We start from the raw sequence: 132,415 nt of genomic DNA on the forward strand, positions 1-132,415 counted from the left end.
AAGGTAAACCTTGATGCCCTAAGGGAAAACAACAAAAGTCGTCAACAATATACATAACTTAACCAAAAAATAGTACGATTAAAGAACACATAGACACTGCTGATATAGATTATATACGGACAAATATCAGAGACACAACAAAATAAATTAGATTAGAAATCCTGGAAAAGGCAAGTAAACAAAAAGGAAAAGACTTACAATAAGTAAAAACTTCCTTTGTAAAATGATATAAATTTTTTAATAAAAGTTTAAAATTATCCAAAATGTATTTATCCATTTTCAGAATGTTTTCGATCCTACGTCATCAGTGAAAAAGTCTATAAAGTAGTTGGAACTAGCCACACAATGAGGTCAAATGACCCTTAAATTACATAATTAGAGTAACGAACATTATAATTCCTAAGATACTAGGTCGATGATAAGGGATTACATTTTTTAAGAAAAAGGTACAATTTCCAAGGTCGAAAAAAGGACCTTATGCTCTGAGAGGTAACAACCGACCCTTTTAAATTTTAAAAAGGAAACGATTGGATGATTAATGAAATCCTAGAGTTGATGAAAGAGAGAAGACAAAAAGATAGGGATACAAAGAACAAAATCATTAAAAGACAAATCCAAGATGCCAAATAAAGTCGATAAATGAAGAGTGCAAGGATATAGAAACACTTGAAAGAAAACACGATAGTTTTAATCTGTATAAGAAGATCAAATAGATACCATATACTGATAAACACAAAACAACCAACAACACACTTATCGACGAAAACAACATACTGATAAGTAATAAATAAACAGGAAGAAACAAAAAAATAGAAAACCTACATATTTGAATGTTTTGCTGATGATCGAGACCCAACAGGACAATCAGATGGCGAGTTAGACGGGTCTTACATACTTAAAGAAGAATTAATTAAAGCTTTGGAAGAAACTAAAAAATGGAAAAGCGACTGGTCTAGATGATTCACGTGTTGAAGCTCTAAAGCTATTGGGCGAGGAAAGTGTTAGTCTTGTACTTACGTTCTTTAACAGAATATATATATATATATATATATATATATATATATATATATATATATATATATATATATATATAATATTGTATCAGGGGGGTACATCAGTATTTGACCAATCCTGCATTTCGAAAGAACTCAGAGCTCAACCTCAAGGATTCTGGGGAAGGTAAAAATTCACTGTATAAAAGTAGAAAGAACATCAGAAGAATCAAAAAGCCTACCTCTTTGCAAATAGGAGCATATAAAACCAGAAGACTCTTAATCAGAAGAACGATTTACAGAAATAGAAAACGAAATATCAAACATTAACCCCTTAAATCAGGTCACCTTTTTACCACTTTGGAAACGAATATACCTGAGTGGACCGTATTGGATTCCGTGTCGACAAAATACATAACCATAACATCACATGCGTCAAAGGAATTTCAAGTAAAGTTGCTTATTTAATCTTAAAACTTAAGAAAATATATATTATAAAGATTATTCGGGTTTACGCACCAACCTGATTTCATTCAGATGAGATGAGGTCAAGGAGTTTTGCGAGCGCTAAACGAAACACCCAGCAATATTTTATAAAATGTGATGATATTAATGCTGAAGCTGGTCGCAGAAGATGTGTTGAAGAGACATCTATAAGAAAATTTGGATCAGACCAACAGAATGAAAGAAGAGAAACCCTGGTTGGTTTTCTTCTTCAGAATAACTTATTCCAAATGAACAGCTTTTTCCACAAAACAACAAAGAAGATGGACTTGGCAAAGTCCGGATATCAAAACCAAAAACGAAATAGACTATATAATTAGCAACAAAAGAGAAATCTTCAAAGATGTGTGTTCTAAATAAATTTTATACAAGTAGTGATCATCGAATGGTACCCGCTAAAGTTAAAAACTATCTAGGCAAGGAAAGACATCGATTATTGAAATAAAAATGAAATACATACATGGACACAACCCAGTGACTTCAAAATATACCAAAAAGATATTGAGCTCAAATTAAAATCAAATACAAGGACACCTCCTACTGAAGATATAAATGTTCTCAATGAATGCATTACACAAGCTATCCGATAAAGCCAAACGAAACATTGTCCAAAAATAAAGAACGAAAGGAAACTCAGCAGTGAAAAAAAGCACAATAAAACAAAGAAAAAATATAAACGAGAGTATAGACACAAGTATAGAAGAAATAAGGAAGATGAATTAAGAAGTACATAAAGCAATCAGAAAAGATTTGAGAAAATATAATCACGAAAAATACAACAAACGATACAGCCAAATAAAAGCTTGAAGATACTTGAAAAAAATTAAAACATGTAAAGAGTCAAATAATCAAATCAAAAAACAAACAGGTTGAAACTATTAAGAACAATACACTAGTAGACGGGAAAAAAGGCAACTGAAAAAACCATAGTCGATCAAGGTTCTGAACTAATGCCAGACATAACACTTAGTAAAATCAGAAAACCAATGGATAAGATGAAAGACAATAAATCACCACCAGGAGATGATGCACTAGTAATCGAATCTCTCAAGAACTCGGGCGAGACTCTGATCCTGAAAATACCGAGAAAAGTCGATCCGTCTAAATGGAATAAGACAGTAACGATTCTGCTACACAAAAAAGGAGATAAAACTGACGTAGAAAATTATCGATCCTTTAACCTGTTCATATGTACAAAGTCTTCACAAGAATCATAACACCGAGATTTGGTTAAAAAACTAGACATGTACCAAACAGAGAGCAAGCGGGATTTCGATCAAAATTTGACACGAACGACCACCTACAAACGATAAAACAACTCATTGAAAATCCATAGAATACAATAGACCTCTGGTATTAGTGTTTACAGATTTCCACAAAGCGTTTGACTCGGTAGAATTAGATAGTGTAATTGAAGCATTATATGAAAGTTGCATTGATAGCCGTTATTCCAGATTAATATGCAATATTTGTAGAAATGCGACAAACGTAATAAAGTTACACGAAAACAATAACGAAATAAAAATTCAAAGAGGTGTCAGACATACTACCATCAAAGCTTTTTATAACTGCTCTAGAACGTGCTTTTAAAATCCTGAATTGAGATCATAAAGGGATAAACGTCGAAGAGGAAAGACTACAAAACCTGAGTTATGCTGATGGCAGTTTTGATAGTAGATGACCTAGGCCAAATCAACCTCACGCTAGAAGAACAGGAAAGAGCCTGCAGAGAAATCAGTTTAAAAATAAATATTCCCAAAACAAAATACATGACCAACCTCGTGTTCAGTAACAATTTAAGATTAAAATGAATAGCACATGGATGGGCAGCATATGGAGCTGTTAAAAACGTATTTAAAGACGGCAACATACCGATTAATATAAAGCGGAAAGTCTTCGATCCGGTTCTGACAGTAATGACCTACGGTGTGGAAACACTATCTTTGCACAAACAAAAAATAATGCTTTAAAACTAAGAGTAGCACAAAGAACGATGGAGCATTCAATGATAGGAGTAACAATAAAAGACAAGATCACAAACGAAGACCTACGAAAAAGAACCAGAGTTACAGATGTTGTAGAGAAAGCTTGCAGATTGAAATGGAGATGGGCTAGCCACGTGGCAAGGATGAATTATGGAAGTTGGACACCCAAGTTAACCGAATGGAGACTAAGGACACATAAAAGAAACAGAGGAAGGCCACCTATACGATGGCAAGATGATCTGCGAAAGATGACGAAAAATTGGATACAAACAGGAGAAGAAAACGGGCTAATGATGGATGATAATACTGAAAAGATACCAAGGCAATGGCTCCAATCTAAATTTGTTACACTACCTAAAAAATCCAACTCAAAAAGATATAACGAGTGCCGTTGGATAAGTTTTTTTCCAGCATTTAAACATTTCCACAAATTCTACGCTCTAAGCTATCGAGAAAGAGAGATGAAAACGTAAGTGAAAGACAACTTGGTTTTGAAAAAAGTGAGCACTAGTGATGCTTTATTCGAAACGCAAATATTGATATAAAAAGTCTCGATCAGCAAAGGAATGTCTTCGCATGTTTTATAGATTATGAAAAAGCATTCGATATTAGAAATAGAAAGATATATAAATAGAAATTAAAGTGCATGCAAAATCAATTAATAACATCCGATATGCTGACGACACGGTCCTCCTTGCACATGATGCAGTTCCAAATAGATAAAGTCAATAACAAAAGTGAAAATTATGGTCTTAAAATGCTGTGAGCCCAGCACAATTATATGATTAGCATAAGATCAGATAAGGCACATGAGGAAGAATATTATAGAAACTTCCTGTAGTAAAATCTTGACCGTTGAGTGATACCTAACAAAAAAAAAGGAAAATTTTGAACCATAAGCTCAAAAATTCTACTAATTGAACTGTAACTTAAACGAATAATAATTATTATCTAAATCTAAAAAAAGATAGTAAGAGTAGAAGGAGTAAAATATAGATGAGATAAAGATAAGTAAGGGATGTAAGTTAGACCGGGATGTAATTTTCTGCTGTTGTTGTTTAATCTATACTTCAAAACATATAAGGAAGCCCTAGAGGATCGATATATAAACGGGGAGTAATTAAATAGTTATAAAAATCTCCAAAGTCGAATGCACAAAGTAACAGAAATCAGTAGGAAATGGAAACGAAGAGTAGTAGAAATAACTAGTATCTCGGATAGAGTATCTAGCTTAACAGTAAAACTATCAAAGAGATACAATATACAAATTATACAAATATACGCCCCAACGATTACTCATACTGACGAAGAAATAAAGGAACTCTACAGTAACATAATTGAAGCATTAAATAACAATAAAAAACACTTCAGTGACGACAAGAGTCGGTGAGAGATATGAAAGGGGGGAAAAGACTGGTTCAGTTTGTACACGAGCAAAACATGCATATTGCAAATATATTCTTTAAGAAAAAATCGAACAGAAAATGGACTTAAGTAGCACCAAATGGAACCACTAAGAACGAAATTGACTTAATTCTAATCAACAAGTTTGCTATAATAAAAGATGTAAAAGAAAATTGATGAAACATTGATGAAATGGAAATCACCCTGAGAGTGCCAAAGACAACGGAGGCCCGCCATAAAGAAAACTATCTAATAAAACCAAAATAATGCTAAAACAAAAAGGGGAAATGAAATTAAGTAGCAAGATTTAGAGAATACAATATACAGAACTTTGTAAGACAATAAGAAAAAGTATAAGGGAAGACATAAAAAATACAATGGAAGACTGGTAGAAAATACAATTGAAAACAGGAAAAAATATCGTGGCTCTAACAAACGAAAACACCAGAATTACCGAAAGAAATTAATTAATACAACTCGTGACTAAATTCGACAACGAACTATACAAAGTCCATCAAAGACTTAAAGCAGCAATCAGTAATCACGAACATGTACCGAGAGTCATATATGTACCATGTACATGTACCAAGGCAGTAATAGAAGACAAACCGCACCTAGAGACTTTAGAAAATAGATACAGACTAAAAAGCTAAGGTAAAAATTTTTGAAAATATTCCAGAATTTCCTACTACCAGAGGCTTCCAACAAGGAGACACAATATCACCAAAGCTCTTCACTGCAACTCTAGAAAATATATTCAGCAAAATAAACTAGCAGAACAAAGGTGTATTCATTGATGAAGAATACTTGAGCCATCTAAGATATAGTTCTGATTGCTAATAATCCTGCAGAACTACAAGAACTGATAAGCGACCTAATGCAGCTAGCAAAGAAGTTGGCCTTAAAATAAATTTGACAAAAACAAAAACCATGTACAACGCTAGTGGATGTCCAATATGTAATAATAAACAACACTACTCTTAAGACAGTAGATGAGTATGTACACCTTGGACAATTAATATATAAACCTGGTTTCTTACTGAATGGATCAGACAGAAAATCAAGGTCACTAATGTAATCCACAGAATTAAATCTTTAAAATGGCAGTGGGCGGGACACTTAGCGAGAAGAACTGACAATAGATGGTCCACTAGAATTACACTGTGGTATCCAAGAGACGTCAAGAGGTACCTAAATTTAAGTTGGGACTATGACATAAGGAACAAATCCGATACAGCATGGCACATAAAATGATGGCTCCTGCAAAGGAGCGTAAAAAAGGCTATACAGAGAGGAATATCAAAGGTACAACATACATTTAACACATTACATAAAATTTGGAAAATAAGTAAAACTGAATTTTAAACAGGATGGTAAAAAGCATATTACTTTAAGGAGGAGAAACTTTAAGACAACAAAAAAACTACAAAAAACTTTCGCGAATACTAACACAGATTTTGAAGATGTACTTGCCCAATAGAATAGCCAATACACAACTATGGAAAAAACTATACAAATCAAAGTATTTGCTTCAATCAAGATGAAACAATGACAATAAATTAGCCACACGTTGAGAAAAAAACAAAATGACAAAGCAAAACAAGAACTAGAATATAAGTCCAAAGGAAAAAGAAAGAAGAAGACCAAATAATAGCTAAAAATGAACCATAACCAAAAAAGGCAAAAAAATTTCTTACAGTTGGAAAGCGAAAAAAAACAACCAAAGCAGATGAAGAAATTGAATTGAGATGGAAGAAGTCAAAAATAGAGGAGAATGGAACTTTACAGAGAATGAAGAAAATGCACTGATATGGATGGTCAGACATCTGATATTTCTGGCAGAAACGCAAAAGCTCTTAATACTAAAGAAGAAGTTTTTGTTTAAAATATATGGAGGAAAAATCTATCAATGATTCGAAATAATCTGCAAATTAACAAAAATAGAAAGGGACAAAAACGGTCGACATAGATCTTTAAAATGTACGAAAAATTTAAAACAAAGTATGAGAACACCCAAGAAAAACTAAGTAAAGTATCCATACAAAGTAAGTCATATTTAGTTTTACGTAATTTCTTATTCTATTAATTAATTCTATTAATTATAATTCTGTTTAACTGCATTATACATACAGCGTGAGTTTTTAGTGAGACATTGGTCGATAATAATTCCATTTTGATACAGAATATCCAAAAAAGATATTTAGAAAAAATGTAGGAAATGATATTTTTCAGGCTTGGAAAATTTGTCAATTCTACAGGAGAATAATAACTATGTGGTTAAGTAAAGATACAATTTTTGTTAAGTTAGTTGCAAGTTAGTAACCGTTATTGAAATGTCCGAGCCACACTTCTCAACATTTGTAAGTCAATAATATTAAAATGTTCTCGTATTTTTTATATCATATGGCGGTGTTGGAGGCTTCTGGTACACTATGTTTTTTTATATGTATAGCCCCATTATAAAAAATCAATTTTTGGAAATTCCGGTGATCCCAAACAGTTGGTCTTCGTCTGCCTATCCACTTCACAGGAAAGTTATTATTTAGATAATTGTGAATAATAAGAGCAGTGTGATGAAAAAATCAATTTTTGACAATTCCGGTGATCGTGGTGGCCAAAACAGTTGGTCCTCCTTTGCCCATCCACCTCAAAGGAAAGTTATTATTTAGATGGTTGTGAATAAAAGCAGCGTGAAGATCTGAAGCATAGTCGTGTAAATACCACATCCTTTGTCATGTAATGGCAAAGATTATTTAGAAAATCTAGATATATGTAGCTTCATGCACACGGCCGTCAAAAAAATGTGGGCCAATCACATACTGCCCAATAATACCACCCCAAACATTTATAGGCCACCTAGTCTGACAATGACTGTAAATAACGTAGGGATTGCTTGATGAATGAAAATTATTCCGATTCGCTTGTCCATTTTTGTAAAATGTAGCTTCATCTCTAAAAAGCACATAATCGAAAAAAAAATTGGCCGCTTTGTACTTGCTGCTGAGACCATTGACAAAAAGCTAATCTTCGATGATAATCATCGACTGTCAATCCTTGATGGAACTGTATGCGGTAGTGATGCACTTTATGTTTATGGAGGATTTTTACCGCTGAAGTTTGACTAATGTTATGTTGACGTAGAATTTTATGAGTGCTGCAGTAGGGATCCTCAGTAACAGTAGATCCTCGAAATGTGAATATTCCCATATTTCTCACGTCTTCATCGATGTTCCCGAGGAACCTTGTTCTGGGTCTTCCTTTTCTTCTCTCACCAATGGGTCTATCAAGGAAAGTTTTTCTAGTAGGAAAGTTTCTACGATATCTGGTTCCTGGTATATTCTATAAAGTTCGAAGTTATATTGTCTCTGACCTATATGTTAGGAATGGGCGTATTATTGTTTTGTAGAGTTTTATTTTTGTATTTCTCGATATAATTGAGGATTTAAGAAGGGGATTGAGCCCAAAATATTTTCTGTTTGTCGTACAAATTCTGCGGTTTATCTCTGCGGTAGTATTATTTTTAGTGTTAAGGAGCGCTCCCAGGTATATCCCAAAATTGGTTCACTGCTTCAAAGCTATCCTATAACAATATACTCCGACCGTTGCTAATGGGTCGCGTTTGTTCTTCACCGATCTTAAACAGTCCTTGATTTTCTTTGTAAGCTTGAAAATGGTCTTTACATTGGCTTTTTTAAGTATTCGCCCAATTCTGTCCGTTACCCCCGATATATAGGGCAAGAACGCTTTGCCTATACATTCTGTTGCTTCGTCCTTTCTTCTAGAGACGTTGTTCATCGCTTTATGTATTTCTCTTCTGGTATAACCATTAGAGGTGAGCGCTTTTTCAATATGAAGAAGTTCACTTTGCAGATGCTGTGGTTCACAAATTCTCTTCGCCCTCTCCGCCAGAGTTTTGATGATACCTTGTTTTTGGCCTGGATGATGATTTGAGTTCTTATTTCAACAGCTAGATGTCCGGTTTGTCGTTTCTAGTGCAGTGAGAAACCGAACGGTCACGGCAGTTTCCCGAAATCATCCGCAAGAAGTGAGAAATGTAAACGTAACTAAATGGACAGTTAGGAGGCTACTTTAGACTGCTGGTTTATCTTCTATAACTAGAGTACCAGAACCGCCGCTTTCCCGTGAACACCGAATTGCCAGATTGAATTTTGCACGAGAACACTTAGCTTGGACAATATAGGTTTGGAGTCGTGTATTGTTTTCCGATATATCGAGATCCTATCTTACGGACTCATATAAACGTGTAAGAGTGTGGCGACGTCCAGGCGAGAGATATGCAAAAGTATGTGTTGCCGAGCTACTTCCATTTAGTGGATGGTCAGTTATGGCACGGAGAGGCATATCGTTTGACTCTCGCATGGAATTAGTTTTTATCTAGAATGGGACATTGACTACGCATAGGTACTTGATACAAGTTTTAGAAGACCATGTTTATGGCTATTATTGGAGACGACACAACATTTATACATGATAATGCACGGCCCCGCACTACTCAGATAATTACTGAGTATCTTGACGAGGTTCAAATCACATGATTTTTTTTGGCCTGCTCTTAGTCTAGATATCAATTCCATAGAACATGTTTAGAATGAGATGAAGAGACCTTTACGGAGTCATTTGCTGGCGCCAAAAATTCAAGAGGGCTTAGTGACATATCGGTGCAGGAATGGAACAATATTTTGCAGAATGTGATCCAAAATCTGATCCAAAGCATGCCTTGTCATATGCAAGCTGTTATCACAGCCACAAGGGGAAATACTCACTACGTATTTCTTAAAATAAAAGTTCTAACAATTTTGTTTCACCAAACAGCACATCAAATTAAAATTGTCTCTTTTCGACATTTAGGATACCAAAGGAAAATTGTTCATTTTCATTACTTTCAATAAATTTTGAAGGACAAAAACGTTGTTTTCTTTAAGCGATGCTTTAATAAACTATGTTACAATTAAAAATGGTTAAAAAGAATAATCATTTTTAAAATAAATTCGAATTATGGGGTCACCCTACTTTTATGGTCGGCAGTGTACATGGTGTCCTATTTAAGAAAGTGTATATTTACTTTACCACGTAGTTATTAACCACGCTGTAGAATTCGGGGCATATGATCCAAGCTTCGAAAATATCATTGCCTACATTTTTCTTAATAACTTTTTTGGACATTCTGTACCTTAATGGAATTATCGACGAATGTGGCACTAAAACTCACTCTGTATAAATTATATCTCTCTATTATAATCATAAATTCAACATCCTCAATTACAAAAATAAATGTACATACTTTAACACACCTGTTTTACTACTATAGAAAATGTCACAACGAGAGTGCAGTACGGCTAATATAGGAATGCACAATTGCCGGATTTCACGCCTTGTACTTGGCGATACAAACAGGTCCAAGTGGTAGTCACAGAACCGTACCCAGATCTCTACGCCGGGCTCTGTTATTTATTATAAAATAATATATTGATAAAATAATTGCCTTCAAGTAGCCAAGTAAGAGGCATGAATTTGAATAAAAAGATCTTAAGTTTGTAGCGAGAATTTTATTATAAAACTGTATACTTTATTAAACTAACAAATGTATTTTAAATTACATTTCTTGATAGCTATAAATATACCGGGTGGAACCTCTGGTAACTCGATTTCCGTGCACCCAGCTCAATATCCAAGAAAAACTTTTTCTTTTGTAAATATGTGAAAAATTATTAGGAACGGGAATATCGAAAAAGCTTTGTACATTTTTTAATCCCGGCGATGTTATTAAAAAAAACAAGTTGCGCACTTAAATCACTGCGAAATTTTAACACCTACTATGAAATTTTTTTTTGTGGAAATCTGAAGTGCAGTTTTTGTCCTTGTTAAAATATAATGCAGTCTCGCATTTTTTTACACACAACATAAGTTTACCTAGTTCCTTGGCATAGCAACCTGGTAGTTTTCAGCGAAACCTTGTGTTATTCCATATGGGATAATGGTTTTCCTTGCCCACACTTGACCAGATGAACAGGTATAAGGTTTATAGTGTAAGTTATTTAACATTATATTATATTTATACTTTATTAAACTAACAAATATATTTTAAATTACATTTCTTGATAGCTATAAATATACAGGGTGGAACCTCCGGGAACTCGATTTCCGTGCACCTTGCCCAATATCCGAAAAGCCCATACTCTGATTGGACTGGTAAATGCATTTTATTGGTTATACAGTGTAAAATAATCGAGGTTACTCATAGATATTCAATTAATTATACTAAAGTCGTTCTCTACATCCGAGATGTCGGATTCGCTTTCGCTACTCTTCCCTGTGTTTGCGTGTATTATCAATTGGTCTACGTCATCTTGCAGGTTGTCCGCAGTCCACATCTCAGTTTCCGTTTTCTCAACAACATGAGTGACATAATTGAGCCAATTTTGCTCTGTGACGCGTGCGAAACCGTCGTCGATCAACTGGCGTACCTCCTCGTTTTTAAAAGTGGTATTATGGGTACCTACATATCGCTTAACTTGGATCCACACCATTTCTATAGGATTCAATTTGCAGTGGTATGGAGGAAGCCTTAAAATATAAACATTATGTTGTGAAGCATACTCATCAAGATGATACTTATCGTATTGATCTTTAAAAGCACGCGCTGCTTCTAATAGCTCGGATCAAATAACACTCCTCGAAAAAAATGTCTTTTTACACTAGCCATTCCTTGATTGCAGCCTTATTCCAGGAATTGTTAGGGAATCTCTTTTTACGGAAGTGGTACGATGCATTGTCCATTACAATGACATTCCTGCGACCATTATTTGGTAAATTTGATATTAATGTCTCCTTAAACCACGACTCAAAATATGCGGCATCCATTTCATCGTGATAGTCGCCATCATTTTTCTTTGCCAGAAAAACACGCTGTGTGCCAGGAAGGAAACCTCCTAAAAAACCTGCATGCAATAAAACATATTGTGGACCTCGTTTATTAGGTGCTTTTAAGCCAGTACTTAAACCTTTGAGAAAAGCATCACGACTGTTTTGTATCGTATTATCGCACCATTCGTAATTTATAGATTGGCCAACATTAACCCACGATTCGTCCAAATATATGATATTGCAATGGTCTTTTCGCAAACGACGTATAGTTCTCAAATAATTATGGCGCCAATGAATAATATCCTCTCCGTGCTCTCTGTTGAAACTCAGACTAAATTTTGAAGTGTAGTTTCGTTTTCCAAAAGCACTTTCACCCTAAGGATGGGTAGGGGGTGAAATAGGGAAAGCTTGGAGTTTACCAAATACTAATTATGACAAACAAGTTTATGGCCATATTTAGGTGATTATATTAATGATGGTAATTTGTAGCAGAAGTTTTACAAAAGAAATGAAGACCTATTTATAGAAACAACATAACTGTATTTTTAATATTTTACGTACAATAGAAAAAATTTAATTTCTATGAAAGAATTGGAAATTTGAATATTATAATATCTATAAATAATATCATTTCCAAGTTTCCAAATTCTTTCCTAGAAATTATGTAGGTTTTTTCTATTTTATGTAAAACATTAAAACTACAGTTATTGTATGTTGTTCTTGTAAAGAGGTGTTCAAATGTTACTCTTATGAATATGATTCAATTGTATATCTCATGTTAACGTTTTATATGCAAAATTCATAGTTTTCGTTGTCAATAACTTATCAATACCTGTTTATTCTACTGTATACGTATACATGATATAAAATAATTTACTCGTACTGCCGGCAGATGCATTTTATCTAAGCCGGTCCTGTGAGACAATGAGCAATCAACAGCTAGAGAAAACCGACAACCCTGCGCGTTTATTCTCCATAAGAAAAGCATTGCCGTATCTTACCCGTACTGCACTCTCAGTGTGACATTTTCTATAGGTTCTTTGTTGACTATTGACAAATTCTAAGATCTGTTCGATTACATTCTGATTTACTCTCGGAAAAGATGAAAATCTTCAATAAAAGATACAAAAGCCAGCTGATGTATCATTGATTTATTTTATTAACAACTTAAAGAATTTCTGATTAAAATTAAAATCTAACAAAACATAAAAATATGAAAGATTAAGGAAACGAGCAGAAACTTTCCAATTCATTAGTTACGCTCACTCGCCGGAAAACAAAGAATTTCTATATAAGACGATAAAGTAAAACAAAATTAAGGATCTTAAACAGAAACGCAATAAATAGGGTGGCCGGACGGAAAAGAAACAAACATTTTTGAAAAACCTAGCGTCACGTCGATTTTTGATTAAAGGGGACACATTTAACTTTTCAAATACACGGACAGCCCTAAAAATTTTCGACTCAAAACCGAAACTCAAAATTCTAGCATACGTTAGGTATGCTAGAATTAGCATACCTAATTCTAGCAGTAGCAAGTAGCAAAATCTAAACCCCACAGTGGTTCACACCTTTTCTGACACTCCAACTTTTATTGCAACTCCAGCTTTGTCAAAAAGTTGCAGTCACTCCAGATGGTAAGTAAGGGCAGGGTAATTTAGCATATTTAAAGGTTGCTAGTTTGTTTAAAATAATGCGTTATATGTTTTCTATTTTATTAAGCATTTACTTCCTAAAAACTGTTTTCGAATAGGTAACGGGAGTTCTTGTGCTTCAGCTAAAATGTCATGATTTGGTGATAAGTTCAATACACCTAAACATATTTTTATATACTTATTTGAATTGTATTCTATCTAACTTATACAGGTTAGAGTTTGCAAATGAGAAATGTCATATCTAAAATGATTAAAGAATGTTATCGAGAAATTTTGAATTTCTATCTTGTTTCTAACCTTGCGATAAAACCCTTGATCAAGTAATAGCTCGGGGAAATTTTTCCCTGGACTGTGACAAATCCAGGTATATGAAATTCATTTTAATTATAGGCATATATAAAGAACAGCTATACGTTTTCTACAGTGATTTCGGCTTCTTTTTTAATTAGTAACAATTTAGTGTAAAAAATGCCAAAATGCCTTTTTTGAATACCATTAAAAAGCTTAATATTTGAGCTAAAATTACAAAACTTTATCTATTGAAAATTAAAAAAGCCCTAGAATGGCGATTGCTAAAAGTTTTAGCATTAATTTGTTACTTAAATAGCGGTCCTTAACAAAGCCACAAAATTTCAGATCGATCCATTAATTAATTTAAAAGTTATTCTGTTTGTTTATCCCAGAGAACATGTTTTGCAAACATTAGTCAGAAAATAATAAAGATGCGGTAATTCTACGCATACTAAATGAAAGTTTAAGAGTTAAAGTATCAATATAAGCAGTTATGTATTGGAAGCGAAACGGTTCGGACGTATAGTAAAAACTTTATCTACTTATCGTAGTACAAGTTTTTGCGGACACCGAAATTCGAGGATTATAAAAACTCCTAAATACCTTTAAAATAAGTGAATCTTAGTATAAGTTAGTGTAAATTATATTTATTAAAAAATAATATCAGTGGGTTTTGTTTCCGTGTACTTATGAAGTAATGGAGTGACATGGAAAAAGCAAACATCTCGCCAGATCGGGAATCAAAAAGTAATGAACATTATGAGACAATTACAGAAAACAATAGAAAAATAAATAAGGAAACTGAAGAGGAAAACGAAAGAAATAAAAGAATAAAACTAATAGAAAATTCAAATCTGCAAGCATCGGTAAGTATTGAAAAAAATGAAGGAATAAGTGAAGAAGAAAAATAAATACGCTGAGACAGACCAAGGACCTTATTTTGTATTTATACAAAAACCTGGTAGGTAATATAGGTACTTTACTACATAAAACAGGTACTGCTTGTTTAATTCTAAATGCCGCTCCAGAAATCAAAAATAATATTAACATGAAAGTCTTCTTCTTGTTCTTCTTCTTCTTTTTATATAGACATGAATCTATATGTTTTTCAATGTGCCTCCAGTAAGTTGTCGTTCCATCGTTTTCGTGGTCTTCCTACTGATCGTCTTCCTATTGGGGAACCGTCTCTTGCCGTCTTTACTACTCTATTTGTTGTCATTCGGCTTATATGATCGTTCCATTCTACTCTTCTATTTCTTACCCAGTTCTTGATGTTCTACACCTTGCATCTACGTCGTATATCTGTATTTCTAGCTCTGTCCCATAGTGTTTTACCATCAATTTTTCTAAGTGTTTTCATCTCTGCTGTTTCTAACATCCTTTTTGTCCCCTTTGTATCAGATCTTGTTTCTGCCGCGTATGTCATTATTGCTCTGCTGACTGTTTTATAAATTCTGCCTTTCGTTTCTTTGCCGATATTTTTATTTCTCCATATTGTTTCATTTAGGCAGCCTGCAGCTCTTTTTGCTCTTTTCCTTTGATCTTCCACTTCGGTTTCGAGCTTTCCGTAGCTAGATAATGTGATGCCTAGATATTTAAACTCCATCACTTGTTCTATTATCTGACATTCCAGCTCCAATTTACATCTTAGTAAATTTGCTGTTGTAGCCATGCATTTTGTCTTTTTTTTTGGGAAGTTAACATGTTAAAATAGCAATCGCCATTTTAAAGCTTTTTTTGTTTTAAAAGACAAAGTTGTGTAACTTTACCTCAAATATTAAACTTGTTAGTGGTAAACAAAAAAACTGAAAAACGACATTTTTTACACCAAATTTTTAATAATTAAAAAAAAGAGGCCAGAACAACTACAGAAAACGTATAGCTTTTCTTTATGTAGGCCTATAATAACTAAAAAAGATTTCAGATAGCTGGATTTGTCACAGTCCCGAACAGGGTCTGTTTTTTTGCTTATTCCCTCTACTATAAGTGCGTAGTCTTAACGTCGTTTACTTTACTTGGTGAAATTCAATGTAAGACTCTGCACGTGATCTTTAAAGTGTTAAAATTTCCGCAGAAGTCATGGAAAATATGTAAGGATTGAAGAAATAAAACAAAATCCTATAAAATGATAAACCCTCTGATTTATTTCCTTAATTATACAAATTAAATAATATATTCTAAATAACTATAGGAGAATATTAGACATATTTCACCTAACAACAGAATCAACAATACCAATGGCACTGGTTAAATATCACCCGATTCTATAATTATGCGTAATAAATAATTATTGTTACAGTTTATATATTTACAACAACTCAATTATATCTTCTTAAGTCAATATGATTGACTTACTGAAAAGCTTATTCGCATTTAGATGTTAATAGATCAATTCATTTTTCTTAAACAAATTAACCTACTCCGGAATTAAAAAAACATGTTAGAAAAATTCATTATCACACAATTTGAACCATATTTGCAATAACTAATATTTACAACTGTTTATGTCAATTTTACATAACGTTTTCAAATAAAGAAATGCAAATTGTTAACCTTCAAAACCAATGTTATACCGAAGAGGATGAGGATCGTTATGCAAATGTTGTACTCATAAATAAAAGTACTTCAAAACCATAATTCAAGTCTAATAAACCACCAAAACAACAATTCAAACAATAAAACAGCTTATTCAACGCTTAAAGCTATTAGTAGAGAATGGAGTGTACAGAAAATATAAAAACAACAAGGAAAAGGGGGCCGAAAAGTTTTCACAATTGGGTTATGATTTGTTGAATAAATTTTTTATGTAGTAGTTTCAATTCTTCACGATCCTTTTATATTCTCTGATAACTACCACTTTTAAATGGGTGATGAATAATTGTTAAGGAACTGAAAAACTTAAGAAACATTTTATAGAACGATTAATAGCGTATGAAACAGATCTACACCGAGACAATCTATGTCGGAAAGAGCAAGTAAGAAAACAAGATAGCTAAGAAGGAGAATATAAGTAAAATATAGGTGGAAAGCTTTACATGCCATAACTAAAGCTATACATAAAACAAAATAAAGTCGATCAACTAAGTTACATCTAATGAGTTAATCCAGAAGCGATAAAATAACAAAGTGCAAATATTTTGAAACTCTATACAAATATATACAAACAAATCCACCAGATTATGGTATGAAAAAATCATACCTAAAAGCCGATCAAGTCAGACCATAATAACACGCTGCTTAGCAAAATTAGGCTCAAGCTAAAGAAGATTCGATGTAGTATCAACCTAAAATAAGCAATCAGGCTACTGAAAGACCAACACATAGAACAGAGTGTAAAACAGTATATACAGAACAAATTAAATGTCTATGCAAACGGATGTAACCAAAAATGAAGAAAAAAATCGTGGATAGCAAATGAGATTTTCAATATAATGGAGGAGAGACGAAAGTTCCAAGATCAGGACACGGCATTATTCAAAACGATAGGAAAAGAGATAACAAAAGCAGTCAGAATAGGAGCAGGAGCTGTTTGATGATGACGAAAGACCAGTCCAACAACAAAACCATCGAAAGAAAACTGTACCATTTATTACAAAGTCCGAACTAAGAAATCTAATGAACGATTGCAAAGCACCAGGACCTCATATATTCCACTCAGGATTTTGTTAAACTATTGATACTGGCGTTGATGGTAAAAACCTAAAAATGATATCAGAACTGTACTGGGGTTAGGAAGCAAGTGTAAGAAGAGAATGAGAGGAAACAGATGAGCTCAAAATAACTCGTCGTATAACTTCAAGTCAAAAGATATAATTATTGCAAAACAATCTAGCGACAGTAGTGGGCCAGAGCAAGTGAAAGCTTTCCTGCAAGATGTATTGTATTGTCAAAAAGTGAGGAACTAGAGAAAGAGGTAAACATAGTTTTAAACAAAGAGCTTATGTAGGTCAAGGTAGCAACAAGATTGGTGCTTTCAATCGGCATCAAGCTGCAGGCATAGCATTGGAATATCGAGACTTGACTTGAGTATATTTCTCCAGATTTAGATTAACTTTCGAATAAAGACCACAATTATCTTTAAAGAAAATTGTATGCTGTGTGTAAAATTGTAATACAGTAAAGTTCAAATTTAAGGAAATAATGTCATTTTTAGAATAACACAATACCTAAGGATAGTTTTTTCTTTTAAAATAAATCACTTTAGGATGAATTCTTAAAAACTTTCTAAAATTTTCTCTTATTAGTTTCTGTAACTAGAACATACCATCTCGCCTTAATAGGAAACCAAAGTTCTACAGGTAGTACTAATGTTAGAAGCATATGATCATTGAAATAGATTACCGTAGAAGTCAACCTTTTAGTTGAAGACAAGTCAAATTTACGAACAAAATATTTAAGAGACTTTAAGAGATTAATGAAAGCCTAATTCGACCTTATTAACGAAAAATTCCTCAATTTGGCCCAAATATTCATTTTCTCTGACATTTAAGCGACACTAAAGATTCTGAAATTTATAGTTTGAGTCCGTAACAGAGTGCGTTGGAATGAAGGGGTTTTGAAGAGTGAACAGATTAATGAAAATATTTTCATCTATTTGCTACTTCCAGTTATACGGGAAACAATTCTTTAAAATACATCAGCTTTCCTTATTTTCTTTCCTATTTTTAATAAATAGATTTCCTAGTTTCAAATAAATTATGATGAAATCTTGAACTGGAGATCACTAAAACTGAGACTTGTATACTACTACAATAAATGTACAAAAAAAGGAATATAAAAATTTCCAGACCTTTTTTAGAATCAAACTCTTTTTCTCAAAGCTGGATTAAAAAGTAAGCATTAATAAATATAAGTATAAGGAAGATTTTACAGGATATAATATGCGACCCAAATCGCACATGATGATTTTAGGTGGTTCACATTGATTATGAAGATTATTAACAAAACGCAAAGTTAATACTTACATGCTACCAAACTATTCTTGTGATAAAATTCATATAAAATAAATATCATACTTATATTCAAAACTATTCAAATTTCGTTGAATCGATTATTGTCATGTCTTACAAACTCATAACACTTTTTTTGTTAATAATTTTGGAAAAGACATTTTTCATAATTGGAAGACAACTGACTTAATTATGAACAAAAACATCTCTCGCATTAACAAACTTAACACTTCTTAAATATTAAAGCCAGCATTAACTAACAAACAAAAACGTGTGCATTTCTATGTACGTATACAATAATTACAAAAAAATAAATATTTCTCATAGTTATACATGTTGAAATGAAAAGATCTATTAATTTTAAAAGTACCGCAATAAAGATATAAATAATGTGCAGAGTGTTCTATAAAGCAAGAACTGTTATTAACAACGGAGGGAGTAGATAGATCAGTCAAGATCACTCTGCTGACATGACTAGAAACAATGAGGTCAGAAAGAGCGTGACCTGAAGACGCACCGGGACCTGATCGCTGCATCTATCGCTCAAACTGACCACTTTAAAAAGGTATTCAATCACAGTAATATTATATAATTATATTGAGCACGAGTTGTTAATTAGATACGATCCATAACCCATCTTACAGAGGATTGAAGCACCAATAATCTTCATTAACGATGTGAGAAGTATTACTTAATCATTTTTACTCTAAAAAACTATGATAAACTAGTAGTAGGTAAAATAGTAATATAATTTCTACATTTTTTAGCTACAAGTAATTCTAATTTTTTCGATTAAAATATCAGGAAAGTCCATATGCATTCAAAAAGTAGAGCAGGATAGAACAAAACTGTAAACTACCAGCAGTACATAATATATATATATATATATATATATATATATATATATATATATATATATATATATATATATATATGTATATATATTAATAGATCGATTTATATAGTATACAGATGGATCCAAAAGAGATTAGACGATCGGAGGGGCAATAACGTGGCAAAATGTTAGGCTCTAGTGCGCCAACAATCTTTCAGGCGCAACACCCATATATAGTCCAGGATCGCGGGACAATTTTCACCCTTTATTACCAACAAGGTAATTTTTCGTGAGTAGGTTCATGTAGTCTACTATATGTAGTAGTGAGTTTACTCATGTGAGTAGACCTCGTTAATGATACATGCGGGAACGAAGGGACTCATTGATAAAACCTTGCATTTTGTAGGACAAATATTTTTTTGGCTAATTTAGATAATTATCTTGAGAATAAATAAAAAAAACCCCATTAGCAATACGTTTTTAAGAATAGTTAAATCAAAATATTTCATCCTTGCTATCCTTGTTAGCTACCACAAACGCAAATTGTGGTAAGGACAAAAGTTCGGAGTCTAATCAAAATAAAGCTACTCAAGAAAAATTAGCTTCTTAATAGTAAATGGTAAAAAGCAGTCAAATTGTTTTTAAAATCCTTTACTAAGTAAAGATAGTTTGAAACTTAAAAAACACTCTCTTAAGAAACTGACAACAAAAAGAAATGAAGTCGACCGTCTCTGTAATAAGATCTTCTATAATTTGTATAGACACGCCGTCTCTACGTATACGTACAACACAATACATCAAACATTCACCAAAATCCGATGTTAATCCCCGTTAAATTCTGTCTAAGGACACAGCCCCTGAGGGTACTCACTCATCAGCCACCACCCAAACATTCACTACCATAACACGCAAAACCTAACCTACATGCTGAAACGTAAGTTCCCTCGACACACTCCTTAAGAGTGACAATAAATACACAAAGTACATGGAGAGATTGGTTTACTATGGCTTCCCTCATTGCAGGAGGATACCTGTCCTAGGTGAGGACCTAGCGACAGCTAAACTCCACTCATTTACTTAAAGACTTTCCAACAACCTAAAAGGAACCGTTTGTAATGATACAAGCCGTTCCAAAGAACTTGTGATTTTGTGGCAGATTTGGAGTCTTCCACGAGAAGCACAACAGAACATTTACTCTGAAACTTTGTCCCATTTCTCACAAGGAGAAGCCATTCTTGAGGAGCCATAGAACCTAAATCGAAGTTTCATCAAAAAACAACAATTTAGTCTCGACGTGTTCATAATGGTGTCAGTAATCTTTATCTTATCTGCAGCAGCTGCACAGATTGTGCGTTGAACCAGGTTCTGAAGTTCTTTAACCAGGATGATCTTTTTCTTCCTGGACTGTATGAGGGCATATCTAGATCCATTTCGCATAATGTGTAGTCAGTACCACTTGGTTCTTCTTCATTCTTCTGAGGACCTTCTCAATTCAATTGTGACTCGATCCAAGGGATCTTAAGTATTCCCCGATATAGCCACATCTCAAATGCTTTCAATCTTCTGCACATATCTTCATTCAAGGTCCAAGATGCAACACCATAAAAAAAGGACAAAGCAGACATAGCATCGCAGCATTCTTACTTTTATACCAAGATAAAGGTTGTGGCTCTTAAAGAAGGCCCCAATCAGGTTGAAGGTGGATCTAGCTTTTCCAATGCAATTCTGTTATATTTTTCTTGCTAATTATCATAACCTTGGTCTTCTTTACGTTTATATTGAGTCCATATTGTTGACTGTAATACATGTTTTAGTTCATAAGGACTTGTAGGTCTTCTAGGTTGTTCGCAAATACTATGAGGAAGCTAATAAGATTTAATTCACCAGGACTGGAATTTTCCTGCCTGTAGTCGCAAACAGCATTACTTTTATCAACTCTATTTCTGACCTATATACTAACTCGCCCACAATTCATTCAAGAAATAGCCGTATTTCCCATTATCTAGAATTGGGAGATTTATATGAATAATTTATAAGAAATATGGTTTTACTATTTTCCAACCTTGATACTTTTAAGTAATTTTTACTATGAGAATATCTAAAGACGATGAAACAATAGTTATGTGTTTCTGTTATCACTAACCTTCTGGATGATATAGATTGTATCTAATATTTTATTCGTAGCTGTCTTGCGAACAATATTTTTAGCGTTAAATATTTGTTCTCTTAATTACACACAGATATGTTCTAAAAACTTATGATAGTACAAAACTATATAAAAAGTATATTTATGATTTTCAAATATATTCAGCTACTCATATCGTATAAGCAGCAAATCGTGATGTTATCAAAATAAAACATTTACGGCTTCTCTTAAGGTGCATATCATTATTAATTGAAGGTCCGATACAACAGACACAATCATCGCATACAGAGGATTGTGAATGTTCTGGAAACGTGGACTGTGGATTTTCTCTCTTGTGTAGTCTGGTCATGGAAGAATTGATGGTTAAAGGCATACATTATGCCCTGGGTTATGCTGATAACTTGGGTATCTTAACATATAGCAAACATAACAGTATTCTGACTGTAATTACAAAATGGACTTCAAATGTAGGACTTAATATAAACCCCCAGAAGTCCAAACTCATGAAATTTACTAGAAGAAGGAATTTAGCAGGATTAGCTCCTCTAAACTTGAATGCTAAATATCTAAATCTGGTGAGTGAAGTGCTTGTAACAAGCAAACAAAACGGATAACCAAGAGAGTGGTCACTACTTTAATAGAACTCAATACAAAATGAAGGGTTTAAAAAAGGCATGTTAGATGTAATCAATAATATACCCCTACAAAATAAATTTGTAGATTATAAAACAATTTTTCACAATTTTCATTTCAGATTTTTTTAAACGATTTTCATATTAGATATGCAAGCGCCAAATGAAAAAAATTGAATTTTTATTACAATTAATTGTGCTGTATTCCCATCTAAAAATATGCAATTAACAACATACCACTAGAAAATAGATACAGAATCATTGCATCTATTATTCTAAATTTTAACAATTTACAACGTTATTTCATTCAGTGTGCATAAATATGTTTTTTTATGTGTAAAAAAGAGATATAATTTAGAGCTACTTACAATATTATTCGCAAGTTTTGATTTTTAATTTGAAATAATTTACTAAATAACTTTTATCCTCTCGTTTGTTACTATTACGTTTGAAATGTCATTAGAGAAACTGGTAAAGTATAATATATATATATATATATATATATATATATATATATATATATATATATATATATATATATGTATATATTTACTGGGTGTGTCATAAGTCATTTGTACCTACGTTAACAATATCTACTCGTTTTCTAAACACGACCACAACTGAATTATTTTTGTGATTTGCTCTTGAAATGATTTTCAAAACGAATAAAGAAGAACCTGCGCCTCTCCAAGTTACTCAAAAATTTCTCAAATTAAATAAAAGAATTGAAAAAACTGTTTAAGATGAAAATTCTTTCAGCATTCTACTTTAGTTCAATGAATATGATTGATAGGATAAAGATGATACGGATAGTTAAATCAGATTTTGTGAGGTTTGCACAATCCAACAAGAAGCTGATTTTGAGTTTAACAAAACATTCCTTTTGAACGTCAAATAGAAATACTTAGTACTTTTAAAATATATGACGCAGTCTGGCAGATTTAGAAGCGTTAGTGTATGGACAATGATTTTCGGAGATAAACCAATCGGAATTTATTTATTGAACGGTGATAGATTTCAAGAAACGTTGGTGGAATTTTAAAATTTTCACTTTTTTGAAAAATCTGCAACTCTATTAGGTAGTTTTTTAATATTTTCTAAATAAAAACTTTGAATGACTTCCACGATCCCTAGATATCAAACTCATTAATGTTTCAGTTTGATATTATCAAAAAGTGAGGATTTTTCTGTGAAGACTGGTAATATTAACCATTTGGAGCAATCATAATAAACATTTGAAAGTCTACGTTGGGAGATTTCGAACAAAATATGTAAGTCATTGTTTAGAAGATAAAACATGCCCTTAGACTATTATATTAATAGCCAAGAAGAAGCGTGCGAAATTCTTAAGTCTTTCTGACAGCATATTAAATTGATTTATAGAGACAGATTTGTGGTTGTTTGCGTGTATAATTTCTTCGATTGTAATCGTTTTCCTTGGCTCTTAGACTAAGATATTATACTATGGAACAATTTTGAACATTATTTTGAAGATTCATTGTATACTAGACAGGTATACAATGAATATAAAAGTTCTGTATTGCTAAAAAAATTTAATTTTCGTTTTGTTGCAGAAAACTGACTTTTAGAGCACCCAGTGTGAATACATATATATATATATATATATATATATATATATATATATATATATATATATATATATATATATATATATATATATATAATCAGGGAAAAATATATGGAAGATGTAGTGAATATTAGTAGAAGTTATAGAAAGCTTAAAGGCATATTTTTAAATAAATTCTGTGTTTTCTCTATTTCTCTAAATTTCTCTAAACCAAAATGTAAATACCCTGTAAAGTTACTGAAAATAAAGGTGTATGATTGGAGAGTATAATTCTAAAATATCATTCCCTAACGTACAATAAAGGACCTATTTACTACAAATATGTGTTACTACAAAAATAATGTTTTTGTAGTAAATATTTTTGATTTAGCAACAATTTTTTTTTATCCTATTTAAAATAACACATATATTTGAAATACATTTGATAAAAATCAACGAAGGATATAGCATTAGAATTAAAAAAATATGTATTAATTAAATTACAGAGTAAAACGCTCTTTCCTCTTCCAAATCAATCTTTACAACTTGTTTATAAAACACAAGGTGTTTCTTTAATTAAATGTAAGTACATATATACCGCCATATATTTGTAAGGAAATATGCCCTTAAAGTATATATAACTCCCACAAAAATATAAAAGTATACCTTTTGCCAGATCTGCACAACACTACCCTATAAATAGTATAAGTATTGCAATAGTTACATAGTAGTTGAATAACGATCTGGCAAATGTCAACATATGTAGGCTAGAAACACAAGTACCTATCATGTAGGAGTCCTGTAGGGACTTGTGTATTAGAATACTATTTATTCTGTGTGATCGCCAGCAATAAACTGTTAAATACATGTTTCAGCAACTACTTATATGTGCATATATGTAATTATATTCAGATACATTATCAGTGAAACTATATAAAATTATTAGATCATCGAAAATAATGAACTTTTGTTTTAAAGAATACTTAAGTATTCATTACTATTAAATAGAATTTGTAAGGGAATTTATCTAATTGTGAGTTAATCTTGTAGTAGGTTCCTGACGAAGTAGAAAAAATAAATATCAATGAAATATTGAACTGGTGAAATCAATGTAGTTTCAATTTAAGCCGCAGACCACAGACCCGACATTTCAACACGGTTCCGTAGTGTTATACTAAAAAAACGAAGTTATAAGCAACTTCCAGTATAACCGGAAGTAGCATATAGATGAAAATATTTTCATTTACCAGATCACTCATCAAAACCCCTTCATTCCAATTTTCCTGATTTGCTTAACTTTAGTTCTTGAGATATTTCTAATTGGCCGTTTATCTGCCGCACCCTGTATATGTTACATTTAAAATTTCCGCGGGAGCCATATGTGCTTTCTGTGGTTTTCCGGGATTGACTCCGCGTTGTATAATTTTGGATTTGAGAAAAACCATTATTTTGACGACGTTTCGGCAAGGTCGAACTTGCCATTATCAAGTTAGGTAATAACGCGTCTTACTGGTGCTTGAAATAAACTGCAAAGACTTTTCAGAAGAGTGAAAGGCATTACATTTTGGATAGAAATCAGTAAACAAGAATCGTTTAGAAGGGAATTGTAAGATTGTAAAGTATATATCTGAACATAATTATCGATTTGGCTTACAATTTTCGTTATTAAAACTTCTTTCGAACATTACTATTACCGTCAAATCAATCATTTAGTAGTTGCTATAAACATTTATAATTGTATGTTGTATGTAGTTTTAAAATAATATAGAACTTTCTGAAATTCATTACATAGTAATTACAAAGATATATCTCCAGTTCACATTTCTGCGAGACTCGAGATTTACGTACATTACAAGTGATATCACTAAGCGGTTTACATACTTTTTACCAACATCTCGTTGTCTTAAGTTCTCCACATTCTCAGTTAATTCGTTGGGATTTCCATAAGACTGTTTTGTTGACCTGGACACAAAAAATACAGCAGAAATCTGAAGGATGAAGTGGTATAAACATATGTATTAAATATGGTTATTTTTGTACCAAAAACATAAGAATAGGAAAACGTAAGAATGAGATACTTGAGCTAAAAGTTGGTAAATCCACTATTCTTATGTGAATGCACTGTGAGCGAAAAAGCTCGATTATTAATTCCCTAATCCACCTACGATTATTCTATTATCAGTATTATTGTAATACTAAGGCACAAATCCAGCTCACTGCTTGCTCACGCAATAAGCTCTTATGTGGAAGACAAGCACTGCTGGACATTCGATCCATGGCAAAATATTTCTCAATTAATTTAAATGTTCATGCTATATCATGAAAGTTTTTTATTTCTAGAAAATTACAACTCTTGCGAAGCTGAAGTGATTTATGTTTTCCCTTTGTATTCATTCTTAGTAATTTCGTAAGAAATTGTGCCACCCTGTATAAAATGCCCTAACCTTAATAAATCTCATAACATATAATATAATTATATTAAGTAACGTATACTTTGCAAAATATGAATACTAGTTTATTAATACAATGGACACTGTAATACTGGACGTGTAAATTTGACCTGATATCTACTATACAGTATTAAATTGTGCAATTGTAATTTTTTAGGTCAATACATACCTATGTTTTAATACAAAATACCATCTTGAGCATTCTATTTTGATGTATTGGTTTTAATGTGAGGTTTACAGGAATTTAATTAATGTAAACAGAACAAAAAACAGAGCTCCAAAGAATCAGTACCACATTTTTTTGGATGAGCTGTATCATTCATAGTCTATATATTTTTGGAGAAAGATGCTACGAAAATACATTTTAACTATATTAATGAAACTATGTTTTAGCTAAAAAATTATAACTAACATATATATATCTAAAATAAAAATCTTTGAAGTTGTTATGGCCCAGTGTCTTCCTAAGCCAATGTGAAAAAATATCTCCAAGACACTGTGCCCTTGTACTTATCAAACCAGACAAACAAAACGTCAAATTCAAACAAACCCGATTTTAAACATACTCCAAAGTTTAGTATCCGGATAACAGAAATAATAGGAGATCGTCTGATCCTCCAACCGTTACCGAGTACATTACAAATTTCAATTTTACTGGCTCTGTTACAGTTTCCTTTTTCATAGGTTCTACTCGTTTAGTACTTACAATATAGATAGCGCCGGCAATTAAAATAAATACTGTAATAATATATAATTTAATAAAATTCAGCAACTTGTTTTTCTGTTCGATGCGATAGTTTGGATATTCAACATTTATCTTTCTATAGAAAGATAAATTTCCATGTTTGCTATTTTTTCTATGTTGTCGTTGTTGGGTGTAGAAAGAAGTACTAGCACACACTGATCGATGGCCCTTGTTTGTTTCCATACTGATGATATTCTGTAGGTACTCTCTAGACCTAGGCTAGGATATAAGCGAGTTTACCAAATATTGTACAAGCTAGTCTTCTCTTCTTTTTCATTTTTTCCTGCTAATGTGCTTAGAAGATGAGGGGCTAATGCAAAATCAGACAACTGTCTGGTGTAAAGTAAAATAAGAGCCAGAATATCAATCATTAAAAAGAAGTGATCCGATGATGAAAAGTAGGATATAAAGAACTTAAAAAACAACAAGCAGAAAGTACCTAAAAAATAAGACTAAAAACACGAACATATAAACAAAGAAAGAAAAAAAGTAAAAAGAATTAAAGATTATGGTTTGATGAAGAATGCCTATACATAACAGAAAGCAATAATCATACAAACCAACGACTTAACAAAAAGAGAAAAGCGATAATATACCTACTTAGAAAAAAACTCTGAGAAATAGGAGAAAATCACAGAACCCAGAAAATACTATTAGGGATTAAACAAAAGCAGAGAAGAGCTTAAACCAAGAACAATCGTGTACAGAGACAAAGGAGAAATACAAAAAAGTGAAATAAGTATTGAAAAGATGGACAGAACTTTTCAAACAAAAGTTGATTGACAAACAAAAGAAGAAAGCAGGTAGGATGCGCTATACGGGGTTTTTTATTATTATTAATTGGAAATATTTTAACTGTAGATTCCTGACCTAAAAATATTACGGTCTAACCCAATTAACTTATATAAAATAGGGATCATTAATTAGTTAAAGGGTGTTTTATTTAAAGATTTAAAAAAAAATCTACCCAGTACTTAAAAACTGTTGAAAAGCAGTGAAGTGCTGTACATCCTACTAAATTATAATAAATAAACGTTTCTGGCTACTACCAGAGCCGTACGACAGGGGAAAGAAAATGATTGGACGTAAGGACCCAACAAATTATCTCCAAATATACTGCATTAATCTTAAATTCATGTTTAAAATGTGACTCTCGAAATAGATGGAGATTTTCAATATTCCAACTGCGGCTGTTTCTACAGTTAAATACTCATCTACGCGTAGATGTAGACTCGTCAGTAAATTTTTTTTTTTAATAAAATTACGCTCTTGATTTTTTGTGATCATCCACAATGTTTTTTTAATAGCGATAAATCTTATTTGCGTAATAATCGCAATCCTATGACTCAAAAACACCGACATAATTATTAATACATTAATCAAAATAAAAATAACCGTGTCGCTTCATTTTTAACTTCATATATCTCGAAAAATAGTAACTATATCGTTCCGAATAAGGAGTAAATTATTTACATAGAAAGTATTGGAGAATCGAATAATTGTGCTAAAATAGCAATTCAGCCAATGGCGTAGAATTCGGGAAGCTCCAACCTTTCACTTTCCCCTGTCATAGCCTCTGGTAGCAGCCAGAAACGTTTATTTAACATAATTTAGTAGGGTATACAGTACCTACACTTCTTGCCAAGTATGACATGGATATGCCAAATAGTTTTAAAGTAATGGATACAAATAATTTTTTAAATTTTTAAATAAACCACCCTGTAACTCAGTAAGGAGCCACATTTTATTTGGGTTAAACCTCAATATTTTGAGCCCAGGAGTATAATGGAATATCACTGGACCAAAACGGTAACAGAATAATAAATCCACCCTCATTTAGTTGAAAAAGCCACTCAGATTAGACACCATTAGTAAATAATTAATAAAAGAAATGGCGGGTACGCCAGTATACCCATTGAGCACTTGTTCGATATGCATTCGCAATCGTTTAGTTACATCACAGACTATTCAGCAAATCTTTCTCAAAAAATATCTATCCAAAAAAATTCAGCTATTTTTTTAGAACACTGTATAATTGAAATCAATAATTTAGCCTTTGTATATTTAAAGTAAGAAGCTCAATATTATAACATAAAAATAGATGAATTAGTATAATAAATAGAATGAGTTTATCGTTGAACTTGAAACAATAAGCAAGTCTTGTCAATATAATTTATAATATGTATTAAAATAGAATACTTGATGAAGGATGTCTTGCTCAAAATATTTACATAAATACCTTCTCTTTGATTTGGATGTAATTTAACAGAACATTTTTTAATTTTATAATTTTTTAATTGAGAAACACTATGGTAAGAGGAACGAAAAGTATAAAGCTGTGCTATATTTTTAGTTTTGACAAAAGTGTTGCTCTACACTACCACTAAAAATATAATTTGGTTCTTTATTATTTATATAACTTTTTCAATTATTATATCAAAATTTTATATGTTCAATTGTTTTAGTCCATGAACGAGATCATATCTAGGTCTTAAATAAATGATTACAAAGATTGGTTAGAACATTATTAAGGTCTAGCGTTAGAAAATTAAAATTGCCTTTCACTAATTTCAGTTACAGGTAAATAAAAAATTTATTTAATATGTGATCCAAGCAGTTTTAGGACTTTTACAATTTTTTACATTATGATAACAAATTCGTTAGAAAACTACAATAAAACAACTTCAATGTTGATATTTTAGTCAGTTTGCATTATTGATATATTATTTTAAAACAAATGTAATTTTTATTAATTATGTAGATTTATGGCTCTATGTCTTTCGCTGTCGTACCTATATTACCCCAGTGAATGAAAAAGAAATGCTGAAAAAATCTTAGGCAGATATTTAAAGGTTCTAAAAGGTATATGAAGGGTAGCTGAAGAAAAATCAGTGTGAAGACGTACAGCAGATTTTTTTTAAACAATCTTAAAAAGTGAAAAACATATTTTAATGCCTATAAATAGTTTATTATACACTCTAAAGAAAAACGTTTTAAATAAAAGTGGTAGATCATAAAAAGTTCTTTGTTTTGAGAGTTTCCAAAATAAAAACATAAACAATTGACCGAGATAATTATAAAAATCACTTATTTTTGCAGTAATTTATACATGCTAATAACTTTGTTTTTTGCATGAACACATGTAATATAACTAGGTAAAATTTTGGAAGTTAATGAATTATTAAAGTATCTTAAATTTTAAACCTATCTACCAAATAGTTTATAAGGTAACTATTCAATTTGTTTAACTAGGAGAGCGATTATTTAAACAACTGTGCTTGCCCAAACAGTCACTCTAGATGTGGTTTATAAATCGCAATCTTCGCAATCTATAAAACTTCTACATTTTGTTAAATTTGTTATTAAAAAACAGTTTGACAGAGAGCTGACTTATTAGCTTCAAAACATTTGAGGGGGGTGATCCGCAGAGCTATTCAGAGAATGGCTGCGCTGGGGAGGATAATGCCTAATATCGGTGGTCCCAAATCCGAAAGGAGAAGAGCGCTCCACGGTGTTGTGCAGTCTGTCGTCCTCTAAGCGGCCCCAGTTTGGAGTGAGGCGGTAGAAATACCAACTTACAAGAGGCTCATGGTACGCGTGGACAGAACTAGTCTGCTGCGGGTAGCATATGCCTACAGAACTGTGTCAGCTGCCGCTTTGTGGGTTATCACCGGCTGTGTTCCTTTACATGTGCTGGCAGGTGAAAGGGCAAGGATTCACAGTCGTAGGGGGCAGAACATTGGAGAGCGAGAAATGAATGGGATAAGACTGGCCGAGAGATTAGTTTCAATTGGTCAGTGGCAACAGGAGTGGGAGGCAACACGTGATGTGGCGGAGTGGACGAGGTCACTAATCCCGAACCTTCGAAGCTGGGTGGACTGTGGGCATAGGCAGCTGGATTATTATCTAACACAAATGCTCACAGGCCATGACTGCTTCCGCAGCTATCTTTTTAGGTTTAGGAGGGCTCAGTCCGATCAGTGCCTTTACTGTGGTTTTTCGGATACTGTGACACACACGATGTTGAAGTGTGAGCGTTGGGCGGATGAAAGAGAGAAGTTTGTAAGAGAGTGTAACTGCAGAATGTTTGATCCCGTGAGAGAAATGGTGGAGAAAATGATGAGGGATGAGTGGGGGTGGACACGGATCCACAAATTTATCAGGGAGCTGCTCTCTTTAAAAGAACGAGAGGAGAGGGAACTCGCAACAGAATTCTAAAACAAGCGAGTAGCACCTTGGTGGGGTTCGGACTGTCGCAGGCCGAAATAAGAGTAAATGAGAGACAGACGACGCGAGAGAGATGGCAGCCTCGCTAAGGCAGGGGGTTGAAAGTCCTTGGTGGTTCGTGTGGGTGTAGTCTTCTCGATGAATGTGTCGGAGAAAGAATGGGAATCGGGCGATAGCAGGGCATCAGGAGAGATGTTTGCCTTAACCGGCTCTTCCATCCTGATGTCTGGTGTGACAGAGAAGAGGTTTTTAGTTGAACGCCGACCGTCTCGGAGTGGTGACGGGATGAGGTGTCAAAGGTCTAAATTCCTTGGGCATCTCGCCCTGGCACAGCTTCGCTAGAGTATTAGGAACCCAACACTATCTGTGTGAGTCACAGGTGTCTGTATGCAGATTTTCCTTCTTCTCTTTAAATATGTAAAAAAAAACTTCAAAACATTTATAATACCTTTGATATTTTTTTCATGTCACACCGTTGTAAGTAGGCTCAATGAAAAGCTAGTGAAAAAGCACACTTTCCAAAAAAAAACAGAACCTTCTATGATCAATAACAAGCTGAGGTATTGCAGCGGACAGTTCTTCCCTCCACTTTTCAGTTACGGTATTTTCGAGTACCATCATTTTAATGGGTTATAACTTTTTACTTCTTCACTGTGTATGCCATCTATCAGTTGGATCATAAAATTTAGATTGTTTTACAATTTTTTCCAGTTTAAGCTCTTAATGTTAATAAACAATGGAGGTATGTTTTAATAAAATGCTATCTGGTTTCCTATTGTTCATAGAAAGTTCTAGTTTTTTTTGACAAGTGTTAAATTATTATAAATGTTTATTTGCTAAAAAGTCATCCCTTTTTAAACGGTTTTTTAATAAAAAAATTAATAAAATCTTAGCCTTTTTTAATATACCTTAAAAACGAAGCCTTAAAGTGTCGATTGCGATTTACAAAATACCTCTAGAGTTACTGTTTGGGCAAGTACAGTTGTTTAAATAATCGCTGAACAGGATAAACAAATTGCATTATTTATAAGCTAGTTGGTCGATCCATTTGAAATTAAGCACACTTTAAGTAGTTCTATAATATGTCATTATGCAAAAAACCAAGTTGTTAAAATTTATAAATTACTGCAAAATTAAGGGTTTTTTGCAACTATCTTGGTGAATTACTTATTTACGTATTTTAATTTAAAAACTCACAAATTGAAGAACAATATAAGATCTACAATTTTTATTTAAACCATTTTTTTCTAAAGTGATAAGAAAAGATTTATAGGCAAAAAAATTACTTTTTCACTTTTTAAGGTTATTTAATACAAAAACAAATCAAAATCATCAGAACATCTTCACGCATTTTTCATCAGCCACCCCTCATATACTGTTTAGAACCTTCAAATATCTGTATAAGATTTTTACGTACAATCAATGGATTGTTTCCCAGATAGACTGGTGTATTGTATATATTTTCAAAGATATTCGAAAAATTGAAAAGCTTAAAGGCAAATATTTTAGCATTTTCTCTTTTTCTTGTGGACCTGTTAGTGCCTTGTTTCCAAGAACTGATTTTCAATAACAGTTCTATAAACAAATATTCGGTAATGGTAGTCAACATTGTTTTGAATAATATATAGCTTATACTTCTTTATTTTAAACAAATATAAACTCTTGACCTGAATAAAAATATTATAAAAAACATTGATAAGTGTCATATATTTTGTCTTTTTGCAATCACAAAAAAATCAGTTCTTGGGAACATAAATCGATGAATCACAATTAAAAAAGTTTATTGACCAATGTTTTAAAAGGGAAAGACATTTTAATACTTCGAATTATGTATATTGATTGTTCTAACCAACCCTTCGACTTTCTGAGTGTGTCTATAGAGTGTTATATCCAAACCAAAGGTGTGTCGACAATGATTTGAATGTATTACACAAGAACATTTGCACAGCCTGTCTTGGCACCCAAACCTACGTTATCTTAGGAATTAAATTAGTTGAGCGTTTACTACTTGGCCAATATGTAAAAAGTCATACTATAATTTTAAATAAATACGTTTTTACCTGAGTTCGGCGGTGACGGAAAATATTCTCGTAGTTTAATAGTGGTTAAGTTCCCTTAATGGGAATAAAAATGCCAAAGGAATAAAATGTATCCAGAGAAAATTAACATAGATAAGCTTGAAATTAATTATATGGAGCAATCTAATACTAGAAAATTATTTTATATTTCTATAGTTTAGCATTTATCATTGCTTACCTGGTTTGCAGAACTATAACTAGAAAAAATCTAACTTAAATAGAAACAGAGGAAAAAAGAGTATATTTTTGAAAATATTTTACATCCCTTGGTAAAACGTATTATTTTATTAACATTCTAAAGGAAAACGTCCCAGAGTTGGTCATATAAACCATAACAAAAAAGTATAGTTTCTTAGTTTATTCTCTTTTAAAAATTGGCCTCTATACACACGAAATCACGCAAAAAGCAAGTTAACAATCATAAGGCAATATTGTTATTGTCTTTTCTAGTTATGGAGACTTTGGTACTATTAAATTTCTATCATTCTCTCGGGAATCGGAAGTCTCCAGAGTATCTCCACCTTGAAAAAACCGATCAGCATCACATATCATATTTGCACTATTACAACACTGTCCTGTATGATCCGTTGCAGATGGCGCAGTCGAAGCAGAAGCTTCATCCATTAGAATAATAGCTCCTGGTTCGGCACTAGATGTATGGCTGATTATACTAAAATCTTCTTGGTCCAAAGTAAATAGTGGATTATTCCATCGTGTTATATTGCTAGACCGGGGCGTACCTACACAATTATCAAGAATTAGTTATAAAAGTAACAGGAGCACTATAAGAGGTCCGATCATTAAATTCTAGGACTTTTTAAATGTTATAGCAAACTTGCAACTGAGCACTATGTGGTTGACAGCATTATTTATACTTTTCTAGGGAATTGAGTTTTCTCGGGTCTGAAATAATTCAGGTATCTACAGCATCAGGTATATAGAGCAAGTTTTTAGTTAATATAGGATAAACGCTGATTAGTCTTTCTTGGTTTTGATGTGCATTTTAGAAACAAATTTCGTTTGTTTCTTTGGTGATTTGCAATTTTTTTAGACTACACTTCTTTGTTATATGGCTAAGTTAGTTTAAAATATTTCGATGTGAGGTCAATGCTATAACTTTATTGTACACTTAAATATAATAGAAACCTAGAATGGCTTGCCGATAACGTTGTTTGTTTGAACGGGAAGCTGCTTTATCTATCCCTGACAATTGGGATAGACGGACTAGTGAAATTTGGGATAGAGGACCACTTAAAAAAACCTATTTCAAACTCAAAGTCGTATCCTGATAACTGTTTTTTTTTTGTTATAGAAAAATGCCTCTTTTTTATAAAAAAAAAGGAACGTCTGGGAGAGGAGAATTGCCTGAAAACAGTTTGAAAAATGCAGTCAAAGCAGTTGAGAATAAGGAAATGGGAGTTAATGCCGCAGCAAAGGCGTTTGGCATACCACAAGCCATTTTAAAACTGCGTCTTAATTCACAGAGTTTTATTAAAGTTCCAATGCAAAAAAGCTCATTGCACAGTTAAGATTTAAAAACAAAAAAATAGTTGGGCATATTAAAAAACTACAATCGACGAGATTTATTGTTACACTGTAAAGTGACCAGCAAGAAAACATATTTTCTTGCGCACCACCATTGGACGAATTTACAATTTCTAAAAAGTCCTGATTGATACGTGATTCCGGCTACTTTTGACCTGGTACGACACGTGACTTGGAATGACTAATTTCATTTTTTGTTTGCTAAACTATAGTTCCAACATCACAAGACTAGAAATTTGATATGATTAAAAACATTAAAAGAATGACTGCAGGAGCTTAACAACATTTCAAAATAACAATTCTCATGGTCCTTTAAATAGTAGAAACAACGTTGGGAGAAGTTTTTAATCACTAGTCCTGGAACTTTTTGATCACCAATCGTAACATACTGTTAGTTTTACCTATTAAACTTATTTACTTACCTCTCGCCGTACTCACTGTAGGAGAATACATACTGAGGTTCGTAGGGCTGATTACTCCAGACATTCCCGTTATATTGGGATAACTGAATAGCTAAAAAAATATAAACTTAGTAACAAATCTTATCTATGTTAAATATCCCTGTTGTCCAAAGGAAGAATACAATCGATTACTATGTATACAACTATGTAAATTTTATATTTTTAAAATAACAATTTGGTCGAAATTAAAAAACTTAAATTGATTTTGTGTTACTAGATAAAGTTATCATGTTTTTTATAAACTCGTCTTATCCCTCCATAATTACATTTCTCCATAAGTTTCTATCTTGGGTCATACCAATATCAATTACTTCATATCATGTCCTGCCTAAACATCTGCCCCTAGGTCTTCTTTGGTCGTCTTCTCGTACTACTCCTAGAAACTAGAAAATCAGCAATTCTTCATATTGGGAGATTAAAGTCTTGACCAATATTGAACATGCCCGAACCATCTAACATATGCTCTCTCATTTTTACATCAATCGACTTTCCTAGACTTTGTATAATACATTAAAACCTCCGTTAACGGAAAGTCATTTTAACCGAAACGTCGTTTAACCAAACGACTGATAGTTTCCATAATTTCGTCAATATTAAGAAAATTTTTATCGCAAAACGGACACAATTCGATGTTAATTTGTTAACATCGTCAACATTGCTTTCATATAAATAAAGAACGTAGTTGTTTAATTCATTTTTTAATATACATGTTTGTACTATGTTAAAATAAAATATTAAAAACGCTTTGTCACCGATCAGTGCTAACCACCCCAGTAGTGTTGTTTGTTTACTTGTCGGTATCGATGACTCACTGTTGACACATTTAGCGTGTAGGTGGCTGCATCTCATTCCTCAGTCTGTTCTTTGGCGCAGCACTTGTTTTTGAGTGTGTTGCTTTTATTTCATTAGCTCATGTATTGTGTGCGTTGTGTAAAGACAAATAAACAGAAACGTATTGTAATTGCGATTGAACAGAAATTAGAGGCTATCCGAAGGATTCAAAATGGAGAGAAGGTGTCTATTTATGGTTGACACAACAAATACCCAAAGGAATAGAATTTTCTGGACCAATAATTCAAGTGAAGGCAAAAATGATGGGCGATGTAGGTGAAAGATCTAAGCCAAGTTCAGGTTGTCTAGACAAATGAAAAAATAGATACGCTATTCTTCAAGTTAATTTATGTGGAGAAAATCTGTCTACTGACTAAGATGCTGTAAATATTTTTAAAATTGAAATGGATAAGTTATTGGCAAACTACACTAAAGATCAAATTTACAACGCATATGAGGCTGGATTAAATTGCAAAATGCTGCCCAAAAAATCACTTACATCAAAACATGAACACAGTGCGCTGGCCCTAAAAATGAATAAACAACGAATAACAGTTTGTTTTGTAGCAATGTAGCAGGAACTTACCGATTGAGGCTTATGTTTAAAAGATGTTTCAGAAAAGCACTTCTAGTTTTTATAGAAGTCAAAAAATCCTTATGGATGTCGACCACTTTATTTTCAGAATGGTTCTAAAATGAATTCAAGTGTAAAATCCTTTTTAAAATAAAAAAAATTTCCCTTTAAAGCATTGTTGCTTGTTGACAATGCGCCAACCCACCCTCAAAATCTACAAAATGGTGACATAATTGTCAGATTTTTGCCACCGAATATCACGAGCTTAATTCAGCCGTCAGACCAGGTAGTAATAGAGACATTATAGAGGAGCATTCTTAAGGCATCTGTTATAACAGGAGACGAATGAATCCAAAAGCGTTCCCGAAACTCTCAAATCTTAAACAATGAAACATGTTGTTTATTGGTGTGCTCAGTTGTGGGCAAAGATCAAATCTTCAACATTGAAAAAATGCTGGAACAAACTTATTGATGGGATTTTGATTGAGGATCCTGAAGAAGAAAATGTTAAATAAACGACTGAAGAAATTGAACCTGTAGAAAAAAAAATGCCAGGATGTGACGAAATTAACCAAGAAGAGATACGTGAGTGTTTACCAGCCGATGAACCAGAAAGTGAATTCATCGACCAGGACATCATTGATATGGTTCTTCATCCAGACAACCAGAGCGTATCAAAGTACGAAGGTGACGACGCAGTAGACGACAGCCATCACAACACTGAGATTTTCAATGCCTTAGAGGTAAGAATTTTAAACAGTAGGCCTAATTGGTTAAGGACACAACTATGTTCTTAATTTTTGTTTTTATTGCATAACGTTTCGTTTTTCTCAGATTTCTTTACGTTTCGTCGAACAATCGAATGAGCTACAAAAGAATAGCTCTAAAACATCGTTATCAAAGGAAAACACAAAAGAAAATAGAAGATTTTTTTAAAAAACACTTTAAACATGTTCATTTTCCTTAATTTTATTGCTTTATTCTGTATTTACATATTAAAGAAAACATTATGAAATCACCTCATAGTATTTTTTAATACCAACTTTAACCAAGAATACTATGTAATTTGATACAAGAAGAATACAAAAACGGCCTCTCCCCCCAATCATTTCGGTTAACAGAGTTTTACTGTACTGTATACTTACTCTTACTTTGATCATGATTTTGTCACTCCACTCATCTATTTAAGTATTCTGATTTCCAATACCTGTATTCCTTGTTCCCCCTTCTTATTAACTGCTTAACATTGAGTTCCTTACATCATAGCTGGTCATATGACAGTTTTACAAAATTTTGCTTTCAGATTCATTGAAATCTTTCTTACACAACACACCACTCACGTCTTTCCACTTTATCCATCCCCCTTAATTCTATTGCGTGCATCACCATCTATCTAACTCATACATCTTACCACTAAAGCACATAATATCATAGTCAGATAGATACAACAATTCAGCTTTATTATGAAGGATATCATTAAACAAATTTTCCTTGGTTTGTATTAATGGCTTTTCCAATATACTCACAAAGAGTATTTAATTATAATATTAAAATTGAGCCGCGATCTTTTTAAAGATAGAAAAGGAAGAAGTTCCTACTTCTCAGTATCGTACATAACAAACATTCTTATTTATATAAATATAACTCTCATCCAATCGGTCATAGACTCTAGAGCTACAATATAATTCAATCAATCTCATCGTCTGGCTTTACAGTTTGTCAGCTTTTTGCATACACAATTGTAGTTTATAACTTATAACTCTCTCTCAATCCTCCACTCTCAATGCCAAATTAAGAGTAGAGGGAAGAAATAGGTTTGTTTTTTTGTAAGAAGTTAGTAGATCTGGTAACTTATATAACATGTCTTCCATACGAAGACGAACAATTTTTTAATGTGCACTTTGTGTCTTAGTAGATTAGATGAAGGAAATTAAGAACCTACTCACAAAATGTTAACAAAGTTCGAGTGATTTTCGGCAATTTACATTTTTTGTAAAACCGTATAGAATGAATAAAGAAATGAATAAGTGGCACTCTTCCTGAAGACAACAGTATTTAATACCAACATGTCCCGGCTGCCCATGGAAATGATTGAAAGAGTATTCCCGACTAGGAGAATAAGGACTACTTGTCGGGACTGAATTTCTTTGTGATGGTGATTTCCGCATGTCATGGCTCCCAGGGCTAAGTGGTGGTGAAGAGTTTATTTCGGGTACCTCATCCGCTGGCGAAGCCTCACTGCAGGGCGGCGTTATACTAGCTGGTGGAGAGTTGGTTCCGCTCATGTTAACATCACAAGTCGACCGGATTATAGCCACTGGTCTAGCCATTGGAGGTAGAGGAGGGGGCGGTAGCATTGTAGATGGAAAATATTGGGGTTTAGGACTTCGAGATAGACTTGACTGGATCTGAAAATAAATATAAACTACAAGTAAGCACAAGTTATGTATTGACAGCTCTTAATAAGGTACGTGACGAAAGTTTTCAGAACAATTTTACATTAAGTTATAAATAACAAGAATTAAATATGTAAATTATAACATTATTAATTTTCCCATAAATTCTATTGCTTGCCTTTTCCTGAAATATTACAGACTACAGAGTCTTCTTCTTCTTAGGGTGCCTGTCCGTTCCGAACGTTGACAATCATTCTGGCTATGATGACTTTGTTGGTTGCTATACGAAATAGCTGTCTTGAGGTCTTTCTATACCATGCTCTCAGGTTAGCAAGCCATAATATTTTTCTTCGTCCTGGGGTCCTTTTCCCTTCAACTTTACCTTGGTAAATGCATTAGAGTCGCTCATATATGCCTTGATTTCTCATTATATGTCCCAAGTACTGCAGCTTACGGCCCTTCACGATGTTGACCAAATCCGCGGTTGTGTTCATCCTATGTAGTACCTCTTCATTGGTGACTTTGTCCATGGTATCTTCAGGATCCTTCTGTATAACCATTGCTCAAAATTTTTGATAGAGTGTCCGCCTTCAATGTCCACGTTTCTACTCCGTACAGAAGCACTGAGTACACGTAACATTTAAGGAGCCTTATTTTTGTTTCTAGGGTGAGGTCATGGCTCTTGAACAGAGAGCTCATAGTCAAGAATGCACTTTTTGCCTTTCAGATGCGATATTTAATCTCTTGGGTATTGTCCCACGACTCACTGATTATAGTTCTCAAGTAGTTGTACTGTGAGACACGTTCAATTCTTATTTGGTTCACATACAGATTTGCACCAGTTATGTTTTCCTTGCTGATGAGTTTGCTGTTGTTTATATCCAGTCCTTATGTTCTACTTGTTTCCGTTATTTTGTTCATTAAGTTTTATAGCCCTTCTATGCTATTGGAAAATACTTGACTCCATTTATTGAGATGCCTTTATCAATATCTTTTAGAGCCGGTTCAAAAATGTGCCGCGAGTACAGATGGAATATTAGTGGTGAAATTATGCACCACTGTCTCATTGCCTAAGAGATTAGCCATTCAAATTTTGACCTGATCTGTATATTCTCCATCTATTCGGAGCACCGCTGATTGATTTCAATACAGGTTAGCTATGATTTTTAGTTCTCTTCCGTCAATGCCTATCCTCTTAAGCACTTCCATCATTTGTTCATGCCTGGCAGTTTTAAGAGCAGTTTATTAGTTCTACTTTTCTATAGATTTTCGACTCATCAGCATAAGTGAGGGTATCTCTCGGTATTTGAACTCTTTCGTTTTGCTGTACGCGTTTTGTATCACATTTACATTCATAAATATATATGGAGTGTATTAATAAGTATAATAAATGAAAAAATTACAAAGCCAAGTGGAAGATACCCGAGTATACCGCAGAAGACAAATATATTCTGCCCACAATCCGTACAACAAAGTAAGTGTTAACACTAATGAACCAAAACCGCAAGAAATAGAAATAATCATAGAAAAATTGAAAACGTACAAAGCAGGTAGCCCTGACAATATTCTATCAGAGTTGTTAAAAGCGAGCCCAAGGACAACAACAGAACTAATCAAACCACTCTTGTGAAGGGTCTGGAAAGAGTAAAAGCTTCCAAAGATGGAAAACTGCAATTATAATAAAGATATTAGAAAAGGGCGGCAACCATATTGTGATAATTGGAGAGAAATTACACTTCTGAATACCATACATTTTTTAACAGCAATAACTATAAACAACCGATTGACAAATAGTGTGAAACCAATGTAAAGAAAGTAGCAAACCAGCTTCAGATGAAACCGATCTTGCATAGACCAAATTAACACAGAGTAATCGTAGAACAGTCGCATGAATATAACTCTCCACTTTATTCGCTTTGTTGACTTCAAGAGAGCCTTCGACACTCTCCTGCATAGGCCATATGGAAAGTACTACAGAAAATGGGAATACCAGAAAAAAATAATACCCTCATGTAGGAACTTTATAGTGGTACAGAAAGCTAAGTCTTACAAAACGGCACAACGTCTGGACCAATAGCTGTGCTAAATGGAATAAAATAGGGCTGTGTTTTATCCTCCTACTATTCAGCATTGTAATGATTGCCGTACTAAGAAAGGTAAACTCTAATAAAAGAATTAACTGGGAATAACGAACATACTGAAAGATCTAGATTACGCTGATGATATATACCTTTTAGCACATACAAAACAGGATACGCAACTCCTAGTAATATGAGGAGAATCAACGAATGTTGGTTTACAAATAAACATCAACAAAACCAAATAAATGCGATTGGGTACCGAAAACAACCAGTCTATTGTGATTAACAACCAGGAAATTGGGAGAATGGTGGAATTTGTATATCGAGGCAGCATAATTGCCTGTAGCAGTGGTACAGGGCGTGACGTATAGGAAAGAATTAATAAAGGTCGTATGAACCAACCAGCCTGTATCTTTTTGAAAACTTCAATCTAGTGTCCCATTTTGCTTTATGTAGGAGCCAAGGTATTTAAATTCTCTTACTCCTCACAGTTTTTTCCAAGCAATTCGATGTCCTCAACCATTCCTGTTTCTGCTAACCACATATACTCAATTTTCGATCTGCTAGCCTTAAATACTCCCTTTTAATAGCCCTTCATCAACCCTCCAACTCCCCCCCCCCCCCAACATATCTTTGCTCTACCATGATATCATCGATCGGCGTAATTTTATCTGTTTTAATTATCTACCAATTTTAACAGATTGTGTTTGTACATATTATATTAGCTAAATTTTCATACTGGTATTTTGTGTATATTGTGGATTAATCTTCTATATCTTGAGTGTACTACACACTTTACTGACATGTACTCTTTACTAACTATTATTAGGTTGCTGTCTCCATTGGCTGCAGTCCTGTGCCAGATGGACAACTTCGTGTAGGGGTTTTCTTACCAGAGTCTTCATTTGGTCTGCCCATCATGTTGAAGTTCTTTCTCTTGGTATTTGGCCAAAAATCTTTCCTTTTACTACCAATAGTTCCATAGATTTTGTTCTTCTGGCTATCTGGCCAAAGTAACTCAATTATGCTCGATTTATTTTTTTACTAGCCTATCTTTTATATGAAGCTCTTCCAGAAATAACAGGTTGGTTTTGTGTTCTGTCCAGAATAAGCGTAGAATTCTTCTGTAGACCTAAATGTCGAAGGTTTCGATCTTAATTCTATAGATTTTTTTGGAAGTCCGTGTTTCAGCTGCGTATGTAGCAGTAAGAACAATAAAGACATTGACCAACCTGAGCTCAGTATTCCTTGTTATTGTTCGGTCTCTCCATATTTTAATTAATTTAACTATTGCAGTTCGGCCATTGCTAGTCTACGTTTGATTTCTGAGGAGCTATCGCCATTGTTGTTTATCAGGGAGCCCAAGTATACACATGTGTCAATTACGTCGAAATTTGCCACTTACAATAATGGATATACGGTAGATTAATATTTTTATTTTGTTTTGAATATATTCAGTGTACTTTAACTTTGGCTGAGTTTTTATCATACATATTTCTTGTTAGGTTAACTAGGTGGTTAGCCTTCGTATTTCCAATTATACTCCAGAAAGGATCCCATTTTATTGGATCAAAGGCATTTGTGTAATCTACCCAACAGAGCAGTATTGACATATCGTTTTCTATTATCAGTCTATTTCTAGTATGAATCTGCATTCTTTTTAGGCTATGTCTGGAAGTAGAAAGTTCTTTAGCCGTTCATTGATTATATGTAGCAGGATTTTGTTGGTATGAGAAATAAGGACAATCGTTCTGTAATTCATAGCACTCATCAGACCATTCACCTGTGATCCATATCATGTTGCACATTATGCACATATCCAGTATTAGATCTATGTCAATCTCAAACATTGCTTTTAGAGTCTCCGCTGATATGCCATCTATCGCTGGGATATTATTGTTTCTTAGTTGGTTGAGAGCTTTTTCTACTTCTGCTCGTACAATGATTGGTTCTGCCTCTTTGATTGTATGTTTTTTGTGTATTGAGACTGATGCATCTTTTAAAATGTCTTTGTATAATTCTGAGCAGTAATTTTTCCAAGTTTTTGCAATGCTGTCTATGGCGGTTTTTATTTCTCTATTGTTCAGTGAATAGCATATGTCGTGGGAGCTAATATCCTGTGACTTCTTCTGTTAATATTTTAAGAGTATGGATATGGTCCGTTGTATATCGATTTCTAAAAACTATCCTGCTCTACTCCTGGTATGCACCAAATAAACTAACTGAGGAAACTATGGTAGACTTATACACTTTTGATATAGGCATATATGTAGTTGTACAGCAAATAAATATGTATTGCAGTTTCTAAAGCTAATTGTATAAAGATTAAAATTAACACAAATAAAAAAAATAAAACTATTTGAGTGTAATACTGTTTCGATAATTTGTTGTTGTGGAGTAAAATGTAAACATTTAGAAAATATTCATAACTTTTTCTATACCGCTGTTTGTGAATTGAGCTATAAAGATAAACTCTAAAAACTTACCTGTGAGTTTTGATTATTATCTGTTTCTTGACATACAAATGTAACAAAATCGGACAGAGTGTCGTGCCCATTTTCTGGGTATTTAACTTGGTTTTGATGAGGGTGCGATTCGGGACTGTGTTGATAAAACAAGGTACTTGGGCTTGCTTGAGAACTGGACGAAACTAACGTAGTATTTTGAGGCATTGCTAAAAATAAAAATTTACATTTCATCTAGCGATCATAATTAAGACATGCTTGTTATAGAACCTCTGAGATCTCATGTTTTAATTTATATATATATATATATATATATATATATATATATAATAACAATACCTACGATACCTATACTAACATTTAATCCCCTATATATATATATATATATATATATATATATATATATGGTCTTTATCGATTACATGTTCTGCCAAATATAATATCCATAAAGACCATATTATGGATTTTGATAACATTAAAATTTTATGTAGTGAAAGTAATAAATTTAAAAGGACTTTTTTGGAAATGGTTTGTATTAGCAAAAATGATAAGAGTTTAAACAAAAGATCTGAAATTCAAAATTTAAGCAAAATTTATAATTATATTCTTTCTTTATGATTTATATAAAACTTGTAAAATGTCATATTTAATTCTCCATATATCTGTCACATTCTTTCAGACATCTGTCAACGGTGAATAAATCTTCTTCTTTTTGTTACTAAACAAAAAAGAATGTTTAAACGAAGTTTTACTTTTGGCAATATAATTGTCAAAAATAAAAATTTATGTTGGCATTTATGACATTGAGGCTATTTGTAATTGGTTGCTATTTGAACTTATTTATAAATTCAATTATTCTTATATTAAAAAAATGTTTTCAAAATTAAAAAAATTTTTCAGAGAAACATTTATTAGATAAAAACATTTTTGTATTAAATATTTTGAAGATGTAAGCAGTGATTTTTACTTACCAAACTAATTTTTATTTGGTAAGTTAACAAAAATTGTTTTTTCTTTTTAGTTCAACCTTGTAAGTATTTTGTCTTTTTTAGCTCTTGATAATAATTGTAAACACAATTGAAAGCTCGAGAATAAAAAAATAGTTAACCAATAGCCCTATTATTGACTCCAACCCATCCAAAACAGTTATATATTTGTTCCAAACGAGTCACAAGTACTTCTTTTTTCTTATATATATATATATATATATATATATATATATATATATATATAGGGGATTAAATGTTAGTATAGGTATCGTAGGTATTGTTATTTTGCTAGTAAGAGCAAACCATTAAAATCTCCGGTAAGTTACTAACTGATAGTGACAAATGGGTCACAGCTGGTCTAAAAAGTCAGCCAGCTCTGCAAACGAATCCTACCTCCTTCGTCTATGAAGAAATAAGTGGTGTAATCACCGGCAATTTATGGCGTATTATGGGAAAGGCGGGTTTCGGCGCCTTATAATCGAAACACACCAGCGAACTCCTACCAACCCGCACTGAGGCATGTTTTCAAACATTTTCAATTTCTAAAAGAAAACTCAGATCGCTACCAACGGACAATGGATGAAAGATTACATGACCAAATCGACAGCTCTCAATGAATGGAAATCATTCATGATAGTGCCAACGAAATCGGAAGCTCGCAACAACAAAATGAACATAGTAAACTGTCTAGTAAAACCAAAATAATGTTAAAACAAAAAAAAGAAATGAAAGTAATTACAGCATACAGAGAATACAATACACAAAACTTTGTAAGACAATGAGGAAAAGTATTAAGGAATTCATAATAAAATACAATGGTAGACTGGTAGAAAATGCAATCGAAAACAGAAAAATCTATAAGAAAACAAGAAAAGCATTAATAATTGGGAAGAAGAAAACCGTTGCTCTAATGAACGAAAACATCAGAATTACAGACAGAAATGAAATAATACAACTCGTGACCAAATTCTACAGCGAAGTATACAAAGCCTCTGAAAGAGTTAAAGAAGCAATCAGTAACTAAAAATATGTACCAGAAGTCCTTCCGGAAGAAGTAGAATCGAAAATTACAAAAATGAAAAGCGGTAATGTAGCTGGAATAAATGGTATAACAGTGGAGCTTCTTAAATAAGCTGGCAAAAAAACCTGCAAAATCTTAGCAAGCATATTTAACGAACTGCCGAAGATCAATATGCATACCAGACCACTGATATACAGAAACATAATTCTTATTAATAAGAAAGGTAGCAAAAAGGATATCAAAAACTACAGACCTATAAGTCTACTACCAACCATATACAAGATATTGAAAAGATCATCAATAACAGATTAACAAATACATTAGATGCTGCACAGCCAAGAGAGCAAGCTGGCTTCAGAAATGGATTAAGTACCCTAAATTATATCCATACGCTTCGAGAACTAATGAGTAGAGCTAAAGAATATGAAATATTGCTAGCATTAACCTTTATAAATTTCGAGAAGACTTTCGATTCTATATATACAAAGCAGTAATAGAAGCTTTGACCAATCATGACATTGGCAAACCGTACATAGAGACTTTATTAAATATACACACACACACACAAGCAAAAGCTAAGGTGAAAAATTATGAAAACACTCCAGAATTTTCTACTACCAGAGGCGTCCGACAAGGAGACCCAATATCACCAAACCTCTTGCAACTCTAGAAAATATATTCAGCAAAATTAATTGGCAAAACAAAGTCCTATAATGGAGAATACCTCACCCATCTTAGATTTGCAGAAGACATCGTTTTGATTGCTAATAATCCTGCAGAACTACAAAAAGTTATAAGCGACCTAAATCCAGCTAGCAATGAAGTTGGCCTAAAAATGAACTTGACAAAAACAAAAACCATATATAACGAGCTAGTGGATATCCAAGATGTAATAATAAACAACACTGCACTTGAGACAGTACACGAGTATTTATACCTGGAACAATTAATACATAAATCTGACTCCTTACTCCCAGAAATCAACAGAAAAATGACGTTTGGGCATCTTTTGATAGAAATGCCGTAATATTCAAATCGAAAATGTCACTACATCTGAAGAAAAAAGCATTTGATCAGTGTTTACTACCAATCATGACATACGGCTGCGAAACTTGGGCACTAAAGAAAGAGATAATAGAGAAACTCAAAATCGCTCAAAGGTCAATGGAGCGATCCATGCTAAGTATAACAGAGATCGAAAAAGAATAGAAGGATCAAATAGAAAATTAAGTACACTGATGTAATCTACAGAATTAAATCTTTAAAATGGCAGTGAGCGGGACATTTAACGAGAAAAACTGACAGTAGATGGTGCACTAGAATTACACTGTGATATCCAAGAGGCTTAACTCAAATAATTTGGAATAACAATATTTTAAAGTGAAGAAGTCTTACAACCTATATTTCACCAATTTAATATAACCGCTGAAAAATTTAACATGATTTCACAAAAAAACACAAAACTCCTGGATATAAAAGTAAATCTACTAGATATAAATTAGAGCTGGAGGATCTGACAATAGAACAAGTGGTAAAATTCACCAAAATACTCATCAGACCAATAATGACATACGCGGCAGAAACACGACCAGACACAGAGAGGAAAAAAGTATGTTACAAATAGCAGAGATGAAAACCATTAGAAAAATTTATAGCAAGAGACTCTGGGGCAGAGCTCAAAGTACATATATATGACGGAAATGCAAAGTGAACTACATACATCAAGGATTAGACAAGAAAGGGAATAATAGAATGGAACGATCATATGTAGTAAAGACAGCGAGAGACGGTTCCCCAATAGCAAGACGGTCAATGCGAAGACCACGAAAATGATGGAAAGTCAACTTACTGGAGGCACATTGAAAAACAGACAGTGTCATCTCTAAATAAAAATAAGAAGAAATAAACCTTTAGAATACGTCATTTTGAAGTTTTTATTGCTTCAAAAAAGAGAACACTTTGGAATGTTATTTCAAATACCTGACTATCAACTTCATTTTTTACACTTACTTGTTAATAACTAAAAAACAACACCGAATTTTTGCAGGAAATATGTACGTTTTCTTTTTGTGGGCATATATTAAAAAAAAACGTGATATCTGAATTATTCAAAATCCCGAGAAAAACTAAGTTTCCTGGGGTATATATGATATGCAAGCTTTCATTATATACTTACAGTATGTTGCTGAGACCACCATGGAATCAACGGAAGATGATCGGTCTACAACAACTGACCCAGGTTCAGGATAGCTGTTGCAGTAAAAAGTTGGGTGTTCTAGCTTGACGCTGTTCATATTTGGATGACCTTCGGAGAGTTCGTGCAAGATTGAAGCTGCAAAAAAATAGTTTTAATAAAAAAACTACAAATGTTAAACAATATTACATTTTGACAGTTTCCATAACTCTTTGGATGAAAATACGCCTGTGGCTAAGATAATGTCGTTACACACCACGCCATTGTATGGATTATGCGTATATCCTGAAAGTATAAAAATAATTATAGATCAGTTTTTTGTAACACTTTAGGGATGCTAAAAACTGTTTAATAGCGTTAAATGAAATACTATATATCATTACTTTTGAGACTGTTTGCTTTCGTGGCCAGAGTGAAATTAAGTACATATAATTAGTGATCGGAATATATTATACAATAGAAAATAGACCACATACAAAATTCGCACAAATATGTAAAAAAATTTAAAGAATATGCGTAATATATACAAATATGCAGACGTTAATTATCGTCTTGTTCATGAATTTTGCATTTAAAAACCAGTTCATATAATAATAATAATCTAAAATGCCTTTCTGCTAATATTTAAAAAGTATCCTGTTAGTATTTAATATATACAAAATAACAATATTTTAAGAAATACATTTCTCATAATTTCGTCCACCACTGTAACTTCTACCGACAGTACTGCAACCTTGCGAGAGAGTAAGGAAATTCTTCAAAACGATCTAGTGTAGGTACCTACTAGTGACAGTGACGTAGGATTCTTTGTTCTGTTCACTTAACCTTAAATTTTTCATAAATAGTTTATCTGATAGCTTGCTACAGTTTTTAATCTACTTTAAATATTTATATTGACGCCTAAAGGTAAGTTTAAACTGATTTATCGATTGATAATAATAGAATGCTCTTTGAGTATTATATTTCATTTGTCGCAGCCGTCTAGTTGTAGTCGTTTCATCACGAACAGCGGCCATGTTTTATATAACGGAATTCCTAAATCCGCCCCCTTTGAGGTTCTCAAATCCGTCCCGGGACTGATTTAGGAATCTTTTCATATATTTTTCTTTCAATAAATTTTAATTTTCCCTGACTACTTAAATTATTTTTTATGGATATATAATCACTTTTCGATATGTTTTAATAGTTTTAACATGTAGACACCTTAGTCTTGAACAGTAACGTTGTTATTAATCTTAGAGTTCTGTGAAAAAGATGAAAATTTTAAGAATTGCATAAATTGATAAATCAATACAAGGTCTAAATTTTTTCAGGTGCCACAACGCAAAGCATGGAATCCTGAATCTATGCTAAGAGCTATCACTGCTGTCAGAGATAAAGAAATGGGATATAAAATAGCTGCTTTGGTGTTCCGAGGGCTACTTTAAAAGATTATGTCAAATCTGACCTCACACCAGAGGAATGTGTGAAATCAAAATTTGGAAGAAGCCAGTTTTTACAGCTGACATCGAGAAAAGTCTTGTCGAACACTATCTGGATATGGAGCAGCATTATTATGGACTGACTATTTCTGACCTGAGGCGATTGGCTTACCAGCTAGCCATTTTAAACCAACTACCTCATCCTTTCTCGAATGAATCAAAGGCTGCTGGCAAAAAGTGGGTTAGACTGTTTTTCAAACGCCATCCAGAGCTTTCCGTCAGACGACCACAAAACTTGTCAATAGCTAGAGATAAAGGATTCACAAAAGAAAATGTTGACAAGTATTTCTCTATCCTGAAGCCTGAACTCGAGAAAATAAACTTTGACCCCTCAAAAATATTTAATTTAGACGAAACAGGGATATCTGTAGTCCAGTACAAAGTTACTAGAGTAGTAACCTGTAAGGGGAAAAAGCAAGTGCATAAACGTTCATCCGCTGAACGTGGATCCACACAACCACAGTCATAACCTGTATGTCAGCAGCAGGCCAGTATATTCGACTCTTGTTAATATTTCCACTTAAAAGGTGGTAGGAAGAATTGCTTGACGGAGCTCCTCCGGGGTCGATAGGCGGATGTTCAGATTCAAGTTGGGTAACTGGTCCATTATTCCTTAAGTGGTTTAAACACTTTAGTTCCATTGTGAACCCATCAAAAGAGAATCCTGTTGTGCTTATCCTTGATGGTCACTATTCCCACATTAGAAAACTTATTGACATTGCAAGAGAGTCAGGAGTATTTATAGTTTGCCTTCCTCCACACTCAATAGACAAGCTACAGCCTTTGGATGTATCGTTTATGTTTCCTTTGAAAACTAGATACGCAAAAGCTATAGAACCAAATTGACTAGTAACCAAAATAGAGTTATCAGGAAACTGCAAATATCCAGTCCCTTTTGTGAGGCGTATCTTCGTGCAGCTACTCTTGAAACGTCCGTCAATGGGTTAAGGAAGAATGGGATTTTCAGGAGCATGATTTAATTGCTAGACAACTTGAACAGCAAGAGGTGCCTGCCAATGGACGGGATAATGACAACCAGAATGTTCTAGTCTCACCTCAAGCAGTCAGTCCACGAGACATCCAGAATGTTCCAGTCTCACCTCAAGTGGTCAGTCCACGAGATATCCAGAATGTTCCAGTTATCGAACCTTCCACATCTTCTAGAGCCGGTACTTCATTCTTGGTAACTGGATCTCCTCACAAAACTTCTCTCAAAATCTCTTTACAAAAGAAACAAATGGCAGAAGCGAAGAGGTAGTCAAAGGCTAAGAAACGTCTCATCATGGAAGATAAAGAAAATCCTGGCGCATCATTGAACAAACGTCCCGAGAAGAAAACAACGAAGTGAGATTTAAATTCAAGTGACTCTGAGGACGAAACAGAAGTTGCACTGGTATCAACCAATGATGAGGATAGTTCTGGTGATGAAGATGCACCATGTGCCATTTGTGGAAAACGTTTTTCACACGACAAGCGAGGCGAAAAATGGATAAGGTGTTCGGAATGCTTTAAGTGGTGCCATGAGATGTGTTCAACTTCAACCATGGTCAAAAATTTTCTTTGTGATTTGTATCTGGAGGTGTAAATAGATAGAACTTATGTATCAAAATGTATAAACATGTTCCTATCTCAATAAATTTATTATAACAGATATTAGTACTGTTTAAATCATGTTTTACAAAAAAAATCATACATTTTAACTAGGAATGGGTGGGGGACGGAATTGGGATACCATTTTTAAAGAACCGAAATTTGCTTTATTTTGTTATTTATTTATTTTTACTTCAGGAAATTTTATTTAATAGAATCGTACTAGCAAAACTCTTAGACATAGAGTTAAGTTACTTAAATCAGTTTTTTTCCATTATTTTAACTCTAAATCAAATTTCAGAATTTAAGATTTTGCTTAGGGGGACGGTATTTGGGCACTTTACCTTAGTAGATATCAAAACAATTGACAATAATTTGATTTTCAAAATTTGCAATTAAAATATTATGCTTTTTATCTGTGTACCAATGTTTATATATCGAAAAACTTCTTTCAACATCAACAGAAGTTATTGGTGAATTTTTAAACTTGTTTACGCTGAAAGGCAGTAGTTCAAGATCTGGTACAGAATCACCCTGATAAACTTTGGCAACTTTTTCCAAAATAGAAAATCATGAGTTTTTGTTTAAAACATATTTATTTTCTACATATATGCCTACGTTTCCAGTAGCCATACGAAAAGATTCCTTAACATGACTAATCAAATCGACTGATTCACAAAGAGTCAAATTTTGTATTTCAAGTTTTTTTTGTATCCTCAACAAGAAATTTAAAGTTTAAGCTTATGTGTGCTAGATTTTGAGGTTAATTAGGTAATTGAACAAGGCGTTTACATTCCTGTAGAGCTGCTCAAGTGGAATCTGTTCGTTGTGTAATAAAACTCTTTATTCCTTGAAAATACTTCGCATAAAAAAATGCGAATGAAATAAACATTAAGAAAACAAAAAGTGTGATAGTTAAACAAAAGAGAGCTGATGAGCGAAACTATTTTCCACTTTACTGCAAGGAAAACCAAATTGAGACAATATCAACTTTTGAATATTAAAGAGTACTGATATCAAAAGACGGAACAATCGATCAGGAGATATCAAACAGAGTGAAGAAAGCAAACAAAATTTACTATACACTGAACAACAAGAATTTGGAAAACAATAAATAGAGAACTTAAACATAGGAATAATGCAGTAACAATACCAACACTGTTGTTTGCAAGCTAGACATGGGTCAATAACACCAAAATGAACAGCCTGAACGCAGCAAAAATGAAACAACTAAGAAAAATAACTGGTTTCACAAAAATGATCATATCAGAGATGATTTCATAAGAAGTGAATTGAAGCAGGAACCGATAGGATCTAAAATCAAAAGAAAAACATTAGTTTGGGCACATTATAAGAATGGAACACAGCAGACTCATAAGAAGAGTAATGGAATCCAAGAGATACGGGAAGAGAAAAAAGGGAAGACCAAGGATGGGAGGATTGGAACAATCACTACAAATAGGCAGAGAAAAAGGAAAACCATTTCAAGAAATGAAAGACCAAGCTAGAGACCAAAAAGGATGGAAGAGTTGGATACAAGAACTTGCAAATATCACTCGGATGCCCAGACTGGGCATTAAGGAGTTCCCGAGAAAGAAAAAGATAAAAAAATGCTGCTTGTAACTAGGTGCGCCATCTCATAATAACAGGTAAAGGGGTAATGGAATATTTCCCAGACGTTCTTTGTAAAATTCAACTCGATTGATTTCATAAAAACTTTTTTGACATTATTTATAAAAACACGTGGAAAATCTCGTTTTATTTCTTCCGTAACAAGGTTAAGCCCATGAGTTAGACTTGTTACATGAATTAAATTGCTATAGAATATCTTTAAGTTCCTTTACCATATAGCTTGCATTTTCGCTTAACATTAATAAAACTTTATTGCTTGGTATACTTTCCGGTAAAAAAAACAGGGACAACTCATCTTGATCAAAACGTGTTATGGCTAAATTATTGGTTTTCTCCAATTGCTTTGACGTGGTAAGGTAAAATTAATTTTTTACATCTTCGTGTAAAACCCTTATCATTAAATGCGCCATATAACGCCCCTGTGAATCCGTATTTTGTACTGTACTACAGTAATTTTTCGAATTTTTCTTATAATCTCATCGTAGCAAATCTTGATATATTTTTTTCTTATGGTACTTTCATCAAAATGGGGTACTTTCATTTCTGCAAAAATGAGGTAAAAGTGACATTGTTCACTTTTGAAACTGAAATTATCGAAGATAACAAGGCATCGCTGTGTTATCTTGGAGAGAATGACTCTATATGATACCTATTTCAAAAAATAGCCGAAAAAAGCAGAAACACATATATCAAAGAAAGTAATGGAGTCGAAAAAAGCTGTTAATAAATCGTTCTCAAGGCGAAGAGCTCCACGGTTTTGTACAGAAGGGAAGGAAAAATGTAAAGAAAAAAAAACTTACCTGAAATACATGTCAACCAAAATACAAGAGGCATACCATAATTACAAGACAATTAGAAATGAAACACATACAAGGAAATATGGCGCTTCATAAGAGGTCAAAGAACGGAGGTAAAGGAACGAATAGAAACGAAACACATAGAAAAGGATACGTGGATTGGCTACCTAAAAAGATCTATGCAGAGGAAGAACAAACGACGTTAGAACCGGAAACACCAATTACCACAAATGAACTTAATATAAATGTACAGGAAGTTCAGAAAATACTTGAAAAGCTGAAGAACAGAAAATCAGCAGGCAAAGACTTGATACCAAACGAATTACTGAAATATTGTGGAGCAGCAGTGATAGACCAATTAACAACATTAATTAATAAAATTATAAAACACAATAAAATACCGGAAGAATGGAGAATGAGCGAACTAATTCTATTATTAAAAAAAAGGAGATACAAAACAGCTAAAAACTACAGAGGTATAAACTTGTTAAATACTACCCCAAAAATTAAAACTAAAACTTAACAAGTGCTAATAAATCGGAGGATAAGTTTAGCAGATGAACAACAGGGTTTTGGTAGTGGAAGATCGTATACAGATGCAATATTTGTTATAAGGCAAATTACTAAGAAATCACTAGAGTATAATAGACCAGCATTTCTGTATCTGGTTGACCTAAAGAAAGCGTTTTACAGAGTAAGACGCAAAGATGTAATCCATCTTCTGTATAATAGAGAAGTTCCAGTAAGTATTATAAAAACTATCGATAACATCTACCAAAACAACAAAATGGAAGTCAGAATAGATGGACAACTTACAGAACCTATACAAATAGGCAACGGGATAAGACAAGGGGATTCATTGGGCTCTTCAATTTAATCATGGATGAAATCATCAAAAGCCTTAACAAAGGAAGAGGATACAGAACGGGAAACAAAGATATAAAACTACTCTGTTACGCAGACGACGCAATATTGATGGCCCAAGATAAAGATAGTCTGCAAAGACTGGTCCACAGATTTAACATAAGAGCAAAAGAATTTAATATGACAATCTCATCTTAGAAAACTAAAACAATAGTAGTCAGCAAAGAACCAACCAGATGTAAAATAGAAATTGATGGCATCAGCATTGAACAAGTAATGAAAAAAAAATACCTGGGAATTACACTGTCCAGCTATGGAGTCCTGAACAAAGAAGTGAAAGATCAAGTACAAAAAGCAAATAAACTGGCAGGATGCCTTAATAACACTATATGGCGAAACAGACACATTAACACTTAGATGAAGTCAAGAATTTATAAAGCCAGTGTAAGACCAATAATGACATAGGCTTCAGAAACAAGAGCCGACACAGCCACAACGCAAAGGCTACTGGAAACGGCAGAGATGAGAGTACTGAGAAGAATTACAGGAAATACGCTGGGAGATCGAAAGAGAAATGAAGACATTAGAAGAAAATTTAACGTACAGTTTATAAATGAATAGACGCAAAATAGAAAAAAAGAATGGAATAACCACATAAGCAGAATGGAGGAGACCCGTGTCGTCAAAATAGCAAGAGATAAGTCACCAATCGGCAGAAGAAGTATCGGACGACCGCGCAAAAGATGGAGTGACAACTTTCCATAGAGGTATTAATCCGCCAATGAACAAGCAGAATTGCTTATAAAGAGGAAGAAGAAGTAAAAGAAGAACAAGGGATCGCAAAGATCCTGGTTAACAAGTTGGTACTCGGTTTTTTGAGTCCCTGAGCACTGCGCTTGTCAATTGTCCTTTTGAATTGGGCCTTTAAGAGTTTCTTCACACTTTTTAAGGTGAGAAGGTGTCTTCGAAGAAAAACATTCGTATTAATACACAATTTTCCAATATATTGCCAAAAAGTTAAGATTGTCGAGAAGTTACTACGAAAACGGAGTTAGTTTCAGAGGTTCCAAAGCTTTTTACAAATACGTGAGATCAAAATTCTGAACAAAACCTGGTATATCATTATTAGGAAAATTTAATGGTAAAATGTGTTTAAAAGAATAGGTTTTTTGTGAATTATTTGCCGATCCAGTACTTTTACAGTTAACACGGAGGCTACGTTTTCATACGTGCTGACTGCACTGATAGAATAATAGAAGGTTTATTGACAATTGACATCTCTACTGAATTGGGACCGAAGCATTGAAATAAAATGGCCATTGAGATAGCCAGAAACGCTTTGAATAAGATAAAAGCAGTATTTTGCAATGGAAAACTTGGAATAGAAATTATAACTAGAGTATTGATATCCTACGTATTCTCTGCTCTTTTATATGGAGTTGAAGCCTGGCCTGGACAATTACAGACGCAACTGAAAAAAGACTTGCCAGCTTCTAGATGTAGTGCTATCGAAGAATGTGGAAAATATCATGGACACAACACGCAACAAACACGGAAACATTAAGAAAGATGAAAAAAGAAAAGGAAATACTCATCACTATGAAGGAAAGAAAATGAGCTACTTTGGTCACATACTAAGAAATGAAAAATATGAGTTGATGCGATTGGTTATACAGGGAAAGTGGAAGGAAAACGAGGATCGGCAAGACGACGTATGTCCTGGTTAAAACATTTTAGCCGTGGAGTGGAAAAACCACAATAGAACTCTTCATAACTGCTGTAGACAGAAAATCGGCCATAACGATCGCCAATGTCCTTAAAGGATGAGGCACATGAATATGAAGATGAAGACTGAATTGGTTAAAGAGGTATTAGGTCCTTTAAAGACTATTGCTTCTACTGGATCGAAAAAAATTTACCATTATTATATCATAATTGTGCAAATAATTTAGCGGCTTCAAATGCTCCAATAGTATCTTTATTGGCCAAATCTTTGCAAGCAAATTCAATCCCAACTTCACGAAAATCTGGTATAGTAACACCGATACATATAAGTGGAAATAAACTCCATTCGATTAATTATCGACCGGTAATAGTTACACCAACATCAGTTAAAATAATTGAAAAATGAATACCTAATAAATTAGTATCCTTTTGGTTAGAGCACAATGTTATTCCAGTCTTTCAATACGGATTTCTGCCGAATCGTTCTGTAGAGAACAAGCTGATAATATTAATATAGGTACAAAACTATACTGAAACACATCTGGACCTACTGGAGAAATGTGGGGATGTGCAAAACCTTCAAATACAAAAATCTTACAAACACATCAGTCCAAAACGCTAAGGATGATGGCAGATGCTCCTTGGTATGTATTCAATCAAACTTTCCATAAAGACATGAGAATAACGTTCATAAAAGACACTATACACAAACATGCAGCTTAATACAAAAATAGGAACTTATACACGATAATGAACTAATGAACGCCATTGTGAATGCTCCAGCAAAAATTACAAGACCGAAAAAACAGTGGCCAGAAGATATGGTTAGAAAAATCAAGGAGAATCGGCCCATGCCGTCAACCACAAGCTATCATTATCAAACAATTTATTTAATACTCAGAATGTAACGGGTAGATGGCAAATAAATAGTTTAATAAAAAAACGTTTGAGGGAAACGTATTTAAATATTTTTTTAAGGTAACTATACTTCAACAAACATTAAATTGTTTTGTTTTATTTAAGTATGATATTGACCCTCTAAATTGACAAAAATTTCGTAGTTAACATAAAATTATTCCGAAATAAGTAACTGCCACTGTAATTCGTCCCATTCAAGACCAGTTATAAATCGACCCAAAACTTGCTATTAGTCAAATAAATGTGGGACAGGTTTTTCACTGGCGTTAGCAATAAAACTAGTTTTAAGTTCTTAGATTTTTATTGGTGAATCGGTAATTTTGGGCACGACTGTGTGTTACTGGTCATACCACTAACAAATAGCTGCTGAATGTATTGTTTTTTTGAAGGTGTGTGAGTAAAGCTGAAATATTATTTGATGCAACGGTAAGCCAATAACAAACCAAACGTGCCCTCAAGAGGCGTAACTTTTTTACTGAGAAAATTATAATGATCAAAACAATTTTACTACGTAAGATTAAGTACTACAATAGCTATAAGTTTGATTTTTTTCTTGTGAAACATATTATTATCGTCGGTTTACAGACAAAATACATTAAGTAAATATTTATTTGAAATAAATATTTTAATAGTTGGCTTAAAAGATTTTTTTGAATGGTACAAGCGTTAAAATGAATTAGATATTTTTTTAATTATATTTTACATGTATCTGAAGTTTTCAATAGATGTATCAAGGACCACGAAGATTTTTTCACCTTTCCCATGACTGAGTTTTACTCCTCTGCCAATAAGTTTTTATTTTAATCGAATGCTCATCTTTCATTTCTTTTGGCCGCTTGCTAGCGGGGCGAGGTCTGGGAAAGTGAGATAGATAAGGTTCTTAGTATATTTCACCATATCTCTGAAACCTTGGAGGTCGCCAGGTGGAATTTTCGGTTGTTGCAATGAACAAAAATCGACAACTCCATCACTTGTTCTATTATCTGTCTCTACAACTTCAATTTCTATGCTAACCATGCTTTTTGCCTTTTTTGGTGATCAATCATGTTACATTTTATAGCTCTTATATTAAGTTGGTAAAGTATATGTTGTAAATCATGTTCACTTTAAGCGAGTAGAGATGCGTTGTCTGCATAGCAGATTATTTTAAGTTGTTTTTCTCCCATTTGCAATGTTTTTTCGTTCGTACTTTTTTATTATTTCATGCATGATCAGATTAAACATTTTTTTATTTTTAAACGCATCTTTACAATCTACTCATAAACAGTACATTGAGTAACAACTAAATGTGATGACAATATTGACTTGATTTGCATAAAGTCCAGCAACGGTTCTTCATTTTCACCTATGTAACCAGGTCTTCTGGCCAAGGCCTCTTCAGCCTTCGTTTCTCCATTGGCGGCTGATATATTTCACTGATAATTTGGCCGTGGTGTGTTAAATTACGAATTTTGGCCTTGTTGGCGTGGAGTGATATGACATATTTTAGGGTTGTGCTGCTAGGTCATTGTGGATGGTTGCATTGCTCACATACCAAGGGGCGTTAGCTATCATACGTAATGTTTTTGATTGGAAGCCCTGCAAAGTTTTTGTGTTCGAAGGATTGCTACAGCTCCAGAGTTTTACGCCGTAAGTCCATATTGGGTTCAGTATGACTTTGTACAGCAGTATTTTATTGTCCAATGACAGTTGTGACTTTCTGCCAAGGAACCAATTCATTTGTTTTAATTTTATATTAAGCTGAGTTTTTTTGGCATTAATGTGTAGCTTTCAGGTGAGCTTTCGGTCCAACCCAAGATATTTCACTATGTCTCTAGTAGGAATAGAGGCGTTGTTTAGACTAACTTGTGGACAGGTGCGTCTTCTTGTTGTGAATGTGATTTGGGCTGATTTTTCGTTGTTGACTTTAATTTTCTATTTTGTCAATCAATTCTCTAATGTATGCAAGTAATTTTGCAGCTTTTACATCTCAAAAATCGGGCACTGTTTATTTATTTAACAGCTTTATAAAAACGGACTTCATTTGCAGTAAAATACAAAAATTGCACATGAAAGCCGCACTCTTCATCTTTAAAATGCATTTTGATATTTGTCAATAGGACCGTCTGATCAAAGATATCGAATTACCGTCGAGTTGATCCAAAATTTATTGCATAACCAATTACCTAACCTTATTTCGCGCGCGTAACTGACATTAAAAATCGCCGGTCACTTCAAGCGTTGTCTCTGAGAGAACGGTTTATTCTTCACAAAAATTCCTAATAAACATTTTTGCTCAAAATTATCCGAGTTTCATTTTTTATTTAAACCGCCTCTAGTAATGAGCAGTCAGTGATGTTATTTATGCAACAGCAATAAGGACAGAAAATCTCGAAAGGGTTGTATCAAGTGCTATCAATTTGTATGTTTAGAATATTCAAAAAATAAAACTTTGTGTAATAAGGTCAATAATAATAATGTGTGATAAAAAATTAAAATTAGGTCAATGCCGAAACGTGATATTAGTAAAACAATCATTACATAAATAGTGAGTCCAGAAGTCCAGAAATAAACCGTCCAGATTTTAATCGAGACAGTATATTTGCTGTCTGTCATTATGTAAGTCGAAATGCGAGCTATCTCAATTAATTGTAAGCACGTTAAAGTTTGCAATAAAGTAAAAAAGTACTTTGGGAGGAAAATGTCAATCTAAACCTCAATTGGACTAGTGTGGTGGAAGACCAACGCCACATAATAAAATATGTTATATTTTATCAATATTTTTGACCTATCTTTCTATTTGTTTTTGTAGTTATATGTAAATAATAAATCTTGCAGATATAAAAGTATTTCTGTTTTTAACTGTACTTTATAAACAAACGTTAAACATGTGAATAAATACAATAAAACTTGGGGTACATTTACACCCACCTTGGTATTTAATGAAAGTTTTTGATATCGGGTTTATGAAGGCTAAAATATATGTATAATATAATTATTAGATATTTTTCGTTGTTTAATTACTAAAACTACGTACAATATTAACAGAGCTTACCTTTGGTTTTTCGATCATCTTCTTTTTTGTTATTATTGTTATGATGGTTGTTATTATAACACACCCCACTTAGTATTTCTAAAAATAAAATATTTTGAAATACGGAATTAGAATTATTTGTAAATCTAAAGGATATTTAAAAACTATTGGTATTGGAATTTTGATTGCATCTATAACTAAAAAAAATAGTCAAAGAAATAAATGCTTACAGTTCAGACTATTTAAAATATTTGATATTGTCTTTCGAAGGACAACACACCAAAGATTATTCACATAGTACGAAAATGCGTGGCTTCAGTTTGTTTGGACTTCCAATATTTTAAGAAAGCCGTGCCCAGAAATGTTAAGCATACTTAAAATAATTGATGAAAGCGTAGAGCGCACTAGGAGTCTTCTTCAAAATGCAATTTCGGATGCCCAAGAAGATATAAAACTCCGCTATTGCCGGTTCCAAGCGCGAATGAGAAGGGAGGTGGATGAACGGTCTTGGTAATAGTATCCATGCCAAGTAAATGCTGTCAATAAATGCCAAGTAATGCTTAAGTCTACACTTGCAGACGCCACTAGCAAAGCCTATTCACGAAGGAGTGGGTAGGTATGGTAACCCTAACAGAAGTGTCCATGGTCTCCAGGTTGGGGAATGGGCATGAGGCTAACTCCCTCATCCCGTAAAAACCTATTATTACGAAATTTCAAGACAGAAAAGCCAGAGTGATTTTAAGACGACGACCCAGGCACCGAGCTTAGGACAATGACTTAAAGATTAATGCGTACTTGGAATCTAAGAACACTGTATAGGATAGCGGGACTGAAGTTGTTCCAAGATCAAATCCTAAAATATAGAATAGATATTGTAGCCATTCAAGAGATCCGATACACGGAGACTGGCATTATGCATAAAAAAGAACATGATATATATTTGAGGGGTACGCCACTGGTATGAAATGCTCGCTGCACAGTCGAGGTGAATATCGCTCTTGGAAAAATTTTAATTAAAGTGGTTTAAGCAAACATAGAATAGTAGAATAGTAAAAACATTAGATTCCAGAAAAATAGTGACTAAAGTATCTTGTGATAAATTTAAATAGAAAACCATAAATCCTAGTGCATGTAGATTGGTACTAATAAAAAACTGGAAACAAGACAGTATAAAAATATTTAAGATAAAGAATGGAAGGTAAATATTTATAATAACAGTCAATTTAAATTTAAATAATAAGATATTTAAAGATATTTCGAACTAAAAATAGTATGATTTATTTATACCTTTGCTTATATAGAACCTTTAACTTTCACTATCATAAAGGATTTATGTATACCTACACGGTTTTCAGAAATTAAACACGAAGACACGTAAAGTTAAGATAAATCAAGAATATTCTGGCAATATAATAATATTGAGGGACTCAATATTTAAGGACTAAATATAACCAGTAGAAAACTAAGGGTGGCCACACACAGAAAGAGCAAAACTGTTTTAATCGAAAACGTTTTTGTTTCCAGAAGAAACAATTTGTTTTCAAGAGAAACAAAATGTTTGCACAAACCATACTGCAATCAGTTTTATTAAAGATGTCGACAGATAACGACGAAATTGCACTAGTCTTCTGGCAGTGGTTCCTCCTACAGGACGAAAAAACGCAAAATAAAGACAATTTTGGGTGCATCCTATAAATGAGAAAAGAATCTGGCCTCAATCAGTACAATTAATTTTTCTGCATCCACTTCCATGATACACACAATATAAACAAGCAAAATATCGCTGTTTCCACATGTGCTTCTTGTTGACTACTCGAGCGGTTTCAAGAAGGGAATTCCAAAAACACGTTGCGCCTACGTACATTGAAATGTTTCGACACAAAACGACGATCCGGTAATCAACATCAAACAGACTGACTGAAACTAAATGAGCCTAAACATGCTTTAGACACACGACTAATCAGTGTGCGTCAGCTCATTTCATTTATATGGAAACATCAGCATCGGACTCGTTTAGTCAAAAACGTTTTTGACTAAAACAGTTTTGCTCTTTCTGTGTGCGGCCACGCTAAGTGAAACGAGACGGACGCGTTAGTGATAAAGTAGAATAGAGAAAGGTCTCTTGAGAAAAGTTAAGATAAATCAAGAATATTCTGGTAAATATAATCGCATTAGAGGGACTAAATATAACCAGTAGAAAACTAAGTGAAACGAGACGGACGCGTTAGTGATAAAGTAGAATGTAGAATAGAGAAAGGTCTCTTGAGAAAATCTAGCAAAACTTTTAACGCTGAGAAGACTAAATAAGAATAATTGTGGATAATACCTTGGAAATGTAACACTGGACATAGCGATAAACATGGGAGTAAAGTACTATCAAATATACATCTATCGGACTAGATCGAATGAACAGCAAAAGAAATAAACCAGGACACGGTAACTCATCCGACGAGGAGGAAGCCTTCAAAAGAAGCAGAGCTAGCAAATTACTAGCAGAAATGAATAGGGAGATTAAAACGGAAATAAAAGAGTTAAAAAAAGAAATGAAGGAAGAAAATAAGGAGAACAGAAGAGATATGAAGGAAGTTAAAGAAGAGATAAAACAAAATAATGAAGAAATAAAAAATACAAAACCAGAAATACAAAGAATGAAGGAGGAATGGGCAAAAGAGAATCAAGAACTAAAACGAGAAAACGAACTAACCAAAACCGATAACAAAAAGATAACAGGTAACAGAAAGAATTATCTAAAACGATCATTAGAAATATTAGATAAAGAAAAAAGAATATAACCATAAGTAGATCAATAATAGACTCCGAACACCCAAAATCATAGAAAGAAGGAATTACTACTATGTTAGGAAATCATTTAGATGTCAAAACTAATATTAAAAGATCACAAAATAGGTACAAAACATGCTTAATTGAACTAGAAAGTGAAGAATAAAAAACAACAATTCTAAGAAACAAATATAAACTTAAGAATGTGAGCCCAAGAAAATATGGAGTACATAGCATCTCACAAAAGGAGAGAGGGAGAAAATGAAAGCTTTAAGAGATAAATCAAGAGAGATGAGGGAAAATGTAAAAATGATCGAAATAGGATACAATAAAATCACAGTAAACGGCAAGACATTGAGGGGGTGTGAGAAGAAAAAGTAGTGGAAATAGCGAGGTCAAAAAACTACCAGAGCCGCATAAAAGAAATCAAGGAGAGGCCATGCAACGAATAGAGAAAGAAGAATTTCTAATTAAGCCAGACAATAATAATAAATGTTAAGTCTTAAGTAGTAATGCGAATAGGATTAGGGATATAAATGATAAATGCTATGTTAATAATGTGACTTATGATGGGAATATGGGTATTTTGCATACTACCAGTAGGGGCGATATTATTGGTCGGGGGAATATTGGTAATAGGCATAGCAATAGTAATATTGATAGGGAAAAATTAAATATTAGTATTAAAAATAAACACGGTAATAAAATATGTAATTGATATAATGGTAATACAACAACCAGGGGCATGAAATCAACGATAACACTAGTAATGGAGAAGAAGAAAACGGTAAAAAGGAAATACATCATAACGATACCAGATAGGAATAGCGACATGGAATGTGACATCTCTGACCGGCAAAATGCATTAGGCAAATTAAGAGAGACAAGAGAAAAAATAATAATCTTAGGAGATTGTAATTCAAGAGAAGGTAAGGACGTTAATAGGGGATTAGGATGTATTGGACAATATGGGAAAGAAACATTAAATAGAAATGGGATTAAAATACTATAATTCTGCCAAACGAATGACCAGATAACAGGAAACACATTCAGTGAACACATCATTGAAGATAAATATACATTTATGGCTGAAGAGAAAAATGCGAAAACCTTAATCGACTATATAGTCTATAGAAGAAACCTAGAACAAAACATACAGAACATTTTAACGGAAAAGGAACCGAAACTGTTCACACAACATAGGTTGGTCACTGCACAACTGGAGGATAAAAAAATGGAGAAGGTGGAAAAAAAGAGTACAAGAAAGTAAAGGTAAACAAACTCAAGATAGAAAGTGTGCGAGAACTTTACAAGAAGGAAACTAACAAAAGAGTCTAATAGAGGGCGAAAAAAAAACATGGACAATGGGAGAAAAATGGAAAACTTACAGTGAAGTGTTAAAGAAAACAGCAACTAAAGTGTGTTGAATCAAAAAATCTAATAAATAGTTGAAAAGAACAAGATGGTGGAATAAAAGACAGAAATAAAAAAGAAGAAAATGGCATGGAAAAACACATCGAAATTAGATTAGAAGAAAAAGAATATAGGCAGAGACGATTGGTAAAAAAGACAGTCTCACAAGCAAAACTAAAATCATGGAAAGAATTTTGAGACGAACTACAAGAAGGATATGTAACATAAAGGATATGTATCTCAGAACTTAATGAGGGATTATTTTACAGACAGACACAATGAATACTGAACTAACGAAATACTGGAGATAAACTTAGGAGAGGAAATACAGACAATTGCTTACACAGACCACCTATACATGCTAGTGGAGCACTTCAAGAATGGGTTCAAAATGGATAAGGCAAACACAATCTTATAACTAGTTAGTTTGTGACTAGAGGAGAGAGAACTGGCGCTAGCCACACAGAAGATGGAGGCCATAATTTTCAAGAGCCCGACTGCCTGTCACGAAAGTCAAATATCCAGTCATAATACTGCATACCATACCTACTAATATGCCTCCACCTTTCCCTACCTATGCTCAATAATAAATGACAGCTACAACGTCAGTCAAAAAATACAAGCACGGATTCTTAATCGTTAATCAGTTGGCGCTACAGCCCTTTGTGAACCCTGGCCTAGCTCAAAACATTTAGCGTTTTTAATTCATGTAAAACTTTCAACTTCTTCAATTTAGGTTCTTCCATTGATCACGATATCATCAGCATATGCCATTATTTGTAAACTACAGATATATATTGTAACCGTTAAATTTATACCCGAATCTCTCAATTTTTTCTAACGCTAGGTCGAACAGCGTGCATGATAGCGCATCTCCCTGGCGCAGTCCTATGTTAGTTTTTAATGGTTCTGAAAGATCCTCTTGTAGTTGCACTTTATATTCAACTTTTTTCATTGTAATTTTAATTTTGGTACCCACTTATTCCAAATTCGAGTATAGCCGAATATAATTGTAATCTGTCAACAGTATCGTAATCTTCGAAGATGTAATGCAGTCCATCGTTTTTTTTCTAATATCTGTCTGATGGATAATACATGATCAATGATAGATCTATTTTTCAAAAAGATTCTTTGGTATGATCCTATTATATTGTCAGTATACTGTGCTAATCGTTCGTTATGTATCAGGAACAAAATTGTGTATGCCTTATTAAGAAGAAAAATCCCTCTAAAGTTGGAACAGTCAAGCATGTTTCCTTTTTTGTGTATGGGGCATACAATTCCAGTATTCCAATGTTCTGGTAAAGCGCGTTCTTGCCATACCTGTATTAATAGTTTGTGAAAAGGGTTACAGATGTTTGACCGTTACATTTAAATATTTCTGCGGGTAGGTTATCTGATCCGGGTGACTTGTTTCTGGCTAGAGACTCAATTGCTTTATTCATTTCTTCCAATGTTGGTAAAGTAGGTAGCTCAGTTTTCTCCTGTTCTAGTTCTATACAATTTCTACCGTACTTCTACTTTGTCGTTCAAAAGGATTCTATTATGAGTCTTGACTTGGTTGGCTTGTGTCTTGACAACTTTTCTTTTTGTGTTAACTTGCTTGTAAAATTTTCTGTGTTTGTGTTCTCTATTAAACTTTTTCATTTTTTCGAACGCTTTATTAATTTGTAGCCGCTTTTTCTGTTTGTGCTTTTGTTCAACATTGCTTCTAGTCCTTCTGTTGATCATTTTCAGACACGCGCCATTCTTCTCTTTGGTTACTCGTTAGCATTCCTCATCAAACCAGTTGTTTTACTACTGTTTGGGTACCTCACCCAACACTTCATCTACGGTCTTTTGCAGCGTTGATTTTATAAACTCTCAATTTGTGTTAAATTCAGTAGGATCTACTTCACTTCTAGGATGTTCCAATAATTTGCGATCTAAGCATATTTGAAATTTTCTTACGACGTTAGTACACTTTAATTTATTAACGTTATTTTTGTATATTTTTGGCTTGGTCTTATCATTCCTGGCATTTTATATACGTGCTCTGAGACTTCCAGCTATGAGATAGTGATCAGAGTCAATATTAGCGCCTCTATAACTTCTGCAGTCTAGTACATTTGATCCATGTCTTAAATCAATCAGTACGTGGTCTATCTAATCTTGGATCTGTTATTCTGGGGATATCTACATCACTTTATGTATACGCTTATGTTGTAAGTATGTACTACTGATCGTCATGTTCAGAGATTCTGCGAAATTTACAAGTCTTGTCCTATTATCATTACATCCTTCGTGTGTGCTATGAGGTCCTATAGTTGCTCTGCACATCTCTTCTTGTCCTACCTTAGCATTTATGTCCACAATAATCAATTTAACGTCGTTATTGGGACATTGTCTATATGTTAATTCTAACTTCTCATAGAATTCTTCTTTTTCTATGTCTGTTTTATCCTCGGTGGGAGCATGTGCATTTATGAGACTATAGTTAAAGAATGTTCCACGTATTCTTAGAATACATATTCTATGATCTATAGCGTTAATACCTATTATTAGGTTACTAACTTTGTTGCTAACTACAAAGCCTACACCAAAGATATGTTGCAATTGATGGCAGCTATAGTATATTGTATTCAAATTTTTCTGGATAGTACCCGCCCCTTTCCATCGTACATCCAAGCTTAGAATCTACAAAACAGTAATTAGACCAGTGGTCACATATGGATGTTAAACAAGGACCCTTTCAAGCACTGATGAAAATCAATTGAGAATATTTGAGTGCAAAATATTGAGAAAGACATTTGGACCAACCCATTGTAGGTTGATGGTTCGTGGAGAATAAAAATGACCTATGAACTGGATGAATTATTACAGAGCGTAGATACAGAAAAGAGATTGAAACCCCAAGCAAATAGGACAAGAGGAAGGCCTCATAAAATGTGGATAGAACAAAAAAAAGGCCTCATAAAATGTGGATAGACGATGTAGAAGAAGATCTTAAAACCATGAACATCAAGCGGTTGCGAAGGAAAGTATCCGATAGGGCAGAATAGAAGAACAAAATTAAGCAGGTCAAGACACACAAAAGGGTTGTATTGCCATTAGAAGAAGAAGAAAAAGAATATTGGACACCGAACAGAGCATATGTTAACACGTAATATACGCCCTGAAAAAAGCCTATCAAAGAACAGCAGCGCTAAAAAAGATCATGCCGAACGTGGGAGGTCCAGAAACAGGTAGAAAAATTCTTATGGAAGTGCTTCACTCTACCATACTATACGCCGCGCCAGTAAGGCAGCAGTTAATCCGTAAACAAAACTGCAGGAGAATTCTAGAGAAAGTTCAGAGAAAAGCAATCACGTGTGACTTTTTATAGACCTCCGACAGGCATATGATAGCGAAGAGAGAATTTTAGCATGGAATGCGATTGCGGAGATTCCAATATAAAAAAAACTCATTAAGATAACCAAAGTTTGTATTAGGCTGGAGTTTCTAAAGCACGTGTGAACTATAGATTATCCAGCAGCTTTGAAATAAACAGCGGATTGAAGCAAGGTATCGCATTATCACCGCTTCTTTTTAATATCGGATTAGAAAAGACCAAACTACTAACAGCTCAAGGTCCCAAATTGCTGTTACCATATGCAGACAACATTGATCTCATAGGAAACGTCTTATCCGTAAAAGACATTTTAAAAGTAAGATTGAGAATTCAATAGAAAAAGTCAATGAATAGAAAATCAAATTTCTAGTCCGATTTCTTGAAGAAATAATTACGGCGGATTATGATGTCACTGAAGAAATAAAAATATAATCCAGGCTGTAAACCGCTGAAAATCCTAACAAGTACGTTAAAATCTATAAATAAATTGACAGGCCTATAGTAACATATGAATGCCAAACATAAGTAATGACCATGAATGAAGGAAGCTCACCACGATATGACCACAAATTACTATAGAACAAGAAAAAATAGAGAAAGAAAAGAACTTTATAATGATAAAGTCCAAGAGATTCAATTTTAATGACTGAGGTGAGGAGGGCACGTACATAGACTTTACAACAAAAACCTTGTAAAACTGGTTTAGGAAGTCGTTCCCAGTGAAAAAAGGTCATGCGGTCGTCCCAAAATACATTGAAGTGACAACATCTAATCAGATCTTTAATGTATATACATCCCATTTGAATACAGATTGATAGGAAGACAGAGTCAATTGGACAAAAGTTGTACTGTCAGCCAAGATCCATCCAGAGTTACCGCTACATAATGATGATGGTAATTACTACGTTGTAGATAATCGTACTAGAATCGTATTTAAATTATGTAAGGTGCTCTATACACAACTACAAAAATATATCAGACAAAACAGCTAAGGGGAAATAATGCGGAGGAATTCCAGATTAAGCATTAACAAGGAAAAACCACAAATATTAGACGACACATATAAAGCATGGAATAAAAAGCTGAATACATTCAGCTGAAAAAGAGTGCACACCATTTAAAATCCACGAGAACAAACATCAGACGTCAGGGAAAACCTTAGAATTAGTGGAAAAAAAGAGTTATATTACAACCTACCACAAAAACAGGAAACAACACTCAAGAAATGGCGAATTAAAATAAAATGTATGTGCATCAGAGATAAAACAACGATATAAATAACATGTAAATAACTGAAGCATCATACAAACGCCATGAAAATCGTAAACTATTTAGGAAAGTTAAATATTTGGCCCGAGTGTTCAAGCCACAACTTCAAGTCATTCCAGACCATAATGGAGAAGTAAAAACTGACATAGAAAGCAGTGCAGAAACCTAGAAAAATTACTGCCTGGAATTATACAAAGACACTTCAAAAGATGCATAAATCTCAGAACAAAAGTAACATGCAATCAAAGAGGCAGAACCAATCATTTTACGGGAAGGAGAGAAGGCTCTCAAGAAACTCAGAAGAAAAAAACCCAGGGATAGATGGCATACCAGCGGAGACTCTAAAAGCAATGGGCGAAATTGACATAGATGTCATACGATATGTACAACATAATATTAATCACAGTTGAATGGCCTGATGAGTGGTGCGAATCAATCTTTATCCCTATTTTATCCTATCAAAAAGGATCACTAACTCTATGCAGCAATTATATAACCATTTTCTTCCTCGTGCAAGCAAAATCCTACTACATATAATCAATGAAGGGCTAAAGAACTTTCTACTTCCGGAGATAGCCGAAGAACAATGCGGATTCGTACCAGAAAAAGAAACGCATGAGTAGATATTGAACACCACACAAATAATAAAAACAGTGAGAGAACAAAATATACAAATGCTGCTTTGTTTCGTAGATTACACGTAGGCTTTCGATTGAATAAAATGGGATTCCCTCTAGAGTATAACAAGAAATATGGTAGTACTCTGATAAAAACTCCAAAACTCAAAAACCAAAGTTAAAGTACACGAAATATATTCAAATGCGTTCAAAACAAAGAAAGGAACTAGACAAGGCTGCATACTATCAGCATCATTGTACAACATATGTTCTGAATATATAATGAGGAAAGTACTAGACAGATGGGATGAAGGAATCACTACAGGAGGTAGAAAAATTAGTAACCGGGATACACAGATGATACACTTATACTAGCAGCGAATTAAGTCTAAATGATTACTATCAGCTACTAAGCTGGATAAGCAAAGAATTAAGACTTCATATTAACACCGGAAAACAAAAATAATGATCGTAAACAGGGCAAATAATAATCTACCGCACATGCGTAGACTAGCCATGGCCCGAACCGCAATAACTAAATTAATTTAAATATGGAAACACCTAAAAATAATGAGGAATACTAACCTCAGTCATTATCAGCTCAGTAGTTATCAGCTGAACCTTATTGTTCACATAACTAAACACGCAGCTAAAACGATTCTCAGAAAAATCGATAGAAGTAAGATCGAAGCCTTCGAAATGTGAGTCTACAGAAGAATTCTATACGTGTCATAGACAGAACACAAAAGCAACCTGTCAATTCTGAAAGAGTTTCATATAAAATACATGCTATTCAAAAAATGTGACAGTGGAGGTTGACATTTCTTCCTTAGTTGCTTGAAAGATCATTTATGAATAGAAATATTTTTTAAATTCACCTTTTATGACTTATAACCTCGCACTTTGGATTTTGGATTTTGCGAATCCAAATATTCGCAAAATCAACCGCGGGCTTACCAAAGGGACAACGAACCTCTTTATTCAAATTCGAGAGATACTTACCCAAGTAGGTCCATATGGGAAGGAATTAAATATGACTAACACACAGATTTCCTCTTTGTTTTTGTGTCATCAAGTAAATATGACTAAAATTCTGCATGGTCGAGTAAATCAAAACGACTTTCAACCTAATTGGTTTCCATCAAGCAACCAATCGAGCAATTTTCTATCTGGTTTTGAAAACTATTCTTCAATATGTATTGGAAAAAGTGCTCCAACACGAGCGCGAACTAAAAATCCAAAAACATCAGCACCCAAAATAGTCTTCAGCTGGATAGATAACTGTTTGGCTCAGAAAACATTTGGCTACTGAAAATTCACCTGCCAAAAAGCAAAGCCTAGTCACAAAGCTGTGCATGCTTGTTATGAAAAAATTTCCGTTTAAGAGATTGTATCTAGAAAAAACATTTAAAGTTCATGTCAAACGAGGACCTAAAAACTGAAAAGTGTCCATAAATGAAAATAGTTTGCGCTTCTATTATAAGGTGACAAATCTCGGTCAAAAAATGATCGGCTATCTCGGCTATCTATCGGCGATCTAAATCTTTATGCCGAATTTTGCAGGTAGTACCCAGAAATTCAAGAGTCTGAACGACTAGCAGATCAATGCCGGTTAATTATAAGAAACCTAAATCTAGATAAGCAATCTTATCCTAAAGACTAGACGCGATACTATCCCTTAAACCATTCATACCATCTTTAAACCCTTGCCAAAAAAATATTTAAAAGTTCATTTAAAACGAAGACTTTTTTGGAAAATTATTATTATTATTCCTCCTAAACTAAGTCAGTCAAAAAGAAAACAAAACTAAATATATGTTGCAGAACTAAAAAGCTATAAAGAATATGAAAATATGGTTTTAGATATAACTAGAACACAGATACGCTGTTTGTCATATTTTGAAAGACTATAAGAAAAAGACCGAAAAATAAAAAAACGTTTTTTAATTTTCTGGTCACATTATATAGAATTATTTTATGCTTGATTTTACAGTTTATGGAATTTATTGGAATAGTATTATTGTTTATAAGATCTAATAGATACTTACCATGACTGTTAATGAAATTCGCTAAGTAGAGATCCAGTTCTCTAACAGATACATTAATATGATATGGGTTAACACAAAGTCCAGGTTGAGAACAGTCTGGATTTTTTTCTAACCTTTCACCATCTGTACTTTCTAAAGGAATTGCTTTAAATAATATCACCATAACGAGATCAAGTCGCCAAACTTTATCAGCCTGACGAAGGCAGTCTATTCGGCGCATTTTGCCCTTTTGGTCAGGGTTCGAGAGGACGCAAACGGCGGATCGCTTGCCAGTTATACTTAAAACGAAGTCTTCACGACATTCTTGAGTAATATCTTTGCGCAGCTTTCCCAACAAACGAGACGCCCATTTTTGCTTGACTTCCGCCTTCTCGTTCTGCAAAGAATATCGAAAATTTAAACAGTTTTAGATAAAAACGGATTAGCTAAAATTAACAATATTTATTTAAGTTTGAATTTATATTTGAATCTGACTGATTCATTAAATGTAAAAGGGTTCGTACAAACCATCGATACCGCTCTGGTCTTGATATCGATATAAGTAGGAGTGAAATGTTCAAATTTACATCAAATTTAAAATTTTTAAATATTCAAGTTTTGATTAATTTTAAAAATGGATATTTAAAAATAAAAAAAAAAATCTAAATTTTAACTTGATTTGTACAGTTTAAGCATTAAATTTTTTTAGTTTTAAATCTAATAAAAAGGAATGCAGCTAGACAAATAGCTAGACTGAGAAAGAAATGGCAGCTTCCTTGGTAGTATCGATTCTAGGTCAGGCAGCAACCGCCTTGCAATTTCTTCCCCCAGATGCACCTAGTTATACCTCTCTTGTTCAGACTTTAAGGACATGGCCAGCAACATCTAAAGCAGGTTTTCCAAAGTCAGCTGAAAGAATATGAAGCCGATATTAAACGAATTGATTTGGTGTACCCTCAATCACCTAAAGATTTTCTGGAACAAATTGATATACAACCATTCATAGATGGACTACAGGATATCAAAATGCAACAAGCTCTTCGATTCGACAAACAAAATTAAAAGAACTAGGATTTCGAGAAAATGGAGGAGAACCAACAACCTATTTTATCCCAGATGCATACTGCAGAATCTTCAAAAAAAAATCTCAAAATCAAAACATAAGATGTTTTAGTTGCGGAAGAATAGGTTATTTGCAAAATAATTGCAAAAGCCGATCTCAGGCAAGGACTAAAGAACCAAATAATGAAGTCAGAAGGTCGTTCAGATCGACATTTAGAAGCCCGTCACAGGGTCCTACCAGAAATACTATATATATGGATATATGTCTCCAAGAAATCGATTTTCCGCAAGTGACCACAGATGTAAAAAATATACCCCGGAATTCGAAGTTGTACATCTGAGGGAGCAACTAGTGAGTAGTAAAAATGAAATAGAAAAGTTAAGAGAATACAAAGTCAGTATCAGCGAAGAAGTAAGTCTGCGGAGAATCACAGTTAAACAGGAAGAAAATAATGGTCAAAGCTACCTGGAATACCTGGAAAACCTTAAAAAATCAAAAGAAAGATAATGACTTAAGAGTCATACGAGAATGAAACAGTAATAAAGTTAATAATCAAATAACTTAATCAAAAAAAGCAGAAATGGATAGAATTTTACGAAAAATTAAGAGAGATAGTAGAAGGAAATTAAAAACTCTTTTATACAACACTAAAATCATTGGTATACGAAAACAAACATGTCATAAATACATAATACCAAGCGTAGTTCTCTTTTTTTTTGCTGTATTTCTCTATCAACTATTTCAAACAAAACAAGGCATCCGTTGTCCTTCTTTCTGGCATAAAGCCAAACTGTTCTTCACCTATCTATGTCTCGCTCCTTAACCTTCGCTCTACAGTTCTCTCCCAAATTTTCATTATGTGGGACGAGTGCGACATTAACTTTATCACTCTTTAGTTCTTACAATCCTTACAGTGTGATACCATCACGCTATATTTCCATGCTCTCCGAGAGCCTTCCAAACCTCCACAAGTATTCTATCAGGTTCTACTTCCTTATCATTTTTCATCCTATTACCAAAGGAGTCAAGTCCTTTGATGAATTGTCCCTTGCTTTAGCAATGCTGTATAATAACCTTTTCATCCCCTCGAGTATTTTCAACTCTTCATACAACTTTGCAGACGATATTTCCTTAGCGGTAGCTACAGCGTACTTTAATTCCCTCTTTGCTATCTTATATGTATCCTTATCTTCCTCTATTTTAGACCCTCACACCTCTTTCTAGTTTCTTTTTTCTCCCTAACTTTCTGTTGCACTTTGTCGTTCCACCATCAATTTTTCTTTGCCCCTAGGAGGACCTCTACCAGATGTTTTTCCTAGCACTTCCTCTCCCACTCGTACCACAACTTTGCTGTTAGCTTCAACCAGTCATTTGCCGTATCTTTTTCTTTAAACTCTTACAGCACTCTATTCTTGAAAACTTTTACCAAATCCTTATCTTTTAACTTCCAGCACTAGACTTGCTGATGTCTTACTTGCTTTTCTTTTCCCCTCACCTTTATCTCCTTTCACCGCTATTATAGGTAACATACTGGTCTTCGATCTTTATAGACACCGTATTAATCACAGCCAAGTCCCATGCCACTTCAGAATCAGTCACACGATTTCCATCAATATTTCTTAAATTTTCATCAACCTACTTAAATTTTTTTATTACCGCTCTTTCTCTACCAATATGTCCATTCAAAGATAAAACAATCTAGATAGGTAGATAATATTCAATCACCTAATTTAAGAAAAGCTAATTTTGCACCTCTCGTATATAAAACTCTTGAAAATTTTGAGAAACAGATTATGAAAAATGCCTTCAGAAAAAGTGGTTTAATACATTGGTATGAGAATGCTATACACAATTCAAAAGTGAAAGACAATTGTCACGAAAATCAAAATGACTTAGAAGATCCTTCAATACAGTCGATAACTGAACCATTAAATAATGAAGACGGTCATGCTTTCTTGGAAAAGGAAATAGATGAGGAAAAATTGCTGGTATTTAAAAATTGTCATGAAGATTAGAATGGTCAAAAACAATTTAAATCTCTATTTCTTAGCACAAGGTTTGCGACTATCGCATATCGTGATTATTGATATAAGATACATTATGAAGTGATTTCATCAAAAAATAGACTCCTATGGAAAATGGAAAATGTCAAATTCAAAACAGATACCTTCTGGACTAAGTGTATTATTAATTATGTATATTTAATCAATTTTCAAAATTGGAGCTTCCCAATTGGAAATTCCCTTAAGTTTAACAAGCCATTTAGCCAGTTAAGCCATTGATTTACGATGCAATAAATACCGGTGTTTTATTTTATTTCATCCGAGTATGTTCCCTCTTCTGGTCACATGCAGTTGGCTAAAATTTGACCCCGTACAGATATAATGATCGACTTGTACATAAATATGCTTTCCGAATATATGAATATATTTGCATAATGCAATATGTTGATTTTTTGATAAATAATCACTTAGATACATTGTTTGGCGCTATCGATATCGAATACACGTATTAGAAAGAAATGTTCTATGTATACTAACTATTATAGTACTTGACCACAATAGTTTTAAAAGACCATTCAAATATATTGTATTAAATTACTTTTCTCATAGTAAAAATGTATTTATTAATCTCCAATACATTCAATAACTATATTCATATTTACTTACTTGTAAAGCCTCCTTGCATTGTCTTTCCTCCTCCAAGGACATTCGTTTTTCATGTTTTTTGTAATATTTTCTTTTTGCAGCTTGCAGGTTGAACCATGTGTAGGAAAAGGATTTAACAAAAGGCAAAAGTGCCTCAATAAAGGGATGGAATTCGTCCTGCAAAAAATTTAATATTAATATGTATATTCTTCCCAAAAAGATAATAGAGAAGGACTATTAATTTACATATATCTATTACATTCAACAAATGGTCATTATGCATTGTTTGAAGTTTGCAGTAACAGTTAGGACTAGCAAGAGGATGGACATGATCGTGTATTAGTATAGTTGCTTTGGTTGTGACAATATAAATAAAACTACTGAGATGCCACGTGCACACACATCTACACAGATAAATAATACAAAAGTGGCTTTATAACTGAAAAGTTTGCTCACAAAGAAAAATAAGAGCTAACACATACATTCCTGTACATTATCTTAATATTTAAACGATGCTTAGTATTCATTTGCGCTGCAGTTTTAGTTGATGATAGAAACTATTTGAAAAGTTAGCTAAAGAAGTGACTTCAAAATTGATTATGTTGAAGACAAGTAAGCACATTTATAGTATAGAATAATATAAACTATTATTTATTTATCTAAAAATAAACTGGAAAACATCTGCAAGGAAGAACACTCATACATACTTTTTTAGGTTTAGATTCCGGAAATGTTTAACCTAAATATTGCTTTTTTCATGGTATCTTTGCCATTGCTGTTATCGAAATTAAAGCATTGATCTATATCTTGGACTTTTTTAGTTTGCATTTATATTTCTTTTTACAACATCCATTCATCAACATTTTCTGTACCTATTCGCCTATGCTGTTGTCTCTTATTGCTTTAATCAACCGGTGCTTTTAGTGTAGCAGTCTTTGGTAGCTTTTTGTATGTTTTATTAATCCTATTTTTTTACCAAGATGTCATAAAACTTCTTCTTTTAGAATAACTCACTCAATAAAGAGAGAAAAACTATAAGAAAGACAGTATAACTATCCTCTAAAATGTCTTCCTCTAAAATGTTCATTATTTCTAGCCATCGTGTGCCACCTGGCATCTATCAGTTGATCTGGATAGGTATTTTTGGTGTGGAGAGATTTTGTATTCCATAGCGGTGAAATCCTTATCCTTTTTAGATGCGGGCCCTCTTCTTTACGATTAAAATTGATTGGATGTTTTTTATTTCGATAGCCTCTTTGAATTACCTCAGGAAACTTTACTAATACCAAAATGAACCAAAAAAAAGCTAGTGGGGCAAACAGTTACAATAAAGTGAAACACAGCCCCCGGGAACTATTCTGAGCAAAACTAGTCATTCCACTTATCTAGGATACTTCTATTGAACTACAATTTAAGAAAAATATACAAAGAATAGAAGTATTTCCACTGCCCCAATATTTATAACGAGAATATTTCTTTAAGACCGACTGTCAGAGCAAGTGGCACTGTTATAGTCAACGTCGTAAAGTATCTAACAACTTTACTAAAATTTACGTTCACAGTCTGGGACTTCAAGGTGTGTATCAAAGTGAAAGTGTACCTGTTTTATGTAGAAATTAAAGAATATCATCTCTGTTCAGTCTTGACCCCGCGGTGAGAGTGTAGTGGTCATCGTAATATCGTGTATTTTCCATCTCCAAAGTCTCTGTCTCTGGTCATTTCATTTAGCTCATGCATAGGTCTTTTACATATTTCTGTAATTTGGCCGATCCATCTTGTTGGAGATCTTCGTCGAGATCTTCGGCTGCCTTTCTTTCCTTGGATAATAAGTCTTTCCCTTTTTCTGTATCTGATCTTATAAAATGTCCAAAGTATTTTAATTTTTGGAGATGTACTTTGCTGGAAAGCAGTTTACTGACCTTTAGTTCATTTTAAATTGAATCATTTCTCCTGTAGTTAGTTAACGGCATTTATAACATTCTTCTCAAAAAAACATTCCAGTAGCGTCTATCTTTCTTTTCCGCTTGTCGTAGGGAGCGCAAAATTCACATCTATATGTCAGTAATGGGAATATTAAGCGGTTGATCAATACTCAGCATTTAATTAATACTAAGACCAAATGATACACTAATGAGTTTCAGCGTAATTTTACTGTTTACCATGGTTTCAATTGGTAGGGCATTACAATGCATTTTCCACTAGACACAAATCTTTTTCTTCACTGTCTGACCACAAATATTTTACTAGGGGCAGGGGTCGTATATTCCTGTTTTGGTTTCCGATGACAAAAACTTGTTTCTTTTCCGACATAATTGGCTGTTTCCCGATAGATACTCGGTAAATTGTTATCTTCTTCTTTTTCAGCAGCTTTTCCCTTTTCAGGCGTCGCCGTTTCTTACTCTTCTTCTTCACTCATTTCTGTCCATCGTGTTTTCCTCACTTAAACCTTTCTCTTTCAAGTCCTCTGCCACATAGTCTTTTTATCTTCTCCTCGGTTTTCCTTTACTTTACCTTACATCAACTTCTAACAACTCTATCCTTCGTCCTACATAGTTTTCATTTCTACATCTGACATGACCAAACCATTGCAGTCTTTGTTCTTGAATCTTTTTTGAGGCTAGTCAACCCGACTCTTTTCTTAATCTAGTCGTTCCTAATTCTCTCTCTTCTAGTCTTACCCAACATTCACCGCAACATTTTCATTTCAGCTACCTCCTTTAAGTCCTCCCTCATCAATTCAGCCCTTCTCCAACCCTTCAACTTTTCCTCCAATATTTCTTTGCTCTCCTCTACTAACACGATATCATCAGCAAGGAGCATTGACCAAGGAGTCCCCTCCCTTACTTTCTTTGTCAGTACATCCATAACAAGATTAAACAGGTAGGGACCAGTGAAGCTTCTTAATGCAAAACCAACTGTCACTGGAAAACTTTCGGTCAATCCTACACAAGTCCTTAGTTTGGTGTACGCTCCCTCATACATATCCTTCACGAGCCTTATGTACTTCTCAGGAACCAATTTCTCTCTCATATATCAACATAGCTCTTGTCTAGGAACTTTGTCGTACGCCTTCTCCAGATCAATAATTACCAAATTTAGCTCTCATTTCTTCTCGCCGTATTTCTCTCTCAACTGTATCAAATGAAGCAAGGCATCCGTTGTCCTCCTTCCTGGCATAAACCCAAACTGTTCTCCTATCGATGTCTCTCTCTCAACTTTTCACTATGTGCGACATTAACTTTATCTCTCTATAGTTTTTACAGTCCTAAATATCTCCTTTATCCTTATACAATGATACCATCACACTCTTTCTCCATGCATTAGGCATCCTTTCTTCCTCATATATCCTGCTTATCATTTGCCACAAAATATCAACCTCTTCCTCTCCTAGAGCCTTCCAAACCACCACTTGTACTTGAATTGTTATATGTACTCCTAAATATCTGAACGGCATTGCCTAGTTTGCGATTTTTTTTTCAGAAGTTGTTTGTTATAAACCAGTAATATTACAGCCAATTCGCTTTTTGTACACCTACCGTTGATTCATGACACCCATTCCAGAATTTTTGAACCGTAGGTTCTCTGCTACAGAGTCAGCAGCTTCATTTTCTATGACAAAGGTATATACAGCTGGTGTTTAGACCTTTCTAGTACAAGTCAGTTTTACTGCTGTTGACTCATCGTTGAAATAATAAAACTACTGAATACGAGAGGAACCGCCAGTTCTGAAATTTGTTGACGCACTTACTCGAAAGAATAGTGGCGCGAATCTACCATCCTTGGGATTGTACCTGAATACTTCTATGACCGTATCCTTTCTATTAAAAAGTGGCAAGGATATATCTCAGAGTTCTATGAGCCGAAAGACTCAAAGGAATATAATTTTACTAGGCAATCGTGGTTCCTGTTAATCGAGCGCTTATTTTCGTTGAGACTACTGCTTTACGGTGAGGTGGATCATTGCCAGTAAACTAGATCTGTTCGATTTGGGAACTCAGGATTGTCTGTAGACCACTTTCGTATCTAACAGGATGTTATATCTGATCGAGTTTTCATACCGCGAGCTATTGAGACTTGGTCCTTATAAGAGTCCTGGTATATTTAAAAAAAATAAAGCTTGTTTTTATATTAAGGGATCATGCTAACCCAAAGATGTGAACTAAATATTTGTAGGAAGAATTGAAACATATGTATAGAGCATTAGGATATACCGGATTTACTACAAGGGGTATCAAACAATAGATTCGTCCAAAAAGAGTCAACTGCAATATCGGCTCACAAGGAAAACTAAAGGGCAAAGATTAGTTATTGCTGAACACGTGACACAAAATACTACCAAATTGTATTTGAAAGGGATATTCAAAAACACCCTATACTCTACTTTACCGCTATAATGTACGCTTTTCCCCAGGCACACTTATTTGGAAAAACTCACAATGCCCGGAAAGCACACCTGCGGACAATATGTGGCTACCTTTGTTGATGCTGTTCGTATGTCATACTTCTTCTCAGCATGCAGTCTCTTCATCTTGTTTCGTCTATTCTTTTTAGATAAATCGCCCTTGTGATTGCTCCAGAGGTGTTGTCGAATATTCCCTTATATATCTAGAAATGCACCCAGCATCAGATCTTGATTTTCCAGAACATACTTAAAACTCTGTACGAGATGGTACAGCGCCTTTTCCGTAGACCGCTTTGTTCTATACGCTCTATAGCATATACTTCAGTAGATTTTAATTGAACAGCATTAGTGTGAATCTTTTGGTAAACAATGGTATAAATTATATATACAACAAGGAGAGTATTTGTTTTATTGTTTGGCTTCATATAGTTACTTTTAAAAAGAGTCTTGATCACCATTACTACCTTTGTTTTATAAACGATGATTTTGAAGGTCAGTTTTTGCAGTACGTCTTCATTGTAGAAATCATATCCATATCTTATCTAATCATAACCTAATCACAAAGAAACTGACGAAATTTCAGGAAATTTGTCACTGAGGAAAATTCCATTCGGCCCAAATGTTTTTCGGGTAAAAAAATACTTTTTACTGATTACTAATTTTCGTTCTGTATTTTTTAATGTATTTACATGAATATATTTGAACTGTATATATTTGAATGAAATGCTGTTATAAATAAATGATACAAAAATAACAACTAAAAAGTGAAATAAAGAATAGTATCAGGGTAAAATAATGTCACACACACCCAAGCTAATTTACAGATACATTAACGAAATTAAACATAGCTAATATTAATATACAAGCAATAATAATATAAATATTAATATGCAAGCAATACAAATAAAATTAAAAACATAATTCTACTAAAACAACTTTAAAATATGTGTTTTTAAACTGCCTGAAAAAAAAAACAGTTCCATTTGATTGGCAATTCTGAATTTATTTTCATATCTCGTTTGTTATATTGCTCTTCGTTTTCATTTTTAACTTTCTCAAAAGAGGGTGACACTTCGAAAACTTCCCACTATTAATATCTTTTTACCAGTAAATCATATGAAAAATCAGAAAGATAGGTAAATTTTATATTCAAGAAGGAGGCTTTCAGTGAATATTTTTAGGCCTTAATGTTCACCCTTTTAAAGAAAGGGTAATCTTACAATTTTTTATATGATGGGTCAAGTGGCACATTATTTTAGAACACGGTTTGTTTCCTCTCCTATGATTTAGCTCAGCAGTTAAAGATTTACTTCATTGATAAATCAAGGCGAGATGTATTGGTGGTTTCAAATGCAGTAGCGAGAATTTCTCGAAACAGTAATGCCTAATCTAAAGAAGCAGTGGGGTTCCAAAAATATTAATTACAATAATAATTACAGTAGTTATTACAATAATAGTTACAGTAATTACAATATTGTTGAAGATAGGTACACAATAGCCACAATCTATTGTAATAAATAGAATAGAAATAATAGAAATTGAAATTAGATGTGGAGTGAGACAGGGATGCGTATTGTCGCCAATTCTTTTTAATGCCTACTCCGAAGAGATCCTGAAAAACGCTCTTGAGGGTGAAACAGCTGGAATAAAGGTAAATGGAGTTCCCATTAACAACATTAGATATGCGGATGACACTGTGATCTTAGCCGAAAATATTGAAGATCTTCAGATACTGGTGACCAGAATAGCGGAGTATGGAAAAGAGTTTGGTCTAACAATGAATGTCAAGAAGACGAAATTTATGAGAATATCGAAAACTCAAAGAAATAACGAGTATCATCTAATAAACGGAACCAACGTCGAACAAGTGGACAAATATGCATATCTGAGAACAATGATTAACTCCACAAATGTTTACATTCAGGAGATCAAAATCAGAATAGAAAAGGCTAGAGCAAATTTCAACAAAATAAGAAGAGTGCTATGTACAAGAGATTTAAAATTGGAACTAAGAGTTAGGTTGGCGAGGTGCTATGTTTTTTCGACTTTATTTTATGGAATGGAATTTTGGACCTTGAATGCGACATCAATGAAAAAACTGGAATCATTCGAGCTGTGGGTGTATAGAAGAATTCTGAAAATATCGTGGACAGAACACGTCACAAACAAAGAGGTTCTGAAAAGGATGAATAAAGAAATAGAAATTTTAAATATAATTAAAACAAGAAAATTGGAATATCTCGGACATATTACACGTGGAGAGAAATACACCTTGCTCCAACTGATTATGCAGGGAAAGATCCAAGGAAGGAGAAGCATAGGGAGGTGTAGAATGTCATGGCTGCGCAACCTGAGAGAGTGGTACGGATGTACACCAAATGAACTTTTCAGAGCAGCCGTCTCAAAAGTCCAAATAGCTATGATTGCCGACCTCCGCCGCGGAGATGGCACTTGAAGAAGAAGATTGTAATAAAATTATATTAGATTATATTTTGCAACATTTTTGTATATTTGAAATAATGAAATAATTGATAAAGATTATTGAAAAAGAACTTTAAAACCGTTTTCACTTATAGCATTATAAATAAAATAACTTGTGAATAGTAGATAAAGGAAACATTTGTGAGTACACCATATCATAATTTTATATTATGTAATTCACTTTCATAATCAGATCCACTGTCGTCCTTGCTTGAATCATTTAAATCAATCCTTGACCTCTTCAGTAATAACATATATGCGACATTGATTTTCCAAATCCTTAATTTCAAGCTTAACAAAATGTTCACACATCTTCTTTAAGTTATCAATAGTTATTTTTTACAGCTCTTAACGTAAAATTAACATTTTATTAAATAATTCCATTCTTTATTTGCGTCCAAACCATTTACTCTAGGGGCAAAGAGGGATTTCGAGGCCGATTGAGATCCATGAATTGGTACAACTGATGTATTTTGACCCACTGAATCCTCAACTTGTAAATCCGAATTTTTGAACAGGAAATTTGTTATTAACAATTTAATTGTTTAAATGCTTATAGCTAATAAACTAATAAAGATATACCCTTTTTCAAATCATGTTTAGTTTCTTTAACAAAAAGACAAATAAAAAAGCAGTGATAATCCAAAGGGTACCCTCCTTTAAGATAAGCAAAATGCCCTCATCATAGAATTCAATTTCCGTTTTTATTTTTTTAGGTGGGTTGCAATTAATTTAAAAATTTCAAAAAAATTACACGCATAGGCTTTTACGGCATAGTTATAAAGTTTGAAGTAACTGAGTCCTGTAAGTCATTCAAAAATTGAGGATTTTTAATTTTTTGTTTTTTAAGTTTTATGTAATTAAAAACAAAACGCAATTTTAGCCCGCCTTTCTCTCGCCCTACCCACATAAAACAATGTTTTCAGGTTTTTTGGTAATTTTTTCGTTTTTATTTTATTTTTATTTTTATTTTTTTTTGTTGTTGCAATCAATTTAAAAATTTCTAAAAATTCACACGCATAGTTGAGACTTTCAAAAATTTATTTATTTTTTTATAGACCCATAGGTTGAGTGTACATAAAATAAAAATGCATTTTTTTTGAGCGTACAACTGTTTTTAAAGATGGCTGCAGCTCTATTTTTTAATTGTATGTCAAAAAAAAATTTCTGATTTTTTATAATTTTTTCCGTAAGTGTTTCACATTTCAAAAGCCGGAAAACTGTTTTCGGGGGTTTTTGGGGATTTTCCCCATTGTATAGACTTCACAGTCAATCAAATCAATAATTTTTTATAGGTTTATAGGTATATAATTTGAATTAACTGAGTCCATTCAGATAATTAAAAATTGGGCAAAACTCCTTTAAACCCATAAAAATCATGTTTTTTAAGGGTTTTGGGAGATTTTGCGGGGTTTATTATATTAATTGGTCAATACGTCTTTAATTCATATTTAAAAAATATATGAAAAGAATATTTTCAGGCCTCAAAGAAGCAAATACAACCATCGTTTATTTTAACAATTTAATGGTTTTTACTGGATTGTTAAATTTTTTTCCCTTTTTACATCATTAAGCAGCATGTTTTCATAAATTTTATTAAATAACACGAAACAATGTATTTCTCATATTTAGAGAAGCTAGAAATTTCTTGAAACATGCGAAAACCTCGGTTTTTAAGTGTTTTTTGGGGATTTAACTAAAATGTAAAGTCCCGTCTGATCTTTTATGTAGAAAACAAATTGATTGAAACGAAAAAAAAAATAAATAAATAAAAACGAAAAAATGACGTTTGTAGGGGTAAGGCGTAGGAGTGGCGGGCTAAAATTGCGCTTAGTCTTATTTTTTAATCATATAAAACGTAAAAAAATAAAAAATAATTGATTTAAGTTGTATTGATTTCAAAAAATATTATTGACCCCGCAAAAACCCTTAAAAACTTGAAAAAACATGATTTTTTGGGAGTTTAAAGTGTTTTGCCCAATTTTTTAATTATTCTAAAAGACTCAGTTACTGCAATCCTATAAAAAAACCATGATTTGATCTATTTTTAAGTGTATAATTGGCGGGGTAAAATTGCGCTTAGTTTTCAATCACATAGAACGTAAATAATAAAAAGAAATTAATTCTGGGAGTTACAACCCTTTATTATTAAAAAAACACAAATTATCAGTCATATCAGACATTTTTGCTTATAAGTTTACTTTTGCTCAACGTAAAAAAATTTAAAGCACCCCTTTTTAAAGCTATAATTGCAAGCTTTAAAATGAATTTTGAAAAATTTAATTTTAACAATCTTTGACGAAGTTATGTAAGTTTAAAGTATACAATTTAGGTATAAAAAACAATCGGATTTATTTTTAACGATTTTTGGCTAGTATGAGATCAAAAAATTTAGTATGATGTTAATGAAAACTATAGAACAATGAAAAACGAATATTTTAAGCTTAACTAAACTCATTTTAATACAATTTTATTTATTTATCATTTAATAATAAAACTATAATATATCATCGTTGTTTTTGGAGTGGTAGTAAAAGCAAGTAAATGCAACCCTGGGTTCAAATCCAATAAAAGTCAAGTGGAGGTTAAGAGGAACCTAAATCCAAATTTTCAAGCAAATCCGTCGTGACGAGGAAAATTACACTCCAAAACGATCATTTACTGAAGTACTACGTGAAGCATTCATTTAACATCCGCTTCATAAATATCTGGTGGCTGCAATTAGTTAGTATCTACTTGATTTACGCTGCAAAATATACTGTTTGAATTATTTAAAATACTGAAAACTAGTTGATAATTTAGAAATGAACTTAAAATAAATTTCCCCACAAACTTTTTATTCCCTGGGACCCTCAAAATGTTTCTGTTTTGGCAATTACGTAGTTTCAGTGATATTATAAAAAAGTATACAGTCAGTTTTTCTCTTCTTTCGTCTTCTTCTTCTACGGCACTACAGCCCAAATTGAGCCTTGGCCTCCTTTATTTTTTGCCTCCACCCTTGTTTGTCTGTGGCTGATCTTCTCCATACACGGACTCCTGAAAGGGCTTGTGCGTCGCTGTTTCATGCTCACTTGATTTTATAGAAGTTTGGAAATAAGAGTCGAATACGAAGTCGATTCTACTATTATTTTACAAAGACGTTTTTGTTTGAACATAAGCACAAAATCCTTTTGCCCGTTCACCAGATATTTTCAATGCTTTCCATTTTCCATTGAATTTTACGTATCTCCACCATTACATCTACAATTAGACATGTAGCAGTTTCATTTTTTAAAAATTGTGCTTCATTGATAATAGCTTTTTCTAATTTTCGTATAAATAAACTTTCATTTTATTCTTTTTTAAGTAAATCATTTTCATCGAATAATTGATTTTTTCCGTCAATTCGAATTCTAACAGTTTTTGTACAGGGTGGTCAGTAGACGGAACACTTATGAAATTTGATATTGAAACTTTTTAGGATTTGAAAAAATTTTTTAGATTTATTTAGTTTAAAGACCCGCAGAAATTATTTTTTTATAGAGATATTATTACAAAGTGCGAGTACAGTCGCGCTCGAGCGATGCGTCGGCTATCAGCTGATTGTTCGTTTACACCTAAATTGTATAAACTTCGTCATAAATTGATATAATTTAATTTTTCCAAATTCATTTTAAATCTTATAATTATAGCTTTAAAATGAGGTGCTTTAAAGTTTTTTAAGTTGGACAAAATCAAAGTTATAAGCAAAAATATCTGATATAGTCGATAATTTGTTATTTTTTAATAATAAATTTGCTATATCTCGGCTTCTAATTGACCAATTTTAATTTTCAAAGTTTTCTTGGTTTGTTTTTTTTTAAGAAACAACAAAACATTATTTGAATGTATATCTTGATTAGTTTATTAGTTATAAGCATTTAAATAATTAAATTGTTAAAAAATTCCTACCCAAAAATTTGAATTATCATGTTGAAGATTGGGATTCAGCGGGTCACAATACATTAAAATCAGTTTTAAAATCTCATGGATCTCAATCGTCCACGAAACCCCTCCTTTGGCCCTACGCTAATTTCCAAAGACTTAAATCCGGATGATATCGTGAAAGTTTTAACGAAATATGTCCACATTCTTGCAGTAATTTGTCAAATTTATATTAAATATGATCTTGTTGGTGTCGTTTGATGATTTCATACAGTTGCAGTTACAAATGATCGATGTTATGTATCTGTATCTGTAGAGTAGGGAGGGCGAGTTAAGTTTCACAGCACTTAGGCCACAATTGACCCATTGTGCATCCTCCCAGGGAGCTGTCACCCTTAGCTCATTGTCCATCCTGCCATTTTTAGGAAGGTGTACAAGTCACCAGGAGACATCTCTCTTATGTGGGCAGGTGTGGGCCAGGACTCGCCGAACGCGTACTCCCGTATTAACGATAACTCCGGGCATTCACATAGGACATGCTCTACAGTTTCGTCTTCTCGTTCACACTTCATACATACAGGTGTGTCTGCTAACCCCATTGTGTGGAGGTGTTTGCTTAGTTGACAATGACCAGTTAAAAAACCAACTGTCAAACGTAAGTTTTTCCTGGTCATTCCCAAGTACTTCTTTGATGTTGACTCTTCAAGGTTACTTAGTGTTACCCTGGCAAGTTTACATCCTTGCCCTTCTTCCATTTGAACATTTGACAATTTCCGCGATTGTTGTAGTTGACCAACCAAAAAGATCCCCAGGTCCTAAGAGTCTTAGGCCTGTAGCCTTCCTAGATAATTGGTCAGCAATGCGGTTGCCTTTATTCCTATTGTGTCCTTTAACCCACCTCAGAATGATGGTATTACGATCCGAAACTTGAGTTAGTGACTCGTGATACTTCATTACTAACCCTGATGTGACACGTGGTCTATTTAAGGTTAGTAGCGCTTGTCTGCTATCTGTGCAGATCATTATAGTTTTCCCTGCTATACCTTTTTGAGTTATCTCTTTTGCGGCTATGGAGATACCAGTCAGTTCTGTCTGAACTACGCTGGCATTTTTGCCCATACCCCGCTTTATTCTTAGGTTCAGTGATCTGGAGTATATCCCGCATCCTGAGCCTTCTTTCATTTTGGAGCCATCGGTGTATATGCAATAGGCATTTACCACGTTTGTCTCCCTATACTGTCTTTTTTCGATTTTGTAGGGTTTGTTAAAGACAAACATTGGTTCAATTGAGTCGCAGCCTGCCTGTAGCAGTGGTAGCGCATCCAGCTCTCCCCACCAGAAACGAGTTCTCAATTGTCCCATTCTTACATCAAGGTTTGCACCAGCTGAGCGCAGTCGCATCATTGTCACTAGCGCCACCTCTTTGACATATATATCTAGAGGCGTGATGCTAATGATCAACTCCAATGCAGCAGTTGGTGTTGTTTTCATGCCACCTGTTATATTTATGCAAGCCATCCGCTAAATATGGTTTAGTTTGTTAATCGCTGTTGCTTGTAGCACTTTTGGTACCCAAGCAATAGCTCCGTAAGTTAGCATTGGCCTAATGACAGCAGTGTAGACCCAGGCGATCACCCTGGGCGTAAGGCCCCAGGTGCGTCTGGCCGTTCGTCGACACTGCTCGTAGGCAATATATGCTCTATTAGCTCTGCCATCTAAGTGTGAGTTCCATGTTAACTTCCTGTCAAGGGTAATACCAAGGTACTTCACCTCGTCAGAAACATTTAGACTGTAGTTTAGAATCCTTGGGGGTATTAAGCCCGTGATTCTTCTTTTCCTGGTAAAGAGGACCATCTCTGTTTTCTTAGGATTTATAGATAGTGAGTGTTCCTTGCACCATGTTTCTATTAGTCGGAGAGCAACTTGTGATCTCTCACATAGTGTGTTCTGAAACTTACCGCTTTGCAGGACAGCAATATCGTCTGCATAGGCTATTTTGTAGAAACCGTTGCTACTGAATTGGTCAACCAGGGTATCTAGAACTATGTTCCAGAGTAGTGGTGATAGCACCCCTCCCTGTGGACACCCCCTCGTAACCATGCCTCTAACAGAAACGTCTTCTACATTTATGCTTATTGCTCTATTAGAGAGCATACTGAATATCCATTCGCTTACGGCCAGCGGAACATTCCTGACGTTGAGCTGTTGGGTGATGGTTGGGAATGTGGTTTTATCAAACGCTCCCTCAATGTCTATGAATATACCTAGGGTGGATTCTTTATTATCCAGCGATCTTTCAATTCTTCCCACTACATGATGCAGTGCAGAATCGGTAGATCTTCCCGAAGTATATGCATATGAAGAGGGTTATGGACCAGAACTTCATCCCTTATGTACCTCTCGCATAGCCTTTCTATCGTTTTCAACAGAAAGGATGTTAGGCTAATTGGTCGGAAAGCCTTTGGTAGGGTGTAGTCCATCCTACCTGGTTTTGGTATGAAGACCACACGTACCTCTCTCCACTTCCTAGGAATATATCTCAGAACCAAAAAGCTCTGAATATTTCCACGAGGTGCAGCAGGAGGATATCCAGTTCCCACCGTAGTAGTGCTGGATATATGCCGTCAGGTGATTTGAAAGGGGTGAAGCACAATATGGCACATTTTACCTTTTCCTCATTAATCATTGTTCTGGCGAGATGCCAGTCGTTTATTGAGGGTATGATTGCTTCTTTTATCCAGTTTGGTGCTGTTGAGACACTAGAACCAGGAAAGTGCGTTTTCATCAGGACCTTAGCACTTTCGCGAAGGTTGGAAATTTTGTTCCCATCTTTCTTCGTTAGTATGCCGACATGCCGATGTGGGTCCTTTGAGAGTGCTTTTTGTAGCCTGGAAGCCTGCGGGAAATCTTCGATTTCCTCACAGAAGGTTCTCCAAGCAGCTCTTTGTCTTTGTCTGCAGACTTTTTTAAACTCTCTGAGATTTGATTGATAAGAATCCCAATCCTCTTTGAGTTTGGTGCGTTTTGTTCTATTAAAAACTGTTCTTGCTATCTTCCTAAGGTGTTCCAATTCAGTGCACCACCAAGAGTTGGTTTGATCGATGTTACGAAATATCTGAAATAAATGTTACGAAAGAAAATACCATTTCTTTTCTGTCAGCTTCTGAGCAAAAAATATTAAATTCACCATCTAAAAGTCTAACATTGGAGAGAAAATTAAACGTTCTTTAAAGTGATGTGCTACTTGATTCCCTTTCTTATTTAAAATTGTAGAGAATTGAACTTAAAGGCTAAATGTATTCATTGAAAATTTCTCCTTTAAAAAAATGGACCTGTCTTTGCGATTTTCATATTATTTATGGGGATGAAGATAACTACGATGTAAAGTTTTCAAATTTTCACAATGTGTAATCTGTTGTATACAGGTTATGTCTATATTCGACCAAGCACCCTCTACACCGAAGAGCTATTGCTATTTGATAATTTTGATGATGGAACATAAAGCTAACGAGCTTAGCTGATGAGATGTAGGAGATTCAAAATTAAAAATTTACTATGGATCATAAAATCGGTATGAATATATTTCTAATCCTCTATTTAGCTTTTGATAAAAAGTAATAACACTTTATAGAGCTAATGGCTTAGAGGTTTAATTTCGTCTAATGGTCAGAAAAACCGAGGAGAAAAATTGGCATGAACTGCCGTTCATTGGCATGGAATAGTTAACGAGATCGAAAGTAGTGATCTTCCGATAAGGAGGTTAGATAATTACCTGTGTCCTCAAAAATATATCTAAGATGTCACTTAATAAAGAAAAAACGGGACTATATCAACTCTATAACAACGACCTGGCGATCGAAATAAGAGCATGAAAATTGAAACATGGAACGCGACATAAAATAAACCAGAAACAAAATTGGCATCATAAATGAAAATGAGAATATCCAAGGGTGGAGAACCAAGTCAGACGGAGTCATAGCAGAAGTAAAAAACATAAATCCGCTATCACAGTTCTTATGGAAACAAAGAAAAAAGCCAAGGTAGCGAAGACTTAGGGGGTTTTCTACATATTTATAGTGGAGAAGAGAAAGGCAAAAGAGCAAAAGCCGTGGTATCAATATTGATAAAAAAGACTTAAAAGTATCCTCGGAATAACTGAAATGAGGTGGCCGGAATCGGGAACATGTTATGTTGATGGATATCAAGTTAACTATGTCGGAAATAACGATGCTAATCACTATAATGGAGTTGCAATCGTAGTTGCAAAACACTTAGCTCAATCAGTAGTAAATTATATCTTGAAATTTAATTCAAAGCCGTTCATTACCAATGTAATTCAGGTCTATGCCCCAACATCATCCAGTGATGAAGATAATTTAGAAGTATTTTATATAGATCTTACTGATGCTGTAGATCTTGTTAAAGCAGCAGAAAATACCATAGTCCGCGGAAATTTTAACGCCAAAGTCCGCAAAGGACACTGTTTAAATATTGTGGGGGATTATGGCTTGGAAAAAAGAAATGAACTTGGAGATCGACTTGTCCAATTCTCCCAAGAATACACGAATCATTATATCGAATACTCACTTCAAATGTCCACCAAGAAGACTCTACACTTGGAAATCAAATTCAGAATCATGCAGGGAATAAAATTATTAAGAATCAAATCGACTCCATTCTAATAAAAAAATCGATTTAGAAACTGCATTAAATCAGCTAAAACTTATCCAGGTGTTGACATTGGGTCTGATCAGAATCCCATAGTCGCTGTAAGCCTATTAAAATTAAAAAAGGTGATCAAAAAAAAGTCTCGAAAAAATATTGATATAACCCAACTACAAGAAGAGAAAGCTAAGGAAACTGTAGAAGAGTTTATAGGAAATTAAACTTTTATAGAAACTTTCGAAAGAGAAGTTCTTAGAACAATATATGGAGCCGTATATGACAATGGGTTAAGGAAACGTTTTAATTTTGAGCCAAGAATCGATGCTTGAAAATCCTGTGGGACAAAGACCATCAGAAAACCATGAGAAAAACGCGCTTCCTAGTAGATATAGAAGAAAATCTACAGGTACTAAGAATAAGAGAATGGAGAAGACTATATTGATGACGCTAAATAGGTGACGAGTACCTACTTATAAATTATCTAAGTACTTGTAGACTTCTGTTTTGAAGCAAATATCTACAATACCATTTATTTTAGCACTTCAAAAAGTTTTTACCAATGTTGTTAGTAATAACTGAGTTTACGGTTTCGGTGAAATTTTTCAAACGTTACTTTGAAAGTATTACTTTTTGAACAATTATACTGTCCTCAAATTTTAACAATATTTATAAGCATTTTTGATCTATAATACATTTTTAATTTCCCCCTATATACCAACAACTAAGTCGTTTAGAGGTCAATGTTCGTTTATCAAAATGCATCAATTGGCGAGAGCTCTCTGGAGTAGAACGTTGTCGATTAAATATAGAAACACCCTGTGTATGTTATATTTCAATTTTTCTTCTCTTCTTTAACACTGGTACGGAAGATGTCTTGATTCATAGCTAAAACACATTCGCAATCTCATTTGTCATAATATTCGGCTTCCATCGTCATTTATTGTAGCTCTCGAGGCTATATGGTACTTATCATCAAGCCATATCCATAACCATCAGACAAGACATATCATATGTCTTTCTTTTACCATCATTCTGGTTTCGTTTATGTTTAGCATTAATTTCAAGGCTTCGTTGTTTATCATTCTGATATATGCTACTCTTCAAAACTAGAAGTATCGACCAGACCAAATTTTTTCCTGTATTGCTAAAGCTGTATTGCTAAAATGACTTATCCAATATAACCATACCGAAATTATGTCATTTTCTGATGTAAAATATTCCGCAAGCAAAATGGCCTAGAACACCATTGCAGGTTAGAAATATCTGCCCAATTCACAAGAAAGGTCATAAAACTGTCTGTGAAAATTACACAGGAATCGCACTAGTAGAAGTAGTATATAAAGTATTAGCAAACATTATACAAAGTAGATTAAAAACCTACGAAACAGAGCTAACAGGAGAATACCAGACTGGTTTCAGACAAGGAAGAACAATAACCGATCAAATTTTTATGCTTGTTATTACAAAACAACAGTTATGAACAAAACCTAGGTTTGCATATGCTCTTTATTGATTTTAAACAGGCCTACGAATCCATCTCACGAAACTTATTATACGAAGCAATGAGATAACTGGAAATACCAGAAAAAAATAATAAGGTTAGTTAAAATGACGCTAACTAATACAGTCAATAAAGTCATGATAGAAGGAAGTCTTTCAAATCCGTTTAACGTCAATAGAGCATTAAAACAGGGAGATCCCCTGTCAACAGCCTTATTCAACCTTGTACTAAAAAAATTATTAGAGGAGCCAAGATCCAGACAAGCGGCACGATTCTTAACAAAAGTCAACAATGCACAGGTTTTGCAGATGACATGGTATTTCTGAAATGTTAAAGAATAGAACTTCGAATAATGTTTACAAAATTTGAAGAAGAAGCTAGAAAATATGGCCTACTACAAATCAATAAAAAACCAAGTATATGAAAATGAGAGGCGAAAATGTAAAAGAAAATAAATGGATCACTCTAAGAACGAATGGGACAGAGTATAAATATGAATTTGAGTACCTTGGAGTAACAGTTACAAATAGAGGAGGCGAAGAAAGAGAAATAGATAAGCTATTGTGATTGTTAAATGGCAGCAAAGCAGTAGGATCATTAAAAGCACTGTTAAAGGCAAAAACCGTGTCCAAAGCAGTCAAGATTCGAGCTTATGCAACAATAGTGAGATCAACAGTATTGTTTGCATGTGAAACTTGGCAATGAATCAAAAAGAAGAAAAAAGTTAGAGATTTGGGAGAGGAAAATCCTGAGAAAAGTTTATTGGTGGGATAAAAGAGCCTAATGGGGAATGACACAGAACAACAAACCAGGAGCTAATGAAGATTTATAAGAGAACAAAAATTTCGCAGAAAATCAGAGAATAGAGGATTAGATGGTTGGGACATATTTTATGAATGCTAAAAAAAAAGAAACGTCCTAAGAGTTCTGCAAGCAGGAGAATAAGGCAAGAGCAGAAGAGGTAGACCACGAAGGAAGTGGTTTGATGACGTTCGGACGGACACAGAAGAAATGGGAACAAAAGACTGGAAAGAACAAGTGAAGGACCGTAAAATGTGGAAAAACTAGTCAGGACTATCGAAACAAAGGCTGTAGTGCTGTTATATATGAGACAAAACCTCCTAGAGAACATAGAATAGCTGGGTCTAAACGAACATCTCTATAAGGCCATGCAGAAAGTTGTAATGGCGACGTCCAGATGTGTACGAAAATTTCTGGGAGATACTCCACCTACCAAGTCACCTAGGGCTCGATATCACGGAAAGAGTCCTACCAGATTTCAATCTGGGTATGATGGTATAGGTATCTGGGATGAGTGAATTTTCCCTTTAGAGAGAGTGTGAGCCGTAATTTGTTTCATTCAGAAAAACCCTTTTTTGTACAAAATTTGTTTGGCTAATGGAAAAAGCCAGGGAAAATGGGCACTGCATTTTCAAGGATACAGTTTAATTTTATCCAACCCATTTGTGGATTTTGTGATTGTAAATCCTAATCCATAACATATTAAGAGTTTGCAGTAGTCGCACTGACTTATAGCTTCTTGAGATACCTATGTCATCTTCGATTCTGAATATTATGTTTTCGGTCTCATAACGATTTTGTATTCATCTCAAATCTCGGTTCAGTTTGCTATAATTTTAGAGCTTGTAGTTTATCGATTAGTAGATTGGTTCATTATTGGTTTGTCATAAGGATATGCGCAGTGGCATTAAATACACCTATTTTGTACAAGATGGCGCTTTCTCGGCCATTTTAAAAAATGATATCTCATATGTAAAAAATTATTGGTAACAATTTAGCAGTTTTTATAGAGAAATATGTTTGTAAATAATTGTTTTAAGTCATACTGATACTGCACGATAATACACTCATTTTAAAATTTACAATATAGGCAAGTTGTTTTATTTTAGTATCTATGAATTACAATAAATATAACTAACACAAGATACTTAAACAGTTTTAAAAATAATCATAAAATCATAAATTAAAATATGTGGCAGAGGTACATTTATAGCAAATAAGTACGAATTTAGGTTTGCATGGTGATTAAAACTGATTAAATTGAGTACAATTAGTATGTTATGTTATGTCAATTCATAAAAGAGTAATAAGTAGCGAAGAAATAGAAAAGGGCAGAGAGCAGACAAAAAATACTGCAAAGTATCAATTAAATAATTTTGTGCATTAAGAAGATAAACGACATCAACAAAAAATCCATTCAACAGACACAACAATTAGTTAAAATATCAATATAGCATTGTAACATCGAAAGCCACAGTCAGCCATCAACAAACTGCAATAAATCTTTTCTTTTAATAATTATTTATTAGATATTATTAGTGTTACCACTACCATATTAAGCATATATTATATCCTATAATCAAAATATATTCTAATGGAATTCTAAGAGTAACAATAATATACAAGGTGGTTTAGGTAGGCCGCACATTAAACTTATTTCTAAAAACAATTGGATTTGAAATCTAAAAATTTGCTCTTCCACGTAATTGTAACCAATCTACACTTCTAAAATGATCCTACACCTCGCGATCGCTTTTGGTAAAACCTGAAAATCTGGAAACTTTCTCTTCGTAATTATGACAATGTCATCGTCGTATCCTTGGCAGGATGCCACTAGATACCCAATGACGTAGAAGTTGATATACTATTAGACTCCACATAATCGGGGACACAAATTCCCATGTAGACAAGCTCTACTCGTGGAGATCAAAATATTATGCCTCATTTCCATCTCTACCATCGTGTATTAAGTAGCTGTATCATCACAAATGTGTAAAAAAGCTTCCTACGTTTCAATCTTTTTATTTTTGTGATCCATTTGTGATACGACTCTTTACAAAAAGCCTCCTGCCTCCGAAAGTACCACTAGGCATCGTCTCCAACAAATTCAATCTTTATTGCACGTAATGTTGTTTACAGTCAACAAAAAAAGGTATTTCTTTCGCTCCTATAAATAGACCTTTGCTCCGAGCTTCATTTCATTTGCTCAGTTAGATACCTACAAGATACGTCCAGTATTTATACCCTATCAGATATCTATTTGTTCATACTTTCAGGGTTTATTTTCGATGGGCTTAAAAACCCTTTGCTGGCTGCTTGATTAGCCAGAATAGACCTCTTAAGGTCCACTCATATTGAAACTAACGTGGCTGCTTGATTATCCATAGTAACCAAAATACTACATAAATACTACATGCCATAATCTAATTACCCAACGATAAACTAGTAGCAAATAATTTGCATTCATCTATTCTAAGACTGAGAGTACTTTTTATTAGTTTAAAAAACATCAAATTTCCAATTACAAGAGACTAATTCTAATCTAAAGAGACTGGACTTACTGGCCCTAATAATTAACATTTTTATATTTTGTGGCAAATAGACATGTTCTAATTCCATCCACTATCTACACACACACACACAATTAACATTTTTAATATTTATTCCAGACATACATTAGAAGGAAAATGGGGTCCTGGCATACAAAAAAAATAACCTGGCTCCGTAACATCAAGGATTGGGCAGAGTTAGACCTCCAAACCTTAATAACAAAAGCACAGAATAGAGATAAATAAAGCATATATATATATATATATATATATATATATATATATATATATATATATATATATATATATATATATATATATGTATATATATAGATATATATATATATATATATATATATATATATATATATATATATATATATAAATTAAGTTAAGGATCACTCAGAAGAGTGGTGGGTTTTTTCGGTCAAAAGGTGGAGAAAAAAGACAAAGTTGATGGCTACTTCATCTATTTATTGAAGACGTTTCGCTTTCTTAATCAGAAAGCATCATCAGTTCATCTAAAAAGAACAATATGAAAAAACCACACAAGCATGGAAAAGTTGTTACATGTGTTACCTTAAAAAGATATGTAGCAGTCAGTGATAACAAAGTTGTAAAGACACTTAAGTAAATGGACATTAAAAAAAATTTTTCAATAAAATCCTTTATAAAAAGGTATATAAAAAACCCATTTGGGCTATGTTGAATTGACAAAACGTTTTCGGAATAAGTATTCCATCATCAGTGTCAGGCCAATACATGGAAATAGCCACTAAATATGGGGGCAAAAACCCTTTAAAAACTGCCAAATGAAATTTAGTTTACATTATGTCCAGTTTACAATCAAGATGGCAAAGTTACCGTTGGATTGGTAACACGGCGACATATGACTCCACTGATCAGTTGCTTTAGTAAAGTCCTCGTGGACATGCCGTCTCAGGACTTGCAACTTGATGTGGAGTCATATGTCGCCGTGTTACCAATCCAACGGTAACTTTGCCATCTTGATTGTAAACTGGGCATAATGTAAACTAAATTTCATTTGGCAGTTTTTAAAGGGATTTTGCCCCCATATTTAGTGGCTATTTCCATGTATTGGCCTGACACTGATGATGCTTTCTGATTAAGAAAGCGAAACGTCTTCAATAAATAGATGAAATAGCCATCAACTTTGTCTTTTTTCTCCACCTTTTGACAGAAAAAACCCACCACTCTTCTGAGTGATCCTTAATTTATATTGGATTGACGCTCGTACTCCTTTTCTCGATATATATATATATATATATATATATATATATATATATATATATATATATATATATATATATATATATATATATATATATATATATATATATATATATATATATATAGTATATTTCGCAGTATCACGATTTATCAGTCTTTGCGTTTGAATTTTATATAAAGAGAATTCTCAAGAACTGTTGTATCGAAATACGTAATAATATAAATGGCGATAAATTCCAAATAAGGAAGTTTTAGTCGACATCCGGTATAACCGGAAGTTGTAGGAGAGTCAAAATATTTTAGAATAATTGGGCGCATGTATAAACCCCATATTCTAAATTTTCAGATATTAATTATGTAATTTTCTCCAAAATGTCTAATTATAACTTCAAAAGAATCACCCTCTGTATATATAGAGTGTTCTATTAAAAATAACAAAGTTAGTTGAGACTTTCGGTTTTACTGAAAGTAATATCGAGCTATAAATATTTTAGACCTTTAAATCAGCTACAGTTTTACGGAAGTGCAAATTTTAGATTTCGCATCCGACTATTTTCGGAGATTAGTCTGGTGTGCGGCCTACGTGAATAACCCTGTATACTTATAATAGGTACATGGTAACATCATTCAACATTCTTAGACGATTTGAAGTTCTTAGCTAATGCAATACATCGTGAGTTATTTATAGATATTCTTTAGTTTACGCTCAATTCTTTTTTGAATAAACTATGTAAATAAAGATTCAAACATAATGATTACTAATAATTAATAACATAAAAAGAAAGTAGCGAAGACGACCGATTTTTTATTACAGAAAAGCGATGAAAAACTATTGCAATGCTAGTTTTTAACGAAGTGTTTATTTGAACTGTTTAGTATGTTTCATACAAACAGGGTAAATATAAATTTTCCAGAAGTAATGTGACACGACAGTTCAGATCATGTAACCGGAGCACAATCATTAAATTAGTAAAAAACCTTAAAATAAACGCTTGATTTGGTATTTTATCATCCAGTTCGAAAGCTGTTTTAATTAAACAAAATATCTGGTATTATTCTAAAAGCAAAACGACCTAATTCTTATTACGATTTATTCTTGTACACTTCACTTACGCTAGCAATTTGGTCATTGTACATTAAAAAAAGAAATCAAAATGATGTTTGCGGTATTTTCAGTTTTTAGGTAGTTTCTAAAAGGGATGAATTATTAGGGGATAGTTCATTCTTAGTATAACATCATGCTCCGCTACAGCTTTGGTATGGTAGAATGGTAGAATCTTCCTCTCTACAAAAGCATATAAGAACGATCACTCAGAAGTTGTTTGTACGCTAACATAGCATCTTCACATATCTAGGCAAAGAAATCAATCAAAAGAATTGCGTATAAGACCTGGGTAATGGCAAAAAAGATGAAGCGCAACTCAAAACATCCGAGAGAAAAATACTAAGAAAAAGATGCGACCCGGTCGGCGGAAGAGGAAGACGGCACATGGAGAATCAGGAGAAACGATGAGATTAATGAATTGAATGAAGGGCACGATATTATAAGATTTGTTAAACGTCAGAAACTGTCATGGCTGGAACAAATCCAGAGACAAGAAGTACGGAAGTAAAGAAATACGCTGGAAGAGCGAAAGAAGAGTGAGACATCATAAAAAAATGTAGCCTACAGAGTATTAACGAGTAAATACTAAACAGAAAGAAAGAATGGAATAATCACATAAATAGAATGGAGGTGACCAGAGCAGTCAAAATAATAAGAGAGAAACTACTAAAATAGCCGAAGAAATATCGTCCATTCGCTCAAAGCATAGAGTAATAACTTTGCACATAAGTATCAATCCGCCAAAAACAAGCAGAATTGCTTACAAATAGGAAGAAGAAGAATACAAGAAGTATTAACTGGTTACATCACACTGTAAATGACTAACTGAATGTCTTTCATGAGTTATCTTAACTCTTTCGGTACAGTGGAAACCTATATGTCCCACGAAATTTAAAATAGTTCAAGCGGTGCCTATTTGTCCCCTAAATTCACTTTAATTAAATATAACCGTATTACTAAACATTTTGTTACGCTATGCAACCAACAATTCGATTATATAACCTCAAATTTTTTAGAAATAGGAGTTTTTGTATAACGTGGTACTGTGATACATATTTAGTGTTTTTGCTTGACAAAAAAACAATCCTGAAAGCGTTTGTTGTTGAAAGTAAGTAAAATTTCTAATAAAATCCATTTTTCAATCATTGTTTTCACGCAAGTCATGTAATGGAACATGGATGTCCTAGGAGTAGTTTTTCTCGGGTCCCATCAGTTTTTTATATCGACTCTAAATAGTGACAACAGTTCTACTCTTTGCAGTTCCTAAATTATGGCCTGTCGATTTTTAACACAACAAGAATTGGAAAACATCATTGAAGAGCTAAGTGAATTGTCAGAACCAGAGGAACCTTTTCGTGCCTCAGTTCTGACGAATATCTACCCAGTGACTGAGAGTTTCATGAAGATTCAGATCAACAAGAACATTTTTTGCAAGAGGAAGATTGTAAAAGGGATCTCGAAAGGATAGATTGTAAAGCAATAACCATACGCGAATTTCAAATCAAAACATGACTTTCCTTTCGAGTGAGTTGGATGTGTTTACAAAGTTGTTTCCGCGGTCTTTATTTATGCACATCTCTCGCTACACTAATCTAAGACTTCCACAACAATAAAATACTAAAAAGAATGAAGAAACTGATCACTACGAAATGATGATCGATTTTGGTTATACCATGATTATGTGCTACATACACATTACCGAGCATGAAAAACTATTGGTCGAATCATGAATCCCTTGGCTACCCAGTCATAAAAAATTCTATATCACGTGACCAATGTTGCTATTTGTTATCAAAAATGATAACAAACAAAAAAATAATTTATCTAAGACATATTACTTAGATGAAGTGGTTTCATGTTTAAGCATACTTTTGGAAAAGCCAGAACAGAGAGTTCTCACCAGTCTATTGATGAAACTATGACCAAATTCAAGGGAAGGTCTTCCCTAGAACAGTATATTCCACTAAAAACAATAAAAAGAGCTTAACATTTAATCTGATAAAGAGGTTGAAGCTGTTGTTGGTAGGTTAACGTGTGGTGAAAAACTAGCTAGTACAATACGGTCTTCTGATCTGTGCTTCTGTTTCGACAGGTTTTTCACATCTGTAAAATTATCGAGTAAACTAAATTTACCTACCTTGTGTTGGCACATATTATATAAGTAATCGGAAAAATACACCAAAATTCGAAGTGAAAAAGATGTCAAGAGCTGAGTCTGATTTTCAAGTTTTGGATGCTGGAGTACTGAGTACTATGTGGCAAGATACAAAACTGTATTACTAATGTTTAACTGTCACAATACATCTATAGGGCTTGCGGGAAGGAAACTAAAAACTGATGAACGTGCTGAAATTGAATGTCATAAAGCCATTATTTTCTATAATCAGTTCACGGGAGGAGTGGACCTAAAAATAATCTACTTATAATTAGGCAGGTAAGATGGCAGATCCAAAGCTAAAGTGAAGAGACGCTTCGAAACGCCAAAAGAGCATAGTGAATAGTAAGGACCATTTGCCAAAGCAAGTTTCTACCAGGAGAGATGTCGTAGATGTTTTCTCAGTAAGAAAGAGACAAGAACCAAAACAATTTGTATCGCCTGTGATTTGCCACTATGAAGTCGTGTTTTTTTCCACATCAGTATTAATTTTTTTGATGTAATTTTATATTTTTGTCAATAAAATTACCTTCAAAATGGATTCGTGTATTACTAATGAGACAAATTGTTTCCAATATAAAACACTACTGTTATACAGTTGTCCCATGTCCTACCAAAGGATTTAAGGATATTTAAAAAATAGATCATTTTGAGCACCATTATAAGACTATTGATCATATTTTCGTCACTTCAAGGGTGACTTATTAACGAGTTGGTTTCTATAGTTGTTATATTGCCTAGCCTTCCGTGTTTTAGGAAGTGTCCGTTGAAAATGTCTAGTAGTTTAACCATAGTTTCTTTGTTTAGATATTTTAATGTTTCGACTGGTATTCAACTTAACGTATTGCTTTTCCATTTTTTTTTGTATTTCTTAAAATATATTTTGGTTCTTTCCAAAGTATTGATAATTTTTTTTTGTGATTAATTTCCTGTCGTGCAACCCATCTTCTAACAATTTCTTGATTTGATACATATATTGCTTAAGTTTCTCCTGTATATCCGTGATCAGGTTTCCATCTGGATACTTGAGTGTGATTTTTAGGAACTTTTTAATTTCTTTACATTGCTCTATTAGCTACGGCTTTTTCAGTTATTGTATTTTTTTATTTTATTAGTTCGGATTTGTATTTCTTTATATTTGTATGTATCAATTGCTTTTCTATTATTCGATATTATTCAGAGAATTCCTGCTTCATGCTATCGTACATATTTTGTCCTGCATCAGGCCATCGTACATCACTTCTTCTTCTTCTTCTTCTTTTTGGCTTTTATTCTTCTGAATAATCAGCCAGTGCATTTGTTTTGTTAATTTTTGGGCCACTGTCGTGAGTCTGAGAATATCTCATGCCCTATTATCAATTATCATTAACATATAGACATTTTTTCTACAAATCTACATTTTATTTATGTTTTCTATTTTCTTATCGTTGGTTTAAATGTTAATATTGGATAGGTTATTATTAAGGTTATAATTTTATATGGTTGATCTGTAGGAATCTGATAAGAATTTTGACAATTTTAGGGTTAATCTCGCATAGAAGTATTGGTATGTTAATTGGGGTTTTAATATTAATTTTGATCAGCTCCTGATAGACATCATAATCTTTTATTTTGTTTATTGGGCATTCCCAAAATATGTGTTCTAGTGTATCCATTTGCCCACATTCACAGTATGGGTTATCGCGAATGTTGATTTTATATAAATGTACTCCTGTCAGGCAATGACCACTCCTCATTCTAATAATGGTAGTAATATGCCGCCTATCTATGTATGGGATTGTGTCAAACCATGGTTTATTAGGAAAACAATTTTGTATGTTGTTATACCACTTGCCTTTATATTGAAAAGAATTTAACCAATTATTTTGATGCATAGAACATATTTTATTTTTTAATAATGGCATGATATCCAAGTTACTTAATCGAATTTTAGCAGGAATATTTAATTCAGCCCCAATCTTTGCCAGTTTGTCAGCTATTTCATTTCCCTTGATATCATTATGTCCAGGAATCCAACATAATCTAATATCTTTTCCATATTTATTTAAATAGTATAGTTTCTTTTTAACTTGCAAGACTCTGTAATCTTTTGTTGCAGTTATCATATTGTTATTAATGTTGTCTATAGCGCTCTTTGAGTCCGTAAATATTATAGCTTTATCAAAACTTTTTTCCTCACAAATCATTAGACCCTTTTGAATAGCTATTATTTCTGCTGTACAGATATTAATAAGTGAAGGAATTTTTTCAGAAAAGGAATAATTTATACTAGGTATGTGTATTCCTATGCCCGTTTTGGCTTCCTCAAGGTTTTGATTTTTTTGTTTTTTTGAAGCATCTGTAAATATTTGTATGTAATTATAGTAATACGAATTTACAAAATTGTAATATTCCCAAAGGTTATGGGAACTATTTTTTTTTAATAATGTTTTTATAATTGGTACATTATAAGTGTAGATATCATATTCATTTGAGTAGCAGGCTGGTATGTCACTTGTGTTCATTGATGGTAAAAACTTTTTAACTTCTGTTAGAGCGTCAATCAAATATGTTGGATTTTTTCCCTTCCAATATCCTTGTTGATAACCATGATATTTTTTTAAGTCTAGAAGCATATTTAATAATGAGTGATTTGGAGTTGTGCTAATCTTTGCTATGTATTTCGTGGCAATCCATTTAAATCTATGGTGTAGATCGATAGTTGCACTTTCTGCTAAAATGACATTAGTGGGAGTAGATTTCATCATCCCATGTGTTGTTCTCAAAGCTTGGAATTGTATTCGGTTTAATTTCATAAAATTTTGTTGAGAGAAGTTATTAATTATACTAGCGCCATAATCTAATTGTGATTGTATCAAGCCATTATATATTAATTTTAGTGTTCTTGGGTCTGATCCCCACCATACTCTACAAAGAGCACGTATTATATTAATGCCCTTTTGGGCTTTATTAATCATGTTATCTATTTGGTCTGACCAATTTAGATTGTGCTTAAATATTATACCTAAATATTTTTTCGACAGAACATTAGGGATTATATAGTCATTAATTTTTATATCTGGTGGATTACTAATAGGACGGTTCATTTTAAACCACAAAGTCTCGCATTTTGATGAGGATAGTTTAAGATTATGTGTATCAAACCATTTGGATAATTCATATAGGATAAAGTTTACCTGATTTGCTATATGGTTAAAATTACTACCTTTTGTTAAGATAATTAGATCATCTGCATATGACAGAAGTACACAATTTTCAGGCATTATTGTGTATATATTTTTAAGATAAATATTGAATAATATTGGGCTTAAAGGTGAGCCTTGTATTAGACCTTGTGTAGTATGCGATGGTCCAACCATTTCGTGATAATGATTTTTAACATATATATATCGTACATCACTAACTCATAAGAGGTTAAGTTTTTTAAGTCTCTTAATTTCAGCTGTCATTTTTGCAAATGTGACAGCTGACAGCTTTTATAGATTTCTAAATTTCCAAGTGGCTAATGTAAAGCTGTGTAATATAGTAATATAATGTAATGGCTGTGTTGAGGATTCCAGAAATTACTAAAATATTTAAACTAGCGTCTCTTTAATCTTTTTTGACATACATAGTGATAATAATTTGAAGAAAAATATTATGCGTACATTTATGCTACACAGGCATATTATGAGGTTTAAAAAGCACATTATTTTATGTACCAAAATATGTTATGGTTCGGTTATTTAACATCTTGTATTTCTTACTGCCAACAATCGATTTACTTAAATATCGCTTAGAGATGTTTTAATGAAATTTTAACACATCGAAAAATACAAAACAAATGCGGAAAGTTGAAAACTGAGGAAATCCAGTACAAATCTATATTTAAAACAATACTAAAATATTTTATTTCAGTTTAACGCATTTATTTAAAGCGCATTAAAACTGTTAATTTACCGTAATATTTCAATAAAAAACATATTGGCATATGCAATACAATCGTTAAAAATATAATAACATCCACGATGAAAAAGAGGCGATGGGGAGAACAATATTTTCGTGCGAAATTATCTATACTTTGATCATTTCTGGTTATGTCCAGAAATGATCAAGGTATAGATCATTTTCGCACTCTAATTATTGTTGTTTTTCTAACATCATTGCACTCATTTTTATCTTCCAACCAGGTTTAGTAATGTTTTTGTTCATTTTATTTTCATTCAAACTTTACTTTCGAAATAAAACTCGTTAGAAATTCCCGATTAGAGAATGTGGCCTTTATATTGAGTTTTTACCATTTAAAAATTTAGAATTTATTTTCTCCAATCCAGATGAAAATAATTTTGTGAATAATAAATATATTTTCTTTGGTTTCTTTCGTTAACGTACGATTTGTCCTTGTATATTAGAACGATAAAACATATTTATTTTCTCTGTCAAAATGAGAGTATTTAATTGAATTTATCTATCTACTCCACTCTACAATTCGGTACTTTATTAGATCGTAAAGTTCTACAACTTCCGACGCGAGTTTTCTAGCCAATATACAGGGAGTGTCGCATAGACTGCACATTAGTTTTTGTATGGATTTGAAATCTGCAAATGCCCACTACTATAGAATTGTACCTAATCTACATGTCTTTACAGCTCACTATCACTTCCGGTGAAACCTCAAGCAGCCATTAGTTTTATTATTTTTTATTGGACCACCAATATATTATTCAATATATGTGGTCTATTTCTAGGCAATTTGGAATTAATAATCTGTGCAGGTATTATTCAGGGTTGCAATACATTGCCAGAATATGTTAAAAAACCTTGTAGCAATATCGGAGAGTTGTAACTTTTCCAGGTACAACTAACCCTACTCTGGTATATGCCCCTATAGCCGACAAATCAGACAAGATAAGTGAAGCATTAGGTGACTTAAACACCAAAATTATTAACAGTCAGTCTGGAAAATTCAGGAACTCCAAACCATATAGTGAGAAACCAAATAGATTACATTATGATTAATAAAAAAATGCCTTAACACACATAAAACATACTGAAATCAACTGAAGGACGAAAACAAAGTGTAAAATATCATTTACAGGCGAACTTGTATACCTTACGGATGACACATAGACACAAGTTACATAAAATCGCACAAGACATACAAGAGAAATTCCTCAAACCAAAAAAAATGAAAAAATAGTTGTGGATAACAAACCAATATTTTAGATATGATGGAGGAAAAGATGGAGAAAGTTCAAAGATCAGGGCCAAACATCATACAGAAGGATAGACAAAGAGACCAACAGAACAATGTGCAGAAATACAGCTACTGTAAGATAGATATGATTTGTTCAAAACGAATCCACACAAAATTTAAACAAGCTACAGAAGAGTGGGATGTTTGACTAACAACCAAGCAAACCACTATTAGGTATAGAAGAAAGACACTTGAAAATGATATGTGTAAATAACGTTTGCAGATGGACAACATAACACCCTTAACAACACAGAATACCAAACAGGTTTAAGCTACATGGAAGGCCCTAAACAACCGATGGAACCAATTTTAAGGAATGAACAAGCGGGCTTCGGACCAAACCGATCAGGCATAGACCAAATTAACGCAGTTAAAGTAATCGTGGAACAGTCACAGTAATTCAACCCTCCACTCTTGATGTGCTTGGACTTCAAGGGAGTCCTTGACACGCTCACATATATGGCCATATAGGAAGCACTAAAGGAAATGGGAATACTAGAAAAAATAATAAATCTCATCAAAGAACTCTATAGTAATACAGAAAGCCAAGTCCTTTCACAACGTCATAATATCAGACCCACTAGCTGGGTTACATGTAACTTTACTATTTAACATGGTACTGGACTCCGTATTAACAAAGGTAAATTGTAATAGAGGAATTTGCTGAGGATTGACAAACATACTGGAAAATCTAGATTACGCTGATGGTACAAGCCTCTTAGCACATACAAAACAGGACATGCAACCAAAAATATTACAACAGATTGCAAGAAGAATTAAAGGTTGGGCTAGAAATAACATCAACAAAAGCAAAGAAATGCGATATCAGCCTATTGTGATCAACAACAGGGAAATTAAGAGAGTGGAAGAATTTGTACATCTGGGCAGCATAATTGGCCATATTTGTAGTACAAAGCGTGATGTGCAGGAAAGAACTAATAAGCTGTAGTACTATATGGCTATGAAATGTGGAAGAAATCAGCACCCATAGTACACCAATTACTGTATAGCTCTATAAATAAAAACAAAATTTTTATCTACAGAGCTTTAAGAAAATTCTTCATATATTTTAGCCTAATCGAATCTCGAATGAAAAGGACCCTGGCACTTTTCTTATGTAAAAGTGAATTTAATTAAATTGGCTGAAACTTTGTAGATAGGTAGCTTTGGTCATGCTGATCAAAGTTATCAATGCGCCAAGACTCAAAAATCAATTGTTTCTGAGTTACAGACATTTTTTTTGAATAAGACATATTTGTAAAATATACAGAGTTTTAGTAAATACGTGCAACTCACTTCAGGTAGTATCTAATATCGGTATTTTATATCGATTTCCTCTCACTATACGTACCCAATAAAACAGTGCTTAAAAGTCATGCAATTCTCTATCTTTGTTATATTAGTGGTACTTTCTGTTATTGTTCTGGTTTAATGTTATTGTATTAGATAGTTCTTGAGAATTTATTAAAGGAATGAAAAGTACGTGTTAAGATCTTTTATTTTTTTTGCAAAAAAATTGCGCTTCATGTAAAAAATAGAAGAAACATTTTTTAACAAAAATTAAATAAAGAATTCAAAAATGAATTTTAATTTTAATAATCTCATTGGCATACCATTTTTTTAACAAATTAACACCATCACCCGTATGCGCGCCAATGATGAATATAAAATTCCTAATTGGATGTCAAAAATGCGCAATAACCAACTCTTAAAACTCACCAAATTTCATTTGCATATCTCAACCAGTTTCAGGGCAATAAATAAATTGTTAGTTCAACACCCCGTATCTCAGAAAAGAAAGCATTTGCGGTCATAAGTATATATATATATATATATATATATATATATATATATATATATATATATATATATATATATATATAAAGAAGCCAACTTCTTCATAAGTTTATCGAAGACGTTTCGCTTTATATTTCTAAAGCTTCATCAGTTCTCTAAAATACAACAGATGACATAGAGTTTATAAGAAATACAGATGTTAATAGTTTATAACTTACAACTCAATATGTATTATTATTTAATAATTTTTTTTTATTGAAAATTAACGTGCTCGGCAACAAACGCCACTTACACGGAAACGGTTACAAATGTAAAATTGTTACACTAAATTACAATAAATTACAAAAATACAAAAATATGTTATAGGCTACACACTGTTATAATACAATCAAAATTATATTTTATAATATAACTGAACGTCTCTGGGGAATTTTAGACTTGAGGTTATTTGATCCAAGTTATTGAGTATGTCTTTTAGACATAGTTAATAATTATATCGATGTTATTATATATATATATATATATATATATATATATATAATTATTTATTAGGTAAAATCACTCCCTGTAGTTAGTTTCACGTACTTACTAAAACTCTGTATATTTTAGAAATATGTATTATTAAAAAGGATCAAAAACCTTTGTAACTCAGAAAAACTTTATTTCTGAGTCTTGGCGCAATGATAACTTTTATTCAGCATGACCAAAGCTACCTTTTTGCAAAGATTCAGCCAATTTAACTGAAACCAATTTTATATAAGAAATTTGCCGGGGTCCTTTATGGAGTCAAACCAATCAAGAAAATGCCATAAAGCAAATAAGGCGAAGAAAATAAAGATAGCTGATTTACACACTTCGTAGACCCCCACATGACAATACCAGAACTACGCTGGATAGGGATCCTCAAGGATAACAGAAAGTAAGCAGACCTAAGAAAACTTGGAAAAGGACAACTGGACGAAGAAAAAGAAATGGGAAAATCCTGGCTTGAAATGAAAGCACCAGCGGGAAATAGAGTTAACTGGTAACAATATATATATAACATCGAATGAGCAACGAATATCTTTGAACTTTAATAAATGAGAATAATGAATTGGCAAAGGAACTAACAACCAAAATTGAAATTGCACGATTTATGAAAATGAAACAATTTTTTTGCAATAGAACTTTGAGTGTCGACATAAAAGTGTGCATGCTTAGATGTTACATATTTAGTATCCCTCTATACGGTCTAGAAGCAACCACTCTGACTAAAGCGATGATGAGAAAAGTGTAAGTTTTCGATACGTGGCTTTACAGAAGAATCCTGAGAATATCTTACGAAGAGAGTTACGAATGAAGGAGTTTTGTGAAGACTTTCAAAAGAAACAGAATTGAATAATGAAATTTACAGTACCTTGGCCACGTAATGGGATGAAGAACATAGCAGCTTCTGCAGAATAATTTGCAAGGAAAGATTTTAGGAAAGCGTAGCGTTAGAACGTGATAAATGTTATGGCTGCGCAATGCCAGAGAGTGGTTTAATTGCTCGTCTCACCAGCTTTTTAGAGCAGGACTGAACAGAGTTCAAATAATCATGATGATCGTTAACCGAAAAAAGATGAGATCTTAAGAAGAAGAAGAATATCAGTCAACGGAGTGCAACTAAACAACATTAGATATTCTGATGACACAGTAGTTTTCTTAATAATTTAAAAGGTTTAAAAGCAATAATGTCACGCATCTCAAATGTCGGTCATTCCCATTCAGAATTAGTCACCCAGAATTCCAAATTCGTCATTCAGAAAGTCGAAATCTATCTTTAAGTGTCATTATTTACCACTTAGAACTCTCCATTCTCATATATTAGATTTTTTCTACGTTATTGTACGAGTTGAGGATCAAATGCTTTCTGAAGCGTATTTAAGAAAGCTCGAAGCCTTCGTCTGGTGTTAGAGGCGCATCTTAAGAATTTCATGGGCGACTAATGTTGAAGTTATACGTAGAAAGGGGAATATGAGACCATTCATACCATCACTTTTATAACCGGACTATTCTGAATGGCTGCCAGCAAAATTGGCATAGCCATTTTGACAGAAAGAGGCAGAATCTTGTACATTAATAACTCACATTGTTACTGCCTGTGATCTATTACTACCGATACTGTGATCTTAGCCGAAAACATTGAAGATCTTCAGAGACTGGTGACCAGAATAGCAGAGTATGGACAAGAGTATGGTCTAACAATGAATGTCAAGAAGACGAAATTTATGAGAATATCGAAAACTCAAAGAAATAACGAGAATCTTCTAATAGACGGAACCAACGTCTAACAAGTGGACAAATGTGCATACCTAGGCACAATGATTAATTCCACAAATGATTACAATCAGGAGATCAAAATAAGAATAGAAAAGGCTAGAGCAAATTTCAACAAAATAAGAAGAGTGCTATGTACCAGGGATTTAAAACTGGAACTAAGAGTTAGGTTGGCGAGGTGCTATGTTTTTTCGACTTTATTTTATGGAATAGAATCTTGGACCTTGAATGCGACATCAATGAAAAAACTGGAATCATTCGAGCTGTGGGTGTACAGAAGAATTCTGAAAATACCATGGACAGAACACGTCACAAACAAAGAGGTTCTGGGAAGGATGAACAAAGAAATGGAAATTTTAAATACAATAAAAACAAGAAAATTAGAATATCTCGGACATATTACACGTGGAGAGAAATACACCTTGCTCTAACTGATTATGCAGGAAAAGATCCAAGGAAAGAGAAGCATAGGGAGGCGTAGAATGTCATGGCTGCGCAACCTGAGAGAGTGGTACGGATGTACATCAAATGAACTGGATTCAGAGCAGCCGTCTCAAAAGTCAGAATAGCTATGATGATTGCCGACCTCCGCCGCGGAGATGGCACTTGAAGAAGATTGTTACTGCCTACCATATTTAAGAGGAATGAACCAAAATTTTAATTAAAAATACGTTATATTTTATATTTCCATTTTTATCTCGAAAATCGCTCATAAAATGCCAATTAAAATAATCAATTTTCGATACAATACATATGAAATGCATAGATGGGTTTGACATATGAAATGTGTAGTATGAGATACTACAAAAAGACTCTCATCTAGGGATTCATCAATTTTTTACTGGAACTATTCTTAAATAAACAATCAAAACTTCAAACTCATTATTTTGCTTGTAACTTATTTAGAGATTTGACGTCAACAGACAACTTTTTTTGGGAAAAAAAATACACAAAATAAGATATGCTAAATTAAAATCGGTTAATAAACAAAATCGCGGTTTTTGAATATTGTTAATAACTTTTTTATTCTTTATTAAAATTTATTTAAATGTATCTGAACTTAAGGATCTTATCGTGTTTGAATTGTGTGCAAAAATAGGCCAGATCGGTTAAATAGTTTTTGCGAAATTAAATTTGTTTTCGAGATTTTTTGAAAAATGAGCTAATTTCTAAGGCCAGTCTAGATAATTTGACTAAATTTATCTCAATAATCCGGATCTTATTTTCTTTGTTAAGACGTATATTGATAACCTATTGAAAGAGTTTAAAAAAATAACACTTATGTACACAAAATAATTTAATAATTATTATTGGTTATTACCAATATTCAAAATCAACGATTTTTTTGTCAATTTTGCAATAACTTTCTTATTTGTCACCCGATTTTAATTTAGCAGATCTCAATTTGTGTATCTTTTTTATGAAAAAGGTGTCTGTTGACGTCAAATCTCTAAATGGACAAGTTTTTAAGTTATGTGCAAAATAATAAGTTTGGCGTTTTGATTGTTTGTTTAAAAATAGTTCCACTAAAAAATTGATGAATCCCTAGATGAGAGTCTTTTGTAGTATCTCATACTACACATTTCAATTGTCAAAGCCGTCTATACAGTTATGACTATTAGAGTTATTACTAACTTAATTCTAGTCTAGTCTGTAGTAGTGTTAAGACAGACTTTTTGAGTTTAAGCCAAAATTTTTCTTCGAAAGAAATTGATGCAAATCTTCGATATTATAAGGCACTTGAAGAAGAAGATACAAAATATGCGAACATTTTTCTTAAAATCTAAAAATACTATTATGTAGGGCAGTCTTTTATAAATAACACAACTGGCTACTTCCGGTTTTAGCGGAAGAGACAGCGAGCTCTAAATATTTTATATGTAGAGATCAGTTACAGTTTTGTGAAAGTTCAAACTGTCAGATTTCAGACTTCGTTATAGAATTATTCAGAGATAAATCTAAGGTGCAGTCTACATGTAACACTCTGTATAGTATGCAATGAAATGTGAAGATGCTGTAAAAAACGGTTGCTACATACTACGGTTAACTCTATTATCATCTAAATAGACCGTTAAAACATCCATCATAAATCCCAAAAGCTTTAAACTTTGATCATTTCTATAAATTATCATGAAATTTGATACTATACCGTACAGACCAAGAAGTTTACAAAAATTGTACGTGTAATTTAAAAATACACCAAAAAGTGATTATGGAACAATAATAAATGTTGTAAATGATAAATCACTATAGTTTTTATAATAAATACCTGGGAAAGTTTTATTTTCTATAAAAGCAAACATGAATTCATTAAAGCTACAACAAAAAGATTTATTAAAAGAAATATTTTGTCGCTATTAATAAAAATAAATATAAAACTTTAAAATTCACGTATTTAAATCATATCCCAGATGAAAAACTAGAATGTTAGCTTTATTATTAGGATATTAATTTGCCTCGACTAGATGTTAAGACGTTGGATTCTCAAATATTAAAAGATAACTATGAACAAAATTGCAGATGAAGAAGCAGCGTAATAATTGCATATGGAATTTTTAGCAAAGCATACATACTATTTATTCCTCGACTAACACAGTCACGAAAGCCTCAAGCCTGAAAAATCAATCAAATTTAAAATAATTATAAATGCACATCTTAAAATACACTGTATTTGATAATATTTCTCTATATTCTTCTATTGCTGAGCATAGTGGGAAGAAAATAATAGGACAAATGTTAAATTAAACTTATCTATCTAGAGAATAGAAATAAGTGAAATTGACAAAAAATTAACAGTAGAAACTTCGAGACAGTTGAAATGGATGTATTGGGATGGTCATTTAGGACTACGCAATAGAGAAGGTGGATGACCAATAGGAATAGGGTGATCTACAAGATACGTTATAGAGATATGTATAATGATTTCTATGATATAGATTGGTTTTCAAGAATACCACAAGCAGAGGGAAGAAATATAATTTTAAATCGCCGAGATCTAAAAAGAAATTAAATAATAGAATAGACGATAAACTCAAATGCCAATAGCGATTGGAACGACAAAACGATGTAGACAACTGTGCAAGATCTTTTAAACCCACGAAATGTCTCATCTATAAACGAAGAAGCATGTATGAGTGAACGTTTTTTAAAAATGGAAATATTTCAAAATGACAATAAATGATATTTTTTTAATAAAACTAATGAAATAACTTAAGAGAAAATTATGCAAACTATCTATGATTTCATTATAAATATAATCTTTTTTTTTTCATTTTTTTAATATATATAACCATAACCAAATTAATGAAGTTTTGAACTATTTAAAAAATAAAATACTTTTGTTGTTTATCGCAGTTGGATTTAGTAAAACAGTTTTATTTTTATTTGTGTTAGAAAGCATTCTTTCGAGTTTTTGTATGAGTTTAATTAAAGCCAAGGTGGGTTAAGGATGATGTTACAAAAATTAGTATCTAGTAGGTAGTTATTAATGAGGAATTGAGAAATTATTAAGGCTAAAGAAGTTAGGAGTGATTGAGCGTAACTTTGAGAGAAAAATTAATCAATCCTTAGTGAAAGAGACCATGCAGTTGTGAGAAAACCGACTGAGCCAGACACTGAACAGTATACGGAACATAATAACACTCATGTTAATCAGGTTAATTACATATCACGCATCGCGGATTGCGGCGTGGGGGAGAGGGGAGGATAGCAGCGGGTAGGCACCTGTCCCGTGGACGGGGTCTGCAGATATGAGGATACATCAGGTTCCACCATGCAGCTGCGCAGCGTGTCAGGGATGAACATTCCTCACAATTACGTCACCGTCACCGAATTGCGGGCGATTGCGAGAGTTTTTCCATCATTAGAGGCTGAAATTGTACAGTCCACTCTAACGCACAATCACTATTAAAAACAGTCAACTAAATCCGGTTTTCTCTTTCACTTGGTACAACGACGATTAGCAAATCATTATTCACAAACCTCAAAATTTGAAAATTTCGAACAACTGTAATCGTCATTGACCGAAGGAAAGAGATACACAAAACTCGCCGAGATTCACGTTCAAAATGCTATTAATACATAGATGTTCGTCGAGTCGCCACGACGCTTATATTTAGATTTCGGATCTCGACGTCGACGCCGCTAAGAATTACTAAAACGATGGTATTCCGAATGATGTTTAGGCCGTGGTGAATACATGTTAGCTTTCGTTGCAGGCAAAAGGCATGTGCTTTTCTCTTTCCTCCTTCTATGAGAACGTTGAGCATTCTGCGACGACGCGAATAGCGAATTTTCAACGCCGACTACGATTTTACTAACGATCGCAGCAATTCGTTGCCCTGCTCTTTACGCCCATCATCCGACGGCGTCGTCGGCATCGTCGTCTCCCCTGCAGTTGCACCAAAACTATTTAAACAGATTTACGTCTATTAACTCTCTTCTCTAATCCTAACCCTCTCCTTTGCTTCTGTCTACTCCGTTGTACTAACCGACTCAATACAGGGAAAACAAATTATATCACCCCAAAGACGCTAAAATTTAACTGTACTATTTAACGAGGAAAGGCGCCTAATATCGCTTACTTTTATTTCAAACGTGGTTTGGTTATAAAAGTCGTTTCTTATTCCGTTATATAAAAGTCGTTTAATTAAGATAATTATTCTATTTGTAGCAGAGGCGTAACCACCCGTGAGGTCCGTGGCAAATTTATTGAAAATCGTCACATTGTAATTTAATTTTAATAAATCAATGAAATCGTTACCCAACAGTATTATTGTGTCCCTTTTAGTTAAATATCTTATTTTCAAAAGCATACGTAGAGGAGAAGGTCCTGACATGAGCCCCCAATTCTGTTTTTTTTCAAATATTTTTTCTCTCTTTCATGATAGTTATGCGAAATTGCAGATATACTTAGATTGAACATTTATTAATAATACTGAACAGTAATTTCTTTAAAATAGCTTTCGGAAAAACATAATATTAAATATAATATAAATTTGGTGCAAATTTTAAAATTGCTCGGTGTTTTGAAAGAGAGGCGCTAAGAAGATGGGCTCCCAAGAAAAATCACACAAAAATTTTTATTTAACCACAAAGAAGTTCAGTAACTTAAAGTGTGTTTCCCAGCTCTTGAAGATAGTTCATGTGTCCATAAGTTACACATAAGGCATTGAATCCAAAGCTCTCCCTTTCTGTCTGCTTGAAATCATCCCTCACAAAATATGCATTCTGCTGATTTTGGATGTTTTTGATTTCTTTTGGATTTTTTTTTGCAATGTTGAACCCTCGTTTACTGAATTTTCAAGTGTTTTCTTACGTTATTAAGTTTTTTTATTAGAGTTTTAGCGAGAGAATTTTGTAAGTCAATTTTGTAAAGGTATGAGGTAATTATTTATGATTTTGAGCCTTTTCGTCCACGAATGGATGTTTTTTTAAAATTGGTGTGTGGGGTATTTCAAAAGGTGACACAAATCTTGGAGAAGTCTTCCTGGAGCATGACTTCAATGGTTCCATGGACTCTTTGTCAATAAATTTAGAGCAGGTAGACTGTGGTTCCATCAGCTTCTTTTACAGAGAATTTGTTGGTTCCAGCATCGGAGCTTCCTAAATGCGCTCATTTTCGGGTACAATCACGTTTAGCTATGTCATGTTACACGTTTTTCGGCTTCATATTTTTTTGGCTATAAAGTCTGTGTCAGAAAAAATGTTACGGGCAAAGGAATAAATTCCCGTTACTCTAAATCCATATCCGACTGTAACTTAAAAAATTCCTTGCCTAACAATTCGGATAAGTCAAATTGTGTGAGAGCGCGTTAATTTACACCAATCGAATTTCTTATTTCCTTGCTGTATTACGTCTTGAACCTGCCCATATAGGTTTTATCAAGAGCTTGAAGCTTATGTGTGGAATGAGAAGATAGGGAGATTATAGAAACAAAGTTTTCTCTTGTCAAATAAATCACTTCCAAATTTTTCGTGTAGCTATAATGGCCATTAAGTACTAGAAGAACAGGAGACCATTTTGTTTAATTCACAAAATTTATAAAATGTTTCATTCATTCTGTAAACAAGTTCTGTATCCAAGTATCCAACACAAGTATCCAACCACTTGGTGGAGCACCACTTAATAACTGGTCATTTCGATTTTTTCGGGAAAAAGTCAACATAGCTGGAACAAATTAAGCAGTACTCATTGCTACAATTAAAATTACAAGGGAACCACGTTTAGCAGTTATTGACGCAATTTGTGGTTTTGCTTTTCTTCCTACAACCTGTACAAATTTGCTCTGGAAAATTATTGACAATCCAGTTTTATCCACATTGAAAACTCTATGCGAAGAAAAATTATATTTCTCGTATTCGGTTTCTAAGTTGTTAAAAAACTCATGTAGGTTTGTTTTGTTGAATCCCAGAACTCTAGAAAAAGAAGTTCCAGTGAGTCTTCGAAGGGATCAGAATAAAAAAATGTATTCTATAAGTTAATGTGATGAGTTTAGGTGCTGTCTCCTGCAGTTAGAGAATCACTTGTCTATGATACGCGTCTGTTGGCCACCGTCGCTTTAATCTTCTGATAACTTGATCTTAAGATATTACGGAAATTTTTGGATTGGAGCTTCTCAACAGAGAGAAAGAATTCAGAACATTCTATAAGAAAGTTAACATCAACAGAAAAGAATTCAAGGCAAACACAAATAAATGTAGAAGTTTGAATGGCGATCTATTAACAACAAGAACAGACGTACTAACCGATGGACGGAATATTTTAACCAGATACTTAATATAGAGAAAGAAGAAGAAAACCCGGAAGACGAAAGCTGTGAGGTAAGCGGAGCAGACGAGAGGGAGGAGGATCCACTAACGATCCTGGAAGTTAAAGACGCTGTAAACAAACTAGCCAGAAACAAATCACCCGGAATAGATAATCTCACAGCGGAATTATATAAAGAAGGTGGCCACGATATCATAATAAGCGCTTTTATAAGCGCTACAGCAGCTTATAAAAGAAATATGGATACAGAAGTCCCTTCCCAGTTATTAAAATATTGGAATACTTTGCACCATACACAAAAAGGGAGATATCTTTGAATGCTCTAACCGTCGAGGAATTACGCACCTAAATGCAGCGTATAAAATATTCTCCAATATACTATGCTATCGTATCGCACCATATGCAGAGCGAATAATAGGACAATACCAGGCTGATTTCAGAGGTGGTAAATCAACAATTCATCAGATTTCAACCCTGATACAAATTCTAGAGAAAACACCGGAATACGGTGTAGATACGCACCACATATTTATAGACTACAAGGCAGCGTACGACTCTGTAAATAGAAGAGAATTGTTTAGAGCAATAATAGACCTAGGAGTACCAAATCAGTTGGTAAGTCTAACCAAACTAACACTTGAAAAAGTTGAATGCAGAGTACGAATCCAGGGGGAACTCTCCGAACCTTTTAAAACAAATAACGGGCTACGTCAGGGAGACCCACTCTCCTGTATACTATTCAATCTAGCTCTGGAAAAAGTAATACCTACATCACAAAACACAACTACCGGTTCCATATATAACAAATCTGTGCAAATCCTAGCATATGCTGATGATATCAATACTGTTGGGAGAACGAAAAACGCAGCACGAGAGGCGTACGTAGCACTAAAGGAAGCGGCTACAAAAATGGGTTTTATAATAAACACCTTCTTCTTAAAGTGCCTATCCGTTCCGGATGTTGGCGATCATCACGGCTATCTTTACTTTATTTATTGCAGCGCGGAACAGTTCAGTGGTAGTCGTGTTATACCACTTTCGTAAATTTTGAAGCCAGGAAATGCGTCTTCTTCCCGGTCCTCTCTTACCATTTACTAAACACCAATAAAACGAAATACGGCCACTTGTTGTAGAAAACGACGTCACCGAAGCAGTTAACGAATTTGTATACCTGGGAACGCTCATCAATACTGAAAATGACACTACCACATAGATAAACCGCAGAATATGCACGGCTAATAGATGCTATTTTGGGCTTAATCTCCTTTTTAAATCTAAAGTGAAACTCTACAAAACAATAATACGCCCTGTCCTAACATATGGTTCAGAAACCTGGACTTTAACAAAAAACAATGAAAACATGTTAGGATGTTTCGAAAGAAAAATACTAAGGCGAATCTATGGAGCGGTAAATGAACATGGTGTCTGGAGAAGACGATACAACTTCGAACTCTATAGTATATACCAGGAACCAGATATCGTAAAACACATTAAGATAGGACGTCTGAGGTGGGTAGGCCATGTACTGCGGATGGAGCAAACCGACCCAGCTAGATACCCTCCTTGATAGACCTATTGGTCAAAGAAGAAGAGGAAGACACAGTACAAGATTCCTAGATAACGTAGATCAAGATATGAGAAATATGGAAATACGTGCTTGGCGGAGGAAGGCGATGGATAGGGACGACTGGAAAATAATTCTTGGGGAGGCTAGGACCCACACAGGGTTGTAAAGCCAAAAAGATGATTATTGGATTGGAGTGTGTGTTCACTTTTTGAATGTATTGTAATTTCTTTTATTGTTAAGATCCTCATAGATCCTCTGGTTGGTTACGTACCAAGGTGCATCAACAATTGCTCTTTAGATTTTTTATTGACATCTTTCCATTATAGCAATATTGGATTTACAACTACAGCACCTCATCTCTATGCTATACTTTTGTATTGGAAAAAGTATTGATTTGATAACTGTTTTATAAATTAAAATATTAATATTTATTGACAGCTTAGAGTTTTTTCCAATTAACCAATTTATATCTTTTTGTCTTCGTTGTATTTGTTTTCTTTTTTTATGCTGAGGTGTTCTTCCAACACAAGGTTTGCTCCAGGCGTAGCCCAAGATATTTGGTTGTTTTAGTCCTGGATATTTCCTCATTGTTAATATATATATATAGAAGGTGGTGTTTGTGGTGGTAAAGTGAAAGTTATATGGGTTGACTTGCTTTCATCATTTATCTTTATTTTCCATTGTTCCAGCCAGTTTTCAAGCTCATACAAGTAGTCTTGGAGTTGTTGTGTAGCTATGTTAATGTGTTTATGACTTGTGAGTGCCACTGTGTCATCTGCAAGCATTCCAATTGTTACGGTATATGAAGTTGGTAGATCAGACGTATTTAATAAATATAATAGAGGTCCCAGGATGTTGCCTTGCGAAATTTCCGCCTTAAGGAGATGCATTTTGAATATTTCTCCATTTATTTTGAACTGCCGGTTTTCCAAATATAATGTAGGTATTAGAAAGAATGGTGATAATGTTTGTTTAATTTTAATGTTGTTAAATGTTAAATGTTAATGTTGTTAAACTTTATCAAAAGCTTGACTTACATCTAGTGATATTATTGGGTATTATTTGGTTTCTTCTAATGCGCCTGTAAAGTCTGGATATATTCTTTTTATTAAAAGTTTTTCTAGTAATTTGGAGATTGTTGATAACAGACTGATAGGTCGATAAGATGAGACTTCACTGCGATCCTTTCCAGGATTTGGGAATAAAAGTATTTCTGCAATTTGTAGATTATAAGACCAATAATTACAACTTAATATTGCGTTAAATATATATGTAAGGATTACTGTACCCTTTTTGAGGAATTATTTTAGGATTTTTGGTGTAATTGGGTAAATTCCTGGTGGCTTTTTGACATTCAGTAGCAATATTTCTTCTTTAAGTTCTTTTGGCGTTGTTAGTCTTATTGGCTTACTAATGGTTGTTCTGAATTTAAATAAACAATCATTTCTTGAACTTTTTCATTGTTATGTGGTTGGAATACTGTTGCTAAATGTTCAGTAAATAATTCTGATTTTTCTTTATCGTTTCTTGCTCATTGGTTCTGTGTCTGTCGTTTTTCGTACTGCTGACGATCTTGTTTTAGGTGTTATGGCTGATTTGATTGTATTCCGTATTGAATGGTCGTATCAATTAAGCTGTGTTACGTACTTTTTGACTGATTCTTCTCTTGCAATTTTTAGTTGTGTTTTTAAATTATTAGTTAAGTGATTGTAAAACGTTTTATCCGCTGGATTCCGACTTTGTTGCCATTAGGGATATTACAAAGTTGAAAAGTTTAATACTGTGTTAGGAGCTTATGAAGGTACACGATTGAAAACTGTAGGGTAAATTACTCTAAATTGTAAGAGATAAGATAGGAATTATAATTTAGAATTTGTAGTTGTAGATTTAAAAGTTCAGCCAATTTTGGGTTTAAAAACATGTTATTCTTTTGACTTAATTAAAGAAACACAGAGTGTGAATGTTGATGAGGAACATACTAATAAGGAACAATTATTACTAGAGTATAAAGATGTATTTGGGGGAATGGGATAATAGAAAAATTATATCCAAAATAACAGAACCATGTGAATGGGTTAATAATAAGTTATAGTTGAGAAGTCAGATGCTTCACTGCGTCTGTGTCTAGACCCTCAAGAGCTTAATAAATATATTGTTTGGGAATATTTTGAGATCCCTAGTTTAGAGGAAATGAGTTTCAAAATGTCAGAAAAACAATATTTTTTAAAATTGGACTTTAACGACGGCTTTTATCAAGTTAAATTAGATAAAAAATCTAGTTCCTTAACAACATTTCCAACATTAACAACTCCATTTGGGTGTAACAAATTTCTTAGATTATCATTCGGTCTAAATCTGGCCCCAGAATACTTTCAAAAATTAAATTTTAAAAATTTTGGAGACATTGAAAGTGTTATATATGTTGACGATCTATTAATTGCGTCTGATTCCATGGAGGAGCATGACAAAACACTTAAAAAGTGTTTGATAGAACTAAGGAAAAGGGTGTAAAGTTTAAGAAATCAAAATTTCAGTTTGAACAGCTGGCAGTGAAATATATGTGGTGTATTTTTAGTGAAGATGGTATGAAAATAGATATTGAAAGATTGAGGGCTATAAACGATCTAAAAATTCCGTTAAACAAGAAAGAGCTACAAAACTGCTGGATGTGGTAAATTATGTAAGAAAGTTTGTTCCGAAATTGGGTGAGATTGCAAGCCCACTGTATCTTCTCTTCTTCTTCAGATCACATTTTCCATTAATTCTCTATTTCTTGCAATATGTATCAGAGATTGTATGTCGTTAATCCCTGTCCATTGCCATGTTTTGGAGCCAGGACATTTTCGTGCGTCCCATTCCTCTCTTGCCTTCAATTTTACCCTCAATTATAAGTTGGAGGAACTGGTATTTTTCATTTCGCATGATGTGACCTAGATACGCCGTTTTCCTTTTCTTGATGGTTTCGAAAAGTTGGCGTTCTTGGTTTATTCTTTTAAGGACATCTATATTTGTGATTTTCGCTGTCCATGGTATTTTTAGGATACGGCGATAGAACCACATTTCAAAAGCTTCTAATCTGTTTATATCCCTCGTTTTGAGTGTCCAGCCCTCTATGCCATATAGCAGCACTGACCACACGTAGCACTTAGTAAACCTTAGTCTCAGTTGAAGATCGAATTCTGAACAAGTCAGTACCTTCTTGAATTTTACGAAAGCTTGTCGAGCTTGCTCAATGCGACATTTTACTTCCCTGTCCGATGCCCAGCCTTCAAAAAGCCACGATCCCAGGTATTTAAATTTACTTACTCTTTCAATGGACTTAGTATTCAGTGTTATGGTGGAGTTTTCAAGTGCATCCAAGTTTCTGGAGATGATCTAAATTTGGTTTTTTTCGTATTGATCTCTAATCCCATTCGCTTACTGTATTCTCCGATTATAGTGACAAGTTGTTGAAGATCGACTATGTTGTCACAAATTAAGACACCATCATCAGCATATCGTATGTTGTTGATCAATACTCCATTCACTTTGATTCCCATCTTTGCATCCTCCAAAGACTCTTGAAATATGGCTTCCGAATAAATGTTAAATAAAAGAGGGGAAAGCACACATGCCTGTCGAACGCCCCTTCTTATATATATATATATATATATATATATATATATATATATATATATATATATATATATATATATGGGTTTGGATATAGAATTGTCTATTTTTAACTGTGCCACTGTATCAGTTACTAAAAAAGAATGTTATTTTTCAGTGGCTTCACGGTAAAGCACTGGAAGAGATAAAACAGGAACTTGCTAAAAATATATCTCTAAAGCATTTTGATTCTAGTTAAGATATTGTAATTCAAATAGAAACGTCCCAGTTTGGTTTGGGATGTTGTTTAATGCAAGATGGGAGACTTGTTGCTTATGCTTCTAGAGGTTTAACAAGTAGTACTGAGGAAAATTATGCTGTCACAGAGAAATAGTTATTAGCTGTAGTATTTGATGTCAAAAAATTCACAATTGTATTTATGGCCGCTTTGTAGAATTCATGACAGATCACAAACCTAATGTAAGTATCATGGGTAAGCAAATAAGTCAAATTAGTTCTCCTAAGTTGCAATGGCTAAAACTGAAGATATTAAAATATAATATACAAATTCAGTATGTACCTGGTAAATATTTACATTTTGCTGATTATCTGTCTAGAAATGTAAGTGGTGAAACTGAAGAAAATGATGCTGATATGAGTGAAAAACGTCAGATAATATCATTAATGGGAAAAGACGAAAATCAAATCACAACTAGAGAAAACATACTGACACGAATAGAAGAATTTTACACAGAACTTTACAGAACACATCAACAAGATGATGAGATGAGACCAGCACGGAAATTAATAAAAAATGTTGTATCAGAAATAATGCCAAAAGTAACAATTTCAGAGGTAACTACAGCATTGGAAAACATGAAGAGAAATAAAGCTGCAGGAGAAGATAGTATTATCACAGATGTGATATTAGAAGGAGGTAAGGAACTAATTGCAATTGTAACTAAGCTTGTGGACAGTTGTTTACATCAGGGCAAAGTCCCTAAGAGCTGGAACAACTCTAAAGTAATCTTATTACACAAGAAAGGTGATAGTCGAAAATTGGAAAACTATAGACCCATCAGCCTACTGTCACACCTGTTTAAAATACTCACCAAAGTCATAACTACTAGACTAACAAGGAAATTAGACGAATACCAATCATATGAACAGGCAGGTTTTAGAAAAGGCTATTCAACTTCCGATCACCTGTTAACCACAAAAATATTAATAGAAAAATGTAACGAATACAAGTTTCCAGTTTTCCTAGCATTTGTAGACTACGAAAAAGCTTTCGATACCATAAAATACACGGCCGTAATAAACGCAATGCAAAATTGTAGAATAGACAGCAGATACCTATATTAACTTAATAAAAGAAACTATGAACCAAGCTACAGCTACATACTACGTAAATGAAAATGAACACATGAACCCTGTACCATTAAACAGGGGAGTCAAACAGGGAGATACTTTATCACCCAAACTGTTCACCTTAGTTTTGGAGGACGTTTTTAAAAACCTAAATTGGAAATATAAGGGAATAAACATCAATGGCCGCTACCTCAGTAATCTACGATTTGCAGATGACATAATCCTGATAGCTACTGACCTACAAGAAATGCAAACCATGCTTTTAGAACTACATACCGAATCTTTTAAAATAGGACTAAAAATGAATTTAAACAAAACAAAAGTCATGTACTCCGAAGACACCGTGACAATAATAAATGATAAAGTTATAGAAAAAGTTGAAGAATATATATACTTAGGACAAAAAATAATACTAAATAGGGAAATTCAAACTGAAGAAATAAAAAGAAGAAGAAAGTTAGCTTCGGCAGTATTCGGTAAACTGAACTATATACTCAGAAATCAACAAATTCAATTACATCTTAGATCTAAAGTTTTTGATGCATGCATTATTCCGATATTAACTTATGCAGCACAAACATGGACAATCACAAAAAAGAATATGAATATACTTAGAGTCATTCAACACGCGATGGAAAGAGCAATGCTAGGTATATCACTTAAGGACAAGAAAACAAACACATGGATAAGACAGAAAACCAAAGTCACCGATGTGGTGCAAAAATCATTAAAGTTGAAATGGGAACACGCTGGACATGTAGCGATCTAAACAAATGGCACAGATCAATTTTAACCTGGAGACCATACCAACACAAAAGACCCAGAGGCAGACCTCCTATGAGATGAACAGATGATCTGAAAAGGACTGCCGGGAAAAATTGGCTACAAGTAGCGTACAATAAAAAACAATGGAAAGGAAGACTTGAAGAGGCTTATGTTCAGATGTGGACGTGAATGGCTAGACGAAGAAGAAGAAGAAGAAGATGAGTGAAATGGTGTATTCATTAGAAAAGCATTTAAGAATGAGTGATATTAGAAAGATTCAGTTTAAAACAGAAACAGTAAAGATAATGTATTAAGTAAAGTTATTGAGTGTTGTCTGAGTGGATGGAAGAATATAAAGTATGAAGGAGGGATAAAAGTTTTTCACAAACGAAGGAGAGATGAAAGTTTTTTTTGCGAAAAGAGATGCTTAAAATTGTACATGATGGTCATTTTGGTATAAATCGTACAAAAGATCGAGCAAAAGATATCTTATTTTGGCCAGGGATGACTATGGATATTGCGAATGAGATAAAGAGTTGTAAAATTGGTAAAGTCTAAATATGCAAATAGTAAAGGGCCATTAATATCTCATGATGTCCCAGAACTGCCATTTCAAAAATTGGGTGATGTTATTATGGAGCATGGTGGCAAAGTTTATTTGGTTGTTGATTTGATTATTTAACAAAGTGACTAGACATAATCGCTATAAGAGGTAAACAATCGTCCGATGGTATAAATGCACTTAAGCAAATATTTGCAACACATGGTATACCAGATGTAATTATATGCCTTTTGAATCATACGAATGCAAAAAGTTTGCAGATAAATTTGAGTTTAAATTTCAAACTAGTAGTCCCCATTACCCTCGATCGATTGGTTTAGCTGAGAGGTTTGTACAGATATCTTTTTTTTTCTTTTTTTTTAATTTTTCAAGTATTTCTGTTTTTATTTCTGTCCTGTTTGGACAATAATCAAATTTGATACTTCAATCACAGAAATTACCATGAGCGAAGAATACCATGGTAAGAGAGGACCGGGAAGAAGACGCATTTCCTGGCTTGTGGTATAACACGACTACCACTGAACTGTTCCGCGCTGCAATAAACAAAGTAAAGATAGCCGTGATGATCGCCAACATCCGGAACGGATAGACACTTTAAGAAGAAGAAGAAAAATACCTGCCAGTGCTGGTACCTTCCTTATTAAATTTAACTAAAAATAATATTAAAAAAAATTTTTTTTCTTATATTCTAAACAATTTACTTATGAAAATCTATCTGGTAAGTTTAAGGGTTTGTGTCTCTTAAGTCTTCTCACTTCCCTGCTGTTGTCCAGTAGGTTTACTGCACTAGAATTTGGATGAATATCTAACCGCTTTAAATGCCTATCACTTTTTTATTTCTTCGCGTATAACACTCACTGAGAGATCACGATGTATGACTTCATTAGGGACGTAGTATGGTGCATTAACAATCTGCCTAAGGACCTTCGATTGGAACCTCTGTAGGATTTCAATATTAGATTCGCTTGCACACCCCCACAGTTGAATGCCATAGGTCTAGATGGATACACTAATAATTTATTTTCTAGTGATAGTTCAGATCTTGTTTCAAGTAGCCAGTAAAGTTGTCTTAATTTTAGTCCGAGTTGTTTTCGTTTATTGAAGATGTGGTTTCTCCAAGTAAGTTGTTTATCAAGATGAATACCAAGGTATTTTGCACTATTGGATTGCAGTATAATATACTGCAATCAAGATATTATCTTGATTGTTTAGTTGTACAGGTGGACATGTCAGACGTTAAGTTATAAAATTTACATGGTTTCATTAACCTTGATTCGCCATTTTCTTAACCACATCTGAATGGTGTTTAAGTGGACTTGTAACCTTCTAGATGCTTCGATCGAATTTGTGTACGACGAGAGGATGACGGTGTCATCAGCAAATGTTGCCAAGGAACACTGATCAGAAGTGGGTAGGTCGGTCGTGTATAATAGATATAAGAATGGACCAAGCACACTACCTTGAGTTATGCCAGAGTTTATAGGTATCAATGCTGTTACTATCGTACCGTATTTTATCTGTCTGTCTGTTATGTACGATTTAAATATCCTATAGTATTCAAATGGTAGTTGTTGTTTAATTTTATACAGCAAGCCTGTATTCCACACTTTATCAATGTGCAGATATGTACAGATATGTAAAAATATTTTTAGAAAATCAGATGAAATGTGGGTTGCTCTAATGAGCTATCGTAATACTCCTATCACTGGTCTCAAGAGCTAAACTTTTATTTGGAAAACTAAAAACTAATTTACCAATTGTTGAAGAGCAAAGTAATTAATTCAAAGAAGTTAGGTCAAAATTAGAAGAAATAATACTTGTAAGAAATATTATGATAGGCAGACGAGGAATAGGCCTGAATATAAGCAAGGTGAAAATATTGTATACAAAGACAATAAGCAATGGAGTCCGACTGTTATAGTCAATAACCATGAGTCTCCAAGGTACTATTTGATTGATACTGGAAAAATAGCTATCATTTGCGTAAATCAAAAATTGATCATGATATTAAACAAACTCTAAATTTAAGTAACAACAATGCTGTGCCATCTGTGACTAAGTCGATAAATCAAAAATAAAAACTGTTCAGTATGGCCATTTTAAATATTTTAGTAGTTTTTAAGAGTAAAAATTTAACTTCAGTTTCGTTTTCGTATAAATTGGTGGATAAATGGCAAAAGGAAGGAAGGAAGATCATGCATAGACCACATATACACACTGGAACACCTGTGGAAAAGAAAAAATCAAAAAATAGAGATATATATTTGGCATTTGTGGACCTGAGAAAGGCTTATGTCTCTGTACCAAGGTCAGAACTATGGGAGGCAATGTACAAATTAGAAATACAGACGGAACTCATAGAAGCTACAAAAGCTCTGTATAAAGAAAATAAAGTGTCCATTAAAATGGGAACAAGAATCATAGGAGACATCAGAACAAAAGGGCTCCTACAGGGTTGTTCCACATTTCCAACCCTATTCAAAATATACTTAGAGAAAGCCTTGACTACATGGAAAAGAAAATGCGAAGGCATGAGAGTACCGGTACGGAACGAATACCTATATACGTTAAGCTTTGCAGACGATCAAGTAGTGATTGCACAAGACCAAGACGACCTCAGCTACATGATGAAGAAACTACAAGAAGAATATACCAAGGCTGCCCTAGATATTAACCTCGCGAAAACAGAGTACCTATCTACAAGTGAAGAAGACATAGAAGATCTACAGATTGATGACAACGTAACAATCAAAGGAAAGGATAAATTCAAATACCTGGGGTTTATAATCACGAAAAGGGCAACAAGAGAGGAAGAAATTATACAAAGATTAGGACAAACAAGAACAGCAATCCGACAACTTAACTCAGTATGGTGGGATAGACACCTAAATATAAAGACAAAAACATAGATTTATAAAACATTAGTGCGAAGTATTGTGACGTGGGGCTGAAAATTGGATCATAAACAAGAAAAACAGCAGTAAGATAGTATCAACAGAGATGAAATGCCTGCGAAGATGCTGCAGAGTAACAAGAATGGATAGGAGAAGTAATGAAATAAAGCAAAGAACATCAATAGAAACAGACAATAGAAACGAAGTAGTAGACGACGCCATGAGTAAAAGAGGCCTAAACGATGGAGAATGGGACAACAAAGAGAGATGGAAACGGTTGAGCGTGGGGAAGGCAGTGAATACTGTAGAATCCCTGAATATATATGGTGGGTAATCATGCAACAAATGACGTACATGAGCTGTGAGTATATCACTTACGATTTAAAAAAAATCTAACTTACCCACTTATTCACGCCAAATTTCTGTGTTCTTATCGAGTTACCGACTTATTGTACTTAGTGTAAATTTCCAGGACAAAAAATTAAACATTTTTTTACACTTTATTTCCTAATAACACTCAATATCAACTCTAATTGAAAAAGGAAACTAAAAAACTACAGATTATCTGCATCAAACTCTTCCAAATCGTGGTCCTAGTCTTGCATATCTGTAGTCGGCAAATTTCGGTAACAAATTATGAAAAACTTCATCGATGAGCGGCAAAAGATCACGTAAGTCTTTCTTTTTCTCCTTACTAATTGGCAGAAGCTTGTCTGTAATTTGAAGCAATGTGCTTGGTACAACACGTTTTCCTCTTCTTCGGAAATTTACAGATTTAAAAGGATTGAAGACGTCTAAAATATATTTATATTGCACTATTCCAATTTCACTATTATACTGGAACAACTGCACTGGCTGTTACAAGAACTTCTCTCCATCGGTGTTAACTTTTTTAACAATGAATGCTCCTTTTCCTAGACTGCTGAAATCCAAAAAATCTTCTTGTTTCATTACCACTACTTTGAATGGTTTCTTCCTTTTGCAGGATCTTACCATCTGATACTAGTCATTAGGGTGATTGATTCTCGTGTGTGTTCTCTTCTTTTCTTTCTCTATAAGAGCATGATCTGTATCTGCATACTCCATGTGACTATGCCCACTGACTAAAAACTTGTGATTTATAATTTTGAGATTTGGGAGTTTTGTGAAATCGGAAGTGAACATGAAAGCGACTTCCTGGTTATTATTTTGGCCTTCGCATGTATGTGAGTAGAAAGTTACTTCTTCCACATCATGAAGTTCCAATAAAAGGCGGTAAATACAAAACGCTATCTGATTTTCACCTCTTCGTGAACGGGTAAGGTTAAACGTCCACAGTTGACGCTTATAACACAGTGTATAAAACAGTTTTCGCTGTTAAAAAGAAGGTTGGAAGGCACTGTTAAAGATCAAAAGTGTATGCTCTTTTTTTAGTGCCTGAAGAAGCAACCTCCTTATCTACCTGTTTTACCTTGTAGGAATCGTCTGCGAGCTGATGGTGTTTATCCCTTTCTTGTCTGAAATTCTCTTTCTCCTCTTCCTCCTCAAGAACTTGTAATTTTGTTTTGAAAATATCCCGTTTAGAACAAGTATCTGTTTAGGTTGTTTTTGATGCAAAGTTCAAACTGTAGAAGCAGTTCTTGTACAATATTAATGAGACGGGTTTATCTACTGTTTTTTGTACATTTCATACATTTTTGGAATAGATAAGTCACTAGACAAGTACTTTTTAGATGTCCTATTTCTGCAATAGCGGCTTTCATATTTAGGAAATGACAGAATGTGATCTTTGACGTTTTGAATTTCTCACGCAGAGCGTTTATTACCTGAAGGCGTAATTCCAGAAAATGCATTTTTTTTTTCACCCACTATCTCAATAAATCCTTTAGTTTCAGCAAGGGTTGCAATGAAGTAAGTTTTAGAAATTGGCTTTTGTATATGAGAAATAATGATGCTATATTTATATGAACATTCTCTTTGTTTTTTTCTTGGTCCTAGCTTTTCTGTTTTCTTTGGATTTATGTTAATTTGAGAAGCAATATAGTTGGCCCTTCTATCCCGACTTCCGAAGTTCCAATAATTTTGAAAACAGTTACCCTGGTCTTCATCTAAAAACCTTTCTTTATATTTTTTACGACATGCTTTTAATGGCCTCATATTTCTAGGTTTCACGACCTTTCATTTTCAGTAGTGTAACTTTTACCAGCATTTCTAAGTTCTTTACTTTCTTGTCTCTGCTTTCGTGTCACTTGCGTTTTTCATTATCACATAAACAACTTTCTAATAAACAATTGGATAAATATTTTTTAACAAAAATTTATGTGTACCTTAAGGGTGTTAAATGATATATTTTTATGTAACTTTTGTTATTATTTATGCTTTTTTATGTTTATTCCTCCCACAAGCGTTTGCAGTTTTTCGCAATTGTTTAAATAAATTATCAAATAAATTGAATTTAGAAGGTCTCAAATGAATAGCTATAACAATTCAAGAAAATAAAAATGAAAACTTCTAATAAGGAAAATAGTATTGAGAAAAATTAAAAATAGTGATTTTCGGTGATTTTTGCTATACAATCAATGTTAAACAATGACGTTATTTTAAACTGATAATTTTGACATAAATCTATATTTTCATACCAAAACTTCAATTTTACAAGAATTCGTTCTGAAACGTGGGTTTTTTAATCAGCTTCAATTTTATTCGTAATGTGACTACTGTGGAATTATGGTTCTGAACCCATATCTGCTCCACGGTAACTCTTAGCAAAAAGTATAGAATTACGAAATCTTTTTCTAATGAGGAAAAAGTCAATTTGATTTTGGATTATTCTATTCGTTGTATCTCCGGGAGATCCATGTATACAATCTTCTTTTTGGTAGTTTAAAAAGAGTTTTAGTTATTATAAATTCTTCCATCTGACAGAATTTTATTAAACGGTCACCACGTTCATTTATATTTCCTGGACCGTGTTAAACCCACATATGCATCCGCTCTTCTCTAGCCAACTTTGACATTGAAGTCTCCCATTACTATTGTAGCGTGATGTTTCTTCTTCTTGACTATTTGTCTTATACTGGCCTTATAGATTCTTGATTTTATTTCACACGTCTAATAACGTCTCCATAGCTGGTCAATGTAATGTTTATTTCTGTTACTTGTTCAATGCCAACTCCATCGACTTCAAGTTTGCATCTCATTGGTTCTTCACGGATTACTCTTGTTCTAGTTTTCTGCGTTGAAATAATCATGTTAAGAATTATTTTGCTCTTGTATTAAATCTGTGAACTAGTATTTGAAAGCTATTTTCATTTTGGGCTATTAAAATTGCGTTATATTAAAAAAATTAGAACAGTAGTTGGTACTGTAGACTATCGAGGTGTATACTTCTCTGTATTTTTAAAATTTAAATAATATATTTAAAATTAAATAAAGTAATTTTATTAAGAGTATTTATTTATTTTTTATATTTTAAACAAATTCAATAGATTATTATGTTTGCTCCTAATGCCACCTGTTAACGCATTAACAAAGCATAGGTACGTTGTTTACTTATGACAAACCTGTCAAATTCAGACCAAATAATAATAAAATGTAAATAAATATCATTTGATAGTAAATTTAAATATTATATAAACTAAATAATATGTTTAAAAATAATAATTGTATTTATATGAAATTATTTTAAAACAAGAATTAATATAAAAGTTTAAACAGATGATTCAATGTTGTTATTAATCGGATGCCATTTATGACTTTTATTCAATTTTTACAATCGCTACGAATCGAATCTTTTAGTAAAAGATATTCTTTTAATTTTTTACTTCTCAGTAGTCAATGACTATATTTTGTTAGTTATTTCTTATGGAGTTTTTAATTTAAACCTGCTTAGAGTAAATATATGACGACTAGAAACAAATTGATCGAGAGTAGTGAATCGATGTCAAAAACCGCTATTCTATGACACTACTCGTGACGACACCATACACCATCTTGTGACGATAGTTCCGTGACGCTAGCCTCAGCATTTTACTATAGAGAAAAAAAGTAATACAACGCTAGTGTAAAAGCTTCGCTTCTACACTAGCACAAAGGTGAGAAAAATAACAATTAGTATTTATGTATTCAGATCTTAGAAGTTAAAATATATATTTAAAACAATTTTAAGTTTAATAATTACAGTGAATATTCATTTTTAGTAAAATAAAGTTATTACAAGTTCAAATACAGTATTGAATAAAAGTTATAGCAAAAAATAATATGACTGACTTTTAACGAATAATTTGTTAGCTTTGGATGTTGGATGTCTATGCTTCCATTGTTTAGGTCACAGTTTTCCGCAGCTGCAGCCTTCATCACTCCAACATATCTCAATTCCTGATTACAACACAGATTACGCAAACTTCACCAATACTGTCTCACCGGTTTCCAAGAAAACAGCGTCTTTGAAATAATAGCAGACATCTGAGAAATGAGAACTACCGCTTAAAACTTCAAGTATGTAAACTAGAAGATCAACTGGTAACAATTAGGAAAGAAGTTTGTTCAAATGTTTCACTTGAAGAATATAAGAAAACTACATTCAGATTTTGTCCATCTAGAGACTGTGACACTTCTCTTAAAACCCTTAAAAAATTTTCAGACATACATTATTGTTATTAACCGGTTAAAGTTTATTACGGGTTGGAAAATAACAATTCATGGCGTGATGGAATTGTGGGGTGTACTAAAAGCTTCTGGATTTGAGTATCTTCTGTCTAGAAGATTGAATCAAGATGCTTTGGAAAATTTTTTTGGAAAAATGAGAAAACAGCACGGTAATTGTATCAACCCACTATCTTTCCATTTCAAAGGGGCTTTAAGAAAATGTTATGTTCAAATTTGTTAAATTCTGATACTGAAAACTGTGAAGGTGTTGCAGATGCCATAATATTAAAAATTTTAGGTTTTTGTAAACGAAGTGAAGTATTTGAGTCCACACCAGCACATACTTGCAGAACATACAGAATGAACTTACTGTAATAGATACTGATTATAGGTCAAATGATATATTGCAACAAAATATAATAAAATATATTTGAGTTATTTAATTAATAAAACTGTTCAAGTCCATACTTGATACCTGTAAGAATTATTCAACAAACTATAAAGATTTAGATGATGAATCTCTCTATTGATTTTTTAAAGCCTATGAAACTGGCTCCTTGGATATATATGGCAACTTAAGGATGCCAAAGAATAATTTTGCATTTTTCATATCTTCTTTAAATGTTAGTTTTCAAGCCAATTTTGAATAAATTATGTTGCAAAATAATGTCAATGATCATTTTGTACAGATGTTTAAAAAAATTTGTTTTTATACATCCTTGTCAAAATTTTCGATAAATCGTAATTTTAAAAATTAATTTAATATTAACATAAAAAAATTACATAAGTATATAGGTACATATATATGTACATGTATATTATGTATATATATAATATTTATATATAATTTATATATATTATCAATAATATATTTACATTTATATTATTTATTATATATATAACACAAATCCCAAACAGTGAACACCCTAACACACGCTACCACTGAACTTTCTAACACACCAAATAAAATTTCACTAAACAACACTGGTTCCATTTCAAACATGGCTGATTCCGTC

At 33.3% G+C, this 132,415-nt stretch overlaps 1 protein-coding gene across 3 annotated transcripts; it reads right to left on the reverse strand.

Annotated features, from left to right (window-relative positions):
- Positions 1-15,837: 15,837 nt before the first annotated feature.
- On the reverse strand, positions 15,838-113,445 carry NfI (Nuclear factor I). Of its 3 annotated transcripts, none has more exons than XM_072546763.1 (10): positions 112,978-113,444; positions 75,132-75,287; positions 71,421-71,796; positions 59,944-60,021; positions 48,092-48,187; positions 47,885-48,040; positions 43,720-43,907; positions 38,823-39,164; positions 35,313-35,403; positions 15,838-34,085 (listed from the first exon to the last, which is right to left on the reverse strand). In XM_072546763.1, the coding sequence occupies exons 1-10, from the start codon at positions 113,056-113,058 to the stop codon at positions 33,796-33,798; spliced, it is 1,854 nt and encodes a 617-aa protein (XP_072402864.1). In that variant the 5' UTR covers positions 113,059-113,444; the 3' UTR covers positions 15,838-33,795. The 3 variants fall into 3 exon arrangements, with proteins under 3 accessions (XP_072402864.1, XP_072402866.1, XP_072402867.1); XM_072546765.1 differs by having other exon boundaries at positions 112,919-113,009; XM_072546766.1 differs by having other exon boundaries at positions 33,931-34,085; positions 38,819-39,164; positions 112,978-113,445.
- Positions 113,446-132,415: the final 18,970 nt, after the last annotated feature.

The sequence above is a fragment of the Diabrotica undecimpunctata genome, chromosome 10 (genome assembly GCF_040954645.1).
Source record: "Diabrotica undecimpunctata isolate CICGRU chromosome 10, icDiaUnde3, whole genome shotgun sequence".
In the NCBI taxonomy this organism is placed as follows: domain Eukaryota; kingdom Metazoa; phylum Arthropoda; class Insecta; order Coleoptera; family Chrysomelidae; genus Diabrotica; species Diabrotica undecimpunctata.

Excerpts from the sequence above, each read along its gene's own strand:
- NfI (XM_072546763.1), bottom strand. The coding sequence starts at position 113,058 with ATGTTCATCCCTGACACGCTGCGCAGCTGCATGGTGGAACCTGATGTA. Across the intron at positions 48,188-59,943 it reads AGATGATCGAAAAACCAAAG|GATATACGCATAATCCATAC; the intron begins GTAAGCTCTGTT and ends TTATACTTTCAG. Across the intron at positions 34,086-35,312 it reads TACAGTGAGTACGGCGAGAG|GTACGCCCCGGTCTAGCAAT; the intron begins GTAAGTAAATAA and ends ATAATTGTGTAG.